This window comes from Xenopus laevis, chromosome 9_10S, assembly GCF_017654675.1.
Source record: "Xenopus laevis strain J_2021 chromosome 9_10S, Xenopus_laevis_v10.1, whole genome shotgun sequence".
Taxonomy (NCBI): domain Eukaryota; kingdom Metazoa; phylum Chordata; class Amphibia; order Anura; family Pipidae; genus Xenopus; species Xenopus laevis.
The window spans coordinates 88,430,509-88,554,271 of record NC_054388.1 but is presented as its reverse complement, the minus strand read 5'-3'; the positions used below and the strand labels follow the sequence as shown (position 1 = coordinate 88,554,271).

The 123,763-nt window shown below is 38.9% G+C and overlaps 5 protein-coding genes across 7 annotated transcripts; 3 read left to right on the top strand and 2 right to left on the bottom strand.

Annotated features, from left to right (window-relative positions):
- Positions 1-2,173: 2,173 nt before the first annotated feature.
- pdxdc1.S (pyridoxal-dependent decarboxylase domain containing 1 S homeolog) lies at positions 2,174-55,148 on the top strand. The gene is made up of 23 exons (XM_041579232.1): positions 2,174-2,467; positions 21,466-21,539; positions 23,972-24,040; positions 24,899-24,979; positions 26,026-26,175; positions 27,826-28,015; positions 29,891-29,959; positions 32,190-32,268; positions 32,895-32,979; positions 34,938-34,986; positions 35,326-35,427; positions 35,970-36,095; positions 39,283-39,333; positions 41,152-41,215; positions 43,663-43,718; positions 44,889-44,994; positions 45,739-45,910; positions 47,629-47,747; positions 49,044-49,165; positions 49,368-49,460; positions 50,326-50,422; positions 50,783-50,884; positions 52,163-55,148. The coding sequence occupies exons 1-23, from the start codon at positions 2,447-2,449 to the stop codon at positions 52,543-52,545; spliced, it is 2,460 nt and encodes an 819-aa protein (XP_041435166.1). The 5' UTR covers positions 2,174-2,446; the 3' UTR covers positions 52,546-55,148.
- Positions 55,149-61,475: 6,327 nt separating this feature from the next.
- Positions 61,476-71,026, bottom strand: rsl1d1.S (ribosomal L1 domain containing 1 S homeolog). 2 transcript variants are annotated; one of them, XM_018239101.2, is made up of 9 exons: positions 70,885-71,026; positions 69,257-69,396; positions 68,184-68,322; positions 66,032-66,180; positions 65,684-65,785; positions 64,518-64,611; positions 64,309-64,431; positions 63,275-63,466; positions 61,476-62,408 (listed from the first exon to the last, which is right to left on the bottom strand). In XM_018239101.2, exons 1-9 carry the CDS (start codon positions 70,963-70,965, stop codon positions 62,070-62,072), a joined length of 1,359 nt encoding a protein of 452 aa, XP_018094590.1. In that variant the 5' UTR covers positions 70,966-71,026; the 3' UTR covers positions 61,476-62,069. The 2 variants fall into 2 exon arrangements, with proteins under 2 accessions (XP_018094590.1, XP_018094591.1); XM_018239102.2 differs by having other exon boundaries at positions 63,275-63,463.
- A 41-nt stretch (positions 71,027-71,067) lies between these two features.
- ndufb7.S (NADH:ubiquinone oxidoreductase subunit B7 S homeolog) lies at positions 71,068-73,149 on the top strand. The gene is given in 3 exon segments (NM_001095242.1): positions 71,068-71,545; positions 72,685-72,853; positions 72,996-73,149. Coding segments are annotated over 3 exon segments (351 nt in total). The 5' UTR covers positions 71,068-71,448; the 3' UTR covers positions 73,081-73,149.
- A 7,050-nt stretch (positions 73,150-80,199) lies between these two features.
- thumpd1.S (THUMP domain containing 1 S homeolog) lies at positions 80,200-88,009 on the top strand. Of its 2 annotated transcripts, XM_018237564.2 has the most exons (5): positions 80,200-80,356; positions 82,792-83,092; positions 84,673-84,847; positions 85,380-85,628; positions 86,692-87,228. In XM_018237564.2, the coding sequence occupies exons 2-5, from the start codon at positions 82,892-82,894 to the stop codon at positions 86,916-86,918; spliced, it is 852 nt and encodes a 283-aa protein (XP_018093053.1). In that variant the 5' UTR covers positions 80,200-80,356; positions 82,792-82,891; the 3' UTR covers positions 86,919-87,228.
- An 11,615-nt stretch (positions 88,010-99,624) lies between these two features.
- Positions 99,625-121,596, bottom strand: gspt1.S (G1 to S phase transition 1 S homeolog). Its single transcript, XM_018239099.2, has 14 exons — positions 121,140-121,596; positions 115,232-115,273; positions 113,710-113,937; positions 112,842-112,875; positions 111,610-111,687; positions 110,011-110,191; positions 108,587-108,741; positions 106,736-106,876; positions 106,554-106,647; positions 105,485-105,565; positions 104,230-104,403; positions 104,018-104,107; positions 101,210-101,378; positions 99,625-100,141 (listed from the first exon to the last, which is right to left on the bottom strand). The coding sequence occupies exons 1-14, from the start codon at positions 121,339-121,341 to the stop codon at positions 100,089-100,091; spliced, it is 1,722 nt and encodes a 573-aa protein (XP_018094588.1). The 5' UTR covers positions 121,342-121,596; the 3' UTR covers positions 99,625-100,088.
- Positions 121,597-123,763: the final 2,167 nt, after the last annotated feature.

Genomic DNA, 123,763 nt, shown 5'->3' with positions numbered 1-123,763 from the left:
AAAAATCTGTTTGCTCTTTTGAGAAATGGATTTCAGTGCAGAATTCTGCTGGAGTAGCACTATTAACTGATGTGTTTTGAAAAAAACATGTTTTCCGATGACAGGATCCCTTTAAGACAAGGCAGCTGATTAATAGAACTGCCTTTGCAGGGTAACTAAGACTTTTCAGACAATTGTTTAAAAAGTATCAACCAGGAGTTAAACAAATGCTGCTTTTAATAGCAGTTGTTTTTACAAATAACTTTAAAGCACTGAACAATTTTAATAAATGTATATTGAAAAGTTGCCTATTTTTTTTTTTTTTATTAGGCCAGTTTTTATTTGGGGGTTGACTTGTCCTAAGGCAGAAGGCAGTTAGACTAGTCAAGAACAGATAGCAGTCCACTGAGAAGCTTCTGTATGATAAGCTGCTCCTTATCCAAACGGATAATAAGCTATGGGTTGGGAAAGGGAGGGGTTTATTTATACAGAGGGCTTCTCAATGGATTGCTGGTTTATTTGACTTTGCTCTTTGGGATCAGGAAGTAGAATGTGACAAACATTTTTTTTTTAAATTTTGCCCTGTTTAGTGCAAGAAATGACAAAAATCATAGACATTTCCTCATTAAACAAAAGGCTAATAGTATATTCAGAACAAGCTCTATTGATTGAAACGATGTTGAAAAAGTGGGTACACTGTCCCTTTAAAGGAACAGTAATATCAAAAAATTAAAGTGTTTTAAAGTAATAAAAATATAATGCAGTGTTCCCCTGCACTGGAAAAACTGCTGTGTTTGCTTCAGAAACACTACTATTGTTTATATAAACAAGCTGCTTAACTATGTAACTATTAGGGATGCACTGAATACAGGATTTGGTTCGGGATTCGGGTTTGGCAATTTTTCAGCAGCATTTGGATTCGGCTGAATCCTTCTGCCCCGCCTGAACCAAATCTGATTTTGCATATGCAAATTAGGGACGGGGATGAAAATCGCGTGACTTTTTGTCACAAAACAGGGAAGTTAAAAAATGTTTCCCCCTTCCCAAAGTAGTTTTCTGTATTCGGCCGAATCTTTCGCGAAGGATTCGGGGGTTCGGCCGAATCCAAAATAATGGATTCGGTGCTTCCCTAGTAACTAGCATTTGCTTTTTTTTTTTGGTTTCTGTAATGATAAGAAATTAACTGCACTTGCTAATAACTAAACCCTGTTAGGGTCAGGCCACACGCTCAGATTCAGGGAGATTAGTCGCCCGGCGACAAATCTCCTCTTCTTCGGGGGGCGACTAATCTCCCCGAACTGCTTCCCCACCGGCTAGAATGTATGCGGGAAGGCACTCGGAGTGCTTCGTTTTCCGAAGTCGCCCAAAGTTGCCTCACGAGGAAGGCGAGTATCTTACTATTTGAATGTTTTATTTATTGACAGATTTAAATATATAATTACACAAAAGCCATGAATATCCTGTAAATTATGTCCTTATAAACGGTGAGTTCTGATGTCATCAGTTATAAACGGTGAGTTCTGATGTAATTTCTGTCACATGACTCACTGAAACTTGTGTATTATAATAAATAAAGTACCCCTAGTTGTAAAATGTGAGGCTATTGTGAGGCTCGGAGTTCCATGACCTGTATAAAAGCGCTCGGCCTTCGGCCTCATGTTTTTATATGGTCAAGAAACTCCTCGGTAACTTATAATATCCTTATATTTTACAAGAGGGGGTACTTTATTCACCACATATATATATCTATATATATATATATATATATATATATCTATATATATATATATATAGTGAATAAAGTACCCCCTATTGTAAATTATAAGGATATTATAAGTCACCAAGGAATTTCCCGACCATGGAAGTCTGAGGTTATTTCTAATATCCTCATATTTTGCAACTGGGGTACTTTAGTTATTATAATACACAAGTTTTAGTGAGTCATGTGACAGAAATGACATCAGAACTGAACGTTTAAAACTGATGACATCAGAATTCACCATTTATAAGGATATAATTTATAGATAGATAGATAGATAGATAGATAGATAGATAGATATGAAATTCGATGTAGTCCTGACAGAAAATGAGGTACACCGTCATGAGCTCGCTAGTGTTTCCTGAGTGGGCGTGGTCAAGTGACTCGCTAAACGTCACCATGATCCCGGAGCTGCACGGCCTCTCGCGTCCTGTTTCAGAGAGACAGGTGCAGTACAGTAGGCAGCAAAGCCCAAACCACTTCCTCAAATCTGCCTTTCGCCTAGCGTGCGCTCTACTGCTCTCGTGGCCGCGCTTCTGGACTGTCTCGGCTACGCGCCTGATCCGCTGCCTGGTAACGTCAGCGCTGCCAGCGTGGAGTCAAGCGAGCAGTCGGAGTGGTGGCTAGGCGCAGGAAGGAAGGCGGAAGTACGGGCAGGAATAATCTCGGAGATTAATAGAAGGGCAGCTTTCAGCTGAAGGAACCGCCATGCAGAAACACATTCCTCAGGTTGGTACCTGCTATTAAAACGTGTGTGAAGCACCAGGACTGGACTGAAACTAAGAGGCATTATTAGAACCACAGGGCATATTTACTAACATAGGCGCTAAAGTGCACACCAATGCAGTGATCAATAGCAGCAACTTGCGTGATATGCTAAAGATGCTTTGGTTGCTTTCCAAGGGTGACTGTACCTGTATACACCTTTGCCTCTCTGTTAGTAAGCGAGCCCTCCAGTGTCTGTGCCAGGGATCCTGAGGCCCTCCAGTTTTTTAAATACCACATCATACATTGCTTGTCAGTGATGCTTAGAGTTGTAGTTTTAACAATGGCTAAAGCTTGGACTTCCCAGGAGGTTTCTGCTAAGGCTCATCAGCAATGTTGCTGCTTAGCTGTCTGCACCTTTATTAGGTGAGGGTCTCTGGGGGGGATGCTGATAGTTGTAGTTTTACTATAGCATTGGAGACTTGAAGTTTAATGTAAGCAGGCATTATATATATATATATATATATATATATATATATATATATATATATATATATATATATATATATATATATATATATATATGCTTGAGCACACACTTATATAGACTTATACCTGGGTGCAATATATATATATATATATATATATATATATATATATATATATATATATATATATATATATATATATATATATATATATATATATATAAAAATAGCATTTAGCTTCCTTCCCATGGTTAAAAATAGAGAACAGTAATTTGCATGGATCTGTACATACGGCAACAAAGATCTGGCCAGCTATTTATACTTTCCTGTCAGTATAGAGACAAAAGGTTCCAAGCAAGCTCTAATATTACATGTGCTACCATTCATAGAAACACGCCACTTCTTGAACGGACATTGGTTTGGTGGTTAAATCGTTGTATCCACAATTAATTTGTGCTGCGCCTGTGTGTTGTGATGCTTTGCCTTTTTCGCTGCCTGAATTGGGGTAATTCCAGCACCCTGACTCTTTATCCTTAAGAAAGGAGACGCATTACAGATACTGGAAGATGCATACTTTGTTTTATATTCTCTGTTTATATTCAAGAATGTTTATATTCTAGATGTGGGTCAGCGCATCCTTACAATAGGTAGGGCTTTTATTCCTGGTAAGCAAATGGTGGCACCATTGTTTTATGGGGCAGTGTCCTCTTTCTCAGTTGCTGTACAAGGAGCACAGTTCACACATTTGAGTACAGGTATGGGATCGATTATCCAGAACGGTCTGGACCTGGGGATTTCCAGATAAAGGGAATTTGGATTTCCGTACCTTAAGGGGCAGATTTATCAAAATTTGAGTTCAGACTCACCCACGCTCTATTCATTCCTATGGGATTTTTGGAAGCGTATTTATCAAATGGTGAGTTCCAATTTTCACCCATTGATAAATATCCTTCTAAAAATCCCATGCTTGAATAGAACGTGGGCGAGCTTTTATTTATTAAAATCTGAACTCACATTTTGATAAATCTCCCTCTAAGTGTACTAAATTTAAGCATTAATAAACCTAAGTACGATTGATTTGCTTCCAATAAGGATTAATTATATCTTAGTTGGCATCAATTACAAGGTGCAGGTTTAAAAAAAAAAAAATTTAATTGCTTGATCAAAATGGAGTCGAAAGGGAGATGGTCTTCCCATAAATTCTGAGCTTTCTAAATAACTAGTTTTATTAGCGGATCCTATACCTTTATGTCATCTTTAGTGTAGCGACCTGTTTAATGTATATTTTATCAAGCTATAAAGGGGCATATTAACGAAAAGGTGAAATAGATCTCACCACAGGGAAATGTCCCCACTTTCTATTCACTTCTATAGAATTTCTCGGAATATATTTACCAAAGGATGAAAACAAAAAAGTAAAAGAGTTCACCTTTTCATAAATAATCCTCTAAAAATTCTATACAAGGGAATATAGCGCTGCAATGTTTCTCTCTGATTTACACCTTGCCAGATATGCTTGCATTTTAGTCTAATAGCACATATGGCATTTACTTGGCCCGTTTCATCCAGTCAAAGCTCCTATCACTGCTTCTAATGTAAAGTTCCCGCTGCTGTATCAGGGGCCTTACACTTACACATTTAGCAAGGCCAAATATAGAAAGTAGAAGTGTCAAAAATTCCTTGTCTGTTACAGAGGAAGCCGACAGTAATAAGATTTTTCTATGTGGAAGTTTTTTTTTTCAGACGCAAACCTGCCCAAGAAGTTTGCTACATTTGCTTCTGGCCTGTACCTTAACCCCAGCCACTTCCCCTTTAACTATACGTGTCAGACTGACAAAACTGCATAAAACATTATTACTATAGAAAGTGCCAGCATTACTCTGTAGAGCTAAACAGTATGTTGTGTGCAGTTGCTCAATTAGCCTCACTTCCTGGTCAGCCGATTACACACTACTAAGGATTCATTCACGTGGGTGAATGGAAGAAAGTATTAGAAACTGAATGAGATGCATGACCAGTTTTTGTTCAGTTTGTGTTTGCTCTCCTTATTGCTAGAGAATCATTAAAGTGCCTCATGCAGAAGAAACAGGATTAGTAATAGTAATATAACAATAAATAAACTTTGCTGGTTGTTATGTATACAATACCTAGTCTGCCCCAGTTTACCAGCTCCTGTTTTCCTGTGTCTCAATGCAACTGCACCCAGCCAATCACAATCTCCATGCACCCCCCCCTGCACTTTTAGGGGTAAATTTATCAAAGAGTGAAGTTCCGCCACTAGAGTGAAATTTCACAGCTCTCCATTCATTTCTATGGAATTTTAAAAAGGTGTATTTATCAATGGGTGAAAGTTCACCCTTTGATAAATACGTCTATAAAAATCCCATAGAAATGAATGGAGAGTGGCGGAATTTCACTCTAGTGGCGGAACTTCACTATTAACTTCACTTTTTGATAAATATACCCCATAGAACCAGGGAGTGTGTCACCTTTTTTTTAGAGAAAGCCATTGCTGGAATTGGTGAATTTGAGTTGTGGTGGTTGGAAAGGTATCATTATTTTGCTTATTTATTTGACCAACATAGAGCCAATTAACAAACAATTAAAGCTGCACAGTCCTACAGTGGTTAAAAATGTACATGTTCATAGGGTGTTATTTATAAGCATCTCAAAACGCTAAACAAAAATTATTTTGGCTTTAACACTTTCTCACCCTGTAACCACTATGACCTGGGTGTAGAAACCCCAGGTCCGACGCTTCAGCGTAAATCACAATAAAACAACTCCGCCTGGAAACGGGAAAACACTCACCCGACGTATCAAGTGGTCCAGGTGCATCGCCCCGAACCCGTAGCAATGGGTGTTTGTATACGATATGAAGAAGATCAGCAGGCACTCCGGAAACCTCTCTTTAGGTAAAATTCAGCTTTTATTTCAACAGGTTAAAACCATTACATCCTGACGCGTTTCGATAAGAAACGCGTCAGGATGTAATGGTTTTAACCTGTTGAAATAATCGAGTTAGTCTGTGTTTACCCAGCTTTACTGTGTGTTGGATTCTGTCAGTACCATAGAGGTCATTGGATTTGCTGGTGATTATAACATAGGAACATATCCTTCAATATAGTGTAGGTTTTTTTAATAGACATTGGTACCTTTATAACTGCTAAAACATCCTTTATTCTTCTGGGAATGATTTCCACTAGATGCTGGAGCAGAAGTAGCTTTCCTTCAGCTATAGCATTAGTATTGGGCACTGATGCTGGGGACATGGCCTTGCTCACAAGTTATGAGTTCAGCTCAGGACTCTGTACAGACCAGTCAAGTTTTTCCACTTCCGTCTGTCCATCTCTGTTAATTATCTGTGGGCCTCACTTTGCACAAAGGGGCATTATATTCTAAAACAGGTAAAGGCCTTCTCCAACCCCCCTCCACTTATTGGAAGGTACTTAATTGTCAAGAATGTCACTCTACACTCTAAGGTACAGATTTCCCTTCACCGAAACCCAGTGGAACTAGTACCTGTAAACCAAATGATAAAGCTGGACTGCAGTACATCCATACTGTTGGCCATGCCTGTCTGTACACAGTGGATTAAGTAGTAAATATGCACACATTTGTTCCAAAATCCACCCAGTGTTTAGACTTGGAGTGGAAGGCAGTAGATTGTTGTTTTCTAACTCTGGAGGAGAAAGCGTATTGTGTGACATTAGCCTTACAGTCAGCATTACACATTCAAACATGCAGTTTTCTATTGGCATCCACCAAACCCACATTTGTCACATTAGCACATGGGGAAGCACAATGAATCACACAAGGAACACGCTGCCATTGCTAAAGAGGTGGCAGATTTCTTTACACCACTTCAGACTGTTCATTCTGTTTTGCATGGTGAGCTTAGGACTCCAGGCAATTAGTTGTTGCATACATAAATGGGGGAATGTAATAAAAATATTCGCAATGCGAAAAGTTATGCCTCTGTGTGAACAAATTTGCCTTAATATAGCTTTTGCAAACCCGGAAACTGTTTAGCGACTACTTCCGGCAGTGGAAGAAGGTTTGCGAATTTTATAGTTAGCGCCAGTGCGCAGTGAATGTAATTAAACTTCTCACTGAAAAAGTTATGTTTGCAACAAACGTTTTTAGGGTGTAGTTCTCCTTTAAGGGGTCACTAAAAGGTTGGGTAGGTGTGGTAGTTTACCTTTAAAGGGTTGGTTCACCTTTAACTTTTAGCGTGTTATAGAATGGCTAATTCTAAGCAATTTTTCAATTGGTCCTCGTTAATTTTTTTTTATTTTTTTTTTTTATAGTTTTTGAGTTATTTGCCTTCTGACTCTTTCCAGCTTTCAGATTGGGCTCATTGATCCCATTTTAAAATAAATGCTCCGTTGGGCTACAAATTTGTTATTGCAAATTTGTATTGCTCATCTTTTCATTCAGACCCTCTCCTATTCATATACCAGTCTTATTCAAATCACTACATTGTTGCTAAGGCAATTTGGACCCTAGGAACCAGGTTGTTGAAATTACAAACTGGAGAGTTGCTGAATAAAAAGCTAAATAACTTGAAAACCAAGAAGGGGGGCACTTGGGTCATAACTGTTGGCTTTTGAATCTGAGCTGAATGCTGAGCATTAATTGCAAACTCACTGAACAATTACGTCCCTTTGGCCCCCCCCCTTAAAGTTTCTGACTAACTCAGAGTTAGAGAGCTGCAAAGCAGGAAGTTGTGTTCTGTAATGTTAGTAGTGTGACATACAGTCATTCCAGCCTTTATACATTTTTAACTATATTAGAAACATTTTTTATTTTGCACAACCTGTCTATTTACCCAGTTTTTATTTTTGATACTGAACAATTCCTTTAAAAGCCCCATTATTGAATGGTGAAGAGGCACCATTATCTCCAAAAGGCTATAAAAAGTGAATTAGGTGTGGGCATGTTTTTCCGAGGGTTTTGCAGAAGTGCTGCACTATGACCTAAGTGGAAAACTTGTGCAGCCTGTAGGTACAAAAACAAATGTTTGCAGTCCCATCTACCTCTTAATGATATGATTGGGCTTTCACACAGATCATGATTCCTACAATATAGCTTCCCTTTTACTTTTTATGTAGAAATATGTTTTTAACAGCTCAAAAAAATGGGTTCAGTTCCCATGGGATATATATTACCTTAATGGGATGTGGCTAGTTTCTGCGCCTAGCAACCGCGCTGACATTCGCATTTCCTTAGTTGTGCCCCACTCCCTGTCTTCCCAGTGCACCCGTCGCACTGTGTTCTATGCCCCGTTTCCGTCCTTGGTCTAGAGCCAGACCTGCGTTCCAGTCAAAGTTCTACCAATCCATTTCCGGTGTGTGGATGACAACAGAGACGCAAGCTTTACTATTAATCTCCGCCCCCCGCAGGAAAAAAAAATTGCTGCCAATTCCTGACCAATGCGTTGCTAATAATAGGACCGCCATCTGCTGGAAACTGCCGTGGAGTAAAAAGTCTCCTTTAGATAAGAACACAAGTTGGTATCCCCTTATGTATATCCTATATCCTATCCTATATAATAAAGTTGAAGTGTCACTGCGTCCAGTCCCTGTGTCCATGGGATTGCGCTACTGCGCATGTGCCCCACGGACCGTCTCTGGCGAATGATTGACTACATATGTTCTAGCGCCTGTTAATTTAACGGGCTTAATGTCTAGTTAGCATATATTCTTTGATTGCAGATATGGCTTACATTCTACACCTCTACCTTATTGGGCTTATACTGAAAGTGTGTGTTGCCTGTTACAGATAAAAAAAATACTTCATTTTTAGAATCACATCCACTTGACAATACATTTTATTTGTAGAGGTTACTGTCTAAAGGTATTCATATGTCAGGAGTAGTTTAAGGCTTCCAAAAGCTATTAGAAGCTCAAGAATAACATTAAGCACATTTCACAAATATCTGTTTATTTACATTTCTCTTCAGAAATGTTTTTTTTTTCTGATGGAAATATAAATATTTTTAAGGAAGCTAGAAGACTTTAGAAAATGTCAGTCTTTCTAAACTAAGCAATGCTTCTTCAGGAAATATCAGAATAGAATACATGTACAATTGTAGCTACTTTAAAGCTGTTGTTCACCTTCCACTTTTTTTTTCAATTTAATTGTTTTTAGATTGTTCAATTCCATCTTTTATTTTTTTTACCGTTCTCCCAGAATTCAAGTTTAAAGTTTAAAGGGCACCAATCATAACTAAAATAATTAGTTATGTTAATACACTATAGGAGAGTTTAAGAAATCTTCAGTTAGAATTGTTTGTATAATGTAAATCATCAGCTCACTATACCGTCTGCAAGATTCTCCACTGCAGTTCTAGCAGGCATGCATCTTGGATTTCACTGGCTCCTCCTAAATATATCTTCCCAGCCAACTGTAGCTCTGAAATGTCGCACATGCTCAGTTGAAATTCCTTGGTTGCTTATCAACTCTGCTAAGCTATTTTCAAATCAGCCAAACCTCTGTGTTAGCTGCTGGTCAGTAGTACTGCCACCTTCTGGAAGTTAGTGTGTGCCCTTCATTTGCATAATAACATCACCAGCAGGGGACAAAATAGGGAAAGCTTGTGATACTTCTAGTGGAGGAGTTTACTGAAGCTAGGCATTCTGGGTAGAATACTCAAGGCAATGCTACAATCTGAGCATGCTCCTAAAATGTGTATGTTATAGTCTCTGTTATAGTCTCAGTATGGCCTCCTTCAGTGAAAGATCCCATTTGACAAAGATTTTTTTTTAAACCTGCAGTTTTTTTCAAAAAACTATATACGTAGTTTGATTAAACGTGTTTAGGCTGTTCTGGTCAGATTGTTAATATGTGTTTGATTTTGGCTGTGATAGGTGCCCTTTAATGTTAGTGTTTCAGTCTGGCAGCTCATTGATCGAGAGCAGATTCTGAACTGTTACAATTTGCTACATTTAGTTTATCATTTTGTTTATTCATTTCTCAGCAGTATTTTTGGAATATTAGCAACTATTTGTCAATTCTAATAGCTGCCTTTAATGAAACCCAGGGATTCTGCTCAGCAGGGACAAACAGAATAAATGGATCGAATAAATGGATCAATTTAGAACAGTTAAAGAGTCGGCGACCCCCCTCCCGACCTGCTTTAGTGGAAACTGAACTGGAATAGGTGTTTGAAGGTGAACAACCCCTTTAAGGGGGTTATTCACTAAAATCTGCAAATTTCTCACTATTTTCTTAAAACCACTTTGACTAAACTCAAAAAAAATCTGGTGCGGGATAAGACTTGATAAAATCGGAATCGTGCTATTTATTGGATTTGATCACGCAAAAAACACAAATTATTCGAATTATTGTATGAAATCCAGCCCGGATCATGATATCTTCCAATTGTAAACAGGACATCTGCCATTGACTTTTACATGACCTCGGCAGGTTTAAGATGTAGTACTTTTTTATTCAGACTTTTAACAACATTGAGGTTTAATAAATCACAAAAAAATTCTATTTTTTTTTCTCTGAAAAAATTGTGTTTTTCCCTTTAAAACTTTGACCAGAAAAAATCCGAGTTTAGTAAATAACCCTCCTAAAAGTCTATTCAAAGTTTATTCTCGGTACATTTCCCTTTGATCCATTCCTTGATTGGGTTAATGTGTTCCTCGGCAGATTCAGTTGTTTTCAGATTTTTCACCACAAATAGACTTTTTTTTTCAATTGCTTTCAGTAATCCAGGTGCAGATTCTGAACTGTTAGGGCAGGACTACATGACGCACTTGGACTGACACTGCGTTTTCATCCGACAGTTGGATCAATGTAGTTGTAACATGCGATTTCTCCTTCACATCCGTTTTATGTAAACGTCGCATGCGTTTAGTCGCATTGCGACGTGTCGGGTCCAAGCGCGTCATGTAGTCCTGCCCTTACAATTTGATAAATTAGTTGATATTTTTCTGAGCAACATCTGTGGAATATTAGCAATTTCTATTGTATCAATTCTAACAGCTGCCTTTGATGAAAAGTCAGAAATAGAAAATAGAAGGTAATTGAAGAAAGTCCTTATTTCTGTTGAACTATCTGAAAACAACTGAACTAATAAAAAAATTTAAAAAAAAGTACTCCCTGTTTAGCTGGTTAATTCTTTCCCTTGCCACTGCCCTTGCCTTGGTTTTAGGGGCATACACACTGTAAGGGGCATACACACCTGTTGTGTGTGTGGTTTCTATGGGCCCATCAACCTTAGAACCTTAAAATGAGAGAAAAGTTCTACTGGAACTGATATTAAACAACAGTCAGTGTTTTATAAACTGTTGGGAAGGATATAAAATCAGCTGCAAGAATACAATGATTCATAAAGGAATGTTGCTGCATATTCAGGACTATGTATCATTATACTACAGAGACAACTGATAATGCCTCAAACTAATTCACAGATTCATTGCCTGTATAATTTAGTCGTTTAATTACATGTTTTAGCAAATGGGGCTACTTTTCTGCTATAGTCTAGTGCTCTAGGTTGTCCTCCTTATCTGGTTCTGTGATTCCTGCCATATTTTTATTGCAACTTAGATTTTATTCAGCTGGCTTACATTATTCATGTTACACTCTTCTGTATGTAGGTCAGAACATTTCATGCTTGGTGAAATAGTTGCATGGTAGGGAACACGTGGACATCTTTCCGTGGTTGGCACAGATAAGCACATCCTACCATTATGTGAAATGTGCAATTTTATTCTATAAGTATGGGATCTTTGGCCAGAAAATAATTTTTTATTCGCATAAAGTAGAAAAAAGGCAACGTTATTTTCCTTCATTGTTTTGCTAGTCATTTGCTCTCTGATGTTAAGTGGATACCAACCAATATAATGCTGTCCTCCGGAACCACCACCCCTACAAACAGCCTATTTCGGAACAGACCACTTAGGAACAGTAAAATCAAAAAGTGTTTTAAAGTAATAAAAATATAATGCAGTGTTGCCCTGCACTGGTAAAACGGCTTTGTTTGCTTCAGAAACTCTACTATTGTTTATATAAATAAGCTGCTGTGTAGCAATGGGGGCAGCCATTCAAAGGAGAAAAGACTCAGGTTACACAGCAGATAAGCTCTGTAGAACATAATGGTGTTATCCACTTACCTGTGCCATATTGGCTTTTTTTTAGTTTCTGCCATACTACACAGCAGCTTATTTATATGAACTACAGTAGTTAAGGTGGCTATACACGGGCCGATAAAAGCTGCCGACAGACCGAGTCGGAAGCTTATTGGCCCGTGTATGGGGCCCACCGACGGGCTTCCCCGATAGAGATCTGTCCGAAAGTCGGCCAGATCTCGATCGGAAGGGACTAAAAATCCCGTTGGATTGCGGCCGCATCTATTCGTTGATGCGGTCCCGCGATCCGACTGCCCGTTAGGCATCGTTAGGATCTGATCGTTGGGCCCTAGGGCCCACGATCGGATCAGCCCGATATTGCCCACCTCAAGGTGGGATCTCTCCGTTTATGGCCACCTTTAGCTTCGGTGTTTCTGAAGCAAACAGATCAGTTCTACCACTGCAGGGCAACAGCACATGATATTTTAATTACTTTAAAACACTTTCATTTTTTGGTATTACTGTTCCTTTAAAGAAACCCCAGATCTTAAGTATGCCATGTAAGATATTGCATTACACCCCCTCCAAGGCTTATCTGTAGGCTTTCTCTTAATGTGAATTGTGTGCTTGCTGGTAATGTCCATACAGGTGAATTGGAGACAATTTCAAGATTTTTGTCCCCAGGCCAGGAAGCTGCTAATTGCTGATGACCAGTCAAGTTCTCATTCAAAGAGAACTAACCTCCTCCAATATTTTTAAGCAATAGCACCCCAACTGCATCACTGCCACTGAATGAAACTTCATGGCCCCTGTACCTAGTCTACAAAAGGAGGGCTCACTGGAGTTTGCTTTTGGCTGCTTCACATAGAGCATGCTCACTGGCAATGATTAGCTAACAGGACAATGCACATTGGAAGCCAGTAGGAGATTGGCTGGGGTTTGGTCTGAACACACAACTATATTATAAGGCTGTTATTGATGCTGTGCGTGTGCACCAGTCACCAGAAGTGATGCCACTCCCTCTAAGAAAAATCTGTGCTGCAGTTTGTGTGGGATTTGCTTAAATGGATGCGGATATTTCATGTGCTCAAAAATGAGCTGTAAAAGAATCTCCTCTTTCTCATGGTGGATATGCTAATATATGTTAAAAAATCCATGGTATACACCTGGATATACTTTTGTTTCTTTTGCCCTTGTATGTTTTACTACATGAGGAAGGGACAGGACTGACGCTTTGAACCCTATCTGTTCATATTGTGGCAGTAAGAATTCTAAATATCCTGACTACGGCTATTTTTATTTTATTTTTAGGAGGTCTTGATTAGAGGAAGGATCTATAAAGGGTAAAGTAAATAATTAACCACTATGAGGAAGGGGCCCAGGTGCACAGCCCTGAGCCCTCCGCACAGGGAGCAGATAAGTTGAAATACAAGTGAAGCAGGCACTCAAAATGAAGGCATTCTTCCACCAGGCAGTTCTAATGAAGTAAAAAAGGTTTATTATGTCCATCAACAAATAGTTACATAGTTAAATCGGGTTGAAAAAAGACAGTCCGTCCAGTTCAACCCCTCCAAATGAAAACCCAGCATCCATACACACACCCCTCCCTACTTTCACATAAATTAGATATACCCATACCTATACTAACTATAGAGTTTAGTATCACAATAGCCTTTGATATTATGTCTGTCCAAAAAATCATCCAAGCCATTCTTAAAGGCATTAACTGAATCAGCCATCACAACATCACCCGGCAGTGCATTCCTCAACCTCACTGTCCTGACTGTGAAGAACCTTACGCGTTTCGTGTTACAAACACTTAATCACCTAAACCGAGCTATACACCCAGTATTTAAACAGATGTGCATCAATCAAAAGACTCGATCAATTATCCAATATTCAAATCACCTGACTCAGTAGGTGAACCAATCTCTATTGAGAACATGAAAGAAGTGCAGACTGAAACTCCACCCATCCCTCCAAAGGCACCATCTTGGTGCACATTAAAGGGATACTATCATGGGAAAAAAAATTTTTTTCAAAATGAATCAGTTAATAGTGCTGCTCCAGCAGAATTCTGCACTGGAATCCATTTCTCAAAAGAGCAAACTGATTTTTTTATATTCAATTTTGAAATCTGACATGGGGCTAGACATTTTGTCAATTTCCCACCTTCCCCTGGTCATGTTACTTGTGCCTGCACTTTAGGAGAGAAATGCTTTCTGGCAGGCTGCTGTTTTTCCTTCTCAATGTAACTGAATGTGTCTCAGTGGGACATGGGTTTTTACTATTGAGTGTTGTTCTTAGATCTACCAGGCAGCTGCTATCTGGTTACCTTCCTATTGTTCTTTTGTTTGGCTGCTGGGGGAGGGAAGGAAGGGGGTGAGAGCACTTTAACTTGCAGTAAAGAGTGATTGAAGTTTATCAGAGCACAAGTCACATGACTTGGGGCAGCTGGGAAATTGACAATATGTCTAGCCCCATGTCAGATTTCAAAATTGAATATAAAAAAATCTGTTTGCTCTTTTGAGAAATGGATTTCAGTGCAGAATTCTACTGGAGCAGCACTATTAAATGATTCAGTTTGGAAAAAATTTTTTTTCCCATGACAGTATCACTTTAAATTATATTAAGGTTAACTGGTGCCATGTTTCTACACCCAAGTGTTAATAAGAATTCTATAACTATGAATAGTTACTGCTACCAAGAATACCATATAAACCCACAGTTATACATAACAGTTTACATACATAAACATACTAGTAAATGTGCAAAACCGGAATGTATCAAACATGAAAAAGCACATTGACAGTTAAAAATAACCACAGACCTCATACTCATTGTTGAGTCCCATAGGAAACCTAGTAACCAAATCAAAGATCCATTTGGTTTCTAGATAAAGCAGTTTTTTAGGAAGTCTGTAAAGAATAGCCAAATATTGACTAGGGGCAATCGGACACATACTTGACAGTTTTCTTTTTCATTTTCTTCTAATCCACTTATGCAGAGATAATCAAAATTAGGTCTTGTCCCAGCACTCAACAGATACAACCCCTTCCCAATACCAGGATATTTGCTCCATGCTAGATTTTCTTGCATAGATTCTTAGTATAGTAGAATCACATTGAATTGCATTTCAGAGTGCTTATGTAATTGCTACCTGTTCTACATGAAATTTGGCAGCTGCAGTTTAAATTTATCTTGTAATTGCCACAACGTTGTGCTCATTTCATTCTTAATTATAGTCATACATCTCAGTTGAGTGATAAACAGAGACATAGATGCTTGATGTGCCAAATGTAAAGGGGCTATTCACATTACAGCCATTTTTTCAGTTCAGTTGTTTTCAGATTGTTCACCATAAACAATGACTTTTTAATTGCTTTCCGTCTTTTATCTTTTACCAGTTTCTCAAAATTGAAGTCCCTGGCTATAGAACTGTGGAACTGTTACAATTTGCTACATTTAGTTAATAGAAGTGTTACAATAGTTGCTAATATTCTTCAGATGCTGATGAGAAATGTAACAACTATTTGTATCAACAGCTGCTTTTAATGAAACCCAGGGATTCTGCTCAGCAGCGACAAACAGAATAAATCGATCAACTAACTGTATCAATTTAGAACAGTTAAAGAGTCGGCGACCCCCCCCCGAACTGCTTTAGAAGGTGAAAATGAAATTTTACATTTCAGTATTCGAAAAACTGTCACAAATAGAAAGTAATTGGAAAAAGTATTTTTCTGGTGATCTAAAACCAACTGAACTGAAAAAAGTGTCTGAAGGTGAAAAAACCCTTTAAAATAAATACACAGTTTGTCACTCCTATAAATATATATCCATAAATATAACTTTATAGTTACTTTGACACACCAGGGTCATTTTGGTAGACTGGATTCATTTGAATTGCCAAGTACTTTGAACAGTAGTACAGTACCTTTTGCCCTTTGTGTACTCTTGAACCAATAGCAGATTATGTATGAAACAGCCCATATTGCATCTTCCAATTCATATAGCATAACAGACACTCTATACACATTTCTACTAAAATTCCATATGCTAATACATTGCTAGTTGTTTGGAGGTAATGTCTCAGCGCATCTGTTAGAACACAGAACACGAGGCCCATTACTGATCCTTAAATAACATCACTACTAACGTATTACTTTTGTTACGTTCAAGAAACGTAATTTCCAAGGCATTTAGCATGGCTCCAACTCACTCATCTGTTATTCTCCTCTGTGACTTCATGTAAATGCACCTGCCCCTCTCCCGGGGGTGATGTTCCTGCTTTTGGCAAGCAGATCTCTTTAGGCCTCTTGAATGGATTATAAAAGGTTGCTTCTGTTCTGTATATGCTGTGCTGGCAAGGAAGGAGTACCTGGGTGAATAAGGCAGAGAGCATGGATTGCAAAGTACTATGGGTCAACATAAATCATGTGTGTATAGAACTGTAACGGGCTTACATTTGCACTACGTAGAAAGGGTTGTTTATCTTTTGATTACGGTAACTTCTAGTAGTCTATAGAACGTTCTATTCTTCGTAACTTTTCAATTGGTCTTCATTTTTTATTTATTGTAGTTTTTTACTTGCCTTCCTCTTCTGCCGCTTTCAAATGCGTTGGTTCAAAGCCAAAAACTATTCCTCAATGAGGCTACAATTTTATTGTTACTTTTACCGTTTATTACTTATCTTTCTTTTTTTTTTTTTTTTTTTTTAAAAGGTAAGTTTTATTTCGTTTTAAACATACACACATAACAGACAGTCAAGCAGACCGGTTCATATAGATTATACATAGGCACATAAAATCGGCTGAACGTACAAGTCAACTACAAGCACCATAAAAGAAACATTGCTATGAGACAATAATGGACTTCTGGGATAATCGAACACCCAAGGGACCTCATCAAGAATATAGGATGAGTGGAACCACCTCTAGTATGACCCAGACGGTCTGCACAACCACCGTTCAGTCAGGGAGGTTCGGATCTATATCAGCCCATGAGCCCCATATTCTGTCGAATTTCGTAGGCGAGCCCCTGGATTCATAGGTAAGTTTGTAAAGGGGTAGGGCATTATTAACCAGCCGCACCCACGCTCTAAGAGAAGGGGGTAGGTTACCCATCCAGTGCATTGCAACAGTTTTCTTTGCATAGAAAAGGAGAATACGAAAGGCAATTCTGGGGTATTTGGCCGGGACCAGGTCTTCTAAGACCCCCAACAGACAAACGGAGGGGGTGATAACCCTCGGGAAGTCAAGGTTATCAGCTAGAAAGTTAACCACTCGCGTCCAGAAGTGTAAAATCAGTCGACATTCCCATAGTAGGTGAAAGAAGTCTGCGCCTGGTTGCTGACACCTCGGACAAATGTCAAGGGGGATTCGGCCCATTTGCTTGAGACGTACCGGGGTTATATACACATGATGTAAAATTTTATATTGGACCAACTTATCCTTGAGAGAGATAAGGCCGGTGTACACATTATCTATCGTCTCCTCCCAGTCCTCCTGTGAAAGACCCGTAATTTTATCAGTCCACCATGCTTGAGTAGTCAGAAAGGGTTTAGGGCCAGAGAGTAGAAGTCGGTGGTATAGCCGGGACACCAATTTGGAAGGGCTAGGGTCACGGAGGGTTTCCTCTATGGCCAGAGAAGACTGTTGGGGGGCAAGGGTACCAAATTGGGAGTAAAAAGCATGCCTAAGCTGAAGGTATTGAAATAACAAAAGAGGCGTCGGGTGGGTCTTACGCTGAAGAGCACAATATGTGGGAAACACCTGGGGATCAAGAAGGTCTTGTAAGCATTTAATGCCTCTGTTAGGCCAAAATATGAAATCCGGGAGATATCTGAAGTGAGGTAGGTATGAGTTACCCCACAAAGGTAGGTTTGGGGACAGTAACGGGGGAGCATGGCCCAAAATTTTAAGGGCTACCTGCCAAGATTTGTGAGGGGTGGTCAGAGTAGTTGGCAGGGGACTGTAATCCCTAAGGGAACGGTATGGAAAATGTCGGAGACCTTCCCAGGAGGCTACCAGGAGAGCCTGAAGCTGCGATTACTTATCTTTCTATGCAGACCTCTCCTTTTCATATTCCAGCTTCTCATTCGAACCAATGCCTGGTTCCCGGGATTGGTTTGGGACCTAGAAACCAGATAATGGCTGAAGCTCCCAAACTGGAGAGCTACTGAACAAAAAGCTAAATATTTCAAAAAGCACAAAAAAAAATTAAATAATTGCAAATCATATTAGAGTATCACTTATATCATAATAAAATTTAAGGTGAACTACCCCATTTGACTTAGTAAATGCTCCCCAATAAATAAAATGGCAATGTCCATTAGGCATTCAGAAGAAAATATCCATTATGAACTTTAATGGACAGATTTATTAAGGGTCGAATTGTTAATTAAAATCTGAGTTGGATTTTTGGTCAAAACTCAATTCAAGTTGGGAATAATACAAATTCAAATTTGAGATTTATCATACCTGCACTCTGGGAACAGCTTGAATTTGACTTTTTGCCACCTAAAACCTGCCGAGTTCATGTAGAAGTCAATGGCAGAGGTCCAGTGACCCATTTGAAGATATTAATAGCCTTCCTGACATTCAAGTTTTTTTTCAGAGAAAAAACTCCATTCCAGTTGTTAGTGTATTCAAATTTATTAGAGTAAAAAAATTCAGATAAACTCGAAATGTGACCTTTGATAAATCTCTTCCTCCTCCTGTTAGCAGGGTGTTCCTTTAAAGACTGCTAAACACTGTGGTAATTACATTAACTTTGATCACTGTTGAATACTGTGATAATTGCACGTAGAAGAAAAAGTTGGATAATATATTTACCCTATTCCCTACAAGTATATTCTTGTACAACCTCCAGGTAAACTCAAGACCTCAGCAATGCTTAAGACTGTGCTGCAATTATGATAATAAAATACAGTATGTTTGCGATGTTTCACATATAAATAGCTCTACCTGCGCTTTGAAAATAACTACTGCTAATTACTAATACTAATTTGATACTACTGATGCTAATTTGTTAAAAGCCTATGCCATGCAAACGAACATGAAAACGCAGGATTTACCTTTAAAGTATATTGTTTATTTGAGGGGAAAGTGTAAGCATCCTTGTTTTGAAAACAGAATATATTTTCCCTTTTGTCTCACCTTTTTCACAACCTATATTTGTAAAATATACAACACTTATGAGTCCAATTTAATTTTTTTAAAGGTAACATTGTATATACAGCTCTGAGGCTTCCTTATTTGTGCAAGTAAGAATGAAGTGTCATTGAAGATAGAAGCAGTATGAAAGTCCTTATTATGGTTTATGTAACTCCTGAGATTCAGACAAAGTATAAATAATAAATGAAGCAGAGCCCGGATGCTCAGTCAAAAGGAATAGCAAATAAAAGGGATTGAAAAATCTTGAAAAATAACTTGAAAAATTATAAAAAAAAGTATAAATTGAGGGAGCTATTTATTAAAACTCAAGTTTTTCCGATTATAGTAATAATAAAATTTCAGCCTAACTGCCAACCACGGTTTGGCTTAATTTCTTAACAACTGAAATTGCAAATTGTCCATGAGGGAAAAGTGTTGACAAAATTGTGCAGCAATTCGAATTGTGCACATTTTTTGAATTGTTGCCCACCAAAAACTTTAATTTATCTGATTGCCAAACGAAAAACTTGAATCTAAACCCAGCCTCAAACAGCCCTAATCTAAACACTTGACACTCACGAAGGCAAAAAACATGTTCCAGTTGTAAAAGGGGATCATCTGTCATTGACTTCTACATGACAGTTTTTAGCTGGAGTATTTTCTGATTCAGATTTTTAGCAGCTTCGGAGTTTAATAAATCTCGAAAAATGTTCCTGTAAAAAAAAAAAAATCAAGTTTTTCTCCTTAAAAACTTTACCAGAAAAATCTGAGGTTTAAGAAATAGGCCCCTAAAAATAGAAAAATAACTCAACCTAAAATTTTTCCATGCTGTTGGCCAGTAGTATATAATGTTCACTCACGCTGGAATTGCCAAGAAATGTTAGGCTGAACCTATAGTAAAATATTGCTTTAATGCACTACAATTATCTGTGCCAAATGCCAGAGAGCAGTTCAAATTCAAATTCTGTGGCTGTTGTCTGGCAAAGGATAAGTTATGCCAAATATGATGTGATGATCTATAAGGCGCACCCTTTGAACAATAATACGCTCTAGGGCATTTGGATATAGACTGTTGCTGGCACAGGTGTGGCATAAAATAGCTTCATAACCAGGAGTAATTGTATATAAAATATGTACAATTCTCAGCCACATCCTTATTTGAATGACCTTTGGTTCTACAAATTGCTAGAACTCTGTCAATATATTAAAGGAAAACTTAACCCCCGAATAATGTAGGTCTCTATAAAAAAATATTGCATAAAACATCTCATGTGTAAAACCCTGCTTCATATAAATAAACCATTTTCATAATAATATACTTTTTTAGTAGTATGTGCCGTTGGGTAATCATAAATAGAATATTGCCATCTTAAAAAATAAGGGCCGCCCCTGGGATTCAAGGTGCACACAAACAAACCATACACGTTGGGTCACATGAGCCAATTAACAGACAATGTTCTGTCTTTTTCTTCCACACTTCTTCCTGTTACAGTTAGAGCTGCAGTATTTCTGGTCAGGTGATCTCTGAGGCAACACAGAGACCATCACAAAATGGTGGGTCAAGGGAAATGATGTAAAAGGGCAATATTTACTTAAATATATACACCACTTTGGTAAGATTCTTGAATATGCCACTTAATTTGATATAAACTATCTGTTGCTTAAAGGAGAAGGAAACCCCCTGGACGCAAAACCCCTCCCCTGTGTTGCCCCCCCTCCCTACTCCCCCCTGGCCTACCTGTCCCCCTGGGCAAATGCCCCTAACTTGTTACTCACCTGTCCACGGAGTTCACAGTCGCCATCTTCTCCCACACGCGTCTTCTTCCTGCTTTGACCAGCGTCTTCTGGCGCATGCGCAGTAGGAACAGTTACCGGTACGGATCTACTGCGCATGCGCTGAATGTCACGAAGTTCTTTGTGACATTCGTTCTTCGTGACATTCAGCGCATGAGCAGTAGATCCGTACCGGTAACTGTTCCTACTGCGCATGCGCCAGAAGACACCGGTCAAAGCAGGAAGAAGACGCGCGTGGGAGAAGATGGCCACTGTGAACTCCGTGGACAGGACCTGCGCAGAGGGGTGAGTAACAAGTTAGGGGCATTTTCCCATGGGGACAGGTAGGCCAGGGGGGAGTAGGGAGGGGGGCAACACAGGGGGGGAAGGGGTTTTGCGCCTAGTGGGTTTCCTTCTCCTTTAAGTATTAATTTTGGGGGTAAAGTTATGTTTCCCTCAACTGCAATAAGATTTTCTGGTGTATATTGTTTATTTGTAAATGTTCTTCTACTTTCACTTTGTAGATGATCGACCCGGCCTTAGCAGAAATGGGAAAGAATCTGGATGAAGCAATGAAAATATTGGAAGATAATCAGAGGTATGGCGTTTGAAACAAATTATGGCAGCTCATAAATCTATTGTCAAGGCAGCAGCTCCAAGCCAATTTATACAGGTATGGTGTTCTGAGTTCAGTAAAGCAAACAATGGCTTCCTGGAGCAAAGGCACAGTTCTATCTGTTTCCACGGAGAACCATGCAGCCCAACCCTTCCATTTGCATCAGTCTCATTTCTAGCAATGAAACTGTTAAATGCAGGTACACTATTGAATGCCATGTATGTGTGGATAGGGTTCTGTTTATTTTAATACAAAAGAACAAGTCTAAAAAACTTGAAGGTTTAAATAAACTTTACATGCTAATATGATAATAAATGGTGTGCTGAGAAGTATTCTATGCTTGTGTCACCATCACAGAAGCCATTTGTGATCACTAGCTACAGTATGTCTCAGCATTCAGAATTGTTTGTAATGTACCCACATTGCTAATATTTCTTTCTTTTCTTTTAAAATTCTTTTTATTGAATTTTCATGAAAATACAATGAATTAAATATATGAACAATCATATTATGGAATAAAAGAACAATTCATATGAGTAAAATTCAAGAGATGTTTTCATGTATCTGAACCATGAAATAACCAGAAACAAATCAAAACAAAAACAAAAAGACCCGTACTTTTTTTTAAAAAAGATAATTAAGACATGGGAAGTCAGTACAAATAGTTTTAACACACTATTACCAAATTCATTCATTAGCGATCATCTTGTCCCATCAGTTTAAGGATAAAATCTTTTTTAGAAACATCTAAAGATGAAATATACAGGGACCATCTGTTTTTAACTTTATTTCTTTGAATAGAATCATCCATCCTAAATCTAACAGCTTCTTGCATACATAGCTTATGTAAATATGAAATTACATCTTTCAAAGAAGGGGGTTTATCTTTAATCCAAAACAGAAAAATAGACTTTCGAGTAGCAGCCATAACCAGCCAACAGAAAGACAGTATTTCATCTGTAATCTTCCCAGAAGAATCACTCTGTGATAACTGAAACGAATCTTTAAGATCTAACAGTGCATATTGGGGTTTCAACAATATATCTAACGTGACCACTCCTTTTATATAACGTGAAATTTTCTCCCATAAAGTTGTGATAAGTGGACATACCCACATATAATGAAAAAAGTCAACATTTTGCTCTTTGCATTTCGGACAATAAGAAACCTTCTGAGAATTTTTATTTTCTTGAAACAATTGTCCATAACCCAGATGAATGAATCTAAATTGCTGATCTCTCCAGCTCTCAGAAAGTACATTCTTTTGCTAATATTTCAAACGAAGACACACATCTGTTTTGGAGTTGCAGCATTTTCATTAGCCATCATCAATATGGACCTTAGAAGACCTAAATGACCGTGCAGTTTAAAAGCACAATTAAAAGATAAAAACAATAACCTACAAAACTGCTACAATCTCAGTTTGGAGCTCCCTCCCTTATGTTAATCCTTATAAACCTGTACCGTTTTAGCTAGGCCTGGACTGGGAGTTAAAGGGGCAGTTCACCTTTAAGTTAACTTTAAGTATGTTATAGAATGGTTAATTCGAAGCAATTTTTCAATGTATTTTTTATAGTTTTTGAATTATTTGCTTTCTTTCTCTACCTCTTTCAAGCTTTTGAATGGGGGTCACCGACCCTATCAAAAAAACAAATGATTTGTAATGCTACAAATGTATTGTTATTTTTTACTTTTTATTACTCATCTTTTTATTTAGTCTCATGTTCTAATCATATTCCAGTCTCTTATTCAAATCACTGCCTGTTTGCTGTTTTAGCTGGTGTTTAGGGTCCAAATTACCATAGCAAACTGGAGAGCTGCTGAATAAAAAGCTAAATAACTCAAGAACAACAAATAATAAAAAATAGAAAACAATTGCAAATTGTCTCACAATACGGCTCTCTACATCATACTAAAAATTAATTTAAAGATGAACAACCCCTTTAAAATAGGTTCTGGCATTTCAGATATGCAGAGGCCCAAACAGCCCCCACAAGCTCACCAAATAGGAACTATGGCAACTTACAGCAGCCCCAGAATTCATATTGCAAGTCCAGGCCTGCTTTATGCCAATAATTCACTTAAGCCTACAGCCAAATTGTATTCCAAGCTTATGTCTTGGTTTCCCAAATCTTTCACATCAGATTCATCTCATTGGCCAACCTTAATCCCCACCCTATGGCAAGACAATAGGAATGAAACAATATGAAATATTTACAAATGTCTGAACACCAGGGACAGATTGTTGGGTTACAAACTGTTTTATCAACTATGCATGACCCCAACCAAGCCCGAATGTATGGGAAAACAAACCCATGGTACCTTGTCTGCCTTTAAAGGTGCAGGGTTACTTTAACAGGAATTGTCGAGCAATATATAATAACATTTATTATGCTTATACTTTTTCCACAAAGACCATCTGAGGAAGAGAAGGATGGCAAGAAACACTCAAGAAAGGATATTCCTGGACCACTTCAAGGAAGGTGAGAGACACAACATTTTTGTAAGAATTATTCCCTAAAACAATTTAACAATGATATTCTATATTACCTGGGCACTGCTCACCTCTTATGAATTGCTTAGGTACTTAAAGGGATTCTGTCACGATTTTTATGGTGTAGTCTTTATTTCTAAATTACACTGTTGACACTACAAACAATTTATTCATATTGGTGTGTAGGCGCATTTCAGGTAAATTTTGTCTGGTCATGTGCTTTTAGAAAGAGTCAGTGCTCCACTATGGAACTGCTTTCTGATAGACTATTGTTTCTCCTTCTCAATGTAACTGAAGGAGTCGCAGTGGAACATGGATTTTTACTATTGAGTGTTGTTATATCTTCCAGGGAAGTGTTATCTGGTTACCTTCCCATTGTTCTGTTATGGGCTGCTGGGGGGGGGGAAGGGAGGGGGTGATATCACTCCAACTTGCAGTACAGCAGTAAAAAGTGACTGAAGTTTATAAGAGCACAAGTCACATGACTGGGGGGAACTGGAAAACTGACTATGTCTAGCCCCATGTCCGATTTCAAAATTAAATATAGAAAAATCTGTTTGCTCTTTTGAAGAACGGATTTCAGAGCAGAAGTCTGCTGCAGCAGCACTATTAACTGATATGTTTTTTTTTTTTCTACGAAAAAACTCTGACCAGAAAAAATCTGACTTTAGTAAATAACCTCTTAAATGTACCCCTGTTAAAGAGCACCTTGTAATCCCTGGCCTTGCTAAGTATTTTGCAAAATGAAGGCAAAAGGATTGCACTTTACATAAAGTGATTGCAGACCATTAAACAAAGGCAAGCTATTCATGTAGAAGACTAAATAATCTCTCTTTTCTTTTTCCAGTGGTCAAAACATGGTGAGCATTTTGCAGTTAGTTCAGAATCTCATGCATGAAGATGAAGAGGAGGAATCCCTATCGTTTCGGTATGCTCTGGAAAATGTTAGCGCATTAAAATGAATCCCACTTTTAAAATGCATTTAAGTGCCTGTACCAATTATAAATCTGTCTGGCAGCATATAATGTAGGTGTTTGGATTAAAGGGTTGGCCATAGGCATAGTTTAATACACAGTAAATTAAAATTTGTTGTGGAGTTTATCTCCTGTTATATTCTTCATAAAATAGAAGGGACTGTAATTTATTTGCTTCATATAATGTGTTCATTTGTACAGATCAGTGTTATACGGCTTAAAGGTTCAGTGTAAAAATAAAAACTGGGTAAATAGATAGTATGTGCAAAATACAAAATGTTTCTAATACAGTTAGGCAAAAATGTAATGTATAAAGGCTGGAGTGACTGGATGTCTAACATAATAGCCAGAACACTACTTCCTGCTTTTCAGCTCTCTAACTCTGAGTTAGTCAGCGACTTGAAGAGGGGCCACATGGGACATAACTGTTCAGTGAGTTTGCAATTGATCCTCAGCATTCAGCTCAGATTCAAAAGCAACAGTTATGACCCATGTGCCCCCCCTTCAAGTCACTAATTGGTTACCAGGCAGTAACCTATCAAGAGAGCTGCAAAGCAGGAAGTAGTGTTCTGGCTATTATGTTAGACATCCAGTCACTCCAGGCTTTATACATTACATTACATTTTGACTAACTAACAATATTTTTTACAGCCTATCCATTTAACCAGTTTTTATTTTTATACTGAACAATTCCTTTAACTACAGTAGTGTGATTAACAGCCTCAGGTCTCTGCACTTTGCTTCGGACATCACATGATGATTTTGTAAATCCCTACAAACTTTGTGATGGTTTTCTTTTAAATTAAGGGTTTTAATCATTCCCACACTATTTTTTCTTTCTTTCTGTTAAGGTCTCTGTAACTATTTTATAAGAGTAAGAAACCAATAGCAATAAGTCTGGACATTGTGTATTGTTACTCCAGTAAACCTGTCCAAACTGATTTGCTGGTTTCTCAGTCCAGTTACTCATTATTGACTGTTATTTTTCCCTATATTATAGAAGAATCCAGAATGTTGGTGAACAAGGTCACATGGCCCTCCTGGGACACAGTCTAGCTGCTTATATATCTGTACTTGACAGAGACCGCCTCAGAAAACTCACCACTAGAATCCTTTCAGACACAACGCTATGGCTCTGCAGGCTCTTCAGGTATAGTTGGTATTTGTATGCAGACATGCATTGCCAGTTCTGGTGAAGTAAGAGATTTGTGCAATATTTTTTTTTTTTTAAAAAAAAAGGTATTGTCACAATGTACATATGCATTATAACAGTGAAAAAAACAGGTTGTCAACTTTGGCTATTTGGAAACTTTTCCAGGATATATTATATTTCACCTAAAAAACACAGTTTGAACAGTGATGAAATTAAATCTTGTGCAAGAATTAAGGCCGTTGATCAGTCATAGCAAAATTAATAGACAAACAGCCCTATACCTATCCCTTGCCAAATCATCTACAAATGAATACAGATAATGTCAAGAAAATCCTATAACGGGTATTGGACATCCGTTTTATAAGGATTCCAATAAGGATTGATTATATCTTAAGGCTTCCGATATATCTTCCATTATATCTTAGTTTAGATGAAGTACAGGTGTGGGATCCGTTACCCAGAAACCCGTTATCCAGAAAGCTCTGAATTACAGAAAGGCCGTCTCCCATAGACTCCCATTATAGCCAAAAATCCACATTTTGAAAAATGATTTCCCTTTTCTCTGTAATAATAAAACAGTACCTTGTACTTCATCCAAACCAAGATATAATTAACCCTCATTGGAAGTAGAACCCGACCAATTTGTTTATGCCTATGTTTACATGATTTTTTTTAGTAGACTTAAGGAATGAAGATGATACCTGATGAAGGGAGGTTGTACCCCCCGAAACTTTGATATTGGTGGTGTAAACAAATAAAAAGAAGGGGTGCTTTCCCCACTGCAGAAAAACTTGTGTGTGCGGATCCATGACTATAAAGAAGCTGTGAATTAACATAACCATTGCCTGAAAAGCATATTTTTTTTACAGTATGCATGTTGGTTTTCCAATTCTTTATACTATATGGGGCAAATTCACTAAGCGCCAAAGCGCTGAACGCTAGCGTTAATTCGCTAGCGTTTGGCATTTTCGTTACTGTGCAAATTCACTAACGAACGCTGGCGTAGTTTCGCTAGTGTTACTTCGCACCCTTACGCCTGGCGAATTTTCGCTACCGACGTAACTACACAAATTCACTAACGCGCGCAGTGTACTGAATGCTACCTTTTACGCTAGACTTCCTTCGCCACCTCAGACCAGGCGAAGCGCAATAGAGTAGATAGGGATTGCTTCAAAAAAAGTCAAAATTTTTTCTAAGTCCCAAAAAACGCTGGCGTGTTTTCTACATTATGGGTGATAGGCTGAAAAAGATTGAAAAAATTTTTGGGGCTCCCCTCCTTCCCCCCCTACATTTCCTGACTCATGGCAACTTACCTAGACAGTGGGCACATGTGTAGGGCAAAATAAAAATTTTATTTGATGTTTTGAAGCTTTTCTAGCCATTTGTAGTGCTGATACGTATTCCTCCATTGAAATTTGAATTTGGCGCTGTATGCAAATTAGCCTTCACTAGCGTAACTTCGCTTCACTTAGCGAATCAACGCTAGCGCAACTTCGCAATCTTACGCTACCCCTGTGCGCAACTTCGGATTTTAGTGAATTTGCGGAGCGCTGGCGAAACCATGCCTGGCGAAGTTGCGCCTGGCGCAACTACGAATGTTAGTGAATTTGCCCCTATATATTTAACATAAAATTGTTTTACTCACAGATATGATAATGGTTCCGCCTATTATCATGAAGATGATAGAGAGGGCCTTCTTAAAGTCTGCAGACTTGTTATACATTCACGCTATGAGGATTACACAACTGATGGATTCAATGTCTTTCACAACAAACAGCCTGTGATCTACATTAGCGCTGCCTCCAGACCTGGGCTAGGCCAGTCTATCTGCAACCAGGTATAAACATTTAACTATATTATATTCACATATTTTAAATGTTATTTGTTGTCGGGTTTTCAATTGTTTGTTTACAACCTTAACCAAAAGCATATTTAACTAAAACTGTAGTTATGGTTGTGCCATAATAATATTTAGTAGTACATGTATGGGGCCTGTTATCCAGAATGCTGGGGACCCGGGGTTTTCTGGATAACTGATCTTTCTGTAATTTGAATCTTCATATTTTAAGTTTACTACAAAATCATGTAAATATTAAATAAACCCAATAGGCTGGTTTTGCTTCCAATAAATATTAATTATATCTTAGTTGGGATCAAGAATAAGGTACTGTTTTATTATTATTATAGAGAAAAAGGAAATGTGGATTATTTGGATAAAATGGAGTCTTATGGAGATGGCCTTTCTGTAACTTTCTGGATAACAGTTTTTCGGATAACGTATCACATACCTGTCCAACTAATGGGCAGACAAGGGAGATGTATAATACAATGTAAAATTGTAAGAATAATGATTGACTTTAGTATAAATGCAGTAGTATAAATTCAGTAGAAAACTGAAGACAGATAGCATACTTAACCATATATATATATTAGAATAAGCTCTGGCCTAATACCCATCTGTTTAAAATAAATGGATGATTAACCCTACAATCAAAAGACAGCATTTCATTTACAATGTATTTATATTCAGTTAAAATGATGTGCTTTTATGACTGACCTGCCTTTTGCTTTTACTGTTACCATCTTTTAGTTCTTAACATTTATTCTTCACATAATTTTAGTAGAAAGGAACATTGATTTTGTAGTGCAAGAATTAGATGTTACCACTGACGTTCCAGCTGTACAACACGACTGTTTGGTCGGGTGATTTAAAGGAGTCACACTCGTAATAATAAAAACATGAGCCGTGGCTGATTAGTCATATTGATCAATTGATAGATTTATGGGTAAATGATTTGCCATCCATACAACTCAGCAGCCTAATGCATTCATTTTTCCATCAATAAAGCTTTTCTCTGCACTTTATTTTGCCAAACAAGCACTTGACATTCATTTAAAAGGACATAAATCCTTAAGAATACAGGAGCTGCAGTGTACAATCTTGTACAACACAATGCTTTCTTTCTCTGTGTCTTGTGCAGTTCTTTTTTCCTATAGTTTCCTCTTCTTTACTAGAGCAATATAGAATGCAGTTAACAATAGCCGAACAAGCTTGCTTCAATACAGTCCGCTTTAGAGGCAAAGCCTCCATTCTGTAGATTTATACTGAGCTGAAAATAAGGACAGGAGGGTTTGTAGGGGATAAACAGGCAGAAAAGAGCTGTATATGGAGATAACTATAGTTTGAAATTTGTTTTCCTTTTCAATTTTTATGGTTTTCCAGTTATGTAGCTTTTTGCTCCCCAGCTTGGTATTTCAGCAGTTATTTAGTTGTAAAAGTCTTATTTCCCCTAGCAGCCAGGCAGTGATTTGAATAAGATGCTAAAATAAATATAGTAGGGGGACTGAATAGAAAGGTAAGGAATAAAAAGTAACAATAATAATAAAATTGTAATCTTACAAAACAATAATACCGGGGTCGGTTATCCCCATTTCAAAGCTGGAAAGAAGTAGAAAAGGAAGGCAAATAACTCAAAAACTATAAAGATCAAGTTGCTAGGAATAGGAAATGATATAACATGATATAAGTAAAACATCCCTGCCTTGAAACAATCCGCAACCAGCCTTATCTAGAATTGATCTCCAGTCTTTGTTTTCCTAGCCCTTTGTGAGCCAGTGGCTGTTGAGAAATGCTGGGCGGTTTACTTTAGCAGAATGAAATAATTGCTCTGTGGAATATAAGTAATTTTTGTACATGATTGTTTCTTTCTAGCTTGGCCTTCCACTCTCCTGTTTATGCCGCGTGCCTTGCAACACTATGTTTGGATCCCAGCATCAAATGGTAATTCTCTGTATTACAAGCTGTATGTACATATCAGGCAGCCTATGCACTGTAAAAGCACAGCAATGACAAACCCATTAAACCCCATTTTTATTTATTTTATATTTTTTTGCTTTTTCCTTCACTTTTAACTTTGTTTTTATTTGGTTTTCCCTTCTGCTTCCTTCTTACCATAGTGCTGTCTGCATCCCTCATTTATATTTCACTACTTCCCCTTCCTCCCTCGTTTATATTTCACTACTTCCCCTTCCTCCCTCGTTTATATTTCACTACTTCACCTTCATCCCTCGTTTATATTTCACTACTTCACCTTCATCCCTCGTTTATATTTCACTACTTCACCTTCATCCCTCGTTTATATTTCACTACTTCACCTTCATCCCTCGTTTATATTTCACTACTTCCCCTTCCTCCCTCGTTTATATTTCACTACTTCACCTTCATCCCTCGTTTATATTTCACTACTTCACCTTCATCCCTCGTTTATATTTCGCTACTTCCCCTTCATCCCTCGTTTATATTTCACTACTTCCCCTTCATCCCTTGTTTATATTTCACTACTTCCCCTTCATCCCTCGTTTATATTTCACTACTTCCCCTTCATCCCTTGTTTATATTTCACTACTTCCCCTTCATCCCTCGTTTATATTTCACTACTTCACCTTTTCATCTCCTTTCCTCCCTTATGTTTGAGCTCCACTTCTTTGTCCCGTTCATTTATGTTCTGCCTATTTTCTCTCCTTATATTTGTCTTTGCTATGTTCCTTCTAGTTGGGATAGTATTCAGTAGGTTGTCACCATGTTTGAGAGCACAGTATCATTGGATAGATTCAAGTGCTTCCAATCAAGTTACTCAAAGTGAGATTATTTACATTAGTTATTGGCTTAGTCCTGTAAATAGTGAGATTAAAAAAACGAATTTAGAAAAGGAGGGCACCCAAAAGTACTGCAGTAGTGGTGATCTTGTGGTACCTTATTGAGGTATTTGGTAGTGGAGCATAGATCGGAGTGTAGAATTAGGGAGTTATTTATCAATGGTCAAATTTTAGAGTAATGTGGATTTTTTTAAACTAATAAATTTGAGTTCGAATGGTATGTTATTAATGAAAAAATACACCTAAAATTAGATCGAATAGTCCCAACCCGAAAAGTAAAATTGAATTTGAATCAAGTTGTCCTCCGAAAAAAAAACATGAATTTTTTTCTCCCATTGGAGTCTATGGGGCGTCATTTTCGAAGCAAAGCAAAAATTTGGCTCATCACTACTATTAACATCTTCATCTTAAAAAAGTTAGAGGGACCTCTGCCATTGACTTGTACATGAACTAGCAGGTTTTAGGTGGAGAATAGTCAAATTAGAACTGGTTACATGATCGAGGTGTGGTAAATCTCACATTCACATTAGTTTTAAATTTGAATTATTGAGTTTTGACCAAAGAAAATTTTAAATTCTAATTTACGAGAGAGAGAGAGAGAGAGAGAGAGAGAGAGACAGACAACTGTACGTGTATTTCATTACACTGGAGGTTAATTATGTGCCTAGGTAAATGAATCTATAGTCAGCGAAGGGATTTGATATTAAGCAAAAGTTCACTTTTGAGTTATAGAAACAAAAGAGCTTAAAATTGTTAACATTTACTGTGCATGTATTTAGGGTTACCTTGTGCATTAATTAAAGATGCAATGCTGAATTCTGATAGCTTAGTATTGAACGTGTAACTAATGTAGAAGTGCCACCTCTTGAATTCAATATCCTGGGTATTGCATTTTTTCTGATTTTGTCCAAACATTTCTGAGCAGGCTGAAAATACAGACTGACTGCATATGGAGCTCCTTTGGTAGTGAGGCTGCTGTGTGAGGGAATAACAAGTAGCAGCTTGACTTCTGATGCTCCATAAGGGTCTGTATTTTCAGGTTGCTATAGTTCATAAACTTTGGAAATTTGGACATGCCCAGGATATTGGACTCTGCAGAATTGGACTTCTCAATAGTGAAACTGATACGGACAGATCAAGGTTCAATTTCAAGAATAAAAATTGGGGACAGATTGTCATGCAAGGGAGAAGTGTTCCATGTTAATATAAAGGTACAGTATAGAAAGTGCTCTTATACCTTTTCTGTCTAAGGGAAAGTAGAAGACAAAACATAATTTCAGATCATTTATGTTGAATTTTTATAAGAAAACCTTTTAAGGAAGATTTTAATGGGTTTTTTTTCTACTTCATCCCAGGATGTGGCCTTGCTGGACCGACTTATAAAAGATGACATCCAGTCTGGAAAATGCCCTCTTCTTTTAGTGGCCAATGCAGGTGAGTCTCCTATTGGTTAGGGAAAAGGTTAGACTGAATGTGAATAACCTGAAATCAATTGTTTCATATATTAAAAAGTAATTATTGACAATAAAAATAGGCCGTGTCAGTTAATAGTGCACAGTATCAGCATTATTTTCCTAGTTTTAGCTTGTTAAATCAGGCGATAAATATTTCTAGGAAAATATCTCACAACTTCTGGATATAATACAGGTATGGGATCCATTATCCAGAAACTCATTATCCAGAAAGCTCCAAATTTTGGAAAGGCCATTTGCCAAAGACTCCATTTTATCCAAATAATTAAATTTTTTTTAAAAATGATTACTTTTTTCTCTGTAATAATGACAGTACGCTGTACTTGATCCAAACTGAGATATAATTCATTCTTATTGGAAGCCAATCCAGCCTATTGGGTTTATTTAATGTTTACATGATTTTCTAGTAGACTTAAGATATGAAGATCAAAATTACGAAAAGATCAGTTTTCTGGAAAATCCTCAGGTCCCGAGCATTCTGGATAACAGGTCCCATGCTCAATCAACCTTTCGCAAAAAGACCCCTAAATATTGATGACCTTTTATTGGCCAAACTTTTAATAACTTTTTCTACTTTCCCTTTGCCAGGTACTCCAGGAGCAGGTCACACAGACAAACTAGGACGACTGAAGGAACTTTGTGACCAGTACAGTATATGGCTGCATGTAGAGGGGTAAATGGAGCCTTGAACAATAAGTACAAATGTCTGTCCAATACACAGAAGCCTCAAGTTTCATGCAAAATACCTCATTATAAATAATGTTAAAGGGGTGGTGCACCTTTAAGTTAACTTTGTGTGTTATAGAATGGCTAATTCTTTACATTTGGCCTTTTTTTTATATATATATATATATATATATATATATATATATATATATATATATATATATATATATATATATATATATATATATATATATATATATATATATATAGTTTTTTTAATTCTTGCCTTTTTGCTAAATAACTCAAAAATCACAAATAATAAAAATGAAAACGAATTGTAAATTGTCTCAGAATATTACGCTCTCATTATACTAAAAGTTAATTTAAAAGAGAACTAAACCCCCTTGATATTAAAAATCACTACCCCCTACCCTACATAGCCCCCTTTTCACTCCCCCCCCCCAGTCTAGGTGTTACCTCCTGTAATTCTTTACTTAACTCTCCTTTCAGAGTCAGCGGAGCTCATGGGTGCCATCTTCTGGCTCGTTCTACTTCCGGTCTTCTTCCTTCTGCAATTTCCGTCACTTACGGCGCATACGCAGTTACAAACCGGAAAACTGCTCGAACTGCGCATGCGTCAATATGCCGTTCAGTTCCCGAAGAAGACCGAAGAGGTGAAGATGGTGCCCGTGAGCTCTGCTGTGCTGACTCTGGAAGGAGAGTTAAGTAAAGAATTAGGGGCAATTACAGGAGGTAACAACTAGGCTGGGGGGAGAGGAGAGGGGGGCTATGCTATGTAGGGTAGGGGGTAGCGATTTTTAATAGCAATGGGGTTTAGTTCTCCTTTAAAGTTGAACAACTTCTTTAAAGGGATATGGTCATGGGAAAGTTTTTTTTTCCCAAAACTGATCAGTTAATAGTGCTGCTCCAGCAGAAATCTGCACTGAAATCTGTTTTTCAAAAGAGCAAACTGATTTTTTAAAATTTCATTTAGAAATCCTTCATGGGGCTAGATATATAGTCAGTTTTCCAGCTGCCCCCAGTCATGTGACTTGTGCTCTGATAAACTACAGCCACTCTTTACTGCTGTACTGCAAGTTGGAGTGATATCACCCCCCCCCCCAGCAGCCCATCAGCAGAGCAACGGGAAAGTAACTAGTTAGCCGCTCCCTAAAACTGCTCACTGGTAGATCTAAGAACAGCACTCAATAGTAAAAAGCCAGGTCAGACTGAAACAGTTAAATTGAGTAGGATAAACAACAGCCTGCCAGAAAGCAGTTCCTTTCTAAAGTGCTGACTCTTTCTGAAAGCACATGACCTGGCAAAATTTCCTGAGATGGCGTTTACACACCAATATTACAACTAAAAAAAAATACACTTGCTGGTTCAGGAATGACATTATTTGCAGTGTAAACCGTGTGATTTGTAAATTAAAACTACATCATAAAAATCATGACGGAATCCCTTTAATGGTCTCATTGATGTACAACAATTGGTCAGTGATATCAGCAGTAATGAGTACCTAATTTAATTAGAAGTCCCATGACCTTTATAAAAACACTGGCGCTTACAAATGATATTGGCTGATATTCATTGTTATTAGTTACCCACTCTAACTCTTTTGTTTCTGGGGGCCTAGTTCAACATTTAATTGAAAGTCTTTAATTATATATTATAGCAGTGGGAGAGACAAAGGACGGAGATTGCAAAGTCATACTTCAGTGGTAGGGGAAATGTTGAAATTATGATGGCACAACACACTACCATTCTTGTGGTACATGGGCACATCAGGTAGTTAAACAATTAACTGCTTTTTAGGGGAAACAAATGTGTAGAAATTCAGTGCTATGTTTTATCAGGATAAACCTGACAAACAAAAATAATGAAAAAATTTTTGTTTAGAATTTAATAGATTGCCTTTTTCATACCATGTCATTTACTCTTAATATTTTTTTTTTTTGTCAGAGTCAATTTGGCAACACTGGCTTTAAGTTACGTCAATTCTTCTGTTTTGGTAAGTTTTATATGATTTATTCTCCATCTTTATCATATTTATATATCTATGACTTCAACTACTGCATGAGGGTTCATATACAGGTATGGGACCTGTTATCCAGAATGCACGGGACTTGGGGTTTTCCGGGTGATGGATCTTTTTGTAATTTGGATCTTCATACCTTAAGTCTACTAGAAAATCATGTAAACATTAAATGAACCCAAAATGCTGGTTTTGCTCCCAATAAGGATTAATTATATCTTGTTTGGGTTAGTGTTACTGCCAAATAGTTTTTCTTTAATATTTATCTATCCGTATACTTGTTTGCATAACATGATTTCATTATATGTTTATTAGGCTGCTACGAAGTGCGACAGCATGACCCTTACTTTGGGCTCATGGCTTGGTCTCCCTGCTGTTCCTGCTGTTACATTGTATCGGCATGAGGATCCCTCCCTGGTAAAGTACTTTTATTTCAATTTCAGAACACAATGTTAGAGCTACATATCTTAGCTATTTCGCACTGTAGTTATTTTATTTTTGCATGCATAACCAATCACGTTGTACTTGAAGTCATGGTCGTAGTTGCTATTTCAATTCTTTTTCAAAGGAAAACTATTCCCCTGAAATTAATGCTTGAGCAACAGATAGTTAATATCAAATAAAGTGGTGTATTAAAGAATCTTACCTAACTGGTAACTGTCCGCAAACAGCTTGACAAAATTACCCTACTGTTTTATTCTATTCATTCAGATATTTATTCTGTTACGGTTACATAAATAGTTGTTTTTGTTAAATCTAGTGATATAAATGCTCTTATAAATCAATATAATATTTAAGTAATATTTTCCATGGAATAGAATGCTAACAGTGATATTATGGATGTAGATCATCACTAAAAGTATACCTTGCATTAGTAAAGTATGGGCACTCTTGGGTTAAATGCATTGCGTGAGTGTGGTGCTTTCCCTTGGTAATGTTTTATTTTTGCTCCTCAACAGTCTCTTGCTGCCGGCCTCACATCCAGTCAGCCAGTTGAAAAGCTTCGTGCCTTGCCACTGTGGTTATCTTTGCAGTATCTTGGACACAGTGGCATTGTAGAGCAGATAAAACATGCCTCTCAACTGGTAAGGGTCTAAGGGTATTCAAAGGCATCCATGTACTATCCATTATTATTATTATTATTATTATTATTATTGCATCCATGTATAAAGTGGCAACATATTCTGCAGCACTTTATATAAGGTTACATAACTACTGACATGTATACAAGAAGATACAAGAAGAATGATGGTCCTGCTACAATCTGTATTGTAAGAACAGTTGTAATATCGATACACACACACATACTAACTTGTACTAACTTCTCTATAAGTATCACACCCAAGCAGTAATAATGTCAGAACTAACAGGCTACCACATCTTATTTCTTTTTAGTTTCCCTTTGTGGTTATCTGATGTAAAATGTTTTTCATTAGTAAAGCTAGCATTGTTTCTCAAGCTACCAACTCCCATGAAGCCGAAAGGCATAAGGAGTGGTGGGACTGAGCAGGAAAGCATTAGTAGACACTGTCTGCTTCAGTAAATTAAGCTTCTGCCAAAACAGCCTGACCCTTGCCCTGGCTGGAAAGCAGGAGACCGTGTTATTACAGGTTCATGATATTAGCTGTGTAAGTCCAGTAATATAATGAAATCTTTAACAAATCAATGTAAATTGACTAAAGTTGGCCATACATACAGAGACCTTGAGGTGGGCGATATCTGGCTGATGCGATTGTGGCCCAACAATCGGATCACAACGAGGAGAATGCGGGCAGGTCAGAACAAGGACTGCATCAAAGCACCATTGCAGTCTCTGAACTTCATCTGTCGGCAGTTTATATTGGCCCGTGTATGGGGACCTTAAGTGCTCAGAAAAGCAGGCGTTTCTTTTGGGTTTTTTTGTGTTAGATGTAGAGTATACTTCTCCTTTAATCTTGAGGGCAGCACTGAAAACAAGTGCTAATAATGTATAAATAAAGGGATACACAAGACTCCTTAGCACATGCACCTCAATACAAAAATGACTGTTCAGCTGTGCTGCCAATTGATGAAGGTAGTTGCATTCTGTATGTTACACATAGACCTGCCTTAAACCAAAAATGAGAGGCCATAGGCAGAGACATTCAAATCACCCACTGGTGGCAGATTTATCAAGGGTCGAATTTCAAGTTCATGGGAGTTTTTTAAAACTCCCATAAACTTGAAATTCGACCAATTCAAATTTTTCAAAGTCGGGTGAATACTATGAACCCAAAAAACTTTTTCTGAGCAAAAAATTTGAATGTCAGACAGGCTACAAATAACTCCAAATTGATCCCAGGACGATTTCCATAGGCTAAAACAGCAATTTGGCAGGTTTATGATGAATCTCAAATTCGAATTTTTAAAAAAAAACTCGAATTGAATTTTAATAATTCTCTAGTCTAATATGACAGTTTTGGCCATAAAAAACTGGAAAATTTGAATGTGAAAATTCAAAATTCTAATTTTCACTTCGACCCTTGATAAATCTGCCCATTAATGTCTACGTGGTCAGCTCTACACAGATAATGTCTGTATGAGGAGAGGTGCAGCAAAGGAATTGTTCAGTATAAAAATAAAAATTGGGTAAATAGATAGGCTGTGAAATATAAAAAATGTTTCTAATATAGTTAGTTAGCCAAAAATGTAATGTATAAAGGCTGGAGTGACTGGATGTCTAACATAATAGCCAGAACACTACTTCCTGCTTTGCAGCTCTCTTGGTTTTCACTGATTGGTTACCTGGTAGTAACCAATCAGTGATTTGAGGGGGGGGGGACATGGGCCATAACTTTTTGCTTTTGAATCTGAGCTGAATGCTGAGGATCAATTGCAAACTCACTGAACAGTTATGTCCCATGTGGCCCCCTTCAAGTTGCTGACTAACTCAGAGTTAGAGAGCTGAAAAGCAGGAAGTAGAGTTCTGTTATATTAGGCATCCAGTCACTCCAGCCTTTATACATTACATTTTTGGCTAACTATATTAGAAATTCTTTTTATTATCTATTTACCCAGTTATATATACTCGCTCTCTCTCAAAATATTTATTTTGAAGGATATATGCATTATCCTTGGCAAAGGCAAATGGGTTGCAGCCATGTTCCTCACTATATTTAGACTGTGCTGTATCATATCTAATGGATTCAAGAGAAGACATTGAAGCAGGGCCCCTGTGCAACCTTGTAGCGGCTGCAGTTGAACGTAAGCACATTCTGTGGCTGGATGCTGTTAGCAGGTGTTTTTTATATGAAGGTCACATTTTAAAGGGAAGCAAATTGGTCACTATGGGAACTCATTGAGATTTATACCTTGTGTCAGTCCTCCTATACATGCATCGGTGTTAGCTGGTAAAGTAATGGAATAACAAAGGAAAACAAAACATCGTCCAAGCTCTTTTTTAATAATTTAATGAACATCAACCTGCTTTTGCATTTGGAGTTGGCTATTTGCTCCCTACTGGGACATAACACTCTCTAACATTAGGAAATTAGACTGCCGCCCAAGGACATGGCCATATATGCAAAGGTGTATTTATCATATAGGGCCTGTGCATAGGGTGCCAGCTTTAAAGGAGAACTAAAGCTTAAGAAGTAGCTAGAAATGTTGTAAATTATGTTTTGACTGGACTGTTCTGTACCAGCCCAAGGCAACCACGGCCCTTTAGCAGTAAAGATCTGTGTCTTCAAAGATGCCCCAGTAGCTCCCCATCTTCTTTTCTGCTGATTCACTGCACATGCTCTGTGCTGCTATCACTTACTGAGCTTAGGAACCAACTCACAATATACAGAACACAGTATAAGGCTGATTAGTAATTAATACAGATAATTACTACAAGGCAGCTCAGAAACCAGTACAACTGGCACCAGAATTTACTAATCAGCCCTGTAGCATCAGCTTATATTACATGCCAACCTCATTTTTTGCTTGATAATTTGCGATAATTGATAATTTGCGACGACCCCTAAGCTTAGCTTCTCAACAGTCGCTCAGAGCCCACTGAGCATGTGAGTGTCATAGACACTTTCCAAGATGGTGACCCCCTGTAACAGGTTTGAAGTCCTGGATCATTGCTGCTATTGAGAAGCTTAGCCATATTAATTTTTAGGGTTTAGTTCTCCTTTAAGGGGGCAACCCTCTGATGCCTATATGGTAAGAAAAAGCACTTCCCCTGCTGCCGGATGCTGTCCGAACTCTGAATTGGTTACAAATTGGTGCCACAAATCTTAACAGTTTTCTTTTTTTAATTTACAGAGTCAGAAGCTGCTGGAAAATCTAAATAACCTGAGTCCAGTTAAGACTTCGGTAAAGTATTCTCTGCTTAATTAAAGCCCTGAAACAGCATAGAGCCAATAGCTAATGTTGCTCGACCAGTATACTGGGTCTATTAGTAATAGCATATGTAAGAAGGCCGGTGATGTTTACAAAACAGTCTGTGTACCATATGTTTAGATATTAACTGAGTACAGATCTTGCTTTCAGTTCTTCAGTTGGACCCAGATCATCTGCTGGAAATGCAGAATCCATATGTTGTGAGAATATTCATTTCTCCGTGCGTTTATACATCAACTCAATAAACAAATACAGCATATTTTTGATTGAGGTGGAACACTGTTAAAGGACCAGTAACATAAAAATGTTTTTAATTCGTTAGTATACAAAGGAAAAAAAAAACACAAAGACAAATAAAACTTTGAAATCACTGCTGTAAAGTATAGTGTCTGCAAAATAACATGCTTACTAACAAGTTGATAATAAAGATACTGATACAGTCAAATGGTGGCTAATATAACTCATTATTCATTAAAGGACCAGTAACATCATTTTTTTTTTAAAAATAAATAAAAAACTAAAAACTAAAAAAAAACACAAAGACAAATTAAACTTTGACATCGCTAAGTCTTTATTAAGAAATAACTTACCAAAACTCCGCTTGCGCTCCTCTTCAGAAAAGGCGACAGGGTGACAATCCATCATGCAGCACTTCCTATAAGGAAGCACCGCACAATGAATTGTGCAGAGGAGTTCAAGCGGAGTTTCTGTAAGTTATTTCTTAATAAAGACTTAGCGATGTCAAAGTTTAATTTGTCTTTGTGTTTTTTTTTTTTTTAGTTTTTTATTTATTTATTTAAAAAAAGAATTGATGTTACTGGTCCTTTAATGAATAATGAGTTATATTAGCCACCATTTGACTGTATTAGTATCTTTATTATCCACTTGTTAGTAAGCATGTTATTTTGCAGACACTATACTTTATACAGGTTTGGGACCTTTTATCCATAATGCTCGGGACCTGGGTTTTTCCAAATAACAGATCTTTCAATAATATGGATCTTCCTACCTTAAGTCTACTAGAAAATCATGTAAACATTAAATAAGTGCAATAGGCTGGTTTTGCTTCCAATAAGGATTAATTAATTATAATCTTAGTTTGGATCCAGTACAAGGTACTGTTTTATGATTATAGAGAAAAAGGAAATCATTTTTAAAACCGTGCATTATTTGGATTAAATGGAGTCAATGGGAGACGGCCATTCCGTAATTTGGAGCTTTCTGGATAACGGATCCTATACCTTCAATTTCCATAGCCCCAGGCTGTGTGGCACTCTAGCTCATGTGGAATCATAATTCCACTGTTGTACTGAGGTAAGGATGCTGGGAATTGTCATTCCACAACAGCTGGAGGATATTTTCTATATTAACAATACCAGCACATTCTGATTGACTGCTGTATAGCAGCTCCCATAGGTACTATTGTACATAGTGATTGTACATCATCTCAGCCATTCCAATATGTTATTTGTCAGTTGTTAGCGCTGATATGATTTTGCCTCGTTTGATTTATCAGTCCCGTAGCCCTGTTGTCACTGTGTATGTTTATTTGATACATTCGTGTTGTAACTAATTAGATTTTCCACAGCCATTTCATTAATTTCAGTTAAATGTTATTGTAGAAAATGCTCGTGTTTGTTTCACACAGAGAGCAATCTCGTTGCAGATCATTTAATGAAAGCTGCTTATTAGCCGTTTCTGTGAAGCATAACTGTCCTGTGTGATTCATTTTGATTGGTGAGTGATAAGGAGTGCCTCATTTCCCTTCTGATTGCTTCTGTTCTCTCCTAGGTGGAGAATGATGGCAGCTCCCCTGTGGTGGTGTTCCGATTCGTTTATGAAGGTTGCAAATCAGGTTTGAACATTTCATTTGGTCTCAAAGGGATTTTTTTTTCTCTTGCCTCCATTTCTAATCCAGGCTGATGTTCGATTAGATTTTAAGGGTACACACATTCCATAGTTGCTGTGTATAAGCACGCCAAATACAAAGGTACCTAAATACAATGTCTATTTACTGATCAGTGCACAATCCCTGGAAATACTGTAAGTAATAAAGCTTATGATCATAAGATTGCTAAACTACGATAACCATGTTAAGGTAAACTCTATGTAGTGACCCTTAGCATTTATCATTGACAGTAACACCAACAATGAAAGTGTTTTAAAGTAATTAAAGGACAAGGAAAGTCTAAAATAGAATAAGGCTAGAAATTCTGTATTTTGTGTAATAAACATGAACTTACTGCACCACAAAGCCTAATCAAACAAATGATTTATGCTTTCAAAGTTGGCCACAGGGGGCTGTCATCTTGTAACTTTGTTAAACATCTTTACAAGACCAAGACTGTGCACATGCTCAGTGTGGTCTGGGCTGCTTAGAGATCGTCATAAATTATCAAAACAGCACAAGTCAAATAATATCTGGCAGAAGCCGATACAGCAAGGCTGATTAATAATCAGAATATACAGAGTTCTGTGTTGTCGTGTAATCTAATGTGGATTTTATAGTTTTTGTATTGTTTAATACAAACTTTCACCAACTCTGCAGAACCAGTGGCTGCAGCAAAATAATCCTCTAAAAATAAAATACAATACAAATCTCTACAGTCACTGACTGCTCTACATCGAAACAAAGCTGCTTGAGTTCTGCATGGCTGTTAAGTAAGGTAGGGGCTCCCCCTGCTGTTCATAAGTATGATTGTTTCCCTGCACAGCAGTTAGGGACCATCTGACAATTCCTATCCACAGCAGTAAATGAAGGGAGAATTTTCCTGCATACAGTCAGGTTTCTTATAAAAACAGTACACCTTTTTTAATTAAAGTATATTGGAGATAGGTTTCTTTTTCATTAAAGAAAGTAAAAATGGGATTTTATTTTTTTGCCTTTACATGCCCTTTAAAATATAACGTACTATTGCCCTGCACTTGTAAAACTGATCTGTTTGCTTCAGATACTCTACTTTTGTGTTTTTAACAAGCCGCTGTGTAGCAATTGAGGCAACTGAAATGGGGTTCAATGGCACAGGTTAAATAGCAAATAACAGATAAACTCTGTAGACTATAATGGTGCTCTACAGCGCTTATCTGCTATTTAACCTGAGCCTTTATACTATGAATGGCTGCCCCCCACAGCTACACAGCAGTTTATCATTTATTTTCTACTGTAGTAGTGATTCTAAAGCAAACACGTTAGTTTTACTAGTGCAGGGCAACAGTACATTATATTTTAATTACTTTAAAACACTTATTTTTTAGTGTTTCTGTGCCTTTAAGAATAGTGTCTCCTGGCTACTCTATTGGTCATACAGGCTGTTTCCCCACTAGCCGTTTATGTAACGCAGAGACCTCAAAAACCAACACAAATTTTTAAGGCATAAGACCATCATTTAATGAGCAAGTTGGGGGTGCCAGAACCACATGGAAATTTGCTGTCCTGCAGAATAATTACATTCTAATGGCAGTGCAACTGAACTTGGCAGAATTGGGAGGCCTCTGATCTGGCGAAAAAAATCTGGCACAGGAACAAAACTTCATAAAATGGTTAAAAAAACTGAATTGTATGATTTTTATAGATTTGACGGGTGGAAACTTTTTTTTTTTTTTTTGATTATTGTTTGAAAACCACAAATTCTTTAGATTATTGTACGAAACTCAGCACAGATCATATAGTGTTGTAAACAGGAGATCTGGCATTGACTTGTACATGAACTCTGCAGGTTTAAGATGGAGTATTTTTTTATTCTGACTTTTAGCAGCCTCGGGATTTAATAAATCACGAAAAATTTGTTTTTTTCCCCCTGAAAAAATAGTTTTCCCCATTAAAACTCCTACCAGAAAAAAATGGACTTTAATAAATAACCCTTGTGTTTAAATAAAAAAAAAAGCCTTTATAGACCCACTTCAGCCCACGTTACCAAGCATTTCCACATCATAGTTCATATCAATGATGTGCGGGTCAGGCTTCTCCCCACCCGCATCAACCCGACCTCCCTCCACCCCTGCCCGAGCCCGACTTCCGGGTTCCTTTTAGAGACCCGCGCTGACCTGCCGATGATGTCACAAAAGGGGGGGGGGGATGAGAGGCGCGCGTCTATAAAAGATCCAACCGGAAGCCGGCATTTGGAAGGTTGCTCAAGAGCTGAACCTGCCCGCGACCCGGAAAGGGGAGTACAAGGTCGGCCCGAACCCGCGGGTCCCGCAGGTATCGGGCCGGCCCACACATCACTAGTTCTTATATCTGTGCTATAATTCATAATAAGGATACAGGATTCATAACTCCATTTATATGATTTTTATTTTCAGATTCAACTTTAAACTTAAGCACTATAGAAAGAGACAGCGATGCTCTGAATCAGTGGGTAAGAAACACGTGCCATGTTCTCATCTCACAGTTAATCACATGCTTGGCTACAGAGAAATGCTATATTTCTTCTTCTACTAGCCTCAGTTATCTGCATAATGGTGTCAGAACTGGACCAGAGGGATAAATTAAAAACGCAGGGCTCTTCTTGTGTCACTGACTAAAAGAAATCATTGTTCTGTTCTGACAGAGAGAACACACAAGAAGTTCTGAGATGACCTGTCTCATCATTCATTTCTAGTCATTTTTTCCTGCTGATTAAAGGAGAAGGAAAGGTTAAAATTAAGTAAGCTTTATCAGAAAGGTCTATATAAATACACCAGTAAACCCTCAAAGTAATGCTGCTCTGTCAAAAGAAACACATAATTTATTTCCTTCTGTTGTGTACACATGGACTTCTGTATCAGACTTCCTGTTTTCAGCATAAACCTCCAGGGCTAGGGCTTGAGCATGCTCAGTTTGCTCCTCTTCCCCTCCCTCCTCCCCTCCCTGCTGTAATCAGAGCCCAGAGCCATGAGAGAGCAAGAAGAGGCTCAGGCAGGAAGTGATGTCACACCAAGCTAATATGGCAGCTGCTATTTTAAACAAACAGAGTTTACTCAGGTAGGTAAAGCATTCTGCATAATAAATATAGTGTTATAGCTTGCACTGTTGTGGCTAATCTATTGGCAATAAACTGCTTTGGTAGCTTTCCTTCTCCTTTAACAAAGGTAACCTAGAGATATATACTACTGCACCTCAACTCTTGCTTATTGGGCCTTAGCAAAGGCATCTGGGATTCTGTGTATTACCTCTAGCTCTGAACAGTGCTCTCAGAGTGACTGTGAAATTTTCCATGCTGTCTGCGCCCTTTAAACTGCTCCAAAATGGACTGCATGGAAAATAGATAAAATGTAATAATGTAAAGAACTGCATTTTTCAGCCACTAAGTACTGCAAGATGCACATGGCACTGCAACATTCTGTTCCTTAGGGGTAACAGCAGGCACTGTACAATGTAGCATCTAGAAAGTGCTAGTTATGTCCCTATACCACCGAATTATGGGAGGGAAGCATGCAGTATCATTGGCTTCAAATTCACTTATTTATGTTCCACCTTAGAAATAATAATGGTTATCGTTTCTGCTATTTTGTGGGACAGTGGTGAATGGTGTATTGTTTCTTTCTAGCTAGGGGACCAGCTGGCTGCTCTTGTTCCTTCCTGTGGAGTGGACATAGTAGAACTGGAAGATGAAGGCACATGTGTGCGCTTTAATCCACTAATGACCGCTGCTGGTAAGCCTCATATAAACAGCCCCTGAATTATAGGATAAGTAAACCGTCATTTTAATGTAAAATTGTTAAGGGTGTTTTTCCAAACACTTTCGGAATTGAAAGTGCTAGTTATGTCCCTATACCACCGAATTATGGGAGGGAAGCATGCAGTATCATTGGCTTCAAATTCACTTATTTATGTTCCACCTTAGAAATAATAATGGTTATCGTTTCTGCTATTTTGGGGGACAGTGGTGAATGGTGTATTGTTTCTTTCTAGCTAGGGGACCAGCTGGCTGCTCTTGTTCCTTCCTGTGGAGTGGACATAGTAGAAGTATATATATATATGTATGTGTGTTTGTATATGTATATATACACATCCTAGCCTTTTACATTGGAAGTGTTCTTAATATGTAGCATTGGTTATCAGTTGTATTTAAATATATATATGTATATGTATATATATATATATATATATATATATATATATATATATATATATATATATATATATATATATACATATATACATATATACATATATACATATATACATATATACATATATACATATATACATATATACATATATATATATATATATATATATTTAAATACAACTGATAACCAATGCTACATATTAAGAACACTTCCAATGTAAAAGGCTAGGATGTGTTATATTTCACAGAGGAGTTGCTTTAAGCGTTAAAAATAAAACCTGGTTTTCAGCGCCTCAAAGCAATACAAACAAATGTCTCCTGACAGTCTTAGGTACTACCGCTGAAGATGTTGAGCAGCTGGCCGCTTGTCTCAGAATGAAGATCCCAGTCCTTCAGAACACACTCAGACTGAAGGAAGAATTCCGACAAGAGGTAGAAAGAATAGCAGGACTGTCTTACATCAATGACTACAGTTGGGCCGGACTTGGTGTTTTAAGGTAAATAAATGATGCTCAGGAGAGTGCAATAAAGTAAGACAAGCATGTAGCCAAAGAGGAGGATTCTCTGCTCTATTATAGAAATGCACAATGTTCATGAGGGCTTTCTACCGGCAATACTTCACCATGCCTTGTGTACTTCCATTCAGTAGCTAGACATTGTAATAAGACACATCTGCATCGATATTCCATCTTGCATATATACAGTGGTGTGAAAAACTATTTGCCCCCTTCCTGATTTCTTATTCTTTTGCATGTTTGTCACACTTAAATGTTTCTGCTCATCAAAAACCGTTAACTATTAGTCAAAGATAACATAATTGAATACAAAATGCAGTTTTTAAATGAAGGTTTACATTATTAAGGGAGAAAAAAAACTCCAAATCTACATGGGCCTGTGTGAAAAGTGATTGGCCCCCCTTGTTAAAAAATAACTTAACTGTGGTTTATCACACCTGAGTTCAATTTCAAAGGTTATAAAGCCATTTCTAAAGCTTTGGGACTCCAGCGAACCACAGTGAGAGCCATTATCCACAAATGGCAAAAACATGGAACAGTGGTGAACCTTCCCAGGAGTGGCCGGCCGACCAAAATTACCCCAAGAGCGCAGAGACAACTCATCCAAAAGGCCACAAAAGACCCCAGGACAACATCTAAAGAACTGCAGGCCTCACTTGCCTCAATTAAGGTCAGGGTTCACGACTCCACCATAAGAAAGAGACTGGGCAAAAACGGCCTGCATGGCAGATTTCCAAGGCGCAAACCACTTTTAAGCAAAAAGAACATTAAGGCTCGTCTCAATTTTGCTTAAAAACATCTCAATGATTGCCAAGACTTTTGGGAAAATACCTTGTGAACCGACGAGACAAAAGTTGAACTTTTTGGAAGGTGCGCGTCCCGTTACATCTGGCGTAAAAGTAACACAGCATTTCAGAAAAAGAACATCATACCAACAGTAAAATATGGTGGTGGTAGTGTGATGGTCTGGGGTTGTTTTGCTGCTTCAGGACCTGGAAGACTTGCTGTGATAGATGGAACCATGAATTCTACTGTCTACCAAAAAATCCTGAAGGAGAATGTCCGGCCATCTGTTCGTCAACTCAAGCTGAAGCGATCTTGGGTGCTGCAGCAGGACAATGACCCAAAACACACCAGCAAATCCACCTCTGAATGGCTGAAGAAAAACAAAATGAAGACTTTGGAGTGGCCTAGTCAAAGTCCTGACCTGAATCCTATTGAGATGTTGTGGCATGACCTTAAAAAGGCGGTTCATGCTAGAAAACCCTCAAATAAAGCTGAATTACAACAATTCTGCAAAGATGAGTGGGCCAAAATTCCTCCAGAGCGCTGTAAAAGACTCGTTGCAAGTTATCGCAAACGATTGATTGCAGTTATTGCTGCTAAGGGTGGCCCAACCAGTTATTAGGTTCAGGGGGCAATTACTTTTTCACACAGGTTTGGATTTCTTTTCTCCCTAAATAATAAAAACCCTCATTTAAAAACTGCATTAAATACTGCATTTTGTGTTTACTTGTGTTATCTTTGACTAATAGTTAAATGTGTTTGATGATCAGAAACATTTTGTGTGACAAACATGCAAAAGAATAAGAAATCAGGAAGGGGGCAAATAGTTTTTCACACCACTGTATTCATAAAGCACTGCGTAACTTGTCGGCGCTATATAAATAAATGATGATGATTCTTATATCGGCTGCCAGGTATGAACAGTTCAGCGAGGAGCAGGATGTTGCCAAGAGAGAAGCAGATCTGGAAAAGATTACGCTCGCTCTTCTGAAGAAGCTCAATGAGCTGGAAACAGATCTGACATTTTGTTCAGGTACTGACGGACTTGCGGTATAATGGCTCGAGCAATTACGTTGAAAAATGAATGTGTTTATAATGCATTTAAATATAATGTACTGTTACTCTGCACTGCTAAAAAAATGTTGTTTGATTCACAAGCATTAACCCAATTTTTTATAAATATGCATAGCATGTCATAAATGTTCAGTTTTTAAATGGCATGTAAAGTCTAAAATAGAATAAGGCTAGAAATGCTGTATTTTTGTATACTTAATATAAACATGAACTAACTGCACCACAAGCCTAATCAAACAAATAATTAATGCTTTCAAAGTTGGCTACAGGGGGTCACCATCTTGTAACTTTGTTAAACATCTTTGCAAGACTAAGACTGTGCACATGCTCAGTGTGGTCTGGGCTGCTTAGGGATCGTCATATACAAAGCTGCTTGAGTTCTGCATGGCTGGGAAGTAAGGTGGGGGCTCCCCCTGCTGTTCATAAGTATGATTGTTTCCCTGCTCAGCAGTTAGGGACCGTCTGACAATTCCTATCCTCCGCAGTAAATGAAGGGAGAATTTCACTGCATACAGTCAGGTTTCTTATACAAACGGTAGACATTTTTTAATTGAAGTATATTAGCGATAAGTTTCTTTTTCATTAAAGAAAGTAAAAATGGGATTTAATTTTTTTGCCTTTACATGCCCTTTAACATTACTGATTTTTTAAAGGTGACCTGTCACCTAAAAAAATTAATTATTCAAAATCCTATTTTATTACATTAGTCAAGCAAAATGAACTTTAATTACAATATATAAATTATCTGAATTTTGTTTCCTTCAGTCTTGGAATTCATAATTATAGCAAGCAGGCAGGAGCCATTTTGTGGACACTGTTATTAAGGCAAGCCTTGTATCAGCTCAGAATCTTGTTTGTGCACCAGAATGGGGGACCTGATGTCCATCCCCATGCCCTGGCTACACAATTAAATGGTAAATAGAGAGGGGGAATGTGGGGAGAGCAGTGACATCTAGGAAGTGCTGAATGGAAAGTGAAAGTAATTGCCTGCTCCGCATCTATGCCTAAGTCATAGTGGAGGGGCAGACATTTGATTTTTAAATGAGCTTACAACAGCTATGAATGCTTTAATAAAAAATAGAAGTTGGATTTCATGTTTAATTTGAAAAGGACTTTCATTATACAGCTTTTTATGTCTGGGTGACAGGTCCACTTTAATGCACTTTTTTCTTTCTTTTTTTAAATGAAGCAGAAATTGGTTAGTGCCCCCCTTTTATCCCCTTACAATTTCTAACAAGCATTTTTTTTCTTTAAGGGCCAGAATTTGGTGCAGAAAAGAACTGTATCTACATTGGAATGGCATCCGAGGACATGGATGTTTCTGAATTGGTAGAAACCATTACAGCCATGGGCAGAGAAATTGAGGAAAATTCACGGGTATTTAAAGCATTTGTTTTACTAATAATGGAAGTCCAATCATGGGATTTAACAGTTGACTGGGTTAACTTAACCAGATTTGATGATATGAGCAGGTTTCACACTAGTTATATCATGAGTTTGTAACTTGACACCCCCTTCTACGTTCACTTCATGCGTCCCTTCAGTTCCCTTGTTCATTATGATTTCCTGTTCTATTCAGCTGCTGGAAAACATGACAGAGGTTGTCAGAAAGGGCATTTTGGAAGCAGAAGTACAACTTCATAAGGCCAATGAGGAAAGGCTTTTGGAGGAGGTAAGAGGAAGGGACAGCCAATTGGCATAAAGCAGTGTATTTTACTTATACTAAAAGAAAGAACCATAGAGGTTGAAGTGGGCTTTTGCGGTTCCATTTTGCCGGCTCACTGAGACCTCTCCGTTTTTTCAGTTTGGTTGCTTTCTATATTCTGTAAGCTTTGGATCAGTGGTTCTCAAAGTATAGTGTGCCCCAGGGGCATAAAGAAGTCTCCATCCATGATTCCTTATACAAGGATTATCTGGCTCTTCACTGGGGTACCACATTGTTAGGCATCCTACAGAAAATACAATCAGATTTTTTAGCCGGAGCCTACAAACAACAACAACAAAAAAAGCACACGTACCCAGGGGACTTTTCCACTAAACGTCACCATCTTCTGTCATTTCCTAGGGATCCCCTGGTGGCTGTTTGGGATCCTTTGCATGCGTAGTAAAGTAGAGTAGACACAAGTCTACATATTTGGCTTCAAAACTGTATGTTTAAACTTTGATTGGAGCTGCTATATTGCTTTTTCAAGCTAAAAAGCCATTTCTCAGCCACATAGCAGTCTCCCTTGCAATTATATATTGCTGTTGAATGTCTGGATGAATGGAAAGTGACTTAGTTGAGCCATGCAGTTTGGTAATTTCTTATGTATTCAGGCAGAGAAAAAAATATACTGTGTATTGGCATAACAATGGGGGGGGGGGGCAGTAAGAGAACCTGCATCCTCCCATCCACACACCCATCCACCCATGTACAGGTGCAGGGGGGCCCAGAAATACTTTTTGCAGGGGGCTTGTGAGGGAGGGATGAGTGATGCCCCTGGGTCTTGGCATTGAATAAATGTTCATATTGTGACTTATTTTTTCTTGTTCTACAGGGTGTCCTACGGCAGATCCCATTAGTGGGATCAATGCTTAACTGGCTTTCCCCTGTCCAAACCACACAAAAGGGAAGAACATTCAATCTGACAGCAGGTCAGTTAACAAATGTGGTAATTCATCTTACATTGTGTCCGTGAAAGCAAATATATACTTTGCAGATATTTCAAGGGCCCCTAGAAGAGATAGTGTCATGAAGATACAGCTGATTCTTTCTCATTCCAGTAAAAGTGTTGTAGCTTATCTATCCCCTCAAACATATAAGTCAGCTGTAAAGCCAAAGCAATGTCATATAACGGCATGAAATAGGTAACAACCATTTGATTATTACTAATAATTTCAAATAAGGATCATAAATAACCCCCAGTGATCGTGGCTTGAAAGTAAAAGGTCTGCTCTGCTCTACACTAGAATTTGTAAACTTACAAGGCCGAACTCATTCATTCTGTGATACAGGAAATCTAGAGACAACAGAAACGACCTACATATCTAAAGCACAAGTAACTGGATTGACGCCACCTCCAACTCCAACGTCTGCACATGGAAAAAGACAACCAGGTATTGCATGGATAGTTTTCTACTTAATCTGTTAAGTATCCAAGTGCAGATTCCATTACACTGGTTTATTAAAAGTTTCCAAAGCCAAGTCCCTCCAATAAACAATGACTTCAAGTCATATAAAACACAAGCAGGTCACAGTCCAGCCAACTTCTTGCTCTGGACACTCAATACGACAATAGTATGTTTTAAAAAGCCTAGTACATTAAATAATGTATAAAGTGGCCATAACAAAAGGAAGGCAGTCACTCTGCAATATTAGCTGTCCACACACACAGTGGTTTCCGGTGTAATACAATAGCTTCATCCTCCTGGCTTAAAGGGATTCTGTCATGATTTTAATAATGTAGTTTTTAGTTCTAAATTACACTGTTTACACTGCAAATAATTCACTCTACAATATAAAATGTCATTCCTGAACCAGCAAGTTTTTTTTTTTTTATAGTTGTAATATTGGTGTGTAGGCAGCCATCACAGGTCATTTTGCCTGGTCATGTGATTTCAGAAAGAGCCAGCACTTTAGGATGGAAGTGCTTTCTGGCAGGCTGCTGTTTCTCCTACTCAATGTAACTGAATGTGTCTCAGTGGGACCTGGATTTTACTTTTGAGTGCTGTTCTAAGACCTACCAGGCAGCTGTTATCTGGCTAACTTCCCATTATTCTGTTGTTAGGCTGCTGGGGGGGGGGGGGGAAGGTAGGGGGGTCATATTACAGCAGTAAAGAGTGACTGAATTTTATCAGAGGACAAGTCACATGACTGGGGCAGCTGAGAAACTGACAATATGTCTAGCCCCATGTCTGATTTCAAAATTAAAAATAAAAAAAATCTGCTCTTTTGAGAAATAGATTTCAGTGCAGAATTCTGCTGGAGCGGCACTATTAACTGATGCGTTTTGAAAAAAACATTTTTTTCCCATGACCGTATCCCTTTAACACATGCTGGAGTATTGAAAACTCAACTTTTATGGTAAGTTGATTGGCCACTCAGGAGCCCATTGGCCTGTGTATGGGTCCTCCCCAATTAGTAATTGATCGCGCCCTATTCAGACATATCTTAAGTGTCACACCAGAAAGTCATGTTGTGCAAAGATGTTGGCTATGGTGTGGCCATTCCCCATGTTATCTGACTGCTAGCCTGAAGGCCGATGATCAGATGAACTTTGTGTGGCTCACCACTTGGTTGGCCATCTGTGATCCAAATGAATCTTACTATGCTTTAGTTCCACTGTAGATGAAAACATGTTTTTTTCCATCCATTACTATTGTCTGTCTTTAAAGGTCAGAAGCTGTTTAAAAGACTATCGAGAAATTCTGATGCAATGAGCGAGACCAGCTCCATAAGTCACTTGGAGGAAGTGGAGAGCCTTGAAGTTCTGACAATGCCAGATACATTCCATCCTGCAACAGCAGAAAACTCTGCAGCTGGAGAGACCTTTGCAACAGCAGAAAACTCTGCAGCGGGAGAGACCTTTGCAACAGCAGAAAACTCTGCAGCGGGAGAGCCTTTTGCAACAGCAGAACACTCTGCAGCGGGAGAGACCTTTGCAACAGCAGTGCACTCAATAACGCCTTCCATCGTTCCCACTGAAACCTCCAGCAAAGGATCCCAGGAACCCAGCATTCCCAGTGCAAACACAGTGGAATCAGACAGTCTAAGATAAAAGAAGCCCTGACAATGACCCAACTAAACGCAAGGCGTGTAACTCGTATGGTGAACGGTGGTGCCACAGTCTACAGTAAAGACTACTGTACTAAGTTATTAACCTGTCTGCACAAATAATATAAGGCTTTCTTGTATGGCACAGTAAGCTTGGCAAACATTACTGCTGCTAGTAAATAGTAATCCAACTTCTCTGCCAGTTCTTGCACTACCAAGAATTTTCTTGATCATTCTGTAATCAAATCTCTTTCCTCATTTCGATTATTGAGTTATTCAACTGAATGATCATATTATACCTGGATATAATATTTAAATTAATTAACTGCCGAATCAAACCTTGTCCGTGCAGGGTTTCCGTTACGGTTTCAAAATCACAGATACGGACTTCTTTGACACGTATATTCAAGATAAATAAATTATTCTTTATTTGTTGAGGAAGTGCCATGGGGCACGAAACGCGTCAATAGTAGTTGCTATATGCACTGAGCCAAAGCTGACGGCCCTTTATTGTATTTCGACTTATTTATCTTGAATATACGTGTCAAAGAAGTCACTATCTGTGATTTTGAGAAAGGTTCCGCTGCCAGGAAGTTGGATGTACGGACACAGGAACCTATCGGTGAGCTCCACACTAGTGAGTGATAAGATTTTCCATTATGATTTGCACAGACTGACGCCTTGAAGGAAAAGAAACCCACCCAGCGAGGGATTTTGTTTGTATTTTAACACACTAGCTATGTACTATAACTTTAAAATGCACTATTTTATGTAGGTATATGATTTCCTAAAAAGAAAATAAGTGTTTCCATCCAGAGATTATTCATACATAAAGTTAGCAGTCAGGTTAGAGCTACTGCTGTCCACCTACATCCAAGACTCGGCATCAAATCAAATACAATGTTCTGACCACTTGTCTATTTATCACAGGTAAACACCTGAAGTATGTAGTTAAATATCATTCTTCACTCTCCCAGATGTCTTACAATTAGGGTAGGGGCACACGGGGAGATTAGTAGCCTGCGATTTTTAAAAAGGAAGTCGCGGAAACCAGGCGATCGTCTTTGTGCAGGAAAGATCTCGTTTTATATTCCATAGTGATTTGCGATACGTTCTCCTCCCACGCAAGAGTCGGCAGTCGTTACGGCATTCATTCCCTCGGTGTATTGTCTCCACGTCATTACGCCAGCGCAAGAATTACCATACTATCGTGTGTGTGTGTGTGTGTAGAGGACAGTGGTTAAGAAGAAAGAAACTTTATTTCCTCAACACTCCTCCTAACGCGTTTCGTGTGGTGTGACACCACACAAAACGCGTTAGGAGGAGTATTGCGGAAATAAAGTTTATTCCTTCTTAACCACCGTCCTCTGCTGGTGTGTGAAAGTGCACGCAACATTGGATACACATTGTCTGTCGGGTCTCCCTAAGCTGCGGGTTCGGGCCGTCGCATCTGGACCAGGGACTTCGGGCAGTGAGTAATATGAATGCCTGTGAAAGCAATCGTTCAAGCGAAAGGTCCAGGGCATTTGCACCTGGACCCATCCAGTCACAGGGTGAGCGGTTACATTAATAAGTAAATTTAAATTGCTTCACCATTCTTAAAAAGAAGGCAAGGAGATTGAACATATCCAACTCATTTGTGATCAGCTTATTGGAGATTTCAGTACTTCTCTATGCAGTGGCGTAACTGGATATTACTGGGCCCCACAGCAAATTATTTTTCAGGCCCCCAAAATGTTTTGGGGTTGACTTGTTTCTCCAATATTTATTGAAATTTTATATGAATTAGGACCCATAGGGCCCCTATACCTCCTGGGCCCCCCTGCAGCCGCAGGGTCTGCTTCCTCTATAGTTACGCCCCTGTCTCTATGTACATGCTATTTCTGACAAATCGCTCAAAAAGCTACTGGCGATCTCAAATCACGCTGTGTGCAAAATAGCTGGCGATTTTTATGTAGCTGCATGCAAAGACAAAACGAACGTCTTGTCGCCAGAACTTGCTTTCAAAAATCTCGTGCGACTAATCTCCTCTTAGGCCTCTTTGCCCTAACTGTTGCGCAACTCCCAGCTAATTGCACTGGAGTGCCAACGATTTGTATATTGCACCGTCACATGCTCGCATTTTAGAGCAGCTATAGAATATCCAAATCCAGAAGAGATTGTGGCACAGCAATAGTAGAACCGCAGATGCTTGGAATAAACCCACTACTCTTCTTCTATGACTTCACTCACGGTTGTCCATGAAATTATTGCGCGATGTTCTTCCCATCCAGCAGAGCAAACACCGAAACAGGATCTGAGTGCAATCGATTGATTTCTTTTATTTGTAACGGTCTTTCCTTTTGTTATAATGTTCCTTGGTGCAATGAAGTTGATTTTATTTCCTTTTACTTTTGAGGCACGAGGAGGGTTTTAATTTCACTCGGTGTATAAATATTAATACTGATTCATTTTTACTGTTTTTATAGATTTGAGATTTCTTTTCTTTTTCCATTTACAACTGTATATTCGTACATGTTTGATTTAAAGGCTAAATAGTTTCCGTCCATGTATAATTATATTTCTGTTGCAAGGCCTCTTGTAGGTTCAGTAAAGGTGTTAATGACTCTTCTTGCAGATTGTGTTTTTTTTCCCCCTGAACATTATCTGTTTCTGATATATGTTGTCCTACGTGACAAGGCGGTGAATAATTCTGAATAACCATCTACATTTGTTATAAATAAAAAAGCTGTACAAATAAAGAGCAGTTAACCTGTTCCACTAGAGCTCTGCGGAGTTTAACTAAAGGAGCGCCGGAAACATCAAAGCAGGCTGGCACAAACCCAACCACACGTAGTTGAAATGCTGGAGCCAGTTACACTTGAGAAAGGGTATGTAATGACCCGAAACATGTCGTGTAGTAGCCCTAAATAAACACAACTACAGCGTTTTTTTGCTATTGAGAAGTGCTCTCCTCATTCTTTAATTTGTTGCCGGATGTTGGGATAGTGGTGTACCCAAGCGAGGATTTGATGCATTCTTTGACAAATTGAAAGGGCAGTGTGGAGAACATCTTTTGCTTATTTTGAAGCAGGAGACGGTTATGGAAGTCGTAAAATATCACATTATATTTTCCAGAATTAAAAAACGTTTTGTGTCTCCAAAGGACACTTAGTCATAGTCTGAACACTAGGGGGTTTATTTACTAAATTCCAAATGCAAAAATTACGAAAAAAGAAATAAATTTCCCCATAAAATCGGACTTTTAAAAAAAAAATTTGGAATTTATTAAACCCTGAGGATGTAAAAGTCCAAATCTGAAAATCCAGCATCTCAGACCTGTCGAGGTTGCATATAAATCAATGGGAGACATCCCAATGATTTTTTACTTTAAAATTTTATTTGATTTTCATATTAAACAAATGAAATCAGGATGACCGCAAATGTTATGCAGATGAAGAAAATATTCGACAATGGCATGATGCTATCAAAACTGTATACCATTCAAGAAAATTAACAAAAAACCCCAATGATTTTTTGATGTGCGCTGGCTTTCGTGCAATACACACCGTTTTCGGGTTAACATTCCAAAAAAATTGTGAAAATTGGATGAAAAAATACGAAAAAAAATTTGAAAATCAGATGAAAATCGAAAATAATCATGAAAATCTGATTATTTTTTTTCCCGCAAAGGAAATTTTCAGGACATTTCCTCTTCGGCATTAGGAAACATGACCTCTTAAAGTATTCGGTCTTCTTCTTTCTTCAAATTTCCTGGGGCAGACGCATGCACAGTAGAATGAAATAGAGGCTTTTTCGTTAGTCGGCTTTTGGCTCTACTGCGAATGCGCAGCCGCAAGAAGAAGCAGGAAGAGGATCGCTCCGTGATGCTCGCTGGTATAACCCCGGGTCGGTGCAGTGTTCTGCTAATAGGAGCACCAGTCTGGGGTTTTAGGAAAGTAAATATATTCACTTGGGGGTGCCTAACATTTGGCACCCACAAGTGGGATACAACTTTGCTTCTCCTTTAAGCAAATAATTCGATAATGATTTTGTTTTTCTCTGTAAATATAAATCACTACATTGTGCTTGATCCTAGCTAAGATGCATGAATCCATATTGGTGCCAAAACAATTCTTTTGTTATTCGTAGACATAAGGTATGGTGATCCAATTTACAGAAAAAAAAAAACCAGGTTCCACACAAAAAGGATAACATCCACAGTATCAGCCTTCCTTCAAAACACTGTATATACCCCAATATAAATATCATACCATTCCTTCTGTTAGAATATAAGCTGATCTCAGATCTTCATCTGGTCCATGATTTCGGAAAGTGGCCTTGAATATTTACATTTACAGCTAAAGCAGAAAATACATTTAAAGCTCAGACACTACACCTGTACTACACTTATACTATTATCATATAAATTAAACTATGTAATAAATAAAGGGCTAATTTGCTGTATCAAAGTCTTAAGTAAATTTTGCAATTGCATTTTGTGGCTTCTCAATTATGAATTAAGACTGTAATATAGTTCTAGGGTCCAACTTCCCCTAGCAACCAGACAGCACTTATAAAACAATTGCAAAGGTTAACTTTCCCATTGAATGGATACCGGATACACACCGGTCAAATGTACCATGCATACTACATAACCCACAATGCATTGCACTGTGATGTTCCTTTACTTATTGAAATCACGTGTGCAGGGAATTGTGGGGTTTGGAGGATGCAGGCTGAGGACAGATGGCTGTTGATACAAAGTAACAGTAGTCAGCCAGCTGAGTAAAGTAGTCAGACAGATCAGCAGGAGAGCAGGGGGCTAGACGTAGGGAACTGTCAGAAACCATTAAAAATCATGAAAAGTCTGCATACTTTTTAATTGATGTATATTGCAAAGTTGCTTGAAATTATGTTTACTTTTCAAAACAGTGAAGTTATGTTTTTTGTGGAGTTCCCATTTAAAGGCAGCTGTTAGAATTGATACAATCATTGCTAATATTCGCAACGATGCTGCTGAGAAATGTATCAACTTATTGTATCAACTAAATGCAGCAAATTGTAACAGTTCAGATGATCCTGGATCATTGAGCTGCCAGACTGAGACACGAACATTAAACTTTAAACTTCAATTTTGGGAAACTGGTAAAAAAAAATATATAAGATGGAAAGCAATTGAAAAAAAGTCTTTGTTTATGGTGAATCTGAAAAAAACTGAAATTTTTGGAAGGTGAGCACCCCCTTTAACTTCATCCTCCGGGAGACTTGATTGACAAATAAAGGGGATGTTCCAGGTCCAGTCTGGCTTCACACCTCCACTGTATCCAATCCAATCATTTTGTAGCAGAGAGAGTACGATCATAATAAGGCAGAAAAAAGCAACAGTGGAAAATTTCAAACGAACGACCAACTTAGCCAAGAACTGTTCATCAGGACAGAAGACCTGCGTTCCCTTGACGACAGAAACGGATTTAATGGTGAGTATCAAAAATCCTATTTTCTCTGTCTTCTTAGGAGGATACAGAAATCCATGGGGACTTAACAAAGCAGCTCTAATAGCAGCGGGTGGCATTTTATTGAACTGGATAATACAATGGATTTAGTCCAATGCTTCCACCTGTGTAGAGTGCACATTTTCCAATCGGGCCACACCAGTAGACCAACATGTAATCATTCAAAATAGTGTAGGATGGAGCACACAGCAGGCAGACTCTGCTGCAATAAATTTTATTCGGATCACATGTTTCGGATCTGCATAGATCCATTGCAGATCCGAAACATGGTGTGATCCGAATAAAATTTATTTCAGCAGAGTCTGCCTACTGTGTGCTCCATCCTACACTGTTTTGATTGGACATTTTATTGAACCAATGACAGAAAATCCCAGTGCTCTTAGCTGCAAAAGAAGAATATAGGGTAGTACAGGTATGGGATCCATTATTTGGAAACCTATTTTCCAGAATTACAGAATATCTCCCATAGACTCCGTTATAACGAAATAATCCAAATATTTAAACATGATTTCCCTTTTCTCTGTAATAATTAATCAGTACCTGGTACTAGATCCAAACTAAGATATAATTAATCCTTATTGGAAGCAAAACCAGCCTATTGTTTTTTTTAATGTTTACAAGATTTTCTAGTAGACTTAAGGTATGAAGATCCAAATTACCGAAAGATCCATTATCTGGAAAACCCCCGAGCATTCTGGATAACAGGTCCCATACCTGTAGTTAGTGCTTCACTTATACACCATATATGTGTGAGAGTTGGGAAAAACAGGTGCACAGAAATGATTCCCACTTGTCCCAGGGGACTGCAAGGGCTAAAAAAAAAAAAAAATCTTAGATCAAGCAGACTGAACTTGTACTCCTGAAAAGAGGGGGAGGCAAGAGTGGACCTGGCACATCCCCTTAATTTGTTAATAAAGTGTCTTGCCTCCTGGAGGGTGAAGCTTAAAGGACAAGGATAGTCTAAAATAGAATAAGGCTAGAAATGCTGTATTTTGTATACTTAACATAAGCATGAACTTACTGCACCACAAGCCTAATCAAACAAATAATTTATGCTTTCAAAGTTGGCCACAGGGGGTCACGATCTTGTAACTATGTTAAACATCTTTGCAAGTCTGAGACTGTGCACATGCTCAGTATGGTCTGGGCTGCTTAGGGATCGTCATAAACAAAGCTGCTTGAGTTCTGCATGGCTGGTAAGTAAGGCGGGGGCTCCCTGCTGTTCATAAGTATGATTGTTTCCCTGCTCAGCAGTTAGGGACCGTCTGTCAATTCCTATCCACAGCAGTAAATGAAGGGAGAATTTCACTGCATACAGTCAGGTTTACACACATTTTTTAATTAAAGTATATTGGAGATAGGTTTCTTTTTCATTAAAGAAAGTAAAAATGGGATTTTATTTTTTTGCCTTTCCTTGTCTTTTAACCACGTTTCCTTGTGTCCCCTTGAGACTACAGAGAAAACACTTTATCCAAAAAGCTCTGAATCACATGAAGGTCATCTCCCATAATCTCCATTTTAATCACATAATTATAAAAAAAGTATTCCCTTTTTCTTTGCAATAATTAGTGGTTTGAACTTGACCCTTGGTAAACTGCATGAACCAATACTGGAGGCAAAACAATCCTACTGGATTCATTTCATGTTTAAATGATTGTTGTAGACTTAAGGCATGGAGATCCAAAGTACAAAAAAGATACCTAATCCAGAAATCCCCAGGTTTCAACCATTCCATATATTAAGTCCTATAATTGTACGTGGATTCCCCCTAGGGTTGCCACCTTTTCTGGAAAAAAATACCGACCTCTCTATATATTTATCATTTTTCCCTATTAATAACATTGCGATCAGCCACCATTTTTACCAGCCAGGCCAGGTGGCAACCCTAATTCCCTCTGTTTTTTTTAAATTGACTATATTTCATTCAATTGCTGACCACTCTATCATATACTTGACAATGGTGCTCTTTCTAATTTTTTGGGAGGAGCAGAATAAAATCCCAATGCACAAAATGAACTCCATACAGAATTGCTTTGAGATGGGAGTGCAAAAATATGACTGACTTGAACAGAGCCCTGACCCCCAAACCCAACTGAAGACTTGTGGGGTGAATTAAAACCCTGAACTCATGCCCAAATATTAGTACCTAACTAGCCTTCCTAGAAAAGTAAAGGATAAAGCCTGTTTTAGAAGTGAGTGCCAACCCGATATTGGAACCCTTAGTTTTTGAAGGAGATATTGAGCAGGCAGGGTTCCAATATATATATATATATATATATATATATATATATATATATATTTTTTTTTTTCATTCTGGATATGCATTTTTGGAATTGTGTATTACGGTCTACATTTTGCCATTTTAGTCTGGTCGAAGCAAATAGGCATATTTAATAATCCCATTACAAAAAGCCAACAAGGGGGGTCTGGTCTAACAGTTTAGGTTTGAAGCACTATCGTGGCAAGTCCAAAATGGCCCGTAAGTGGGACTCTCTATAGCAGATCAGCTTGCTAGGTTGACTGAGCCTGTATTGAAAGATACAGTCATATGAAAAAGTTTGGGAACCCCTCTCAGCCTGCATAATAAGTTAGTCAACCCAGAGATAACCTCCAAAGACCTGCAAGAACATCTTGCTGCAGATGGTGTATCTGTACATCGTTCTACAATTCATGCAATTTGCACAAAGAACATGTGTATGGCAGGGTGATGAGAAAGAAGCCTTTTCTGCACTCACGCCTCAAACAGTCACTTGTATGCAAAAGCTCATTTAGACAAGTCTCATTTTGGAAGTTCTTTGGACTGATGAGACAAAAATTTATTTAGTCATAACAATAAGCGCTTTGCATGGCAGAAGAAGAACTCCGCATTCCAAGAAAAACACCTGCTATCTACTGTCAGATTTGGTGGAGGTTCCATCATGCTGTGGGGCTGTGTGACTGGGCCCTTGTTAAAGTCGAGGGTCGGATGAATTTAACTCAATATCAACAAATTCTTCAGGATAATGTTCAAGCATCAGTCACAAAGTAAAAGTTACGCCGGGGTTGGATATTCCAACAAGACAATGACCCTAAACACACTTGGAAATCTACAAAGGCATTTATGCAGAGGGAGAAGTACAATATTCTGGAATGGCCGTCACAGTCCCCCAACTTGAATATCATTGAAAATCTATGGGATGGTTTGAAGCAGACTGTCCATGCTCGGCAGCCATCAGCCATAAGGCCTGTTATATATCAAAAGGAAGTTGCTACTTTGAAAACTCAGCCAATGATAAACAAAACTCCAAAGAATTAAGAGGGGTTCCCAAACTTTACATGTATTATTTACACTAGCCAGAAATATGCAAGTGTATCATTGCTACATTTTCCAGTATCATTAAACTGGATAAAAGAATACCTCTGTCTTCCGCCCAACTACATATTGACAACTTCACAAAGGTTAAGATTTGTATCTTTTAATTGTTTCCAATATACGATGTCCTGATATAAGGCTCATCTATAATCGAAAACGTGTGTGAATAAAAGTGGGGTTTCCAAAAGATGTTGAACTGTAACTCCCCTAATACACATGCCTCCTGGAAGGATATTCTATAAAAAAAATGGAATGGATATCTGCATTCTAATTTATCCTCTAAACTTATTGAAGGGACTGAAGTTTTGTAAGTTCATGTGAAGTTTGGGCCATGCACTTAAAGAAAACTTGTTACACAGTACTACTATACAATGATGAAAGATTAATAGCAGTTATTTATGTAACTAGACAGGCAAGACATTGTCATAAATCAGACTTCAGATTTCATACAGCACGAAGAGAACAACATATTTGTTTATATTCATTTATAAAATTAACATTTTATCAAAGATAGAAAAATCATAAATGAACGGCTTATTCAAAATGGTCCAGAGAGGCAGTGAGCAATTCTTTAAGTGATGGTGAATCATATCTCTCTCTCATCAACAGCAATTATACAACAGCTGGAGCAACTGCAGCTGCTTTAGTGGAGAACCATGGAGCCAGTATTGTTGGAAATCGTTATGCAGACTGTGGTATCTTCATTTTCTTTTTCTGTTTTAGTTTTGGTGTCTGGGGTGCTTTTTTGGCTGACTTGGAGAGTTTAATCGTAGGCTTCGAAACTGCTTTGGGAGTCTTTTTAATGACATCTCCTTCAGGTTTTGTCTCTTGCCCTCTATCTCGTTTTGGAGTTTGGACTTTTTTCTGCTTAGTTGGCGTTTCCAAAATGTCACCTTTTTTTGTACTGACTCTGCGCTTCTGTCCAGCAGCCTTTGGTGTTAAGATGACATTTTCCTTGGTCACATTTGTGTTTTCCTTTGCTTGCACTTTAGGGGTTTTCTTTTTGCTGGAGCTGATGGTCTGTAAAGAAATCATAAAAGCTGTATGATTAGGTCGTTGTGCAGGATTGCACTTAAAGATTAGTAGGGATGTACCGAATCCTTTTGGATTCGGCCAAACCCCCGAATCCTTGGCGAAGGATTCGGCCAAATATCGAACCGAACCCTAATTTGCATATGTAAATTAGGGGTGGGAAGGGGAAAACATTTTTTACTTCCTTGATTTGTCACAAAAAGTCATGCAATTTCCCTCCCCGCCCCTAATTTGCATATGTAAATTAGGGTTTGAATCCCGAACCGAATCCTGGATTCGGTGCATCCCTAAAGATTAGTCAAAGAGCCCGGTCTCTCTATAAAAGTGTTGCATGAGTAGTACAGTAAAACGTTCTGCGCTCGTGCCGATTGCAAAAAGAATGGAGGTAGGCCGACACCTGGTACCAAGGGCAGCACAATAAATAGAGCCCTGACTAGACAATGTCTGTTAAAATAAGAGAACTCAAACAAAAATATACTTCCTAACACTGACACTGCAACAAATCTGAATAAAATCCTTGGGTGAGGCAAATATTAACCTCTCCAAAAAACTAAAGATGGGACGACACCTCCCAGCCCACATGGGACCAAAGAAGGCTGGAAAGTGTTGAAAAAATTTAATTATTAAGTGGTTTTTCAACTGTATGGTCATTTCTTTTTTTGGGACTTCATAAGGATATGTGTATGCAAATAAATTCTTGCATGACAACAGAGGCTGACTGATGACCTGATGCAAAGGACCATCTGTGCGTTTGATCAAATGCCATTAGCAATAAATGGATGAACTATGCAACATTGAGACACAAAATATTTGCACTGTACAGTGTATGTTGACAAGAATGCCCCAACATTTACCTTTATTTCTTCTTCTTCTTTTGTAGGCAACTGGATAGGGATCAGCTGTGGAATCTCTTCTTCCACATCATCAGGCTCATTTATTTCTGCAAAAGAGGCTTCACTTTCTTCTTGGACGGTTGCTGAAGCATCAGATGTTACCCCAGAGCCTGGTGAAACCGACTTGGCTTTCTTATCAGACTTCCTTTGCTTCTTTGTGGTTTACCAGCAGTGAGAAAATCAAAATTACTATTTCCTAATTTTAAGAGTTCACTTACAATCAATGCCTGGAGTGGTATTCTTAAACAATTCCTATTTGGTCTTTATTTTTATGTTTATACATTAACCATTTTGCTGCATGGCTCTAGTTTAAATGTTTCTAGGGTAACAATGACCTTGTAAACATTTCTGAATGACAGACTTAAAGTTGAATTGGAGAATGTTTAAGTATACAGAATATGCTCAATATACTTTAGGGTGCTGTAAACCCAAAAATAAAGCTTTGCATAATGAAATAAAATCTATTTTTTTCAAGCAACTTTCCAATATATACATTTATTACAAATACGCTGTTTTTTTAAAGTTATTTGAATTTCTCTGCACTGCTGCTTGTGGCTACTGAAGCAATACAATAGAATCCAGATGATTAATAACCCTGTAAAGTAAAATGCAAGGCACTGTGGGAAATGGGGTGTTGGCTGAAGAGTGGCCTCTTACTACATTGATTCAATAGTCGGAAACAACAGCAAATGCCTGTTGGTTTCATTGGCTCCTCAGTCACTTGTTCCCCTGCTCTGCCCATTCTTCATTTAAGGAGAGAAGTCAGCCTTTTGGCTCAGATAAGAATCGATCATTAGTTCCCAGTCCATGGCATTTCTCCCTACTCCAGAGACAACCCACAACTGGTGGGTAGAGAATGAAGACTTTTGCTGGACTGGACACTACTTGAAGTATAACAGAATGTCAATTACAATCACAGTTTTATCACTTCACTGTGTGCTAAAATATTTCGATCATTTGGGAAATGTCAATCATTGACATAAAAGACAACTTACCTTTTTCTTGTTTTTTTTTAACAAGAGATTGATCTCGTGAATATTACTGAGAGGAGAGTTAAAGACAGGCAGGGCCACTGATGTCTGAGTTTTCAAGTGAAGCACTTTAACACTCTTCCATTTCTGTGCGAGGAAGAAGATTAAAAAAAAATGACTACAAACGTGAGCATTATCCTAGGGCTTATATCTGATGGAAGGAAAAAACGTACCATTGGCAGCTTCTCTGCAAGGACTTTTGCAACAGCAACGGCGTTCTCAACAATGTCATCAACCTTCATGTCAGTATGACCAACACGGATTGAACTGCAAAAGGAAAGGTTCTTTATTAACATGTATATATACATATCGCCAACATATTTCATAGCGCTGTTCTTGGATCATAATCTCAATAGAAATCCCCATACTACTGCCCTGTTACTCAACACTCACAGTTGCAAAGTTCAGTGGAGCTCAGTATCCAAAATCATTGGCAAGAACTGTGTGTGCTAATGGGCATGCGTCAATATAGTGCCCTTTGTGCAACACCAGTAGTGTTCCATATACAGATGCATCTGGATGTGTGTGCACGAGTCAAGCGCAACTTGAGGATGGCAAGAAGACACAACACATCAATAATAAAACATTTGTTTTGCACTTAGCCCAAGCCACTGTTCTTGAGCCCTCACAATTCTTTCTGACATCAGCCCAAGATAAAAGGTATGGGCTTAAAGGTGGTCAGACACAGGCATATTTTAGCTGCCAATTTGGCCCTGTAATGCCCTAAGAAGACATTTTTTATTCTTCATAAGATGAGTAGTGCTGTTGCATTCTGGCTGTCGTGTATATACAAATGGAAAGTGGACACTGAAGGAACCTGCACTATGCAAAGAGTTGAAGTGTTGTGCCCACTACTTTCTACCAATTTGGCCTTTTCAGTCTGAGTCAGCAGCTTTATTTGCCCATGTATGGGGCACTGTCAGTTCTTGATGCGGTCCTCATCCTAACGGCCTGTATCCCTGTCATTGTAATCCAATCGCTTGGCCCTAAGGACAAATGATCAGATTAGCCCAAGGCGAGACTGAAGAGGCCAAATTGGAAGGGAAAGACTTGCATGTTTACCTGGGCAAATGAGTGTCTCTTTCAGTGTATGGCCACCTTTACTTTTATTCTCTAGCAGAGTTCACATTCCTGAAACACCTCTACAAAGACTGTATATCCCTTCACATTAAAAAGCAAACATTGCCCAATACCTTTTAATTTGCTTTTGACAATTTGCACAAAGAGCCTCATATAATCCAATTATAACCCGATTACGGATTAAGTTTTTCTATTTACCACAAATTTGGTTGCCATCTAAATATATTGTGAGAACCCGCATGATACACCCAAAACTTACTAGCAACAGCCCTTGTTATTAATATGAAGCTGGGTTCCTTGGATGAAGCGGTTTAGCAGCGCTGCCAAATACTTTGATTTCAAGTTCACCGACTGGGGCTCCCTAGAAAGAAAAAAAAGTTTTAGTGTTAAAAAACAAACCCCAAAAATGAATGAAAAGAGCCAATTTACCTTGGCCAACTCTTATCAGTCCACACAAATTTCATCTACAGCTACATGTATATATACTGCTTGGCATTTAAAAGTTTAAAGATTCGGATATAAAAAAAAAAAAAAAAAGCAATAATATTGTTAGCATAATGATGTCACTTAATAAAAGTGTGTTAGGTTGCAGTGCAAGGCATCTCACCTTTTAGCCTTGTAAAAATGTTTCCCCAGGAGGGATGGCAAGAATCGTCTGATTCGGTCGTCAGAAAGGAACAGATCAAAACTGGCCAGCAAACGACGCTTTGCTTCATACGGTTTATATTCCTTTTTCAGTCTGTTGAGTGAAATGACCTGGCGAGGAAAAGTACCAGAACATCCCATATATAAATTCCTCAAAAACCAAAATACAAAATTAAAAAGCTTAATTTAATGAAAAAAAGGAGAGCACTTTTGATTTTTAGTTAAATTGTTCTTCAAAAAAAAAAAATGCTATGATAGGTCTATAGTTCCTTGATAACAGTTATTGAAACAAGGGTGTTAAGCAAAGACAGTTTGGATCTGTCTGTAGCTGCATGATGGACATAACATTTACTCCTATCTATCCTATGCAAATTTGTACACACCCCACTCAAGCAGGTCTGGACTAGGATTCAAAACGGGGCTTGGTATTTCAAGTACACAGAGGGCCAAACAGCTCCCCACCAGCTCTATAAATAATGACTGACTATGGCATCTTGCAGTGGCCCCTCTGGCATTTGCCTAAATCCACAAATTGACAATCCAGACCTGCTCTCCAACCTCAATCCTCTCATGATGCTTCTTAACATTAGAGATTTATCAGCGTAGCTTATTTTACAAACAAATCTCAAAACGAAGTTTCAACATCACACAAAACTGCTTTACCTACTGCAGCTGACATACTAGTGACCAGCAAAAGCAATAATTATGCAGTTAGGCATCAACCACATTCGTACAACCATATTTATTTTGCACACAACTATGGCTCTCTGATATTACATAACCACAGAATGGTTATTCCATTACTTTGCAACATTCCATTTTTTATATAATTCAAGCTCTTACAATGCTGTGTTGAATGGATGGTTCACCTTTAACTTTTAGTATGTTAAGCAACTTTTTAATTGGCCTTCATTTTTGAATATAGTTTTTTTTATTTGCCTAGGTCTTCTGACTTTTTCCAGCTTTCAAATGGGGTCACTGACCCCATCTAAAAACAAACAAACAAATGCTCTTTAAGGCTACAATTGTATTGTTATAACTATGTTTTATTACTCATATTTCTATTAAGCCCCTCTCCTATTCATATTTCAGTCTCTCAAATCAATGAATGGTTGAGATTGGTAATTTCGACCCTAGCCACCAAATTGCTGAATTTGCAAACTGGAGAGCTGCCGAATAAAAGCTCAATATCTAAAAAAAAAAAAAAAAAAACACAAACAAAAAATGAAAGCCAATTGCAAATTGTCATAGAATATCACTCTACATCAGGAATCCCCAACCTTTTTCACCCGTGAGTAACATTCAGATGCAAAAAGTGTTGGGAAGCAACACAAGCATTAAAAATGTTCCTGGATGGAGCCAAATAAGGGTTCTGATTGGCTATTGGTAGCCCCTATGTCAACTGGCAACCTACAGGAGGCTCTGTTTGGCAGTACATCTGTTTTTATGCAACCAAAACTTGCCTCCAAGCCAGGAATTAAAACATAAGCACCTACTTTGAAGCCACTGAGAGCAACATCCAATGGTTTGGGGAGCAGCATGTTGCTCACGAGCTACTGGTTGGGGGATCACTGCTCTACATCTTACAAAAAGTTAACTCAAAGGTGAACAACCCCTTTAAGGGTTATTTCATATGCAACCTTTTCTTTTCTGACTGCTGAGGCATACAAACTACCTGACAGTTTCACGGCTAAGGTAAAAATTAAAATAACTTGTTTTGAGTCAATCCACACCGAGATCAATGGCATAAATGAGTCACCTGGTTATAATCACCAAAACCAAACACAATAAGGATGAGATCCTGCGATGAAACCAAAGTGTTCAATACATATGTACATATTATTGTGTTCACCACTGAACATCACTGAATTCTCTATAATTAAACCAGTCTGTAACCTAACAAAAATAATGCTCTGTTTAGAACAGAGATCTCCTCCATCCTCTTGTGTTGTTCACCCCTTGTCCCAAATGTGATTGCTCATCTACTCTCTATACATACACTTATGGCACTTTCCTAAATAGAGAATATTGGTTGTAATGTTATTAAGTAAAGAGTACAGAAATTAGCTTGTAAAGTATGGCTTAAGCATGGGCAAAATGGCCTTTCTACTTACCTCACTTATTTGTTTTATACCATGCTGACTGAGTAATTTTTTGTAGAACTTCTCAGTCTGTTCTGATGTCATGTTAGGTTCATCTCTTGTGAAAAGGCAAACATCACACGCTTCAGGTCGTATAGCATGAGGAAGGGGGCTGTAGGATAGCACATATAATTAAAAAAAAATAGCATCAGTAATAACAATGCTACACTAAAGGTGGCCATACACAGAGATCCGCACGTTTGGCGATGTCGCCAAACCAGCGGATCTCTCCCAGATATGCCCACCTTGAGGTGGGCAATATTGGGCTGATCCGATCGTGGGCCCTAGGGCCCAACGATCGGATCCTAACACGGTCTGTCGGCAGCTTTTATCGGCCCATGTATGGCCACCTTTACATTTGATATTGCTTTTTGAACCGTTGGGTGCAAAGCTGTAGTCTCTGCACAGGGTCGAGAATCATACACAGTATTCTACAAGTATTCTACAAGTATTCTAGCAGGACTTTGATTTGGCAATAATCAAATTTTTATTTGTGCCATCAACAAGAAGTTTTGGGCTCTGCCAGCCAGAGTCTTGATAAAGTGCTGGCAGATCCCAAAACACAAATGATTTTTACCAGATCAAGGTGCTGTTGGAATACTTGTTTATGTAAAAAATAGCATTCAATTTACTTTACACTGCCCAGACTTTTATAGCCATGAGCGATAAACATGAGGTGGAAGCAGTGACTGATCCCTTCCAATTTGCATCAGCAACAGGCATTAAATCTATAGCAATAAATGCAGGCTGCCAAGGGCAGGATGGAAACTAAAATCCCACAGAATTTTTATAAATATTTTGGCACAAATGTTCCTTCAAAAATAAAACAAAAATTAGTAAACAATCGCCTTATTTGTGAGTTTTCCTGGCCATGGGCTTTGACAGTAAAGATAAAACACTAGAACCAGACAATGCATTACAGTCATGCATTTATACTGCTTTTGGAGATTGGGTTCTGCTGCAATACTATGTATGTGGAACTACCTAAATAATTACATTTAAATAGACAGAAATACAGATGACAGCTGCACAAGCAAACAACTTACATTCTGATAGTTTGTTCACGAGAGGGGATTCTCCATACGGTTAACATCAAAGATATACGGTCGTGCTCATTTAAGAGTAAGACATTACCATCTTCTTTCTTTTTCTGATAAGCAAGAAGGGCCTGTACGGCTTTCTTTACCTTGGAGGAATAGAAATGTAATAAGTTCAAAGAAATGTGTGAAGGGCAAGTCAACTGCAAAATAAAAAAAATGCCTAATAAAAGAAAAATATAATTCCAAGCAACTTTCCAATATAAAAATCACAGTGCTTTTAAAGTTAAATACTGCTGCTACTGAAAGCAGTATTTCCTTAAAGGGCACCTGTTGGGTAAAAATGTAATCCCCAACCAAAGTGCAGGCTAATAAGAGTTGCATTCCGATTGGGGATAACTGTTGTTTTTTTAAAAAAAAAAAATGCCCCCTGCCAGCGCTAGGCTACCCGCACTGGGAGGGAGCTCCTGGTGTGGGCAGCCATGTCCGGTCAATCGCATGCGCATAATGAAAAGCTGCCCCGATTTGCTCATTATGCGCATGCATGTGACGTCACATGTGCGTTATTGCGCATGTGAGTGACAACATGGCTGCTCGCACTGGGAGCTTCCTCCCGGTACGGGTAGCCTAGTGCTGTCAGACCAGGTGCCCACCAGGTGCCTTTTAACTCCTGGTTACTTTTTAAACAATGTTGCAAAGTCTTAGGGTAGAACTACACAAACTACTATTCGGCAGATCCGACTCGCTGCGCCAAACCGCAGGAGTCAAATCAGATGTGACGTGAGTATAACATAAAAAAGCCTTTATTCGATACACATGGCAACGATCTGGATAACAGTGGCGTTTCAGGCCCTGTTTGACCTTTTTTTCAAGCTTGAAAAAAAGGCCAAACTGGGCCAGAAACGTTGCGGTTATCCAGATTGTTGCCATGCGTATCGAATAAAGGCTGTTTTATTTTTAACATATACCGGTGCTGTGCAAGTATCTTCCAGTATGTGAATGGATGGTGGCCATTAACTGCACTGGGAAATTCTCTCTCAAATATAGGGTTAAACAGAGCTGATTGTAGCAAGTTTGCAAGGAGAATAAGGTAAACCAATAGCAATGTCAGATGGTGTCGCAGCGTTCATCCGACACGACTGGCGCGCCGGATTCGCCAAAAACGCATAGAAGTCGTCCGTGTAGTTCTACCCTTAGTTCCCAAGACAAGTCTGTTAATCAGCTGCTTTGTTTTAAATTGTTTCAAGTCTGAGCCATCAGGACAGAGAATAGAAAGGGACAAACACCGCTTTCACTAGCAATACATACATATATATATATATATATATATATATATATATATATATATATATCACAAATGTACAAGGAATGTCTATTTCTTTTCTAAAATAATTTTTTTGGGTTGACATTTCCCTTAACTAGAGTGTTGAGTTGGCCTTTTTTCAGCCAAACCTTAAGGTTTACATGGGGGTATCTGTAGTTAGTGGATTCACTGCAGGCCTTGCTAAATCTCAGCCAATGGTGGACACTGGCAGTGTTAGGAAGTGGAACAATCGGTCAGTTAAGCAGGGACATATCCGTATCATGATTTAGATTTTCCTATACCGCGCCCCGAGCCGGATTCCTACTCCTCTCACCTGCTCACTGTCCAACTCGTGTCCCCCGGCTTCAGACATCTTGCAGCTATACACGTGGGCTTCCAGCGTTGCAGTGCGCATGCGCAAAGACTGGCGTTTCTCTTTTCAACAAGCAAAACTTTAATAGTCGCTACAAGTGACAACTGTGCCAATGTTACGTTCTACGCCCAAAACTGCCTCTAGGTGCGCTGAGTTGCCGCTCCAACAGCTGCTGCAGGTCGATATAGCCAAGTGCAACACTCCACCTGCTGAATAAGAGATTCCGTTTTTTTAGTTTTCTTACTACTCACTGTATTGCTACCATCACTGATAGTTTCGTGTTCTACGTCATTTAGATGGGAGGCAACATACAGACATACAGACAGACAGACAGACAGACAGACAGACATACATTCATTACTTCTTAAAGTGTATGGGTAGTTTTGTACCAATAAAGAAACTGTTACGCCTGTATTCTGCACATGCGCACTGTTCCACTTTAACACTCGCGTCAGATGATGTGCGCGGAGGGACGAATCGTCACTAGGAACAAAAATCAACTGTGATCCAAGGTGACTGGAAAGTATGGGAGCCCACCTTGCCCGGAGGTACTGGGGAGACCCGGAGCCGGACCCCTATAACATGCCTGCTAGCCCAGAGCCGGGGGTCCTACCAGATAGAGGTGAGGGCTCTGCCTGCATGTAAGGGCGCTTATGTAGAACCTGTCATCGGCGCTTACACGTTTATATATAGAGGTAGGCGGTACCATTTGTGTATGGGGGGGGGGGGATATAGAGGTATATACAGATGACAGTATCATGGATATGTACAGTAGTCAGTATCAGGGGCAAAAACACGCTGATTATGAATAAATTGCACTGACACAATATTTTTTATATTCAATTTTGAGATCTGACATGGGGCTAGACATTTTGTCAATTTCCCAGCTGCCCCTGGTCATGTGACTTGTGCCTGCACTTTAGTAGAGAAATGCTTTCTGGCAGGCTGCTGTTTTTCCTTCTCAATGTAACTGAATGTGTCTCAGTGAGACATGGGTTTTTACTATTGAGTGTTGTTCTTAGATCTACCAGGCAGCTGTTATCTTGTGTTAGGGAGCTGCTATCTGGTTACCTTCCCATTGTTCTTTTGTTTGGCTGCTGGGGGGGGTGATATCACTCCAACTTGCAGTACAGCAGTAAAGAGTGACTGAAGTTTATCAGAGCACAAGTCGCATGACTTGGGGCAGCTGGGAAATTGACAATATGTGTAGCCCCATGTCAGATTTCAAGATTGAATATAAAAAAAAAATCTGTTTGCTCTTTTGAGAAATGAATTTCAGTGAAGAATTCTGCTGGAGCAGCACTATTAACTGATTCATTTTGAAAAAAAAAATTTTTTCTCATGACAGTATCCCTTTAATTTATCGCTCTAAGCCTTTGAAGGTAGGAGTGCATGGAAGTTTTTGGCGAGATTCGTTGCGCTGCGCCAAAATGCCTATGACAAGTCACATGCGACAAAAATAAGGTAAGTGAATGCATTGTCGCATGGTGTCGCAGTGTTGATACAATGCTGCGACACCATGCGACAATGCATTCACTTACCTTATTTTTGTCGCATGCGACTTGTCGCAGCGCGTCAGATTCAGCCGAAAACGTCCTTGTAGTCCTATCCTGACAAGCACAAGCCCTTTTTTTGTACTTATGTAGCACATGATTGCAGAAAATTACAGCCCTCTCCGCTTGAGCACAACATTTCCTTCTCAAACACTCTGTTCCTGTCTATGAAGGTTGCACCAGTAATGCATTCTTGTCCTTCACTCAGTTATGGTGGCATCTCAGGATCAAATGAACCTGGCACAGCTGCCACTGCAGCAGAGGGATTATTGTGCCCACCATTTTATCAATCTGATGAAGTGCAAAAGGGATATGTGGCCCAATTTCTTGGCCTGCAAACATGAGCGCCACGAGTGGGACCAGTGCCAGCATGAAGAGTAAGTGCGAACTTGTTGGGGGAATAGATGCACTTAGAGTTGTACATATTACATAGAGTGCCTGCTGTATCTGTGGCACCGAGTAATTAGTGAGACCCCTAACTGACTTGTTTCACCCCAAACTCCGCTATTTATATTGCAGTTATGTACAGCGCATGAAGCAGTACGAACGTGAGAGGAGACTCTTGGTGCGAAAGAGAAACGCAGAACAAGTGGAGGCAGCGTAATTCACTCTTTTCTTCCTAATCATCAATTATTTGAGCCTCTAACTTAAAGAAATAAACTTTGTTGCTGAACATTGAGAGTATTGCATCTGCCTGCCAGTAACTATCCCATGCAGAGAGAGGGAGATCATAAAATCATGCAAGTTTGGATTGAAGCACAGTTCAACCCCCTGCTCACAGCCTGTATGGAAAGATATCATACAACTATACAAGTACAGGTATGGGACCTGTTATCCAGAATGCTCGGACCTGGAGTTTTCTGGATTCTGGAATTTGGATCTTAATACTATAATAGACAGATTTATCAAAATGTGAGTTTAGGGCTTAATAAGTAAAAACTCAACCACGTTCTATTCATTCCTGTGGAATTTTAAGAATTGTATTTATCAATGGATGAAAGTTAGAACTCACCTTTTCATAAATTTGGTTCTAAAAATCCCATACGGATGAATGGAACGTGAGTGAGCTTTTATTTATTAAACTCTAAACTCACATTGTGATCAATCTGCCCCTAAGTCTACTAGAAAATCATGTAAACATTAAGGGGCAGATTTATTAAGGGTCGAAGTGAAAATTCGAAGTAAAAAAATTCGAATTTCAAGCTATTATTGTGTACTTCAACTAGGGAATAGTCCGAATTCGATCCGAATTTGAAAATTCAAATATTGAAATTTATCTAGTTAGTCTCTTTAAAAGTTCGACTTGGACCATTTGCCATCTAAAACCTGCTGAATTGGTGTTTTAGCCTATGGGGGACCTTCTAGAACCCAATTGTAGTCAATTGGTGGACTTTGAATCGAATAGTAAAACTTTGAATTGAATTAGTTTGAATACGATGTTACTTTGATTCGTGTGATTCGAATTCAAACGAAAACGGCCTATTCCCCCGCAAAAAAATTTCTTCGATTTTTTTTTTTATTTTTATTTTGATAAATTTCGTTTTTTTATTCAAATTTCGAAGTTATGGGAGTTCAACAAAACTCCTATTACTTGGAAATTAGATAAATTTGCCCCTAAATAAACCCAATAGGCTGGTTTTGCTTCCAATAAGGCTTAATTATATCTTAATTTGGATCCAGTACAAGTACAAGTACTGTTTTATTATTACAGAGAAATAGTTTATAAAAAATGTAATTATTTGGATAAGATTAAGTGGTGGATGGCCTTCTGTAATTTGGAACTTTCTGGATAATGGGTTTCCGGATAACTTATCCCATACCTTTGTAGGTATCTCACCATGCTACGCGAAAGTCAGCAGAACCTGCCCGAAATTCTACTCACAGCGGTACAAAAAGATTCAAAATGTTTTTTCCCCCTAAATATCAGTGTGGGTTAGCAATTAGTCCACATATCAATACAAAACACATTGCAAATATATGGTCTTGAATTGAAAGACAACATCCAAAGTACAAAAACAGGGAATTTTACCAAAAATTGATACTTTGTATTCCAAGGGTACAAAAACTCTGTAGCTTCTATGATTTTAACATGTAATTAGTGCATTCTAATGTTAATGAATGACACCATGGCCCTGCTAAAAGCCCTTCTGTTATTTATTAAAAAATCCATTCATAAATTGCACTTCTCATCTCATAACATCAGACAGGTAGAAGCAGAAATATAAATCTCAGGGGGCTATTTACTAAAATCCAATTTTATCTCGTTATTTAAATTTAAAAAAAAAACACAACTAAACTCTCATACTCGATTTTACCTTATTTATCATTAAAAAAACTCAATAAAACGGTTCGGAAAAAAACAGGTTATTGCTTTAAAAAAAACAACAAATTTTTCAGATTTTTGGATGAAACTCGGCACAGACCATGATATCTTCAAATTTGAAATGGGGCCTTTGCCATTGACTTCTACAGGACTTCGATAGGTTGGAGATGGAGTATTTTCGGATTCACTTTTAGCAACCTTAGGGGGTATAATGAACCCCCCTAGGTTTTTTTTATTCTCTTCTCAAAATTCAAGCTTTCTAGTGAAAAAACTTGAATTTCAAGTTTTTTTGATTCAGACTTTAATGAATAACCCCCTTAATATCACATGGCTTGTGAATACATTGATATTGCATATTTTTCCAATTCCACCAGCTATCTTGTAAGTAGGGTTGCCACCTTTTAATAAAATTTCCACCGGCTGGTGGTGGGGGTGGAAACAAAGGGGTGGGCCGTGACGTAGAGAGGGGTGTGTCATGATGTAAAGGGCGGAGCCAAGCATGTGATTGGACAAAAGGCACTAGAAAGGTACATTTTGAGGGGATTGGGGGAGGGCTGAGGGCTTTTGTTAGGAGTATTACAAATTTACCGGCAGCTACATTGCCGGTAAATTTGTAATACCAGCCTTGGCAGGTGTTTTACCGGCTAGGCCGGTAAAATAACAGCCGGGTGGCAACCCTTCTTGTAAGTAGAAACTTTGAAATTGGAAAAGTGCCTTCTAATACAAAACAAGCTATACAGCTCTAATAAACGTAGTTGTTTGTGTCGGGCAGTGCTCATTTTCACTCTTGTTTTGCTGATTATCAATAAATTGCACTGACCAAATTGAAGAAAATCAGTTAGTTGTTTACACTTTATTTCAATAGAAAAGACAAGGGGAAACCTTGGTTTATAGTTAACCCTGTTACCTGGCCAGGCACCTATGGCTGCAAGATTTCCCTCTGGAGCCTTACAAGTAGCAACAGCAGCATCTGCAAATGGTTGCACTGTAAACATTCTGCCTGTGCAAAGTGAAAATGGCTGCCAGATATTGACATACTCCTTTATACAACTCACCTGTCCACTGGCACCCCAGCTGAAGTTTCTTCTAGCTAAACATGAAAGGTAGCCACGAGAGTGCTGAAAATGCAAAGTAATTGCAAAGTTAACTTTTATTTTAATGTGCCTTACACACTGTACCTTATTGACAATACATTGATCCTATAGGGCACTTTGCAGTTCCACAATAAAGAGAGGGATCACCTACCTAAAAGGAACTGTCCAGTGTAAAAATGCAATTGGGTAAATAGATAGGCTGTGCAAAATAAAATAAAAAAATATATCAACCACTATTTGTATGGAGTCGGTATATGCAATGTATAAAAGCAGTGGGTTGTACAGAGCTACAGAATATGTTGGCACAGGTTAATAATAAAATAATGTATTTCCAAAAACCCAAACAAAAGTTGCAATTATGCTTGTCTTATACTCCTCTAGCTCTGGGGACCAGAAAGCAACACTTTCTAAATACCCTTTGAGTAAAAGGTTAGTGCATAGCCATAGACTACAACAAACAGATGCAGCAAGCCATGGCAGTCAGCAGCAGGAAAGACCAGCAAGGTCTGAAAAGAAATGCAATGTTTTCCCCCTTTGAGGCAAATGGAAGAGGCTTCACATGGGGGTTTACACACCTTCCTCTGGGTCAGCTAAAAGGCACAATTTATTGACAAGTGTGAACTATAAGGACTTCTGTATAACAGTGTGCAAAAGGGTTACATTTATAATACTGAAGCCGTGATTGCATATTGCCACAGTAAACTGGGCAGAGAGGGAGGTGTTTGGCTGGGTCAATAGTCAACTTGCATTCAAAAAATACACACTCTTCCTTGTTACTCTACATTTGGTTACTGGACATTTGGTTCACTTTTATAAACACCCCACTCTCAAATTGTTGCTACTCTGGGTCACTCGAGGAACGAGCTGTATGGAAAAAGAAATCCCCTGGCTTCTAGTCAACTGCCATCTGAAGATGAATTCCTGCAGAGAGGAAACAGGGTACCCCATTTGCCCAACAGTGTTCAGGGCTGGATTGGAGCCTCTACTGCCCTATCCAGAATGTCAATTGATTGACCTTGAAATTTGCCTTTGAGGCCAGCAGAAAGAATCTAACCCTGTTCTGCATTTACGACAAGGGCTGTTCACTTTCTGGTTTAAGAAAGTCTTCGGGGCCTATTTATTATTAACATGTATTTATAGAGCGCCAACATATTGGGCAGCTCTGTAAAGTAAATGTGTTTATACAACTTAATTACATGAATTACATACTGCATACGTAGAACATATGCAGTTACATACAGCACAACCAATACCGGTACAAAAGGTGAGGAAGGCCCTGTGCAAAAGAGCTTACAATCTAAAGGTTGGGACAGACCTTGGGAGAGAATTCCAGTGCAGCCCTTGCAAAGTCTTGAATGCAAGCGTGTGAGGAGTTGAGGAGCAGGTCAGTAGAGGAGTGTAGTAGTTGGGCGAGTATCTTTGGCCAAAAAAAAAGGTGTACAAAGCTGTGTAAAATATATAAGTATGTTTCATTTTATGCTGTATGAATTCCAGGTTTGCTGCTGTTATTCACACAGCTTCAGACCTTTGTAAGTTTGTGCTGGTGGCAATTGCTCTAAGAAAAAACACATTTAAAAAATGACGCCTTTCTGCTATGTGGTGAAGCCTGGCAATGTGTAAGATTGTAAGATTACAAAGACTGTCCAACTGTAGCTGAGCCTACAAGTTCAAGCAACCAGCAGTAGCAGTGTCCCCATTGTGGCATCATCCACAGGCAGTAGCACTAAGTGCAGGCTGGTCACCATAGAAGCTCTAAGGGCATCTTGTAAAGATGAAGCTGCCATGCATTAATACAGAGTCTTATTCGCCAGAGTCTTATATCCTATGCCTAAGTCCTCCCTTGACCTGGTACCACCACAGATATAAAGGTATTGCTGGAATTCCTACAATAGTAGCAGCAATAGAAGTATGAGGTGCCAGAGTAGTGCATTTGTCTGATATAACCAACGACTGGCTTATTCCTTATTTTGCTTCCTGTTAAACACATTTTGCAAGATGGGAGTAACAACAGAAGTCTCCATAGGGAACCAGTATAGAAGCTCAATTTCCTATAAAAAGACTGGGAGGAATTTAAAACCTGTTATGCCAACCTCAATAATATGAGTAATAATGATTTATATGATTTTCTTTGGTCTTCTCCTGATGGACTGATTTCCCTTTATTATCATCTGCTATTCCCTCCCATGTCGGGAAAGATCAGTTCATTTGGCTACCTTTAGATTAGTGTCTGAGGGAGGCCTTTGTAAGCATTATTAAAGGGAGACTAAAGGTGGCCATACATGGATAGATCCGCTCATTTGTCGATGTCGCGAAACGAGCGGATCTCCCCCGGATATGCCCACCTTGAGGTGGGCAATATCGGGCAGATCCGATCGTGGGCCCTAGGGCCCAATGATCGGATCCTAGCATTCGGCAAACGGGCGGTCGGATCGCGGGACCGCATCAACGAACAGATGCGGCTGCGATCCGACGGGATTTTTAAACCCATCCGATCGAGATCTGGCTGACTTTCGTCCAGATCTCGATCGGGGAAGCCCGTCGGGGGCCCCCATACACGGGCCAATAAACTGCCGACACAGTCTGTCGGCAGCTTTTAGCGGCCCTTGTATGGCCACCTTAAAATGTATGTGGGCACTTTTTTCAGATTATTTAACACTTTTATCATGGTAAACTCAGAAACATGATTTATCCATGTTGATGGTACATTTTTATCATTATAAAAATGTATATTTCAGCTTATCAGAGTTTTGGCAAAGTGCATTACAAAGCTAGGTCTCACCCTACATTTGTAGAAATCTCACTGCTCTCTGATAGGGGGTTTATTTGCATGTTAAGATTGTTAATACGAGGCTGAGCTGACAGTTAGGGTCTCTGACACTCATGGGCCTTAAAATAAAGCTGTTAAGTCAAGTCTGCCTAGCAGTATAGAACTGCTAATATCTCAGAAACTGCTAAAAATATAAAAAGAGCTCAGGGGACCTGATTATAAATAATTAAAACCATTCATGTTCTGGGTTTAGATCCCGTTTAAATGGAGAGTGTCCAGGTAAAACAGAATCTAGGGGCTGTAGAATGGTTAACTATTATAACTACATGTACCATCCATATATTATGCTCCTAACTCACAAAACTGTCTCAAGGTACTGCAGCAGTGCAGCAAACACAACAGCACAAAGAGCAGAGGCCTGGAGACGAGCAAAGGGGTACACTGCCTGAAATACAGGGAAAATTATTATTTTCCCAATGTGCCTTTTTTATACATTATTACTTTATTATGAAATAAGGAGGCCTATGACTGAATTTTGGTCAATACTCCTCCATACTTCCCAACTGTCCCATTTTCTGTGGGACATCCTGATTTGGACAGGTCAGCCCGCAGTCCCAGGTTTCTTACTGATATGTCCTGACTTTCTCATCGATCTCCTGCACTGATGCCAGAAAAAGTGAAACGTAAGTAAAATAAGAGCCTTGTTGGCAGTAGGGTTGCCAGCTTTTCTAAAAAAATTTACCGCCCGGGTTGGCGGGGGGGGGGGTGGGAACAAAAAGGGGGCGGGCCATGATGTAAAAGGGGCAGAGTCACACATAGTGAAGCAAAAGGGTTGGAGCAACACACGCGATAGACAGAAACCTGAAAAAAAAGGTAATAAAGGGAAGTACTGATCAAATTGGGGGTGGACTGAGGGCCTTTTTTAAGGGTGTTATAAATTACAGTCAACTACATTGCTGGCAAATTTGTAATACTGGCCCCGGCAGTGCTTTATAGGCCGGGTGGCAACCCTAGTTGGCAGAGAGCCCAGAACAGCCAGCAGCAGCACTTGGATACTTTTGTAACTATTTAAGATAAGCAAATAAACAATTGTAACTATTTAAGATAAGCAAATAAACAATTGTAACTATTTAAGATAAGCAGGTCTCTTGGGAGAAATGAAACTAGCAGCTTAAAGGGCAATTCGCTTTCATTATGGATAGTTAAAAAAAATGACGCCTGGTTTAAAACAGTTTGAACATAAATGTTTGGTACATTTTTCTGTCAGGAATTCAGCCCACCACTAAACACAGGATGGACTGTAAATAAAGAACGAGCAGAATTATATTCCGTGGAACACACGTTTGCAATCGCTATAGCTCCCGATTTTTTTGTTTTAAAAATATACCGCGTGATGATCACGCTGTACGTAATGTGCAAGAAGCACGCTCGCCAATAGGAATTAGACGCAGCAGATGACACGCCAGGCTTCCGGTTAGAGGTCTGTTCGCCTTCTTCCTTTGCTGATTGGTGGCAATTTATCCAACCAGAGCACTTTTCTGTGAAATCCGGCGCTCCAACGCCTCGCTATACCCCGCCTTCCCACTCACTGAGCCAATGACACGGCTCCCATGCCTTTCTCTCAACTTCCGTTTTAAAGCCCTCCCCCTCCATGCTCACAGTCACAGGAAGATCCCTTGCTGGCTGCATATTGAAGGTAGCGACTGATTCCAAAAAATGTGTTGTGTGTACTAAAATGTGATAGAAATGTCTTATGTGCTTTGTCCCTGTAACTGTATATCGGCCGAGCAATTATTTGCGTCTGTCAATGAGAAGGCTGTGCATTTGAGTCTTGTAGTCTGCAGTTTAGCCGCTGTTTATTGGCCGCAAAATAACTATTGCCTGAAATACAGCAAATTTGCCCATTGGCAGTGCCCCATGGTATCTAATCAAATTGCTGCATTCATTGTTCTACTTGCAGCTGGCTTCTAAAAGCTAATCACTGATTGGTTGCTATAGGTAACTGCTCAAGGGCAAATTTGCCCAGTGTTGATAAATGAGCTCCATGTGTGGCCAAGAAATGAGTTAAGCTCCATTGCCCTGGTTGTGTCTGTTTCTGCTTCTGAACTGATGCCAGGCACCTATTGCGCCCAGTATTATTGACAAGTATTTAATTTATTAACATGTATTTATATTGCGCTGACATATTTCACAGCGCTGTAAAGTCAATGTTTTTATACAACTAAATCGCATGAATGATATACATAGAACATATGGAGTTACATACATCACAACCCATACAGGTACAAAAGGTGAGGAAGGCCTGGTGTAAAAGAGCTTAAAATCTAAAGGAAAGGAAATAAGACACAAGGTGTGGGAGTGGGCAAGATCAGAATTGAGTGGGTGAGAGATGTGGTATTGTATGTGGTGTTGCATTTGGTAGTTAATCAGAGTGAGGGTAGGCTTCTCTAAAGAAGTGCGTTTTAAAAGATTTCTTGAAAGCAGAAAGGTTGGGAGAAAGTCGGACAGACCGTGGGAGAGAGTTCCAGAGGAGGGGTGCAGCCCTTGCAAAGTCTTGAATGCGAGCATGTGAGGAGGTAATGAGAGAAGAGATGAGTAGCAGCTCAGTAGAGGAGCGTAGTAAGCGGTTGGGTGAGTATATAGAGATGAGTTAAGAGATGTAGGGAGGGCAGAGTTATGAAGTGCCTTGAATGTCAGGGTCATTAATTAGAATTTTATTCTGAAAGGTAGTGGAAGCCAGTGTAGGGATTGGCAGAGTGGCATGGCAGAGGAGGAGCGGTTACTGAGGTGTATGAGCCTCACAGCAGTGTTCATTATGGACTGGAGAGGTCACAGTCTCTGGAGGGGAAGGCCAATTAAGAGAGAGAGTTACAGTAGTCTAGATGTGATATGATGAGAGAGTGAATAAGAATTTTGGCGGCATCTTGAGTGATAAATGATCTCATTTTGGATATGTTCCAGTATTCTGCAACCTTGCATTTGAGAACAGTTCTGAACAGGCCCGGACTGGCAATCTGTGGCGTTCTGGCAAATGCCAGAGGGGCTGCTATAAGTTGCCATAGAAAGTCAGTATTTAGTGGACTGGTGGGGGCTGTTTGGGCCTCTGTGTGGGCTGATTGGGCCTCTGTGTTCCTGAAATGCCAGGGCCTATTTGATTCCCAGTCCGAACCTGGTTCTGAAAGTTTCCAGCTACATTTTTGCCAGCAGCAAGCCATCAGATGTGTGCTTTCATGATTCCAGCTGCAGATCTGTATGTGCTACATGTGGATTGGTAGTCTGGCCAACAGAATGGTAGTGGGTCACCCTGTGCATGACCAATCATTGCCTCCCAGGAGCTCCCTGCTCCAATACAGGCAGCATAACACTTGTTAGGGACATATTTGGGCAAAATTAGTATCAAAGTATCCTGGGAGCGAAATGGTATGTGCCCTCTAATCTACAAGGCATGTAGGAATCTTGCAACACTTCACAACACTGCACCGTTACTGTTCTGCAGGAAGATTCTACCTTCAACTCCCAAGGTTTCTAGGTATAAACCCACTTAAAGGGGTTCACTTTTTCAAGTCTAGTTGGTTTCAGATTGGTCACCAGAAATAGACTTTTTTGCAATTACTTTCTATTTTCAATTTGTAACTGCTTTTCTAATATTGAAGTGTAAAGTTTCATTTTTCACCTTCTAAAGCAGCTCTGCGATGGGGGGGGGGGGTCGCCGACTTCAACTGTTCTAAATCAATACATATAGTTGATACATTATCTTTAGCCCTGCTGAGCAGAATGCCTGAGTTTCATTAAAAGCAGGTGTTAGAATTGATACAATAGTTGCTAATATTCCTCAGATACTACTGAGAAATGTATCAACTAAATGTAGCAAATTGTAACTGTTCAGATTCTCCTGGATCATGAGCTGCCAGACTGAAACGCCAGAGACACGAGCGTTCATTTTTAAAATCCGATTTTGGAAAAAATTTGAAAAAAGTATTTTTCTGGTGAAAGCAATTCAACAGAAAAAAAGTGTTTGGAAGGTGAACAACCAATTTAAACAGTATTATTAATAATGTCACTGTTAGAAAAATGAATAGGCAATCCTTTTCATTAAATTGTACATTAATGTTAAATATTTTCTTTGCTTAGAGACTGACGTCTGGTTAGAATCCATTGTGGAGCAACGTCTGGGTCAGGCTTGGAGCTGTGTTATTGGCATCAGGAACACCTTTGTTCTTCCTCCCCAAACATGAGCTCAGAGGGGCAGAAGGGCAAGAAGAGATACAAATCTCAATTCTGTGGCAATGCCAAGAGGCAGAAGCGCCGCCATGATCTTGAGGTTGGAATGCAAGGGATCCTGATCACCTGTAACATGAATGAGCGGAAATGTGTAGCAGAAGCCTACAGCCTACTGAATGAATACGGGGATCAGATGTATGGTCCCGAGAAGGTATAAGCAGCACATCAGCTGATCTAACATAGTTTTACTAAATATTAACTTGTTCCAGCAGCCTTCAATATTTCTGATGAAATCTGCTCACAGCTAAAAAAATGTCATTTGTAGGAATCTCTTCAGTCCCACAGCTGGATGTTGTTTTGCTCCTGGGCCACATCTGAATGCTTGGATATCATGAATTTACACCCATAATAACTTTAAAAGGCATATATATTATTAACAAGTATTTGTACAGCACTGAAATATTTTGCAGCACCACACAGTAAAGTAAGCACATCAACCATACAGATTACTGACTGACAGGGGAGGTAAAGAGGGCCCTGCTTATTTAAACAATCCTTATAGGAGCATACCAGGTCCTGAATGGTGTAAGATGAGACAGACCTGTTCTTTATTGTTGACCCACGGTTTCCTGAGCTTGCAGTCTATTAAGTACCATGGCCTATTTGAAATCCCGGCCGACACTTTGGGTGCACCCCTTCTTCAAGGTATATGTTAACCAATACAACGCAGAAGCACAGACAATATTACATAGTAAGTTAGGTTGAAAAAAAGACACCCGTCCATCAAGTTCAACCTTTTAACTTTTTTTAACCTGCCTAACTGCCAGTTCTATTCTTTGTGTGTGTGTGTGTCTGCTGTGATTACCGCCAACTCTGTAGGGCACAGTTTTTCTTAGTGTACTTATTTACTGGGGACTGTTTGTGCTTCTGCAAATTATAGTGCCATGTTGCACCATCCTTCTCCATTTGCAATTGACTTTACTGCCAGTACATATGCTGGAACAGGGATGGGATCTGATCCAGAAACCCATTATGCAGAAAGCTCTGAATCATGGCAAGGCCATCTCCAATAAACTCCATAGATTTCATTTTTCTCTCTAATAATAAAACAGTCGCTTCTACTTGATCCAAGCCAAGATATAATTAAGCCTTATTGAAGGCAAAACCAATCGTATCAGGTTTATTTAAAGAAAGACTCCTAATCTGGAAACCTCCAGGCCCTGTACATTCTGGATAACAGGTCCCATACCTGTATTTTTAGTACCGCAGCAGCTGAAAAAATTGCAAATTAAAGAGTCCCAACACACAGGTGTCAAGTTAAATGGATTCAGTGTCCGTGGAAATAACATTTTTTAGTAAAAAAAAAAAAAAATAGAAAAAAGAGCAGTTGCTAAAGACTTTCTGTCAACTGTTGAGGAAAAGTTATTTTTTTTTTTTTTTTTGTATGTGTTTAGTTTATAGCACAAAAAAGCCTGCACCACTGAGGGGTGCCATTTTGTTGTGCACCCACCAGTGCTGCTCTTGTTTAAAAAGGCACAGTGGTAAGGTATAGTTAATCTGCAGGGTGGGTCACTGATATATTCCCCTAGCTTTCCAGGCATCCCCTGCACCTCTTCAGAGTCAGCACATGCACACTTTTCTAAAGATAAGTCAGGTCTCTAAATCTAACTAGCACATGGGGTGCCTGGAAAGCTGGGGGAAGATGATGGCTACTTACCCTATACATGTTACTAGTTGACGCACTGACCAAACTGGACATTATATGTGTTAAAACCATTCTCTCTTGTATAGCTAAGTGAGAAAGACGATGGGCTGACAGAAAGTGAGGAGGATGATGATGATGCAGAAGCAGCTCTAAAAAAAGAAGTTGATCAAATTCGCACTTCAACCGAGAAAAACCTGCGGAGATTTCAGTCTGTGGAAAGTGGAGCAAACAATGTTGTTTTTATTAGGACACTGAATGTGGGTACGTTTTTGTGAGACATGCTAATTATTTGCCATGCATGATTTGCTTCTAGCACTCTTACACTTTGCACAGAATAGTAAGTACTCAGGGCTGCTGGGTGTGTTCCCATAGGTTGGAGAGAACTCTGCAGGTAAGGTGCAGGTGATATGGACAAGCCAGCATTTTTGCTGTATTGTGCTACATATAGAATATTCTTTAATAATGCAGAGTTGTGCTGTGGGGTTGGTGGCTGCCATGTTAGTCCTAATCACATCCAATTTAAGGCTCGCTATGCCGACCACTGACCAGGAACATGCTCACTGTAAGCCAAGTACAGAATGGCTATCTAGATGCAATTGCCACATGTGATGTGGGCAAATTTGGCAGCTGCTTACCCTGCTGTCAAACTCTGCCTAGAGAAACAATGTATGCACTTTACCTTTAAATCAAATTCCTAGAATTCTTGAAATACGAAGCATTTTTGCATCTTTCCCTTTTATTGTCAAAATTGTAAGTATGTTCTAGCCGATTCATTTCTCTGTCACTGTTTCAGAGCCTGAGAAGTTTGTGCATCACATATTTAAAGACGTATACACATCTAAGAAGAAGAAGACCAGGGTCATCCTCCGCATGCTGCCAGTCTCTGGTACATGTAAGGCTTTTCTTGAGGACCTGAAGAAATACGCGGAGACATTTTTTGCACCCTGGTTCAAATCTCCCAACAAGGGAACCTTTCAGATTGTATATAAAGCCCGGAACAACAACCATATGAACAGAGAAGAAGTGATCAAGGAACTAGCAGGTATAGCTCCATAATGGTGCCAGGACTGACTATTTCATTCACTTTCCACTCACCCCACTTTGTTGAATACTTAACCTCTTAATTACATCTGGTTATTATGGTACTGGCGTGGTTAAAGTCCCAGTGCTATTCATTAAAGTACAGGTATAGGATCCGTTATCTGAAAACCTGTTATCCAGAAAGCTCTGAATTACAGAAAGGCCTTCTGCCATAGACTCCATTTTATCCAAATAATCCAGATTTTCAAAAATGATTTCCCTTTTCTCTGTAATAATAAAACAGTACCCTGTACTTGATCCCATCGGAGATATAATTAATCTTTAATCCTTATTGGAAACAAAACCAGCCTATTGGGTGTATTTAATGTTTACATGATTTTCTAGTAGACTTAAAGGACCAGTAACATAAAAAAAATTTTTTTAATGAAAAAAAAAAAACACAAAGACAAATGAAACTTTGAAATTGCTAAGTTTTTACTAAGAAATAACTTACCGAAACTCCACTTGCGCTCCTCTTCAGAAAAGGTGACCGGGCGACAATCCATCGTGCGACGCTTGATTTCTCCTCCCTGGCTATCTCCTATAAGGAAGGCAGGGAGGAGAAATCGAGTGCCGCACGATGGATAGCCTTTTCTGAAGAGGAGTGCAAGTGGAGTTTCAGTTATTTCTTAATAAAGTTTAATTTGTGGGGTTTTTTTCGTTGTATACTAACGAATTTTTTTAAAAAAAATTTGATGTTACTGGTCCTTTTAAGGTATTAAGATCCAAATTACGGAAAGATCCATTATCCGGAAATCCCCAGGTCCCAAGCATTCTGGATAATAGGTCTCATACCTGTACTTTGGTTTTATTTTAAAAATATACCATATATAATTTTTTTCAACAATATGGTAAAGCTCCCAGTAACATTTAAGAGTCCTGATTAGTCGTTTGGAATGTGATGCCACCGAGTAGCCAAATCTCTGTTTAGTGTCAACAATTGATGGGGGGTGGGGGGTTGTCATTATTGTGTATTTCTTTATAGAGGCTTTATTTTTTAAATTTAATCTTTAAATTTGTTTTAGGGATTGTTGCAAGCCAGAACCCAGAAAACAAGGTGGATTTGAGTAAGCCAGAAAACACTATCATAGTTGAAATCATAAAGAATGTCTGCTGCCTTAGTGTTGTGAAGGACTATACTGTGTTCAGGAAGTACAATCTGCAGGAGGTGGTGAAGAGCAGTAATGAGGATAATCCCCAACAGCCCACCAAGGAGAACAAAGAAGACACTCCAAATTCTGCAGACAGCTAGAACTGTATGTGATGGGTTTTCAGCAATACTTTTTATGTTTTATGGTATTTACCTTTTAGGTCATTTTATGACCTGCACTAAATCCTGTGTTTTGATGGTGATTACATTTGACTGCAATACAAAGGTATTTCAGTTATTTTGTCACCCGCATTGGAGGGCATTTAGTACAGGCAACAAAACATTTCATGTATCGGCACTCTTAAAGGATAAGTAAACCTTTAAAATAAGTGTAAAATTGATGAGACTTTTGTCATTTACATTCATTATTTATTTTCTTTTTATTCCAAGGGAATACATGTCCTGTTCATATAAATGAATTTTGTTACAACAGCGCCACTTGCTGGTCAGTTTCCCACCAGTCTGACCACCAAGTAGTCAAGGAAGTTGTCAAGAGATAGAAAGAGGCTGCTCTGATGTTCTTCTGTTTAGGAAAGATTTGAGAAATGTTTCTAATTGTTTTCCTAAGCAGAAGAACATCAGAGCAGCCTCTTTCTTTCTCCTGACAACTTCCTTGACTACTCTGTGGTCAGACTGACCAGAAACTGACCAGCGGGTGGTGCTGTTGGAACAAAATTCATTCATATTAACAGGACATGTATCCCTTACTATCTTGGAATAAAAAGAAAATTAAACAATGAACGTAAATGACAAAAGTGCTTAGAATAGCACTCTCATCAATTTTACATTCACTTATTTTAAAGGTTTACTTATGCTTTAAAGTGCACTCTGCTGTACTTGTTTAGTATAAGCACAATACACACGCAAATGTGTTATGTCTCCACTAACTCCCACCCCACGTACCACTAGAGTTTGATGCTCCTCAGAAGACACCCCTGCCTACCATTTTGTGCTACTTGTACTTGTAGGTCAGTAGATGTTGTAATGGTATAGTTCCACTCTTTACCCTCTTCGATGAACCCAGTGAATTTATTAAGTAAAATAAAACAGCACCTGGATTATGTAGTTTGTATTCTGTATAAATCAGGTGCCGTATATTAGTGGCCTGGTGTAAGATTTTATACATTCTAGTATGTAGGGCTTTTCTTCTCCTGGTTACGAGTGGATGCTGTGGGGTACTGTAGTTTATACTTTAAAAAAAAATTGTCAGATACTACGAAAAAAAAAACACACCAACACACGTTATACTTTCAAATCGCAAAGACTTTATTTAGAAATATCTTACTGAAACTCCGCTTCCGCTCCTCTTCAGAAAAGGCGTTCGGGTGATCCATCGTGCGGCGCTCGATTTCTCCTCTTTGCCTTATAGGAGATAGCCAGGGAGGAGAAATCGAGAGATGCACGATGGATTGTTGCCCTGTCGCCTTTTTTGCTGAGCGATGAGTTTCAGTTCGTTATTTCTAAATAAAGACTTATCGATTTTAAAGTTTCATTTGTCTTGGTGTTTTGTTTTTTTTTCTTCCTTATATACAAATGAATTTTTTTTTAAAAAAAACAAAAATTGATGTTAATGGTCCTTTAAGTACATTCATAACCACTTCTTTTTTTACTGGTCAGCTAAAACCCATTAATCCATTTATGAATATTTCAGTTTCACTCTTTTAACAATCCAAATTTACGTTTATTTGCAAGGGTATGCGGTTTAGTATCGGTTGATGAAACATTTTGGATTGTAAATAAATTTTAGTGAAATTGACTGTGTTTGAACCTGTGTTTTTTTTTTTTTTTTTTCCTGAAATGCTTTTTGAGAAAATCATTTTGCCGGTGGGTAAGTTGCAAATGATAAATGGTAATAATGACAGTTTTCATAATGACGGTTCTGTTTTGAAGCCTTGAAATGTCGGCATTATATGTAAATGCGCACTGTGTGTTGCTGTATAAACATGCACTGGATTTGATGGAAATGTAGATTCATTAGAAGGTAAATCACAGGGAGGCACATTTATCAAGGGTAGAATTTCGAATTCATGTGAGTTTTCTTTAAAACTCCAATAAACTCGAAATTCAATCGAAATGTATTCATAAAATCGAATTTGATTGGCTCAGACTAATTAAATCCACCCAAATCGAATTAGAAAAACGCAAATTGAATTAAAAAAACTCTATGGGAGAAAAAAGAGAAAAAAACCTTGAATGTCAGGAAGGCTACAAACATCACCAAATCCCTGGACCTCTCCCACTGACTTATACAACAGTTCGGCAGTTTTAAGGTGGCGAATAGTTGAATTTGAGTTCTTAAAGGGCCAGAGTATGATGAATCTCAAATTTGAATTAAAACTCGAATCAAGATTTGGATAATTCACAATTCGAATTTGAGAGTTTTGACCAAAAAAAGAATTTGAAAATTCAGATTTTCACTTCAACTCTTAGGGGCAGATTTATCAAGGGTCGAATTTCGAAGTAAAAAATACTTCGAATTCGAAGTATTTTAATTCGATGGTCGAATTTCGAACTTTTTTCATCGAATGTCTGTATTCTGCGGTTGTAGTAAAATCATTCGATCGAACGATTAAATACTTTGAATCAAACTATTTTATCGTACGGTTTTACTTTGACTTCAAAAAACGTAGAAAAATGCTGTAGACGGTCCCATAGGCTAACATAGCACTTCAGCAGGTTTAATTGGGCAAAGTATTGAAGCCAGTTTTTTTTTTTTTTTTTTAAAGCGACAGTACTTCGATTATCGAATATTCAAACTATTTTACTTTGAATCAAATTCGAAGTAAAGTCAAAGTCGTAGTATCCTATTCGATGGTCGAAGTATCCAAAAAATGACTTTGAATTCTTCAAATTCTTTTGCTTCGAGAATTCCCTCGAATTCACTTCGACCCTTGATAAATCTGCCCCTTAATAAATCTGCCCCTTAGTGATGACACTGTAGAATCTGCAATTTGTGGCACTAAAAAGGTTAAATTCTGTCATATTGGGCTGAAATGATTTCATAGGAAATAAGATCATATTGATAATCTTCAGGGATAGAGTTTAGCTACATGAACAATACAGTCATTAATACAAATAGACCTGCAGCCATGTCAAGGAACCTAAGAGACTATTAACAGGCAGAAACAGACACCATTCTCCCTTTTGTTACGACCCCAGTATACGTCTCCAGTACTCCTCCACATGGCAAGGATATTGTCACACAGAATGTAGCAAATAGAGAGAAGCTCTTCATAAAATGTTGTCTATTAAAATAAGAATATGGAGATATTACTGGCCAAGGAAAATCCCGCAAACAAGAGTTTTCCTGATGATTGACCTGCTTACACATCGTGGCCACCATCTTGGATCGACGGATGTCACTAATGTATGCATATTTATTTCCCTTTCATCCTTAAGAAGCAACATTTTTGGAACTTGCCATAAACTGGTAGTAGCTCAGACTGATAAAACTGTATTAAAATTTAAGGACACCTCTAACCTGAAGACCCAAACAGGAATGTGGAGGTGACATTTGATCGGCACACAGAGAAGAGGGATAAAGATAAAGGCTAAATCCACCTTGTACGTGTGCAGATTGGCTTGTTACTCTGCAAATGGGGGCAAATTTCAGCCAGAAACGTGTACAGCTTCTAACTGATATCCATCCCATGTCCAATTGAACCTTAAAAACACATGGAAAGTCAAAAAAATAAAATCCCATTTTTACTTTCTTTAATGAAAAAGAAACCTATCTCCAAAATACTTTAATTAAAAAATGTGTATCGTTTTTATAAGAAACCTGACTGTATGCAGTGAAATTCTCCCTTCATTTACTGCTGTGGATAGGAATTGTCAGATGGTCCCTAACTGCTGAGCAGGGAAACAATCATACTTATGAACAGCAGGGGGAGCCCCCGCCTTACTTACCAGTCATGCAGAACTCAAGCAGCTTTGTTTATGACGATCCCTAAGCAGCCCAGACCACACTGAGCATGTGCACAGTCTTAGTCTTGCAAAGATGTTTAACAAAGTTACAAGATGACAGCCCCCTGTAGCCAACTTTGAAAGCATAAATCATTTGTTTGATTAGGCTTGTGGTGCAGTAAGTTCATGTTTATATTTAGTATACAAAATACAGCATTTCTAGCCTTATTCTATTTTAGACTTTCCTTGTCCTTTAAAGTAGAATTAAACCCTAAAAATGAATGTGGCTAAAAATGCCATATTTTATATACTGAACTTACTGCACCAGCCTAAAGTTTCAGAATCTCAATAGCAGCAATGATCGACCAATGACTTCAAACTTGTCACAGGAGGTCACCATCTTGGAAAGTGTCTGCGAGCTTAGGGGTCGCCGCAAATTATCAAGCAGAAGAGGTTTGTCTGTAATATAAGCTGATGCTACAGGGCTGATTATTAAATTCTGATGCTAATTGCCCTGGTTTCTGAGCTGCCATGTAGTAATTATCTGTATTAATATCTGAACAGCCTTAAATTGTGCAATTTATTTTCTGTCTGTACTGTATATTGTGAGTGGGTCCCTAAGCTCAGAAAGTGACAGCAGCACAGAGCATGTGCAGTGAATCAGCAGAAAAGAAGATGGGGAGCTACTGGGGCATCTTTGGAGACACAGATCTTTACTGCTAAAGGACTGTGGTTGCTTTGGGCTGGTACAGAAGCACAAAATAATGTACAACATTTCTAGCCTAATCCTTTATTTTAATTTTCCTTGTCCTTTAAGCAGAAACGTATTAATTTCATTTAACAGTAGATGACCTTTCTTATTGCTTTGGGCTCAGCCAGATGAATAGGAGAACGCCAACCTCTTTTTATGCAATAAGCTACTGGAGGAAATCTGTGCTACCTTTCGGACTGAGAAAAAGGTATTTACATTGAGTAACAATTTAGTATCTCCTGGATGAGAAGCTTCTACTTTTGTTTTACACCCTCAGAACACCAAATGTTTCCTAATGTGGATCAATCCTGCCATGGCATATCTAGGCTTATTTGCTCTCCCTCACTGTCACATAACAGACTGATGTAGGATTAAAATAGGAGGGCAGCCTAGAGAACTAAGAAAGTTCATTTGAGTTTTATAGAAAATGGGGGCTTCCGACGGGTCTTCCCGATCAATATCTGGCCACGATATTGATCGGGAAGGTTTGAATTTTACCCGACCGACCCGTCGGAGCCCCTTGGCGTTTCGTAATTCGATTGTTCGACCATACAGCCGAACTTTCGAATTACCCCCTATATAGCTATGCCGTTAGTGGCATATCGGGGAAAGATCTGCTCGTTTGGCGATGTCGCCAAACGGATCTTTGAGTCTATGGCCAGCTTAAGCGGCAGCTTTATCAAGGCTTGAATTGAAAATTCTAATTTTAGATTTTTTTTGTTGTTTTTTTTTTTATGGTCAAAACTGTCAAATTCAACTAGGGAGTGATTCAAATTCGATTTGTAAAAAAATTAGAATTTCGAGATTTATCATACTCTGGCCCTTTAAGAACTCGACTTCGACTATTTGCCACCTAAAACCTGCTGAATTGCTGTTTAAGTCAATGGGAGAGGTCCAGGGATCAATTTTGAGTTGTTTGCAGCCTTCCTGACATTCATTTTTTTTCTGAGAAAAAAACTCGAATCGAGTTTTTAAAAATCAAATCGAATTCAATTGAGTTTTTGGAACAATTTAATTCATCCGAGTTGAAAAAAATTTGATTTTATTAATGAATTTAGAATTTAGGGGAGTAAAAACTCAAATAAATTCGACCTTTGATAAATCTACGTCTAAGCATCACAGCAACAGGAACAAGCCCCTATACTTGTTTATAGCTAAAAGTGAGATATACATCTACTTATCTACTTTATGGCAGATATAAATACCTTCCAGAGCAAAGCAAAGTGATGAAGAAAACTGGGTTAAATAATAAAAGTTTGCCCAAGCAAAGTAACCCATAGCAACCAATTAGCAGATATAATTTCAAAGCAAACCTCTTATTGGTTACTATGGTTAGTACACCTGGACAAATGTAGCGCCTTTTATAAATTAAATGAATAAAAGATTTTCAGTTGGGGGGGGGGACACATCTTCCAAACTAAAAAGTCAATGTAACATTTCCAACAAACCTTTTGGTGAAAACAAAAATGGAAGCCGACTGTTATAATAAAATGCAATAACTGAGTTATTCTATTTGCCGATATAAATGGTGGAGTTTTGGGAGATGCACAAAAACGTCTTTGCAATTCATTGTGTCCATCCAACTTGGACTCTTCTCAAGGCTAATACTGTTTTTAATTATAGCAAGAGGTGTGCAGAAGTTTTGCTTATAAGAACTTTATTGCGTAACAGAGAACCTTAAACATTGGCCTCTGTACTGCATCTTGCAAGGGTGCCAAAGAAATACATTTGCTCCTACTTGGGACTTGGATTTTTACTACTATTTGGTTTTGACTCAGAAACAGCATTTTTGATGTCACCCCACAAGTTTTCTATTGGATTAAGGTCCGGGGATTGGGCTGGTCACTCCATAACGTCAATCTTGTTGGTCTGGAACCAAGATGTTGCTCATTTACTGGTGAGTTTGGGGTCGTTGTCTTGTTGAAACACCAATTACAAGGGCATTTCCTCTTCAGCATAAGACAACATGATCTCTTCAAGTATTTTGATGTATTGAAACTCATCATTATCCCTGGTATGTGATAAATAGGCCCAACTCCATATTATGAGAAACATCCCAATATCATGATGCTTGTGCCACCATGTTTCACTGTCTTCACTCTGTACTGTGACTTGAATTCAGTGTCTGTGGCCTCTAGACCCAAAAAGAACAATCTTGCCATGGTTTACTACAGCTATCCCCCCCCCCACTGTTTTTCTCTAGCCTGAGTAATATATAGTAGCGATATATTAAAACTGATGAATCATATAATGTGTTATAGAATGAATGAGAACACTACATTTCCACTTGAAGTACTGGGAAAAGTAACTTTGACAATTAGTGATGTGCAGGTTTGGGACAACTTCTGCTCAAAGTTCTCATGACCTTCTAGTGCCCTGCTTCCCCCTCCATGCAAACCTTTTTATATACTTGCGCCTGTGGCCCTGCCCCCTTCAGTGACATCACAGTGGGCGCATGTATATAAATAGGGGAGCATCACACAATCTATAATGGTGAGCCTTTGGTACCTAGAAATAAAAACATACAACTTTAAATAGTAAAATGACATAACAGGGAAATAGCTTGAAGGCCACATAAGAAACAATACATTGATGTTTCCCATCTCTTACTTCATTTACAAATGGGGGGGATGTGCAGTGGGTGGTAAATAAACATTTTGGGCTTTATGTAAGCTTTTTGGTTGAGGGGATGTGCTGCTCATTTGAATGCAAAACAAAAGGAATTCTGGGAATAAAGCCCAGAATCGCTCCTAAAATTTCCATCTACATAAGACCCTAGTGACAGAGCCTCACTTAGTGTTTTGCCCTTAAAGGAACAGTTCAGTGTGAAAATATAAACTGTGTAAATAGATAGTCTGTGCAAAATAAAAAATTTTTTCTAATATAGTTAGCCAAAAATGTAATATATAAAGGCTGGAGTGACTGGATGTCTAATAAAACAGCCAGAATCCAACTTCCTGCTTTTCAGCTCTATAACTCTGAGTTAGTCAGCGACTTGAAGGGGGGCCACATGGTACATTTCTGTTCAGTGAGTTTGTAATTGATCCTCAGCATTCAGCTCAGATTCAAAAGCAACAGAAATGACCCATGTGCTGCCTGGTAACCAGTGTAAACCAAGAGAGTTGAAAAGCAGGAAGTAGTGATCTGACTGACATGTTATACATCAAATCACTCCAGCCTTTATACATTACATTTTTTGCTAACTAAACATATATTATTTTGCACAGCCTATCTATTTACCCAGTTTTTATACTGAACAATTCCTTTAATGGGGCTCATCAGTACAGGGTAGATTTTTCCAGTCAGCATATGTAGAACCAGGGAAGTTGTCTACCCTGTACTCCGTGTGTGCCATACTCTGCCCTATGCTCCCTGTGGGATGAGAACCTTGAGGGTTTGTTCACATTTGGAAACTGTGGTTGGGGGCTAAGGTATTTAAGCATGAACTGGAGGAGGGTGCAGTGTTATACATGGGGGGGGGGGGAGACAGCATTTGGATTTAATGGTATGTTTAAATAGGACAAATTTTTCACGAGTGATATCCCTGCAGTGAGCACCAGAAATTTTGGAGATAGCAGAATTATAGATTTGTCCATTTGGCTTATAAAGGCTTTAATTTCGTCTCATAAAACAAAAACCTCTTAAACAATTGCCCTAAATGTGATATTCAACATCCCAATTTCTTTCATCTAGTATAGGAATGTTCCTCTTAAATTTTGGATGTTAATTGAACATTTCTTGAACTCTAATTTGTCTTCCCAAATCAAATTGACTCCAAAATTAGCTTTATTAAAGAGCAGAGGATTTGGGTCAGTTATCAATTCTATTACACCCCATATTTGGACATAAACTTTATTCGGATATATTGAATTAACTTTATCAGCAGCTAGAAGAGCGATCTTCAAAAAATGGATTGATATCAAACCAGCAACTGTAAAGGATATGTCCTCTGAATTGAATGCCCTTTGCTTTAATGAAGCAATTGTCTTTAACTTAAACCAGAATGATTTTTAATGTTGTCTAAGTGGAAACCTTTTATTATCTGCGCTTTCACAGATTGATAAAAGAGCAGCTGGAAAAAGATGATCTACTCTTCTTAGTTCCAAAGACTTCAAACGAATGATCTTAGCCAATTCTAGTCAAGCATCTCTAAATTACAATTTGATCTCACATTTTGTTTTTCTCCTTTTTATAGCCTAAATCCATTCCATTACAAGGTTACTCAGTTTTATAGTATTCAAAATGTATGTTTCATGTATTACTTAAAGGGATACTGTCATGGGGAAAAAACATTTTTTTCAAAATGAATCAGTTAATAGTGCTGCTCCAGCAGAATTTTGCGCTGAAATCCATTTCTCAAAAGAGCAAAGAGATTTTTTTATATTCAATTTTGAAATCTGACATGGGGCTAGACATATTGTCAATTTCCCAGCTGCCCAAGTCATGTGACTTGTGCTCTGATAAACTTCAATCACTCTTTACTGCTGTACTGCAAGTTGGAGTGATATCATCCCCTCCCTTTTCCCCCCCAGCAGCCAAACAAAAGAACAATGGGAAGGTAACCAGATAACAGCTCCCTAACACAAGATAACAGCTGCCTGGTAGATCTAAGAACAGCACTCAATAGTAAAAACCCATGTCTCACTGAGACACATTCAGTTACATTGAGAAGGAAAAACAGCAGCCTGCCAGAAAGCATTTCTCTCCTAAAGTGCAGGCACAAGTCACATGACCAGGGGCAGCTGGGAAATTGACAAAATGTCTAGCTCCATGTCAGATTTCAAAATTGAATATAAAAAAAATATCTGTTTGCTCTTTTGAGAAATGGATTTCAGTGCAGAATTCTGCTGGAGTAGCACTATTAACTGATGCGTTTTGAAAAAAAAAAACATGTTTTCCAATGACATGATCCCTTTAAACATTTTTATAATGTTAAGGGGTTTTCTTTCTATCCTCCATTCTATTTATCAAGTTTCAAAATAAAAAAAAAAGAGGGATTCTCTGATACAGAAATGACAAATTATACCTGTAAGGAAAGTTCTGTACCGACAGACACTTCAGTTTATCTCCGCGTTATTTCCAATGCTTTGCATTTTAATTATGAAGCAGGCAAAGCAAAAGAGTAGACACAATGGACGGTGCTCAAGTAGAAATGCACAAAGTTGTTACAGCTTTCTCAATAGAGTTGCTTTATTAATACTGATTAGTGTAGGTGTAAATGAATGAATTGTGCCAGCACCTCCCATCAGCACAAAATATGTTACGTTGGGCAAATGATTTCCAGAGCATTTTTTTTTTTATAACAGTTTGATTGTATAATATTCAAGGCATAACACAATGTTCAAATATACCATTACATTATTTCTCCAAAAAGAATTAGGCATACATACATCATATAACTTATGACACCTTTATAATCATACTGCATGCACTCCATGGGGCGGGCCTGCTAGAGCTTATTGATTGTGAACAGTTTCTGTCAATATGGCAGTTATCACATAGGACTTTATTGTAGGCTAGGAATGTTCTTGGCACTTTAGGAAGTAAAGTGAAGCAAACTTAAAACTGCCATACGAAGCCTACACTGTGCTTTATACTTGAAATAGAAAAGGAGGCCATGCTTTCATACCAGAAAAATTATATTAAAGGGATACTGTCATGGGAAAACATGTTTTTTTTTTCCTAAACGCAGCCATTAATAGTGCTACTCCAGCAGAATTCTGCACTGAAATCCATTTCTCAAAAAAGCAAACAGATTTTTTTTATATTCAATTTTGAAATCTGACATGGGGCTAGGCATATTGACAATTTCCCAGCTGCCCCTGGTCATGTGACTTGTGCTCTGATAAACTTCAGTCACTCTTTACTGCAAGTTAGAGTGAGATCACCCCCCTCCCTTTTCCCCCCCAGCAGCCAAACAATAGAACAATGGGAAGGTAACCAGATAACAGCTCCCTAACACAAGATAACAGCTGCCTGGAAGATCTAAGAACAAAACTCAATAGTAAAACCCATGTCTCACTGAGACACATTCAGTTACATTGAGAAGGAAAAACAGCAGCCTGCCAGAAAGCATTTCTCTCCTAAAGTGCAGGCACAAGTCACATGACTGGGGGCAGCTGAGAAACTGACAATATGTCTAGCCCCATGTCAGATTTCAAAATTGAATATAAAAAAATCTGTTTGCTCTTTTGAGAAATGGATTTCAGTGCAGAATTCTGCTGGAGCAGCACTATTAACGGCTGCGTTTTGGAAAAAACATGTTTTCCCATGACAGTATCCCTTTAAACGTGAATTTTGATTCTTTAAAAAAAACATACGAGTGTTTTGGCATTTACCGAAAATAATTTTTTTTTATCTGAATGTTAAAAATGATCAATAAAAAAAAAATGAAATCCCACAGATTTGCTGACATAATAAAATTTATTTCCATTTCATGCATTACGGCAGCTACAAGAGTAATCAGTAATCATTTGAAACTGAAGGACAAGTTCTCTCTGGTCTTACGGTGCAGCCTCATTGGTGAAATGAATGGGGGGAGGGGGAATAGCCACAATTAAAACAAAATTGGGTTCACTAAATCCTGAAACTTTCCAGCTGCAGGATTCTGGTGTTTACAGTGAAGGTAAAACAGTCGAGGGAATCACCACCAGTTAGAAAATAAAAAGTATTGCACTTTCCCTCCGAACAGTGTTTGGGGATGCTTAGAATTCCAACTAAAAAGAACTCATCTATTGCTCTTTTAAATCATGGTGGTTTTGGGACAAAGGCTTATTATGGAGGACGTTGCTTTATTGTTTCTAATTACCAGAGAAATTGCTTTCAGCTCTAGAAAGAAGCTTAACTCTTGATATGCAGAGAATACAGACAGCAGGACTAGATCACTTATTCAAACGTTCAATGTGCAAACTCATATGAGCTCAATATTAAAGGGATACTTTCATGGGAAAACGTTTTTTTCAAAAAGCATCAGTTAATAGTGCTGCTCCAGCAGAATTCTGCACTGAAATCAGATTGTTATATTTAATTTTGAAATCTGACACGGGGCTAGCTAGACATATTGTCAGTTTCCCAGCTGCCCCCAGTCATGTGACTTGTGCTCTGATAAACTTCAGTCACTCTTTACTGCTGTACTGTAAATTGGAGTGATATCACCCCCTCCCTTTCCACCCCCAGCAACCTAACAAAAGAACAATGGAAAGGTAATGAGATAACAGCTTCCTAACACAAGATAACAGCTGCCTGGTAGATATAAGAACAACACTTTATAGTAAAAGCCAAGTACCACTGAGACTGATTCAGTTACATTAAGTAGGAGAAATAACAGCCTGCCAGAAAGTAGTTCCATCCTAAAGTGCTGGAACAAGTCACATGACTGTGGGCAGCTAGGAAACGGACAATATGTCTAACCCCATGTCAGATTTCAAAATTGAATATAAAAAAAATCTGTTTACTCTTTTGAGAAATGGATTTCAGTGCAGAATTCTGCTGGAGCAGCACTATTGACTGATGTGTTTTGAAAAAAAACATGTTTTCCCATGAAAGTATCCCTTTAATAGTTCTCTGCTCATCTCAGACATTTTTTAAAGCAGCAAATAGGTCAAGTCAAGCCTTTATATCCAACAACACAAAGACTGAACTGGAAGTGAGAACAGCAGATCTGAATTGTAGCTCACAAGCTACTAATGACTTATGTAAATTAAAAAAAAAAAATGTTCAGAGCCATACATCCCCTACATTCAGATACTTGTGGCAGAACAAAGCTAAGAGTCTCCTCAGCAGTTATAACAGACATCGTTCGGATATTGTATGCCCCCGCAATTACTAAAATTATACTCAAACTTCATAATGCAAATTTAGTCAAGACTTAAAAATACCAAAGCTCTGCCCAAGTGTGCATAAATGTAGGTCACTTTAAGGAGTTTAAATAAGCGGGCCAAATTGTTTTTAAAAAAAAAATCAAAAAAAAAAATCTGTGTTTTGGAAAACCACAGGCAGCAGTTTGTGTAGCTGCCAAAAGGGTCACGGGTCCTTTAGAAAAAAATCCAAGCCAATATATTAATATTTTACTTGGAACGTTAAAAAGTTAATGCAGCAGTGTTACATTCAGGTAAAAAAAAAAAAAAAAATCTTCAAAAGCAAATACCGAAAAGGGTTTTAAGTGAATATTTTATTAACACGGTAGTTTGTCTTTGTAACGTGCTCACACATTCGCACATTCGTTGAATAATATGCCTAGAATTAAGTCGTCTCGTTCTGGAGGTGAGGGGGAAAAAAAAAGAGTGATATTGAATGTACTTGTTTAAAAAGAAGAAAAAAAAAATCTCTTAGGTTTTCATTATTGTAGGCAATTTAGTCCACATAAACTTATGAAGCTATTGCCAGTTCTCTCGTAGGAAGCGGAATTTAGAAGGGTGGAAAAACGTTCAGGGAGGGAAATTGAAGAGTGGCATAGCAGAGCTCTCAATATGAGAAAGCTGACAATGTGGACTTATTTCTGCTGTCAAACTGCTCTTGGATAATCATTTTGTCAATGGGCAGAACACAAGAAGGCAATGTGAAGTCGGCTTCTGTAGAGTCAGTTTTCCACACTCTGTGGTGCAGCATTGAGAAGCTTAGTCCTTTTCTGGAACCAGTTTCAAGACCTTTCCAATTGCAATGGTCTTACCTAAACGGAACCAAGAAAATGGAAGGGGGGGAAGCACATTATTCACAAAGGAATTAAAAAAAAAAAAAAGTTAAATACAAAGGGTTATATTTATTCAAGAGTGAAGATAGAGAACACCACAGTCCTCTACAATGAAAATCCGCCACTCTCCATTCATTTCTATGGGATTTTGAAAGGCGTATTTATCAAAGGGTGAACTTTCACTTTCATCCATTGATAAATACTCTTTTTAAAGGAGAAGGAAAAGTCTTTGTGCACTTGGGGGTGCCAAATGTTAGGCACCCCCAAGTGATAGTATTGACTTACCTGAAACCATGGGCCGGTGCTCCTATCAGCAGAAAACTGCACCAGCCCGGGGTTATACCAGTGAGCAGCACGGAGAGTTCTTCTTCCTTCATGCAGTTGTGCACACGCAGTAGAACGAAAAGCCAAACTTTAACGAAAAAGTCGGCTACTTTGTTCAATTGTGCATGCGTCTGCCCCCGGGCCCAGATTTGCAGTGAGGTTGCAAAGGCCCGGGCTTAGGGCGGCACAAATTAAGGGGTGGCATGCCACCCAGCCACTGGGTAATTATGCTCGATTCTGGAGCACTAAGCGCTAGATGCTTATCGCTCCAGTCAGAAAGTATGCACATGCGCGTGCAATCTTCAGGCAGGGAGGGGGCGCCGGAGGACGCTGGCCTCCAGGCGCCCTTGGCTAAAATCCGCCCGTCTGCCCTGGGAAAGAAGAAGTTGGAAGAGGATCACTCCGTGGTGCTCACTGGTATAACCCCGGGCAGGTGCAGTTTTCTGCTGATAGGAGCACCGGCCCAGGGTTTCAGGTAAGTCAATATAATCACTTGGGGGGTGCCTAACATTTGGCACCCCAAGTGCATAAAGCCTTTTATTATCCTTTAAAACCCCATAGAAATGAATGGAGAATGGTGGAATTTCACTCTAGAGGACTGTGGCGTTCTCAAACTCTCTAATAATAAATAACAAATATTAATAAATGTACCCCAAAGCATGAAAACATTGCAGGATTCAAGTACAATGCAGTGTTTGTGCAGAGCAGTGTGATTGCACCCACCTTCATCTCTTAAGGTAAATCGTCCCATCTGAGGGAAATCTTTGAATGTTTCAAGGCAAATTGTTCCGGCTGTCCTTAGACGGGCAATGCATACTTGGTCTTGCTTTACAAATCGGGGTCGCGTCTTACTTTTCTCTCCTGATTTTTTGTCTACCATACAGATTAAGGCCTATTGAGAGACAAAGAATCACCACATAAACCAGATTTCAGGTACAGAGTAGTATTTTAATTCACAGTACTGTAATTACAGAGTAGGCCATCTTGTGATGCTGCTGAGCTGTAGCTGGTGAATTGCCATGCCAGCATTTTAAACAAAGAGAATCCTACAATATTCTGACATTAATGCTTCAGAACATATAGAAACTAAAACACATGTGGATGATTGAGGGGTGAAGCAGCACTAGAAGGGACGGGTTACGTTTCATGAAGCAATTTGTATGTACGAATGCAGCCGTGATCAGCAACTTTCTGCACAGAGCAATGTATCATGTTCACTGGGAAGAGTACATTTCACTTTTAAATGGGTAAGTTAATTGTTAGTATGTTCTAGAATTTTGTGCTTTTAGCAACTTGGTCTAACTGCCCCCATTTGCCTCTCCAATGCACCATAGGGGGGAAAAAATTCCTTCCTGACTCCCAAAGGCACAGACCAGTCGCTGGATCAACTTTGTCCTAAGAGCGAACTTCAGTAACTTTGAATTTTCTCACTTTCTTGAAACAAATATATGTGCCAGTAGAATATCCTCAGGAAGAGAGTTCCACTTTACAGCTCACACTAAGAAAACCCCTTTCCATGATAGATGGAATCTCCCTCTTCTTCTTGTCTGAATGGATGTCCTTGTGTTTGCTGGAAGGGCCTACTGGTTAATAAAGCTGCCAAGTGTTTCTCATATGGTTCCCTTATATTTATACAATACAAAGTAGGTCCTGAATCACATACTCTCCTGTATAAATACAAACATCACCAACATTTACTCATTACAGACCTTTATCAACTTAAAGGGCAAGTAAACCCCCAAAATAAAAATTAGCCTACTAAATGAAAACATAATTCTAAGCAATTTTCTATGGTTTTCAAGTTAGTTGTATACAATATAACCCCAAATTTACGTCCTCTGACTCTACGTTTTCCCATGGTCCCTTCATGTTCTAATGCATATCAATAGCAGTTTCCCTGGTTTTACATTCAGTTTTCCCGGGTTTTAAAGGAGAATTGAACCAGTAATTTAAAAAAAAAAAACTCTCCCCCTACACTGGGTAGACCCCCCTCCCTAATGCAAATGCCCCATATTTTTTTTTACTCGCCCCTCCGTGCAGATTCTGGTTTCGGAGTTCACAGCAGCCATCTTCTTTGCCGGTAATCTTCGTGTTTTGAGGGCATTTTCGGCGCATGCGCAGTGGTTCAGAACCGGAAAATTAACTCCAACTGCGTATGCGCTGAAACTTCCGAAAAAGACAGAAGACAGAAGAAAGAAGATGGCTGCTGTGCACTCCGAGGCCAGAATCTGCAGAGAGGAGAGTAAAAAATTAGGGGCATTGCCCGGGGTGGGGGGGGGGGGTTGGCGCAGGTAGGCTGGGGAGGAGGAAGTAGGGGGGTCTACCCAAGGTAGGGAGAGGTTTTTTTTACTACGGGTTGAATTCTCCTTTAAGTCGCTTTATGAACCATGAACCTAGTCCTTTGCCAATTGCTCTATTTTATCAATAAAAACCCTTTTACATTTAGTGTTAAGACATTTGAAACTTATGACACGCTGCACAACTGAAACCGGCAAGGAGGAAGGGGTTAGTAAGGGACCGCGCACGAGACTCGGTTCAAAGAGGCAGGAAAGGAGAAGTAAGGGACCGGGGCAAAACATTATGATCGGCAAAAGGGAAACTGCCTGCTTGAGAAGAAGGGAGGGGGCAGGCAAGCAAGCTATAGAAGCAATCCGGAGAGGTAACCCTTTGTCGGAGAAGAAAGTGGACAGGACTGGAGCAGCAGCAGTGTTGGAGGGTGAGGAGAGGCAAGCAGTGCTAACGGAGGAGGTAGGGACTGGGGCACTAGAAAATTTAGCAAAAGGAAGCAACAGCTTTGTTGGAGATTGAGGGAGCACATTTACGTGTCCTTAACACCTTTCCCTTATTTTACAGTTTCCCAGATTTTAAGTTTATTTTTCCATGGTCCCTTGAGAAACGTAAAATCAGGGTTCTACTGTAAGTATTGCTGTGTCTTGCTGTAAGTATTGTGTCTGTCCCTCTCTATTCTCTGCCCTGGCAGCTGAGACTGTTGATACAATGTAAGACAAGGCAGCGGATTAACAGACCTGACTGTGCTGGGGAACCAAGACTTTTGCCACAATGTTGAAAAAGTAACAAGCAGGAGTTAAGCAAATGCTGCCTTTAATAGCAATTGTTTTTAGAAATAACTTTAAAACCACTGAACATTTGTAATAAATGTATATTGAAAACTTGCTTAGAATTGTGTTTTATTTATTAGGCAAATTTTTATTTTGGGGTTGACATGGCCTTTAATAGCCCTTCTCCGTTTAGAGAACAAAACTGAACGGCATATTCTTCCTACATAATTATTAGGGCAAACTGGACCCTATCATTCAGGTAACTACGGCAAATTGAGAGCTGCTCAACAAAAAGTATATAAAACATACAGTCAACATAATACTAAAGTTTATTTACATGTCAATGACCCTTTAAGTCCATTGGCCAAATGACAAATCTAAATTTGGAATTATAGGTGCCTGCTTCAGACTGGTTTCTCTTTTATTTAGTTATGTGTGAATTACGGACATTAAGTGTACAAAATGAACATACCGTTATTTCGACTTCTTCAATACAGGTATGAATATGCAGCACTGCATTGTAACCAGGGCAGATGATAGATTTGTGCTCAATTATCACAATCTGGAAAAACAAAACAAAAGGCTTATTAATAAGGGTAAAATGTGAAAATCTGATAATAGAATAAAACAATCAGCTTGTATTAATGGAGGGCCATGCTTGTTCTACTGAACGTAATCTCTTACCTGGGCATCAAATGTACGTCCAGAATGACAAAGGTTGTTTGGGTCACACAGTATAAATCCTGGTAAGATTTCTTCCTCTTCTATTCCTTTGAGTCGGAGCTTCAGGTTCTCACCTGGTGCTACAAGCTCTGTCTCTACTTCATCAGAAAGGAGGCTGAGAACTTCAACAATGTGCTGGAGAAAAAATAATGGGAGATGCAAATCTAATCTTTAACTCCTGTTTTTTTATTGGGTAAAAAGACAGGGTACTGCAACTGACAGCATCCATGTTTCTAAGTCTGGGACCTGTGCATTCATCCCTACATGAAAAGTCTTATGTGAAGCAACACAATATATGTACAGTGCTTTGCCCTAAAGGAGTATTATACAAATAAAAATATACACACATATACGGATACACTTTTTTTTTTTTAAATTCTGGTTTATTGAAAGTTTTTATAAACAAACATAAAAAAGAAGAAAAGGAGTTGCATTCCAAATATTTTGTTAATGCACAGGTTTTCCCTGTATCTCTCTACAGTCTGCGCTGCAAGGCACTAATAGGAAAATGTATCCAATTCTGAATGTACTAAGAGCATTTGGAAAAAAGAATTAAAAAGAAAAGAACAAAAAGACAAACAGAATAAGATAAGGATTCTTCTAGCTACTATGTGTATTCCCAAAAAGCGATAAAATACTTCTCGGGTAGATGTTCCGTTAGCACCCCGTTATCTTTTATGTAAAAAGTGACACAGATTGCTTATAAAGTCTATCGTTCTCAAAATGCTACATATAATTCTATGTACATAATATTACTAACACACCTACTCTATTGTATTTGATAGCATAGTCTGGTCCCGAAGAGAGAGGTCAGCTCCCATCCATCTGCATCTGTACATGGGATTCCAAGTATAATTGCTAAACCGAGGACATAAAGTCCTCCCTGAGATGCACGGTCCTTTTCTCCCAGCAAGTAAGTCTCAGGCCAAGCCAGGAAATGTGACTTAATAGACCAAAAGCTTCTGCTGGGCTAGACTATGCCTGCGTCAAGATCTTATAGCTATTGGTTTCCTTGAACTGTATCCAATAAAACCCGTTCTGATTAAATTTCTGTATTTTGTAATGTGGAGGATGTCTTATAACTCTAAAATCTCTCTACTTCTGAGATCTTACATAACCAATCTGCAATTTTGAGAGATGTGTGCGGTTTCCAGTTCAAGGGAATAAGCAATTTAGCGGTTTAGTTATACACTTTGCAAAACTAAATGAACATTACCTTGTTTGGCATCATGGCAAGTTGTTGTCCTTTACAAATAGATCCAGATTCTAGCTTTCCTAGAATCACTGTTCCCATATCCTGAAAAGCAAAAGAAATGCATGTAACTGTAGCATTACAAGAAAGTGATCCCGCTTCTAAGGAATATCAGTAGAAGCAAGAGTCCATTCCTCAGTATGTGGGCATTAGTTTTACACAAACTGCAGATATGAAATACTTATACATAACTATATGAAAGTATGTACAGGTTATTAAATTACATAAAAAGACATTCGGGAAAGGTGTATACGGTGCTCCATGCCACATTATAGGGAAATTGTGTAAATTGAATTTTGAGAAAAATATTTTTTAAAGGGGGTTTTCACCTTCAAACACTTTTTCCAGTTTAGTTGGTTTCGGGTAGATCACCTGAAATATAGACTTTTTCCAACTACTTTCTATTTTCTGATTGTGACTTTATCTAATTTTGAAGTGTAAAGGGGGGTCGGCGACTCTTTGAACTGTTCTAAATTAATACATTTAGTGGATACATTTGTTATCTTTGTTCCTGCTGAGCAGAATTCCTGAGTGTAATTAAAGGCAGCTGTTAGAATTTGTTGCTAATATTCCAAAGATACTGCTGAGAAATGTATCAACTAAATGTAGCAAATTGCAACAGTTCAGATGCTCCTGGATCACTGAGCTGCCAGTCTAAAACACACGAGACACGAACATTAAACTTTAAACTTCAATTTTGGGAAAATGGTAAAAATAAATAAATATAAGATGGAGGGCAATTGGAAAAAAAAAAAGTCTGTTTATGGTGAACTATCTGAAAACAACTTAACTGAAATTGTTTGGAAAGTGAAAAGCCGCTTTAAAAACTGCAAATTTTTGATCTAATTCGATGATCTAAATGTTGGGGTTCCGATGAGCACAATGGTCTGAATCCTGTATTATAAAAGTCTATTCAAGAACCAGATAAACACTTCAGGAAGTACCACCAGATTTTAAAATCAACAGATTCAAAAAGTACATACAGGAAAATGCACATTTATCAAACCCTAAATTAAAAAAATTTTTAACACACCTTGTACTTATCAACAATTGGCAGTCGGACAGGTCCATCCAATGATCTATTAAAGTTTGGCAAACTATCCAGATATGAAATAAATGGCAAGCCACTATAGAAAGAAGAAGAAATGTTTGTTTTTTGTTGCTTACAATATTAGCGTAACTAAATTCTTAAATACGATGCACTGCTCTACTTACATGTACCATGGACATGTTTCCACTGGTTCCTTCAGGTTAGCTCCAGTAAGCCCTGAACATGGCATGAAATAAATATCTTTCTTGGGGTTGAAACCTACTTTCTTCAAAAACGGCACTAGTTTTTCTTTACATTCTTCGTATCTGCAATAGAAATATTTGTAACCTCATACAGAGAAAAAAATGGAACCGATCAAAAAAAAACAAAACTTTTTTTCACATCCAATCAAAGAAAACAGATTAAGAACAATGAAAAGAGCAAGGGCAGTACATTAAATTTATTTCAAAACCAATTTTGAACAGCAACCTGTTCAAGGGCCAGATTATATTAAAGGAGCAGTAAAGCAAAAAGTGGTTGTTTACCTTTAAATTAACTTAGTATGATGTAGTGAGTGATATTCTGAGAACTTGTAACTGGGTTCCATGTTTTATTATTTGTGGTTTTTGAGTTATTTAGCTTTTTATTCAGCAGCTCGCCAGTTTGCTTTGCCTAGTCTGGTTGCTAGGGATGCACCGAATCCACTATTTTGGATTTGGCCGAAACCCTGAATCATAATTTGCATATGCAAATTAGGGGTGGGAAGGATAAGACATTTTACTTCCTTGATTTGTGACAAAGTCATGTGATTTCCCTCCCCGTCCCTAATTTGTATACATAAATTAGGATTTGGTTCGGCCGGGCAGAAGGATTCATCAGAATCCTGCCGAAAAAGGACCGAATACCGAACCGAATCCTGGATTCGGTGCATCCCTAGGAATCACCCTAGCAACCCTGCATTGATTTGAACAAGAGACTGGAATATAGATAGTAGAGGCCTGAATAGAAAGATGAGTTATAAAAAGTAACAATATATTTGTACTCTTACAGAGCATTTGTTTTTAGATGGGGGTCAGTGACCTCCATTTGAAAACTGGAATAAAGAAAAAGGCAATTAATGAAAAAAGCTATAAAAAATAATGAAGACCGTTGCTTAGAATTGGCCATTCTATAACATACTTAAGTTATCTTAAAGGTAAACTACCTCTTTAACAACGATTGTATCTATTAATGTGGCACCTACTAATTTTATTTGGAAAAATCCATCCAGTTTTAAGGTCAGGGCACACAGGCAGATTAGGGCAAATTAGTCACCCGGCGACAAATTTCCCTCTTCTTCGGGGTGACTAATCTCCCCGAACTGCCTTCCGCCAGCTATAATGAAAATCAACGGCAGGAAGGCACTCGGAGCGGTTAGTTTTCCGAAGTTTCCTCGTGAGGTAACTGTGTGACTTAGGAAAACGAAGAGCTCAGAGTGCCTTCCTGACAGCGATTTTTATTATAAACGGCGGAAGGCAGTTCAGGGAGATTAGTCGCCCCGAAGAAGAGGGAAATTTTTCGCTGGGTGACATCTCCCGGAATCTGCCTGTGTGCCCTGACCCTAATGAGAAAAAAGTTTTCATTATATTTCTGTAGAGAATCATAATTGACATGACAACCAATTAAACTTCCTAGACAATTCAAGGTTTATGGTCACTCGTGCAGCTGTGGCATGATAATTACACAACAAGATTAGTAAATAAAGACATTCTAGTGTTAAATATCATGAGTGTTATACAAAAATATAGCAGTAATTTGCCTAGAACTAGTGAAGATCACACAAAGATGAAGATAAAATTAAAGTTTGGGCGGGCTAAAACACAGAGGAGCAAACATGATAAGGAAACAAAACGTGCATCTACTAGATAAGAGGGACATTTGGGTTGATTGATGGGCGGGTTATGCTGAACCTAAATTGTTCTACAAACCTTGCTCATCTGCTAGAATCTGTATTATAAAAGTTTTAGTTGCCAACATTTATTGTTACAGCTACATACCTGTCATTGCTCCAGTTCACTGTTGGATCGTCCATTTTATTAATGAGAACTATTAAGTGTTTTACACCGGCTGTCTTTGCTAACATGGCATGTTCTCTTGTCTGTCCTCCTTTTTCAAAGCCAGTTTCGAATTCTCCTTTCCTTGCAGATATTACCTATAACAATTATTGTGGTTTAGAAAATGGTTTGCATAGGATAAGTGCACAAATAATGCAAAACAATGCAGCATGGCACTAAGCACACTTCAGGTTGGTCAAGTTTCTCTGCTGCACTTCAAAAAAAATGGGAAGATGGTGAAGCTAGATTTGGGAAAAATGATTCTAAGTGTACTGGCACATGGGCGGGAATTTTTACAAGCTGTACATCTGCTCTACCCTTGCCTAACCTGGTATATCCACAATTAAAACACATTACTCCATGGGAAAGTGTTGTTTGTAGCCATGGGAGGTGTAAAGTTACAGACTTAAAGGAGAAAAAAACCCCGTACCCCCAACCCCACGTAGACCCCCCATCCCTTCTCCCCCCAGGCTAACTGCCCCCCCCCGGGAAATGCCCCATACTTCATACTAACCCCTCGTCTCAGATTCTGGCAGCGGATTTCACGGCACCCATCTTGCGGGTCCTCGGTAAGTTGACTGGGAGATTGGCAATCTCCATCAATTTCGGCACATGCGCAGTTGTCAAAAACCGGCAAATTGCTGCAACTACGTATGCGCCGACATACCAATCTACCAGTCATCTTACGGAGGACCTGGAAGATGGATGCCGTGAAGTCCGCTACCAGAATCTGTGACAAGGGGTTATGGGGCATTTCCCCCGGGGGGGTTTTTTACATGGGGTGGGGGGTACGGGTTTTTTTCTACAGGGTTTCCTTCTTCTTTAAGTCCTTCCACTAAGCTTATATAAGGCAGAGAAAGCACAAATGGAGCAATAAAGAATACAGTGTGTTTCTGGTTATGATATTGATAATTTCTATAAAAACCTTCTAGTTCTGCCCATCTGTTGCACTTCTTGACTGCTAACTCATCAGGCTTTGCAGGGGAGCCAGCAGCACTCAGTACTGTAAGATAGGAGCCAATCAGCAGCTAGTATGACCTGATAGGGAACTAAAGTCAGTCTTTGCTGATGTGACTGCAGGGCTGTGATTGGCTGTCCCCCTCCTACTGTGCTTCTGGCAGATATCGTTAGGACACGCCCACTCCTCATTTAATACATGGACAAGTAAACATCTATAGGGAGCCCCATAAAGACAGAACAATTGGGCCAACACACTATATATATATATATATATATATATATATATATATATATATATATATATATATATATATATATATATATATATATATCTGGACAAATGAGAATCTTAATAGACATATGAAACTTGCACAATTACATGGCCATATTATATTATTGTTTCTTACCAAAACAGCAAGATCAGCTTGAGAAGCTCCCCCTATCATATTTGGGACAAAGCTCTTGTGGCCTGGGGCGTCTAGGATAGTAAAGTGCTTTTTCTCCGTTTCAAAATAGGCCCGACCAACCTCTACAGTTTTGCCTTTGTCTCGTTCTTCCTGATTTGTGTCTAAAGCCCATGACAAATACCTAGAAAGAAATGAAGACATCTATAACTACATACCTTTAACTCCAACAAGCAAAATATTTGCTCATGATCAACGCACAAAAAACGCAAAGTAAATCGATATTAACAATCACAATTTTCACAAATGCTTGCTGTAAGCTCTTTACGGATAGCAAAAGGATGCATCTCTACCCAACTAACAAATCAGTTTGAATTTTAAAAACAAGTTTCATATTTAACTAGTGGGAAAGAGTAGATGAAAATTTAATTATGCAATGTTCGAGACCTAGTTAAGAAAGTTCACTCCACATACAGGTTTGTAAAACTAAAATTTGTTGGTTTTGCACTTCCAACCATGTTCTCTAGATTACAACAAGCAAGAGTTTTCCAAGCCAGTTCAACATATGAGGCTGCACCGATTGATATACAAGTGTTACATGCTGCATTACACAATATGTGATAGGGATGACAAGAAGCAAATAAGGGAAGGCAGAAGGTGTGATCCTATCCAGCAGAATGGAATGTAAGCTGGGAGAAATATTGTGGGCAAATACAGATTCTCCAAACACATATATACAATTAATAACTGCTGTTTAGGCATTAGGGTCCGATTGAAAATCTTATCGGACAATGCATCATCAGCAAAGGTGCAAAGAAGCCATCGATTTTGGGCTGTCTGCCTAAAGACGGACATATGAAAGTTGCCCCTGCCATGAAGGGCAATCCATCAGTCCCCTTAAAGGGATTTTGTCATGATTTTTATGATGTTTTTATTTCTAAATTACACTGTTTACACTGCATATATTTCACGCAACAATATAAAATTTAATTCCTGAACCAGCAAGCGTATTTCTTTTAGTTGTAATATTGGTGTGTAGGGGCCATTTCAGGTCATTTTGCCTGGTCATGTGCTTTCAGGAAGAGCCAGCACTTTAGGATGGAACTGTTTTATGGCAGGCTGCTGTTTCTCCTACTCAATGTAACTGAATTTGTCTCCGTGGGACCTGGATTTTACTACTGAGTGCTGTTCTTATATCTACCAGGCATCTGTTATCTTGTGTTAGGGAGCTGTTATCAGAGCACAAGTCACATGACTGGGGGCAGCTGGGAAACTGACAATATGTCTTGCCCCCATGTCATATTTCAAAATTAATATAAAAAAAAAAAAATCTGTTTACTCTTTTGAGAAAAGTATTTCAGTGCAGAATTCTGCTGGAGCAGCCCTTTTAACTTCTGCAGTTGTAAACATTTATTTTTTACCATGACAGTATCCCTTTAAGGGGGAAAGAAAAACGGTCAATCTGAGGCAGACCACCATCTAAAGAATACAAAAATACAAATATAATTGCACAAGCCCAGCATTATATCAAAGAGTGGGTATTTTAACATAGCCGCAATTACTATACTATATTACTACATTATTATTATTAATCAATCTTACCAGGTTTCTCTATTTTTCTCCTTGGCTTCTCTTTCATATTTTTCAAGAGTTCTTTTTTCAACCATGCCTGTTAAATACCTAAAATAGGAAGAGGGGGAAACATTTAATATTTCTGCAGGTTGTGGTATTAAAGGACAAGAACCATTTTTCAAACAGGCTATGCTCTTAAATGACCAATTACATATGCCATAATTTCCACAAATCTATATTGCAGAATGATAGCCAATCAGGCATTAGCTCTGCTGGAGGAGAACTCCGGTCACTGCTCAGACGTGTCTGCCACAGAGGGGCCCAAGTGGTGCAAATGGCATGTTTCCACCGGTAGTTAAAATGCTGTATTTTGCCCAGAAAATGAATTTAAAGGAACGGTTCAGTGTAAAAAATAAAAACTGGGTAAATATTGTAAGTGCAAAATAAAAAAAGTAGACAAAAATATAATTTATAAAGGCTGAAGTGACTGGATGTTTAACCTATCAGAATACCACTTCCTGCTTTTCAGCTCTCTTACTCTAAGTTACTCAGTTATTTCAAGGGGGGGGGGGGTCAGATAAGACAACTGTTCAGTGAGTTTGCAATTGATCCTCAGCATGCAGCTCAGATTCAAAAGCAACAGTTATGGCCCATGTGCCCCCCTCCCCTCAAGTCACTGATTGGTTACTGTCTGGTAACCAATAAGCGGAAGCCAAGAGAGCTGCAAAGCAGAAAGTAGAGTTCTGACTATTATGTTAGGAAACCAGTCACTCCAGCCTATATAGATTATATTTTTAGCTAACTATTTTGGAAACATATTTTTCACAGGCTATTTTTATACTGACCAATTCCTTTAAACATTATGAAAACATATATTGAAAACTGTCCAATGTCCGCAGTGACTGGCAGATGCCGTTGACTGTTAGCTCTGTTGTGCCGACAAGAGTGAACTAGCCATTTCTCCGCCAGGAAATTAAAATGTGCAAAAAAATAAAAATTTTTTTAAAAAAAACACCACATGTGACATTAAAAACAGACTGCCACATTTGAACTAGGTAATTAGAGATATGACTCCTTAGTTACCTGCTGTCAGCAAGAGATTATATGCTGCCCTTGCTGCATAAATATAGGTCAGCTGGCTCTTAAACTTATTTTAAGTACAGGTATTCAACAGGCGTAATGAAATAAAACAGTCTATTCTGGAGTAAACCAATGAAGTGCAAACTGATCATGAACACTAGTTCAAAATGAGGTTTACTTACATTATTTGCCCACCAATGGTTGATTTACCAGCATCTAAGACAAGAAGGAAATATATTAAAGGTTTTTACCATTCAACAAACATCCACACATAAAGCATTTTCTATACACAACAAGGACTCTTTTAAAGATTTCTACTGTTATTAAATGTCAAACTTTTCCAAAATGTTAAATTACTGTGCAATAGATGCATCTAGTAAGCTTATTCTAACTGTAAGTTTGAGCCAGCAATGAAGGCATTCATCTACATGAACACTAACCTCTTTCTGAGGGTTTAAATGCTTAACTGAATGTGTTTTTATGTACTGGTGAACAGGTTACTATATAGCTCTAATAGTAATGCAGAAAACTAATCTATTCAAAAAGGACCCCTGCTAAGTGCCCAGACTGGCGGGGACAACTCATAACCTAAATAGAAAAATAAACTACTCTTATCCAGAAGGTCCACATTTATGGAGACAAATTGAAAGGAAAAAACAGGAATTTAAAATAAATGTTATTTCCCTGGACTAAACCTGTTTGGTTGTCTCCAGGCTTCACCCCCCATGATGCCTCTTATTCCCTCACAAAAAAAAAAAAAAAATCACGAAGGCAAAGAAAATGAGCCCAGAGACAGGTAAAACTCTTTAGGTCATCTTCAGAAAAATGTACACATATTAGCGATAAATAGAGGTGCAGATATGATTTAAAAAGTACACAGCTATAACTTATTAAAATTTAAAATGCAAATTCCAAATAACCATGGGGGGGGGGGATTACTGACCTGTCCCTTGTACCAGGATTACAACTCAAATATTCATATTTTCCAGTTGTCCAAATAAAGAGGTGAAGAATTGGGACAAAAGAAATTGATGCAGAGCCTAAACGTACCTACATGTCCAATGAACACTACATTTACATGTTCTTTCTTTGGGGCATCTGGAGGTACAACAATTGTTTTGGGTTTTGGAATTTCCTCCTCTTCCTCCATCATTTCAGAGGTTCCTTCTTCAGTAGTCCCTCCATCACCCTCAGAACCGCCTCCTGGTTCTGCTTCTATGGGCTCTTCTTTGTGATCCCAAGATTCTTCTGGTGACATTTCGGTTTCCCCATTTTCCACTACAAAAAGCCTTAGGTTAGTTTGAAGAGTGGGAAAAGATGATAAACTTTAATACAGCTATCATGGTTTGACCCAATGCAGATACCCACAGCATTATTATTGTTATAAGGCAGATCAGAGTTAATTGCTCTTTTGTTTTGTGCTCCTACTATTGAGCAAATTTGACCTTTACTAATTCCGGCATTTTTTACAGATGTATAAAAAGTACATACGGTACAACTGAATATTTTTTTTCTAACATTGAAATGGAACGTTTATGTTTCACCCTAAGTCTTTTTAAAGCAGCTCAGAGGGGAGGGGGGGTGTCTCAGGCTCTAACACTTTTCTAAAGTGATACATTTACTTGATATATTTCTTGTTTAGCACAAGCCCTATTCTCTGAACTTGTTCGTAAGTGTTCTAATTAACAAATATGTATAGTTTTTTTTTTATTTCTTGCTCTAAATTAGTCACATTCTAAATCTCTTTTAATATAAATTGGCTTCCAGTTGGAGCCTTTATTAATCTTTGATTTATGAGACAACTTTTTTTTTTATATAAAGATGGCTTCTTAGTGGACTGATCATTTGGTTTGATTGTGCTTCTTCATACAGGAAGCAGAATTTTACTTCACTTTCAATTTAATTCTCTTACGCACTTGCTATTTTCAACGTTGAATGAAAAGTTCCAAACAACCTCACAGAAGAATGAACCAATCCTCAGTGCTGGGCAAATAATTTATATAATAAAAGGTGCCAAGTTTGCTACTTTTCTAAGCACTTACAGCAACCAGATCAGCAATAGCATTCACAGTTACCTGTTTAAAAGCAAGTATCTTATAAGCTGTTATGGGTTACTGCATATAGGCAAACTTAGTACAGGTATGGGACCTGTTATCCAGAATGCTCGGGAACTGGGGTGTTCTGGATCAAGGATCTTTCCGTAATTTGGATTTTCATACCTTACGTCTACTAGAAAAGCATGTAAACATTAAATAAACCCAGTAGGCTGGTTTTTCTTCCAATATGGATTAATCATTTCTTAGTTTGGATCGAGTGCAAGGTACTGTTTTATTATTACAGAGAAAAAGGATATAGTTTTTAAAAATCTGGATTATTTATATAAAAAGAAGTCTGCGGGAGACTGCCTTTCTGTAATTTGGAGCTTTCTGGATAACTGGTTTCCGGATAACGGATCCCATACCTGTATCTTTTATTACATACAAGGGAAAGAATGTTATCAACTTGTTCTATAAATGGCATATAACGGATATATATATCTATCCCCCTTGCTACATGAGTTGTCAATACTTACCAACAGGCTCAGAAACATCCATGCCAACAGTAGTGCAAGAACCTATAGATAACAGAAATATATATAGTTAAGACTTTTACAACAATCATCCATCTAACTAAAAGTTCCTAGGAAAGTGATACACATAAAACAAACAAAATTTAAAAAAAGAAAATAAAACCAATTTGGAAAAAAAAATGTACTTTACAAAAGCCAAAGATACATGAATCCAAAAATTTTGTTCAGGTCAAATCCCATCACTTCAGAAAGATACTGATTCTACCTAATCACCAATATACAGGCAAACAGACCCTTAAAGTCATATGACTTGAGTATCAACCATCCAAAAGCAACACATTTTTAATCAGATCCTCCTCATTCTACCCAGGTGAGGCTACACGGAGTGGAGAGTCGCTGATCCCCGACCCATGTAGCCACACTCAGACTGAAGCTGTGCCTGGCAGTGCAGTTAGAGAAAGCCGATTAGATTAGAGTGGATCCACATCTCTCCCCCTCATTAAAATCCACAGGGAAAGAGACACTTCAAAGACATTGTGTGGCTTGCCCTTATCAAACATTCTGCAAAACAATGACAACACTGTATGGTAAAACAAATCAATAAATAAAGAATACTGATTAATCATAGACCAATGACACACTAAACATTTACAATCTCTGCTCTGAATCCAAGCTCTGAATGGCACAATCCTTTAATAGTGAAAGCAACAGGAAACCCCTTAAGTAGAATTAGATCTGAAGTTATTAGAAACTAGCACTCAAGATTTTGAGAGATAACATTACTGGATAGCAGTAACCCACAATATCCATATATTCGTTAGTAATTCAGAATTACTATATTTAAAAGCATGAGAATTGAATAATCAAACCTGTAGCATCAGCTCCTATGACAGATGCATCTCAAATTCAGCTTGAAGGTTTCTGATGACCCTATGATCAGCCTCTCAACAGCTGCCCAAGCATACGGAGCAGAGCATTTGTCACAGGCACTCAAAAGATGGCCTAACAAGATTCAACATGGCAAGCTCCTGTTATCAATTTGAAAAGCATGGATAATAGTTGCCTTAGGGCTGCTGAACTTCTCAGCTGGTACAGTAAGTTCAGTATCTAAAGTACAACATTTCTAGCAATATCAATTTTTAGGCTTCAGTTCTCCTTTAACATGTACACCATGAACCAGCACTAATAGCTTTACACCATAGAACAAAACCAGAAATTTCTGCAGTAATCATTTTCTTGGGATATATGTCCATCATGAAAAACAATTTCTGTTCAGAATCCTTTACAACATGTTTATAGGATTTGCTTTGGGGGGGGGGGGGGGCTTACTTGTACAACTAACCTGACTGGAGATGGAGCAGTTTAATTCCTTTAGCTGCACAGATCAGTATTTACACAAAAATGCACTTGTGATGCCAATAGAGGTCAAGGCAAGCGATATTGAACAGACTGAAGCAATCTGATGGGCAGCAATGAAAGTCTGTCCCATTGCAACATCCCTGAAACAACCTACCAGTTTATTAATTAAACTAAATGCACCTGTTTAACAGTGTCTTGCAAATAACAGGCCTTACAAAACATAAAAAAGCTTATCACCGACATCATGTTACTCTCTAAAAGAATATGTTCATGAGTGGATCAGCCCATTGATGTGCAAGGCCTCAGTTAGACTTCTAACTTTATTCAACTGCTGATATTTGGAATAGGTTCATCCTGCCTGTCCCTAAATAAAGTATGTTAAACACTTACTTTTTAAATCAACATACAAAATTCTAGTTTATGGCCTTAACCGAAACTGAACCCAGAACCGCACTACCACTAGGCATGAATGCTAACCACTACACCACCATGCGTTATATAGACCTGAAGGAGTTCAAATTTGTGAATAAATACAGCTTACACACAGAGAGACTGAAATTACCTCTTTATGAATAGCCTAGATCTTAGTGGTGTAATGGCAAGGATGTATATTTAAGGAACAAGCAGAGTAAAAAATGTAGCTTCTGTGACATGAATACAGATTCCCAGCAGCCTAATGTCCTGGAGAACATGTGGACAATCACATGACAGTGACATCAGATGTAATTTCCCCATTAGAAACTAACATTCACACCCCTACCCCAGTAATTCTAATGAATAAATCCTTATCTTTAAGACAGGCTGCAGCCCAGAGTATATTCTTCCGAGTGCATACTTAAAACCAAACTTTAGTAACAGTAAAATCAAAAAATGAAAGTCTTTTAATAGCATAAAGATATAATGTACCATTGCTTTGCACTGGTATAATGGGTGTGTTTGCTTTAGAAATACAATTGTAGTTTATATAAACAAGCTGCTGTGTAGCCATTGGTGCAGCCATTCAAGCACAGGATATACAGTAGATAACAGATAAGTTCTGAAGAATCCCATTGTATTGTACAGCACTCATCTGTTATCTGCTGTGTGCCTCCTTTTTCAGCTTTGAATGGCTGCCTCCATGGCTACACAGCAGCTAGTAGCCATATAAACTACTATAAAATGTATTAAGCAAACACACCTGTTATACCAGTGCAAAGCAATGGTACATTATATTTGCATTACTTTAAAAAAGACTGATTTGTTGGTGTTGCTGTTACTTTAAAGGGGTTGTTAAAATTCAAACACTTTTTCCAGGTTAGTTGGTTTCAGAATATTCACCAGAAATAGAAAGTAATTGGAAATTTTTTTTATTTTCGATCTAATACTGAAGCGTAAGGCTAAGGCCACACTAGGCGAAAACACACGCGGCGATCTTTTCTCTACTGTCGCTCGAAATTGCCTCGCTAGGCGATTTCGAGCGACAATAGAAAAAAGATCGCCGCGTGTGTTTTTACGCTGGCGATTTTACGCGATTCCCCATAGACGCCAGTGCAAATGTTTCCCCCAGCGATTGCGGCTTAAAAGTCGCGGCGAAAAGTCGCCGCGAGTCAAATCGCGGCGCTATCGCCTAGTGTGGCCTTAGCCTAAAGCTTAAATTTTCAACTTCTAAAGCAGCACTTGAGGGGGTCACAGACTTTAACTGTACTAAATTGATACATTTGTTATCATTAGCCCTGGTGAGCAGAATCCCTGAGCTTCATTTGAGGCAGCGGATACAATTGTATCAATAGAATTGATTCAATAGTTGCCAATATTCCACAGATGCTGATGAGAAATGCATCAACTAAATGCAGCAAATTGTAACATAGAAGGCTCCTGAATCAATGAGCTGCCAGACAGAAAGGCTAACATTAAATTTTAAACTTAAATTCTGGGAGAACTGTAAAAAAATAAAAGATGGAAAGCAATTTAAGAACTGAACTGGAAAAAAGTGTTTGGAAGGTGAACAACCCCTTTAAACTTATATTTGTGCCTACATTAAAATGCTATGACATGTAGTTGAATCCAATACAGCTGTATAGATCCTGTACCGGTTCCAGTCAGCTACTTTCCCAGTTGCCACACTGGGCATGTGACAGCGAACCTATTAGAGCATTAGTAATTCTAATTACTCATCTTCTTTAGAATATGCACCTGCTCAGAGTACATTTTTGCTGCACCACCACTTATTCTTCTTTCCTTTCCCATCACCCACTGAAGTCAGACACACATGCAATACAGAAACACTGTATAGTTAGCCAAAAATGTAATGTATAAAGGCTGGAGTGACTGGATGTGTAACATGATAGCCAGAGAAGACTACTTCCTGCTTTGCAGCTCTCTTGGCTTCCACTTACCAGGCAGTAACCAATCAGTGGCTTGAGGGGGGGGGGGCACATGGGTCATAACTGTTGCTTTTGAATCTGAGCTGAATGCTGAGGATCAATTGCAAACTCACTGAACAGTCATATCCCACGTAGCCCCCCTTTAAGTCGCTGACTAACTCAGTTAGAGAGCTGAAAAGCAGTTGTGTTCTGTTATATTAGGGTAGGACTACACGGACGATTTTGAAACGATCCGACCCGCTGCGCAAAAACGCAGTCTTCAAATCGGATGCGATGGAAATAAGGCAAGTGAATGCATTATCGGATGGTGTCGACACGACCGTCTGATGCAGACGATGCGCACTGTTGTCTGCATCAGACAGTCGTGTCGCATCGGATCAACACTGCAACACCATCAGACAATGCATTCACTTACCTTATTTCTGTTGCATCTGATTTGACATCCAGTCTTTCCAGCCTTTATACATTACATTTTTGCCTAACTATATTAGAAACATTTTTTATTTTGCCCAGTTTTAATTTTTATACTGAACTATTCCTTTATGAAAACAACCACCAGCCTGGGGAGTGCCCTACAAATTGACACCACCCCTGTGATTTTACTTCTGCTTTACACTGTTCAGGGGAGCACATTTTTCATACTTTTTTTTTTAAACCAAACTTTAGTTACCCTCAACTTATATTTGCACCTTTTTAAAAATGTTATTTATATCTAATATATATAGTCTGTGAGACTGCTGCACACACTTCAAAAAAGGGTTAATGCCCGGGTGCTAACAGGAAGAATGTATAAAAAATAAAGAAAAGCTGTTGCACTCTATGGAGTTCTTGCAAATAAAAAAACTTTTATTTAGATCGACGTTTCGACTCTCACTGGAGTCTTTACTTTATGAAGATAAAGACTCCAGTGGGAATCGAAACGTCGATCTAAAAAGTAATTTGCAAGAAGTCCCTTGAACGACCGAAACGTTGGAAGCGGATACTATGTAATAATAAAAATTACATTTTTTTCACTAAAGGGAGTGCTGGTTTTTGAAACTATTGGTGTGTCTATCTATCTACCATATAGGGGCCGATTAAAAGCTGCCAGCCAGTATGTGGGGCCATCAGACGGACTTCCCCGATCGATATTTGGCCGAAAGTCAGCCAGATCTCGATCGGGCAGGTTGAAAAATCCCGTCTGCCGCATCTTTGCGTTTATGCGGTCCCACAATCCGACCACCTGTATCGGATGCATTAAGATCCGATCGTTGGGCCCATCAGCACAGTGTCGGACTCACCCACTGGGATACCAGGAAAACTCCCGGTGGGCAAAGATGTCAGTGGGCCCTCCTGCTCCTAAACATTTGGCTTATTTCATGGCCATTCCCTATTTCTATGAGAATAAAGAGGCTAAATAGATGTAATTATAGGTTATAGTATGTAAAGAAAAGAGAATATGGAGGTTGATTAAGGAAAGGAAGAAAATAATACTTAAGAGTGCCTCCTGGTCTAAGGGTGTTTGGGTGGGCCCCTGGTCTAAGGGTGTTTGGGTGGGCCCCTGGTCTAAGGGTGTTTGGGTGGGCCCCTGGTCTAAGGGTGTTTGGGTGGGCCCCTGGTCTAAGGGTGTTTGGGTGGGCCCCTGGTGTACCAGTCCGACACTGCGCTTGTTTGGCGACATAACAGCAGATCTCTACATCTATGGCCTCCTTTAGAGGTAACCCATCCAGGGCCCCCAAGGCTAGACTATGTAAGCCTCCCATCAGGGGTGTAACTACAGAGGAGGCACAGGAGGTATAGGGACCCCATGAGGGCCTAATTAGTAAACTATTTCAATAAATATTGGTTTAACTAGTCAACCTCTAGACATTTTGGAGGCCTGAAAAATATTTTGCTGTGGGGCCCAGTATTACCCAGTTACACCACTGACGCCCATGAGATGCTGGTGGGTGAGAGAGAAGACAGAGAAGCAGTGTGTGTGTGTGACTGAGATGAATGAGAGAGGCGAGTGCTTCATCGACAGCTGCTGCGCCAAAGCCTGTCACACACGGGGCAAGTTCATCCTATAGCGAGTGAGCAGCTGCCGAACTAAAGCTCTCCACCACAAGCCAAGGGTGCCAGGAGCAGAACTGCATATCCGCAGGTGGCAGCCATGGAAAGGAAGGCCTGCGTAATGTTAACCCACCTCCCCCCCATCCACCTATCTTTACCCTGCTGCTGCTGCTCCTCCTCCTGCCCGTCCGATGGCGCGCTGCCCACCAAGAAGGACGGCACGAACTCTACGGCGTTAACATTGGGGACAAACGGCTTAGCGTTCACGTTGAGTGCGGCCATAGAATTATTCAACTGCGCCTCCGTGGCCTCCATGTCCGCCTGTTCCCAGGAGTCTGGGGCCGAGTCGCTCGCGTCCATTTCCGGGTGTGTCGGGTTGGGATATACCAACTGCTTTATCAGGGGAGCTGAAGGAGTAAGGCAAGGAGTCGGCAGTGTGGGGGAGGACTTCCCACGTGGGAGGGAAGAGTGTTGTACCCGTTATCACACAGCCAGGAGGCAGCCGGCGAACCGCGGCACTAACCCGACTCAGCACTAGCTCTCAACGACTCCTCGTGTGCTGCCGCGGCGTCAACCACGTAAGCCGGCGTATGTCACGCAACGCTACGTAGGGAGACGCCGGCCCAAGTAGTTTTCCCACTCCCAGGTCTCCGGAGACAGACGCGAGTCTCTTGACGTTCTGAAAACTACATATCCCAGCCTCCATTGCGGCAGCTGACACCAGATGCCGCGCCTACTTTATCCGGAAAGTGATTGTGGGCAATGTAGTTCCTTAAATGGCATCTTCGCCCATCGTTAACTTTTGCAACTCTAGCCTCTGCTTTTTTTTTTCTTTTTAGGTGGTGTCATCTTTTCCAGAAGAAATGAAAACGTTGTGGCAAGGGTTGTTCCATATGCAGCAATAGTAACAATAGCTTTGAGAGCAAAAATCTCTAGACGATGGGAAGGTAGAAATGGGCCCTCCAGACTTACATCAAATAATAGCAATAGGGCAGCAGGGACATTTGACAGGGTAGAAAGGCAAATTGAAATGATTGGGGGGCAGATTGGTTGTATACCCCCCAATACTGCAAAATAGATTACATACCTCCCAACATTTAGGAAACAGGAAGAGTGACAAAAAGGTTTTTTTTTTGGCCACACCCATTTTGTGACCACACTCCTTAATTACTATAAAATTTACATAATTTGGCAGGTTATGAAAGTTTGAACACATTTCTGTGGTTTTTATGTGGTATTACAGTTTTGCAAATGAAGGTGAATTGCCCTTTAGGCTAAGGGCAGACACGGGGAGATTTAGTCGCCTGGCGACTAATCACCTCTTCTGCGGGGCGACAATCTCCCTGAACTGCCTTCTTCCTGCTTGAATGAGAAAACGCCAGCGCAATGCATCCGGCGCTTCGATTTCCAAAATCGCCCGAACTTTCCTCGCGAGTCAAATGCCTTTTCATTGTCAAGTGCTACTATGACTTGATGTCCCAGATTATCATATTAGTGAAGAGCCTACACATTTTTATATATGCCATTCTACCTGTTATGAAACCAGTTTGATCTGAGGAGATCAATTTGGCGATAAGCTGGACCTGGTTCAGCCTAACCTCAGTGGGTAGGCCATCCAGACCCAGTGTTTTCCCAGAGGCTAAAAAAGAAATGGCCTCCTCAACTTCTGGCTCTGTGATAGGTTCACCTAAATAACTTGCGGTTCCAACCTGGGTAGGGGGATGGTCTGGATGTATGCAAGAACCTGGGTAACAGTACATAAAGTCTGGGAGGAGTAAAGATATGTATAGTAATCTCCAAATACCCTGTTGTTTTCTATCGGATTAGTTACAATGGAACCATTGCTGTCACTGATTGTAGGTATATTTGTCAGTGGCATTAAATCCCTGGAAAGCAGGAGTATGCCGTTTTTGACGCCTGTTGCGAATAGTTTTTTTTATATAACTGCGATTTCTTGTTTGATCTGTCTATCTTGTAGAGGAGTTTGAGCTGTGAGCTATTCGTGTCTCATTTGTATAGTAGGGGTCTGGCTGAAAGCTTTTTTGTCTTGAAGGGCTTGAGCCTCTAGTTTAGTCATTTCTAGTTCAAACTATTGAAGGTTTAAATTTGTTGACTTTAAAGCCCTCAGGTATAAGCTTTTAGGGAGTCCCACATTACCTGTGGGTTGACTGATTCTTTATTTAGTGCTATGTGGGTTTCAATAGGAGAAGTAGGTAGAGTGGTAATATGTTTCTAATTATGGTTTTCTCAATGTACATAGTTTGTTCCCATCTAAATGACTTTCCTGGAGACCCCTTTTACCCTGGGTTGCCCAGACCTCAGACATTCCAAGATCTTACCTTCCTCATTTGTTATGGGGTGAAAATGTCAACAGCAATGGAGGGCCTGCAGAATCGGAGTCCAGCAATTTGTTATACCAAGTGCGGTATAGGATATTATACAAGTGTGCTGAGAGGGAGAAATTGAAAGAAAAGCTAACGGCAGCTTAATAATAATCCTGTTTCAATTGAACATAGAACAGACCCTCCTCACCCGCTCTGCCCCAACTGTGCTTCATTCCCATAACCAACAAGCATAACTGAAGAAGGGGAACCAAATGGTGTTAAGCTTAGTTCTCTGGCTCCAGGGCCATGGGTGGTGTAGTCGACGTCACTGATGTGGTTGCTTCTGCAACTCCGGGTTGATCCTCACGTCATATATTAGGGAAATGAGGTGTGTCTCTTTCAAGCATCCCGTCGTGGTGATTTGGGAGATTCTGGTCCTCTCGGGGAGGTGGAGATGG

Coding starts and splice junctions, on each gene's coding strand:
- pdxdc1.S (XM_041579232.1), top strand. CDS start 2,447: ATGCAGAAACACATTCCTCAG. Junction 26,176..27,825: donor TGGCTCTGCAGGCTCTTCAG/GTATAGTTGGTA, acceptor TTTTACTCACAG/ATATGATAATGGTTCCGCCT. Junction 34,987..35,325: donor ACGTCAATTCTTCTGTTTTG/GTAAGTTTTATA, acceptor TATGTTTATTAG/GCTGCTACGAAGTGCGACAG.
- rsl1d1.S (XM_018239101.2), bottom strand. CDS start 70,965: ATGCGCACTGCAACGCTGGAAGCCCACGTGTATAGCTGCAAGATGTCT. Junction 69,397..70,884: donor ACGAGTTGGACAGTGAGCAG/GTGAGAGGAGTA, acceptor TATTCCTCCAAG/GTAAAGAAAGCCGTACAGGC. Junction 62,409..63,274: donor AAGAAGAAGAAGAAATAAAG/GTAAATGTTGGG, acceptor ATTTCTTTACAG/ACCATCAGCTCCAGCAAAAA.
- thumpd1.S (XM_018237564.2), top strand. CDS start 82,892: ATGAGCTCAGAGGGGCAGAAGGGCAAGAAGAGATACAAATCTCAATTC. Junction 84,848..85,379: donor TATTAGGACACTGAATGTGG/GTACGTTTTTGT, acceptor TCACTGTTTCAG/AGCCTGAGAAGTTTGTGCAT. Junction 85,629..86,691: donor AGTGATCAAGGAACTAGCAG/GTATAGCTCCAT, acceptor AATTTGTTTTAG/GGATTGTTGCAAGCCAGAAC.
- gspt1.S (XM_018239099.2), bottom strand. CDS start 121,341: ATGGACGCGAGCGACTCGGCCCCAGACTCCTGGGAACAGGCGGACATG. Junction 115,274..121,139: donor GGAGGAGCAGCAGCAGCAGG/GTAAAGATAGGT, acceptor TGTTATCTATAG/GTTCTTGCACTACTGTTGGC. Junction 101,379..104,017: donor TTGAAGAAGTCGAAATAACG/GTATGTTCATTT, acceptor GTCTCTCAATAG/GCCTTAATCTGTATGGTAGA.